The 110,711-nt window shown below is 42.2% G+C and overlaps 2 protein-coding genes across 2 annotated transcripts; both read left to right on the top strand.

Annotated features, from left to right (window-relative positions):
- Positions 1–1,598: 1,598 nt before the first annotated feature.
- On the top strand, positions 1,599–59,070 carry LOC110525990 (protein Niban 2). The gene is made up of 14 exons (XM_021606544.2): positions 1,599–1,959; positions 24,313–24,443; positions 27,384–27,512; positions 29,377–29,482; positions 30,028–30,195; positions 41,749–41,864; positions 45,936–46,040; positions 46,298–46,460; positions 47,249–47,436; positions 47,675–47,830; positions 49,008–49,121; positions 53,656–53,763; positions 53,974–54,085; positions 56,133–59,070. The coding sequence occupies exons 1-14, from the start codon at positions 1,905–1,907 to the stop codon at positions 57,446–57,448; spliced, it is 2,967 nt and encodes a 988-aa protein (XP_021462219.1). The 5' UTR covers positions 1,599–1,904; the 3' UTR covers positions 57,449–59,070.
- Positions 59,071–60,241: 1,171 nt separating this feature from the next.
- On the top strand, positions 60,242–109,508 carry npdc1b (neural proliferation, differentiation and control, 1b). Its single transcript, XM_021606543.2, has 9 exons — positions 60,242–60,633; positions 89,145–89,306; positions 103,443–103,538; positions 103,900–104,112; positions 104,574–104,640; positions 106,040–106,124; positions 106,481–106,560; positions 106,923–107,022; positions 107,436–109,508. Exons 1-9 carry the CDS (start codon positions 60,525–60,527, stop codon positions 107,499–107,501), a joined length of 978 nt encoding a protein of 325 aa, XP_021462218.1. The 5' UTR covers positions 60,242–60,524; the 3' UTR covers positions 107,502–109,508.
- Positions 109,509–110,711: the final 1,203 nt, after the last annotated feature.

The following is a 110,711-nucleotide window of genomic DNA, read 5'->3' as shown; positions in this document are numbered from 1 at the left end:
TGGCTTCCATCATTCTTAAATGGAATAAGTTTGGAAGCACCAAGACTCTTCCTAGACCGGCCACCTGGCCAAACTGAGCTATCGGGGAGAAGGGCCTTGGTCAGGGAGGTGACCAAGAACCCGATAGTCACTCTGACAGAGCTCCAGAGTTCCTCTGTTGAGATGGGAGAACCTTCCAAAAGGAGAACCATCTCTGCAGCACTCGCGAGACAGAAGCCACTCCTCAGTAAAAGGCACATGACAGCCCGCTTGGAGTTTGCCAAAAGGCACCTAAAGGACTCTCAGACCATGAGAAACAAGATTATATGGTCTGATGAAACCAAGATTGAACTCTTTGGCCTGAAAGCCAAGCATAACGTCTGGAGGAAACCTGGCACCATCCCTATGGTGAAACATGGTGGTGGCAGCATCATGTTGTGGGGATGTTTTTCAGCAGCAGGAACTCAGACTGGGGAGAAGGTTCACCTTCCAACAGGACAATAACCTGAAGCACACAGCCAAGACAACGCAGGAGTGGCTTCGGGCAAATCTCTGTGTGGCCCAGCCAGAGCCTGGTCTTGGAATCGATCGAACATCTCTGGAGACCTGAAAATAGCTGTGCAGCGACGCTCCCCATCCAACCTGACAGAGCTTGAGAGAATCTGCAGAGAAGAATGGGAGAAACTCCCCAAATACAGGTTGCCAAGCTTGTAGTGTCATACCCAAGAAGACTTGAGGCTGTAATCGCTGCCAAAGGAGCTTCAACAAAGTACTGAGTAAAGGGTCTGAATAATTATTTAAATGTAATCAGTTATTTATTTATTTTTGCTAAAATTTCTAAAAATCTGTTTTTGCTTTGTCATTATGGGGTATTGTGTGTAGATTTATGAGGGAAAAAACAATTGAATACATTTTAGAATCAGTCAAGGGGTCTGAATACTTTCCGAATGCACCATGTATAGTCTGATATACCACAAATTTCAGCCAATCAACATTCAGGGCTAGAACCAGTTATATAATTGTAAACAAACCAATTTTGCGCATCTGATTAATTATAAATCCGACAGGGGAGTTTGAGTGATGAAAGTTGAACACAGGGTGTGAAATCGTTATAAATGGCCCATTTGCGAGATTGACTTGTCATTTCAATAGGCATAGGATACAGACTAAAATCGGCGTTCATGATTGCATTTAAACGTTGCCTTTGTTTGCCTAGATAAAGGCAGGTAGCCTATTTTTTTGTTGTTGAGAAATGTCATGGCGACCGTGGTCCAATCCGCAAACAAAATATTTTGACGACATCGTTTCCAATGTATCCCAGTGAGTTGAACCACTGGGCAGATTGAGTCAACTGTTCATACAAGACGTCAGAAATAACTATGCCCTCTAGGGGTCTCGGCGCTAATTTAATCATGATTTTAGGATAATTTGTAGCGTATTTTATAGCTGAAACTCATCAGTTTGGTTTATAGTACAACATCGAATAAAACCCCACATTTAATGCAAGTATTTCACAGCTGGTAAAACTATTGTGGAGAGAAAATCTCTCCATCTTTCAGCTAAAAATAATTCCGTGTGTGCTATAATTTGTTTACAAACTCTTGACACGCCCTTTATGGCAGTGAATTGGCCCCATATGTCGAAGGACTACCTCTGTCGAAACCACACTTTCGACATGCCTAAAGAAATGTCTGACTGGCATAGTTCAACGAGTAGTGACTCACATTTAGGGTGTCTCCCTCCTGCTCAAGGCGAGCTCAACTTTTATTCTCTTTCCCTCCGCTTGCATTCTTCCAATCATTCACCACGCTGTGTGCACGCGAGTTCAACATAGTTCCTGTTAATTTGTTTAGTATATTTGTACGTTCTATTTGCCTTTGAAACGAACGGCATTGTTGTCACTGGATTAAGTTTTATTTGTTGTTATGGGGGACTTGATTTCGAGCCACCTGGATGAGGGCAAGCGGGAGATCATTAAAGGTGAGTGCGTTGGGATTTTGTCAACATTAGCTTTTACCACAGTAATGCATGTTTTGTGTGTACGTACATACATACATACATACTACAGATCATAAATGCGTGAATAAGAACTAGGGAACTGAACAATATAGCCGTCATAGTCAATGTTACCAGCAGCATTTTAGTGATCTGAATGGAAACACTTTTCGTTCTCTATCATGAATATAGCAGGTAAAGTAAACTACTAGGCGTGTGTCTAATATATGGAAAAGTTCGATTCCAGTTCTCAAGTTTTAGTGTTACCATAGCTCTCGAAAACCGATCTCCATTGGTAGGGTTTTCAGCTTACATTCGCCCAAGGTTGGCTCCACGTGAACAACAATTCTGATGCTGTCGTTTAACGTTCAGAAGCGTCAATCAGCGCTTTTCAAAACGGTTTTCAAAACATATTCTTATATTTTATTATAAAAAAGATACACATACTCTAGCAGTTTTGAACAGATACGATACACAAGTTCTGTGCCCACAGTCAGCATGGTCTCAGACTTGACGTAACATAGTAAATGTAATTCCAGGATACTTTTAAATTAGTATATTTTAGGTTTGGCATGGGTACAAAAGACAAAGGTTACTTAAGGCGAAAGCGAAAGGTGGGTCGGTGGACATACAATTGAAGTCGGAAGTTTACATGCACTTAGGTTGGAGTCTAACTCGTTTTTCAACCACTCCCCAAATTTCTTGTTTACAAACTATAGTTTTGGCAAGTCGGTTAGGACGTCTACTTTGTGCATGACACAAGTAATTTTTCCAACAATTGTTTACAGAATTATATTTAACTTATAATTCACTGAATCACAATTCCATTGGGTCAGAAGTTTACATACACTAAGTTGACTGCCTTTAAACAGCGTGGAAAATTCCAGAAAATTATGTCATGGCTTTAGAAGCTTCCGAGTCAATTGGAGGTGTACCTGTGGATGTATTTCAAAGCCTACCTTCGAACTCCGTGTGTCTTTGCTTGACATCATGAGAAACTCAAAAGAAACTCCCCAAGACCTCAGAAAACAAATTGTAGATTTCCACAGGTCTGGTTCATCCTTGGGAGCCATTTCCAAACGCCTGAAGGTACCATGTTCATCTGTACAAGCAATAGTACACAAGTATTAACACCATGGGAACATGCAGCCATCATACTGGTCAGGAAGGAGACGAGGAAGGTACGTTCATCTCCTAGAGATGAACGTACCTTGGTGCGAAAAGTGCAAATCAATCCCAGAACAACAGCAAAGGACCCTGTGAAGATGCTGGAGGAAACAGGTACAAAAGTATCTATATCCACAGTAAAACGAGTCCTTATATCGACATAACATGACAGGCCGCTCAGCAAGAAAGAAGCCACTGCTCCAAAACCGCCATTAAAAAAAAACAGACTACGTTTTGCAACTGCACATGGGGACAAAGATCGTACTTTTTGGAGAAATGTCCTCTGGTCTGCTGAAACAAAAATATAACTGTTTATCCATAATAACCATTGTTATGTTTGGAGGGAAAAGGGGAGGCTTGCAAGCCAATGAACACCATCCTAACAGTGAAGCACTGGGGTGGCAGCATCATGTTGTGGGGGTGCTTTGCTGCAGGATGGGACTGGTGCACTTCACAAAATAGATGGCATCATGAGGGAGGAAAATAATGTGGATATATTGAAGCAACCTGTCAAGACATCAGTCAGGAAGTTAAAGCTTGGTCTTCCAAATGGACAATGACCCTAACACGGAACCCAAACCGTCTGCGTGCGTGCACAAATTTATTTTGCCCCCCCCCCCCCCCTCCCCTCACACCAAACGCAATCACGACACGCAGGTTAAAATATCAAAACAAACTCTGAACCAATGACATTAATTTGGAGACAGGTCGAAAAGCATTAAACATGTATGGCAATTTAGCTAGTTAGCTTGCACTTGCTAGCTAATGTTAATTTGTCCTATTTAGCTAGCTTGCTGTTGCTAGCTAATCTGTCCTGGGATATAAACATTGAGTTGTTATTTTACCTGAAATGCACAAGGACCTCTACTCTGACAAATTAATCCACACATAAAACGGCCAACTGAATCATTTCTAGTCATCTCTCTTCCTTCCAGGCCATTTCATCGTTGAACTTATATGGGGATCGCATCTAAACCTTCATAGTATTACCACGACTACAGGCAAAACAGTTTGTCTTCCGTCTTTCAACAGTTCGTCTTTCAATATAACCAATGAGGAGATGGGAGAGGCAGGACATGCAGCGCGATCTGCGTCAGAAATAGGAATGACTTCTATTTGCTGTTGGCATCGCAGACACTCTTTGGCGCGCGCAATAATTGAATAACATGGATTTCTGCATTTATTTTGCGACACACGTCGCGTGTCCGGTCTGATCAGCATGTTAGCATTCTTCCAAAGTTGTGGCAAAATGGCTTAAGGACAACAAAGTCAAGGTATTGGAGTGGCCATCACAAAGCCCTGACCTCAATCCTGTAGAAAATGTGTGGGCAGAACTGAAAAAGCGTGTGCGAGCAAGGAGCCCTACAAACTTGACTCAGTTACGCCAGCTCTGTCAGGAGGAATGGGACAAAATTCACCCAACTTATTATGGGAAGCTTGTGGAAGGCTACCCACAACGTTTGACTCAAGTTAAACTATTTAAAGGCAATGCTACCAAATACTAATTGAGTGTATGTAAACTTCTGACCGACTGGGAATGTGATGAAAGAAATTAAATCTGAATTAAATCATTCATAAATAATTGAATTTACCATAGGTGGGCATTAATATGTAGTTGACCACCTCCCCCTCCAGGATTTCCACTAGATGTTGGAACATTGTTGCGGGGACTTGCTTCCATTCAGCCACAAGCATTAGAGGGGTCGGGCACTGATGTAGGGCGATTAGGCCTGGCTTGCAGTCGGCGTTCCAATTCATCCAGAAGCGATGGGGTTGAGGTCAGGACTCTGTGCGGGCCAGTCAAGTTGTTCCACACCGATCTCGATAAACCATTTCTGTATGCACCTCATTTTGTGCATGGGGGTATTGTCATGCTGAAACAGGAAAGGTGGAAGCACAGAATTGTCTAGAATGAGTTAACTAGAACTAAGGGGCCTAGGCCAAACCATGGTAAACAGCCGTAGATCATTATTCCTCCACCAAACTTTACAGTTGCCACTAATAATTCGGGTAGGTAGCATTTTTCCTGGCATCCGCCAAATGCAGATTAATCTGTCAGACTGCCAAATGGTGAAGCGTTTCCACTGCTCCAGAGTCCAATGGTGGCAAGCTTTACACCACTCCAGACGCTTGTCATTGTGTAATCTTAGGCTTGTGTGCGGCTGCTCGGCCATGTAAACCTAATTCATGAAGCTCCCGACAAACAGTTCTTGTGCTGACGTTGCTTCCAGAGGCAGTTTGGGACTCGGTAGTGAGTGTCTGTCCTCAGTTGCAACAATCTTTACTCGCTTCAGCACACGACTTGCTGGAAATGTTGCATTCTATGACGGTGCCACGTTGAAAGTCTCTGAGCTCTTCAGTAAGGCGTTGCACCTTCTTCACCACACTATGTGGGTGGACCATTTCAGATTGTCAGTGATGTGTACGCTGAGGAACTTGAAGCTTTTCACCTTCTCCACTGCTGCCCTGTCGATGGGGGTGTGCTGTCTCCTGAAGTCCACGATCAGCTCCTTACTTTACTTTTGTTGACGTTGAGGGAGAGGTTATTTTCCTGGCTCCACTCTGCCAGGGCCCTCACCTCCTCCCTGTCGGACGTTAGCGTCTATGAATGGGTTAGTGTCACCACAGACGGTAGTCTGATTAATCAGGCTGTAATACACAATGAATTGGTATATACAGCCTGTAACTTTTGAATGCAAAATCGTGTAAATGTTCCTTAAATGCCAGAATGTTGAATAAAAAGTTATACAACAATGTGTGGATTGTTCTCAATCCTCCCATGATTGAGTATATTATTTTCATTGTCATGGAATGCTTGGTTGAATAGCTACTGACAAGAGAACCGAATATCCAAAATAAAACTTTACCTTGGTGCCAGACCATATACCTACCGGCTCTCTAAAAATGTGGTGAACAATATTTTCCTGTGGATATTTTGTCTCAAATTTTGAGTAGCTGAAGGACAAAATGCACAGAGAAATGTTAAGTTCAAATGTAACTTTTTGTCAGCATTCTGTCTTTTATGGAACATATACACGATTTTGCACACACGTTTCAGGCTCTATATACCAATTCATTGTGTATTACAGACTGATTAATCAGACAACCCAGAGGCATGGTTTAAAGTGTGTGTGTGTGTGTGTGGGGGGGGGGGGGGGGGGGGGGGGGGGGGGTAATTGTTAATTTTCTATGTAAATCCCCTTTACTTGAGTTGATAGCAATGTAAAGCCCACGTGGCTGTGGCAATGGTGACCATAAGAACTGAGTTTTATCTCACTGTATAATCATACTCTTGTGCAGCAGTCTGTATAATCCCAGTAGCTTCAAAGGTCTGCCTGTAGGAACTTGTCCACAGGCAGCTGAGAGGACGTGCCTTCATCAGAGAGGAATAACATAACACATGATTAACAGGGTTTTTTTTCTGAGTAGAAAGGTCTTGGGCAGGCTGTCAGTTGTTTCGGGCCATCTACAGTACCAGTCAAAAGTTTGGGCACACCTACTCATTTCAGGGTTTTAATTTATATTGACTATTTTCTATATTGTAGAATAATAGTGAAGACATCAACACTATGAAATAACACATGGAATCATGTAGTAACCAAAAAAGTGTTAAACAAATCCAAATATATTTGAGATTTTTCAAAGTAGTTACTCTTTGCCTTGATGACGGCTTTGCACACGCTTGACATTCTCTCAACCAGCTTCACCTGGAATGGTGTTTCAACAGTCTTGGCGTTCCCACATGTGCTGAGCACTTGTTGGCTGCTTTTCCTTCACGCTGCGGTCCAATTCCTCCCAAACCATCTCAAATTGGGTTGAGGTCAGGTGATTGTGCAGGCCAAGTCATCCGAGCGGATGTTAGTATTCGAATACTTGAGTATTAATTTTGTTGAGGGGGGGGGGGGGATATTTGGCCATATTTTAACACTGAAGCCTTTTTCTAAATTAAAATATCCATGTGATGTTACATACAAGTGTATACCATGACATTTCTAATTATTAATTTGAAAAGCTTGTTGTTTTATTAAAGTCGTTTTTATGATGTGCGTGGTGCTCCCCCAAAAAAGACATGTGGCCAACCAGTAGCCTTGACCTGTGTAGCTTTGCCAAGTTAATTGGCCAACATAAACTACAAAGAGACTCAATGTGTAGCAAGTGGAGTGCAAGTTTACTAATGCAATGCAAGATGGAATAAAATTACGGAATTAAAAGTAAGCGACATTAGGAGTAGGCTACAACGAGCAACCAACGAGGGAGAGAAAGCGTAGCAGGTGGCCTCTGTTAACCTAGCTAGCTTCTCTTGGCTACTCCAGTCAACAGGCACTGTTATATGGGATGATAAATAACATTGTGGCTTTCTACAAGTCTTAGCTGTAGCCGAGTTGCCTTGGCATCTCTCTCTCCCTCGTTCTGCTCGCTACAACACAACGCCCCGTACCTTCTGCAGCGGCAGCAATAGAGCGCCAGCTTCTCCCTCACTCAGCAGGGCTTAGGTAAAAATAGGTATTTAGAATATCCGGATATCCAACAAAAATTCATGATACTATTCGAATAGTGAAATTATTTCAAACTCACAGCCCTAATAGCTAGACAGTCAGGGAGATTCTTAGATTTTTTTTTTTTAAGATGCATTCAGGAGTTTATTTTGTTGTCATGACATAAGGCCACCATTGATTTTGTTATAAAATTTGAGGCACTCCGATAGCATAAACTGTGGCAAAATGTGTAGAATTGCTTTAAAACTGCAAAATGTTATCTCCACCACATGGAAAAAGGTGTAGAAATGTGCTTTAAAACAGCTTTCTGGCTCCCGACTGGCACAGCGGTCTAAGGCCCTGGATCTCAGTGCTAGAGGCGTCATTACAGACACCCTGGTTTGAATCCAGGCTGTATCACAACCAGCCGTGATTGGGAGTACCATAGGGCGGCCCACAAATGGCCCAGCGCCGTCAGGGTTTGGCCGTTGTGGGCCGTAATTGTAGATACAAATTTATTCTTAAGGGATTTGCCTAGTTAAAGGTAAAAAAAAATGTATTATGATAATAATGCATTTTGTCACTGTGGCCAACAGGAGGGCTTCAAGAAATACAGTACCATTGGCCATGCCACTGTCACGCCCACCACCTAAGCCCCATTTTGATCCAGAAAAGAACCCTGGGCAAGGGTGTGTTGGGCAACAGGAGAGAATGAAGGCTCCCTCCCAACATTGACATTTAGTATCAACACCTACCTAGCCGTAGCACACCAATGCTTATATTCTTCATTGAGGTATCCTGACTCCTAATCAACTACCGATTTTTCTTTTGAATGGCCATGTGGCTTTATAAACCCTGGCTGCACACAATACATCAATATGAAGAATGTCGAGCTATCTTATGAAAAACCAAACATTTTTGTAGATAACAAGTGAAGTCTTTCTCTATTCCAAGTAATCGTGTGCCATTAGCAGGGAAACATCTGAGAGAGTGATCCTCTTGATGATAAAGGGAGCAACGTTCTCTTTTGGAGTCATACTTTTAATGCGTTGGCCAGCCAATCCAAAGACGCATATCAGATGTGGAATTACAGGAATGCATGAAAAAAAGCATGTGTGCTTGTGGCTGGAAAACTAGAATATTTGGGGCCTTGGGCTGCAGTCAGTATCTTGCGAGTCTCGGACAGAGAGCGGAGCGCCACACAGTCTCTAAAGTACTGACTGTCAAGGGCCTGAAGACGTCAAGGTATTCTTTCAGTCTGCTCTGAGGAAATGTCTGTTCGTTATTATGTGCTGAGACGCACATACACACACATAGGTGCCCGCCTGTTTGCGCACACAAACCACATATTTACCTTAACAGCATGCCAGACAGAGAGGGAGAGAACTCTTACTGAAAATCAGTCACTATATTCTGGATGTAGCCAAGGTGACTTCCCTTAGTTTGGATAGTTAATAATTGAATCATCAGATATCATTGTGTCATGACTCATTTCCCTGTTTTGCTGGCTGCTTGGTGCGTTCTTCACGTGTATATTCTGGTCCAGCTCTGTTGAGAGAGAGAGTTAGAGTTGCCTTGATGCTGATAGGATCTACAGTCAGGGAATCCCTCCACACGTGGCCATGTTCCAAGACTGAACATCCTAACTGTATTCCAGTAACCCTTGAACGAGGTCATCATCTTGAGACTAGTAGGATAGGGTTGCAGCAAGAGCTGTGGCGGTCATGACATTTTGTCAGACGGTTATTGTCTTGAAAATGACTGCTGGTCTCACAGTAATTGACCGTTAATTAACATAAACATGTTTAGAATCTCCAGGCCTCCATGCTTACAAGCCACTGATGCGTACCTTTGGAAAATCTATATTTAAAAGAATAATAAATACATTTTAATATACACCATCACAATAAATCCATTATTCATTTTAGGCAGGTCTAAAGAAAGAACCGAAATATGAGTAGGCCTACTGTATGTTATCTGGCTATGCGCCATGTAAGGTAGTTAATTTAGCGGACAAGATTTGCTTAAGTCCCATGCCATTATTTTATATGATTTTATAGTAAGAATAATATTATTGAACTTAGCTGCAAATAGAAAGGATATTGTTCCCATTCATATGCTCAGTCTCTATGGAAGTGGCTATGTCGAGTGTAAAAGTGATAATTTGAAACAGCTCCTAGATTAGATTTAAAGTTATTGGCTAATTTAGTTGTGAATGATACAAACCTTTAGAATGTCTTAGAAATCAAAATATATATGGGCTGCGTGATGTGATTAGGTTATTGACTATTTGAAAAAGTTGCAAAAAAAGCTTGCTCTCTGTTCCTTCCCTCAGACTGAACACGCTGTTCTCTCAAGGGATCATATTTTCACCCATCAGACTATTCTCAATTTAATCTGGTCTTTACTGATATGTCAAATTTGTTTCGATATAGAATGGCACATTATCAAATGGGCAGGGGGGAAAAAAAACGTCCTCTCAATGTGTAAATATTTGTATGAACATAAAAAGATTCAACAACTGAGACCTAAACTGAACAAGTTCCACAGACATGTGACTAACATAAATGGAATAATGTGTCCATGAACAAAGGGGGGGTCAAAATCAAAAGTGGCCACCAGCTGCATTAAGTACTGCAGTGCATCTCCTCCTCATGGACTGCACCAGATTTGCCTGTTCTTGCTGTGAAATGCTACCCCACTCTTACACCAAGGCACCTGCAAGTTCCCGGACATTTCTGGGGGGGAATGGCCCTAGCCTTCACCCTCTGATCCAACAGGTCCAGAAAGTGCTCAATGGGATTGAGATCCGGGCTCTTCGCTGGCCATGGCAGAACACTGACAGTCCTGTCTTGCAGGAAATCATGCACAGAACGAGCTGGTGGCATTGTCATGCTGGAGGGTCATGTCAGGATGAGCCTGCAGGAAGGGTACCACATGAAGGAAGAGGATGTCTTTCATGTAATGCTCAGTGTTGAGATTACCTGCAATGACAACAAGCTCAGTCCGATGATGCTGTGACACACCGCCCCAGACCATGATGGACCCTCCACCTCCAAATTGATCCAGCTCCAGAGTACAGGCCTCGGTGTAACGCTCATTCCTTCGACGATAAACGCGAATTCGACCATCACCCCTGGTGAGACAAAACCGCGACTCGTCAGTGAAGAGCACTTTTTGTCAGTCCTGTCAGGTCCAGCGACGGTGGGTTTGTACCCATAGTTGATGTCTGATGAGGACCTGCCTTACAACAGGCCTACAAGCCTTCAGTCCAGCCTCTCTCAGCCTATTGTGGACAGTCTGAGCAGTGATGGAGGGATTGTGCGTTCCTGGTGTAACTCGGGCAGTTGTTGTTGCCATCCTGTACCTGTGTGATGTTCGGATGCACCGATCCTGTGCAGGTGTTGTTACACGTGGTCTGCCACTGCGAGGACGATCAGCTGTCCATCCTGTCTCCCTGTAGCACTGTCTTAGGCGTCTCACAGTACGGACATTGCAATTTATTGCCCTGGCAACATCTGCATGCCTCCTTGCAGCATGCCTAAGGCACTTTCACACAGATGAATAGGGACCCTGGGCATCTTTCTTTTGGTGTTTTTCACAGTCAGTAGAAAGGCCTTTTTAGTGTCCTAAGTTTTCATAACTGTGACCTTAATTGCCTACCGTCTGTTAGTGTCTTAACGACCGTTCCACAGGTGCATGTTCATTTAATTGTTTATGGTTCATTGAACAAGCATGGGAAACAGTGTTTTAAACCCTTTACAATGAAGATCTGTGAAGTTTTTTTAGATTTTTATGAGTTCTTTGAAAGACAGGGTCCTAAAAAAGGGATGTTTTCTTTTTTTGCTGAGTTTATGATCTTTCCCAGACTCATGGATTGAAAGTTTGTAGCGTAGCATAAGGTAACCTGTCCATCCAGTATGTATAATAATACGGTCACTCAAAGGCGATTTATTAGAATTTGTTTAATTTTGGAGTGTAGGCTAGACTATATATATATATATATATATAATATATATATATATATATATATATATATATATATATATATATTTATTTATTATTATTATTTTTTTTACCAAAGACACCTTAAATCTTTAAAAAATATATATATATTTCTGCCATGAGTAAAATGCAGTAGGCTGTTATGCTATGTATTGTTTAACCACACAATCGTGATGTTTGTTGTGTTACAGCCTGAATTTTAAATGCATTATATTTAGATTTTGTGTCACTGGCCTAACACTGGCAATAATGTCAAAGTGGAATTGTTTTTCAAAATTTTTACACATTAATTTTAAAAAAATGAACAGCTGAAATATCTTGAGTCAATCAACCCCTTTATGGCAACCCTAAATGAGTTCAGGAGTAAAAATGTGCTAAACAAGTCCCATAATAAATTGCATGGATTACCTTGATTTTTGAATGACTACCATCTGTACCCTACACTTACACACCGAACAGAAACATGAATGCAACATGTAAGGTGTTGATCACTTGTTTCATGAGCTGAAATAAAGGATGCAAGAAATGTTACGTACGCACAAAAAGTGCATTTCTCTCATGTTTTGGTCACAAATTTGTTTACATCCCTGTTAGCGGACATTTCTCCTTCGCCAAGATGATCCATCCACCTGACTGCAGGAATGTCCACCAGACCTGTTGTCAGATTATTGAACGTTCATTTACCTACCATAAGCCGTTTTAGTCGTTTTAGAGAATTTGGCAGCAAGTCCAACCGGCCTCACAACCACAGACTACATGTAACCACGCCAGCCCAGGACCTCCACGTCCGACTTCCACACCTGCAGGATCGTTTCCACAACCGAAGAATATCTGCACAAACTGTCAGATGCTCATCTTCAATGGCCACTAGAACGCTGGAGAAATGTGCTCTTCACAGATGAATCCCGGTTTCAACTGTACCGGGCAGATGGTAGACAGTGTGTAAGGCGTTGTGTGGGCGAGCACTTTGCTGATGTCAACATTGTGAACAGTGCCCCATGGTGGCGGTGAGGTTATGGAATGGGCAGGCATAAGCTACTGACCTCGAACACAATTGCACTTTACAATGGCAATTTAAATGCACAGAGATATCCTGAGCCCATTGTCGTGCCATTCATCCGCCGACATCACCTCATGTTTCAGCATGATAATGCACTGCCCAATGTCGCAAGGATCTGTACATAATTCCTGGAAGCTGAAAATGTCCCAGTTCTATCACGGCCTGCATACTAACCAGACATGTCACCAATTTAGCATGTTTTTGATGCTCTGGATCGATGGGTACGATAGCGTGTTTCAGTTCCCGACAATATCCAGCAATTTCGCACAGCCATTGAAGAGGAGTGGGACAACATTCCACAGGCCACAATCAACAGGCTGATCAACTCTTATGCGAAGGAGATGTCGTGCTCCATGAGGCAAATGGTGGTCACACCAGATACTGACTGGCTTTTTGTCCACACCCCTACCTTTTTGTGAACAACAGATGCATATCTATATTCCCAGTCATGTGAAATCCATAGATTAGGGCTTAATCAATGTATTTCAATTGACTGATTTTCCTTATATGAACTGTAACTCAGTAAAATCTTGAATTGTTGCATGTTGTTTATTTTTGTTCAGTGTAGTTCACATATGCCAGTCCTGGACTAATCAAACTGCTGAGAACTGTAGGGAGAAGGAAGAAGGTCACCTAGAGTTTGAGAGCTAGTGCATACCATACATTTACCCACCCACCCATAGGCTATTTAGCTGTTTAAGTGCAGTTGTTCAACATTTACTTCCCTAAAGTAATTAAGTAGTCAATTTGATGTAAGGATGTGGTTGGTAAAGATTTCGGCTGCATTCCAAAATGACACCCTAGGGTAATTCCACGCAAAAATATTTTTGGTATCTCAGATGGTTCTGGATATTCTCACACAGAAACTTCATTAGGAGGAAGGATGTTTGATATGCATTTTACATTTTGTATCACTTTTTTGAAAATAATTTTAAAGTTGCCATTTTATGCCCTTTTTTAGACCTATACATGCCTCTGTAAGAAGACTGTGTGAACCCTACATGATACAGCAGCATATTGGTGTCATTTTACTCCTTATGTGCTCTTAAAAATGAAGTATGTCTAGATTCTTCACAACATTTTTCACATCAATTTATTCAACATTAAAATATATTAATATGAATATCTCAAAAGTACTTTGTTTGGAACAATGTGATCTTCAAACACATTACATTTCTGCTGCCTTTGGCCGCTTTCATGATTTTCAAAAAATGGTTTGTGATACAAATGTAAAAAGCATACCAAACATCCTTTCTCCCAGTGAAGTTCTCCCTATTCCCTATATAGTGTTGCTATGGGGGACTTGAAAGTAGTACACTAATATAGGGAGTAGGGTGCCCGTTTGGCTCTGCTCAAAAGTAGTGGCTTATAAAGAGATTAAAGTGCAATTTGAGACTGAGCGTTCTCCTGTGAGTCATTGGAACATGACAAGACAGTAACCCAGCTTTCACCCAGACTCAGCACTGCTGAGGCCCCCAACACAATTAGCTGGGACACGACGGCACACCAAATGAACAAACTAGCACAGCGTCAGCTAGTCTCACAATAACAGAGCCAAGATGCTCCCCATCTCTATTTCTTCCATCTTTTTAACTCGTTTGTTTCTTCTTCTCCATGAAAATGGATTAAAGGGGAAAATGAAGTGTTTCTTTGAATAGAGGATGGTAATATGGTGAAATGCAATTACCTTATTGCTCTCAGCCTCGGTGTTACTGCTTAACGGTGTAAAGATTAACTTTACAGTATACACAATCATGAATTTGACCTGGATTGCCAAACTAACTCCCACATAGTTGCCGCCTAGCCGGGCTGAACATGTACACAATGCACAGAAGGAAGGATACTCTTCAGTCCGGGCACTATAGCATATTGTATCTGACTGCCAATTGTCTGCAATAGTGATTTGAATTACAGTACTCTGATTTTCTCCATTTCAATTACTCTTTTGTGCCTCCTAATTTGGGGCGGCAGGTAGCCTAGTGATTTGTGCGTTGGGCTCCCGAACAAGGCAGTTAACCCATTGTTTTCTGGTAGGCCATCATTGTAAAATATGAATTTGTTCTTAACTGACTTGCCTGGTTAAATAAAGGTTAAATACTTTATATATATATATATATATATATATATATATATATATATATATATATATATATATATATATATATATATATATATATATATATATATATATAATACACACACACACACAGTGGGGCAAAAAAGTATTTAGTCAGCCACCAATTGTGCAAGTTCTCCCACTTAAAAAGATGAGAGGCCTGTAATTTTCATAGTAGGTACACTTCAACTATGACAGACAAAATGAGAAAAAAAATCCAGAAAATCACATTGTAGGATTTTTAATGAATTTATTTGCAAATTATGGTGGAAAATAAGTATTTGGTCAATAACAAAAGTTTATCTCAATACTTTGTTATATACCCTTTGTTGGAAATGACAGAGGTCAAACGTTTTCTGTAAGTCTTCACAAGGTTTTCACACACTTGCTGGTATTTTGGCCCATTCCTCCATGCAGATCTCCTCTAGAGCAGTGATGTTTTGGGGCTGTTGCTGGGCAACACGGACTTTCAACTCCCTCCAAAGATTTTCTATGGGGTTGAGATCTGGAGACTGGCTAGGCCACTCCAGGACCTTGAAATGCTTCTTACGAAGCCACTCCTTCGTTGCCCGGGCGGTGTGTTCGGGATCATTGTCATGCTGAAAGAGCCAGCCACGTTTCATCTTCAATGCCCTTGCTGATGGAAGGAGGTTTTCACTCAAAATCTCACGATACATGGCCCCATTCATTCTTTCCTTTACACTGATCAGTCGTCCTGGTCCCTTTGCAGAAAAACAGCCCCAAAGCATGATGTTTCCACCCCCATGCTTCACAGTAGGTATGGTGTTCTTTGGATGCAACTCAGCATTCTTTGTCCTCCAAACACGATGAGTTGAGTTTTTACCAAAAGGTTCTATTTTGGTGTCATCTGACCACATGACATTCTCCCAATCTTCTTCTGGATCATCCAAATGCTCTCTAGCAGGGGGACACGTCTGGCACTGCAGGATTTGAGTCCCTGGCGGCGTAGTGTTACTGATGGTAGGCTTTGTTACTTTGGTCCCAGCTCTCTGCAGGTCATTCACCAGGTCCCCCCGTGTGGTTCTGGGATTTTTGCTCACCGTTCTTGTGATCATTTTGACCCCACGGGGTGAGATCTTGCGTGGAGCCCCAGATCGAGGGAGATTATCAGTGGTCTTGTATGTCTTCCATTTCTTAATAATTGCTCCCACAGTTGATTTCTTCAAACCAAGCTGCTTACCTATTGCAGATTCAGTCTTCCCAGCCTGGTGCAGGTCTACAATTTTGTTTCTGGTGTCCTTTGACAGCTCTTTGGTCTTGGCCATAGTGGAGTTTGGAGTGTGACTGTGAGGTTGTGGACAGGTGTCTTTTATACTGATAACAAGTTCAAACAGGTGCCATTAATACAGGTAACGAGTGGAGGACAGAGGAACCTCTTAAAGAAGAAGTTACAGGTCTGTGAAAGCCAGAAATCTTGTTTGTTTGTAGGTGACCAAATACTTATTTTCCACCATAATTTGCAAATAAATTCATTAAAAATCCTACAGTTGAAGTGTACCTATGATGAAAATTACAGGCCTCATATTTTTAAGTGGGAGAACTTGCACAATTGGTGGCTGACTAAATACTTTTTTGCCCCACAGTATAGTAGAGTCCTGTAAAATGCCACACTGTATGTTACAGTATGTACTAGGACTATACAGCACACGTATTACAATCTGTTGAGGGACAAGTATTGCATAGGAGTGACCCCCATCTGATGTGAGATAATACACATGCCCTGTCAGCACTCCCTTCCTCCCCCTAACCTCTCTTGACAGTGGGGGAAGAGACTTCTTGTTCTTCATGAAGAACAAGAAACCCTCACCCATCCTCTCACTGCAGAGAGAACTCACACTCACATCTGAATCATATTTCTCACACTCGGGCTCCAAACCTCTAGGGCACAGGGTTGGTTATTATGGGATCTAGTGTCAACTAAGGCTGTATCTAAAATGGTACCCTATTCCCTATATTGACCTATGGGCCCTGGTCAAAAGTATTTCACTATATAAGGGATAGGGTGCCATTTGGGATGTACGTAAGACAGAAGCCCACAGTACTGTAGGATAGTTTTCATACAACACAATGTTTTGAAATTGAGTTTCCATTTTTGATTCAGGTAAAGTTTTACGAACGGCAGCAACAGCACAAAGTCCGAGTTGGAGAGTTTGCTGTTCATCAGGAAATATTTCAGTGGACTGTTAAACCTTCACAGAAAAGTTCCAGGGAAGTTTATTCAACTGTAGACTACAAGACACTAAAGGCCAGTTGAATAGGGGCAGTATTATCTGTGAGCCCAGATACCGCATGCTGTCTAGTTAGACATCATGTACTGAGAGAAATTAAGCTTTTCATTTTTTTTAAAAGTCCAGTGGTCCTGCCACCATGTGATCATGCCTCACAAACAACCGAGTAAATCAAAGGACAGTGTTGAGAGCATGTCAACTGTGTCATGCGCCAAATCAACCGCTCACACCTCATTGTGAATATTGTTAAGTGTTATGAAGTCTGCCAATGCCATACAGGGTGCTCTTTCAAGTTACCTTGTGATTTCAATCACTGGTAGGCTTTCTAAACACGTTTAACAGAGGATAAAGACTGCCAATCTGGCTGTATAAATTCATTGTGATTGCTATTCTAATGTCATGTTTGGGAACAATGAGAAGTGTCACTGTCTCGCCTTGATCACATGAAACTAAGTCAGCATGTGACTCAATCAAGTGACACACACACACGCACTGTTGTATTTTGTGGTTGTTACTCCTCGGGCCTGTCATTCCAAGCTTTCAAAAGTGACCACACCCCCAACATGGGAACCATTCCCAGGCCAACTCTCTTTCCTAGCTCCCTCTCACTGGTTCAGTTTTTCAAAGGGATTTTTTTTATTTTTTTTGCTGGAGTGGGTCTAAACCCTGAACTGATTTCCAGGTTTTGTTCCATCAGTAGCACTGAAGACACTAGAGCCCCCCCCCCCCCCCCCCCCCCCCCCCCCGACTAAGTTGTTATTAATAGTTACGTAAAGCAGACACTTCCTCACCAGTCAGCCAGCTGGCCCACCAGGACATTCCCCAAGCTTTGTGTCATCTTATTTTGGGAGAAATGGTTGGTCATACTCACATCCTAAAAAGAAAAACGCCATTCACTGTTTACTTAGTTCTAATTACCACCTTTTAATGACTTGGACCCCTGAGTGGCGCAGTGGTCTAAAACGCCGCATCTCAGTGCCAGAGGCGTCACTGCAGTACCTGGTTCCAATCCAAGCTGCATCACATCCGGCTGTGAGTGGGAGTCCCATAGGGTGGCACGCAATTGGCCCAGCGTCGTCCAGGTTTGTCCCGGGGTAGGCAGTCAATATAAATAAGAATTTGTTCTTAACTGACTTGCCTAGTTAAATAAAAGTTACACAATGACAATGTTTTGATCAAGAAGATCTTCATCAGGTCAAACAGAAAAGTTTTAATTACAGTGTTTGGCCTTTTCTATTCTTTAACCTTATTTCATTCCAATAATTAATAATAAAATGTATTTTGGTGGGTGCTTATACAGTATTTGTCCTATTTCAAATGTGTTTTTTTTTTATATGGTCACAGCCAGTATTACTACTTCTGACCTGACCATATTTTTGGCTTTTTCTGCAACAGAGTTGCAGTGCATTAGACTCACTTTAGCCTGGTCCCAGATTTGTTTCTGCTATCTGGCCAACTCCCTATGAAATTGTCATGTTTGGCATGACAATAGCTGACAAGGAGAGCAGAAATATACTGACACACAGGCTCGGCTCACTCCACCTAGAGGTGACCTATGTCCGAATAATTGTGGTCTGTTTAACCATCCATTGTCTTTGACCTATAACTAAGGGATTAAGCAGTCAGAATCTGTGGGAGAGAGTTTAATTGAGCAAGCATCTGGTGACTGGATGGGTTTGGACTGACTGGAGGAGTGGAGGAGCCACTTGCAGTTTTAGTCCTCTGTCTACAGTCCGATGTTTGTTCAAGATGGATTGTGAGTCACTGCACAAACAGTGATACAGCTATGAAAGGCTACCCTAAAACCACCACCAACGTGTCACCTGCTATTCCTTCTCTGTACCATGGTCCTCAAGTCTCTGATAGACCCACACTCGACTCTGATTACTTCCATCAGTAATCTGATGGAAGGCCTGTGTTGTGTTGGAAGGCCATAGGAAGGAGTGGCACAAGGTGGACTTTGCTGTGAGCCTATCATTCCCACAAAATAATTGGTGATATTTCAACCCCTCCCCATGTCTTGTTAGCCTAGTTCCTTACTAACCCGGTTCATTCTAATGTCCAGTCCCCCAGACGCTGCTCCTGCTTGCCTAATGTCTTTACCAGAGCCCTTAATTATACTGTAGCCTCAGTCTTTAGAAAGCAAATCTGATCCATCTCTCATTATTTTCACCCAACCACCTCTCTCCCAGTCCCAGCAAAAGAAACATTCCATAAACTTAATGCAGAACAGATGGGATCAGAGAGATTATCTCTGCTCCAACTATAATTACTATCTAACATTATCGTATTTCCCGTGTAAGTGCTATAGTATCAGAAATACACATTTTGCCAATTTTGTTTTGGCAATACCATTTAGTCACTCACTCGGTTGGGCTACTACTCACACTCAATTATTTGTAGCAATTGTTCTCCTCAGCTGGGTCTTGGGTTGGTGGTCTTAGAATATGATTGGTCTAAAGAGCAGCAGATGGAAGGACTCTTGCCGTCCTCTTTCAGAAGAACCCAAACTATTTGGCACCAGTCAGGTGGTTCTTTATTTCCCCAATTGGCCTCGTTCCATTTCTCTTTCTCTCACTTTCTGGTTGCGCGTCCCAAATGTTACCCTGTTCCCTACACAGTGCACTACTTTTGAGCAGAGCCCTCTGCCCTGCCAGCAGACCATTCCTCGCCACGCTACATTTATAGCACCACTCTCTAAATAGACAAGAAAAAACAACAACATTTGACTTATTTTTTTTCTTTATTTCCTTCTCTCCAAAATAGCCCAGACATAGAGGCGATAACATCAGAAATAGCCCAGACATAGAGACGATAACATCAGAAATAGCCCAGACATAGAGACGATAACATCAGAAATAGCCCAGACATAAAGAGACGATAACATCAGAAATAGCCCAGACATAAAGAGACGATAACATCAGAAATAGCCCAGACATAAAGAGACGATAACATCAGAAATAGCCCAGACATAAAGAGACGATAACATCAGAAATGGCCTCGCTCGGTATGAGAGTCACATAAAGAAACGGCTAAAATAGTTTGTTGGAGAAGGTCCGTGATGGTGAAATAAATCGATAGTTAGATAACGGGATGTAGTCTTTGGTATATATATTGGGACCCAATTTGGTTTCAGCACTTTTCAGTTCCATGACTGATCAAACAAATGTTCTTATGGCTCTCTCTTGTCCCTCTGCAGCAGACATATGGGAAGCAATATGTTTGGAACATCGAATCGCAATAAAATTACAGTATCAAATAGCAATACATATAGAATTGTGAGAATCGCAATACACATCGTGTCAGCACCTAAATATCATGATAATATCCTATATTTTGGTATTTTAATAGGATCCCCATTAGCTGTTTCAAAAGCAGCAGCTACTCTTCCTTGGGTCCACACAAAACATAATACAGAACATCAATAGACAAGAACAGCACAAAGACAGAACTACATAATAAAAAAAAGGCACATTTAGCCTACATATCAATACATACACACAAACTATCTAGGTCAAATAGAAAGATCCCTGGCAATTTCCAGCTCTAGTCCAGGATATAACTTTGAAGTCAGGGCCTTTTCAGTTTCACAAACAAATTGATAATGTGCCAGATTTGTTTCCATGCCAACTCCATTACTGGGTAGAGTAAAAGGATCTGTGAACTGAAGGCTAACTCCAGGTAATGCAAACATGACTGTGTGGACATTCTGATAAAGGACCGTGTGAAATGCTGTACATTCTTCAAAGCCTGTGTTTTACTTTCCACTTGGAAACATTTTGTTGTTTTACACCGTGATAAACGTAGTAAATAGGAATTGAGGTAATGGTGCACTGGAACGAGAGAAAAGTGCCCGTTTGCTCTCTCAAAGACTATTACATACAGTTGAAGTCGGAAGTTTACATACGCCTTAGCCAAATATATTTAAACCACTTTATTTTTTTTATTTATTTTTTACAATTCCTGACATTTAATCCTAGTAAAAATTCTCTGTTTTAGGTCAGTTAGGATCACAACTTTATTTTAAGAATGGGTAATGTCAGAATTAAAGGTCGAACGATTAATCGGAATGGCCGATTAATTAGGGCCAATTTCAAGTTTTCATAACAATCGGAAATCGGTATTTTTGGGCTCCTATTATTATTTATTTATAATTTATTTTTTATACCTTTTATTTAACTAGGCAAGTCAGTTAAGAACACATTCTTATTTTCAATGACTGCCTAGGAACTGTGGGTTAACTGCCTTGTTCAGGGGCAGAACGACAGATTTTCACCTTGTCAGCTCAGGGTTCCAATCTTGCAACCGCACAGTTAACTAGTCCAACTTTCTAACCATTGTACTCCACGAGTAGCCTGCCTGTTACGCGAATGTAGTAGAAGCAAAGGTAAATTGCTAGCTAGCATTAAACCTATCTTATAAAAAACAATCAATCATAATCACTAGTTATAACTACTAATCCAGTTTAGCAGGCAATATTAACCAGGTGAAATTGTGTAATTTCTCTTGCGTTCATTGCACGCAGAGTCATGGTATATGCAACAGTTTGGGCTGCCTGGCTCATTGCGAACTAATTTGCCAGAATTTTACGTAATTATGACATACATTGAAGGTTGTGCAATGTAACAAGAATATTTAGACTTATGTGTGCCACCCGTTAGATAAAATACCGAACGGTTCCGTATTTCACTGAAATAATAAACGTTTTTTTTCTCGAAATGATAGTTTCCGGATTCGATCATATTAATGACCAAAGGCTCGTATTTCTGTGTGTTATTATGTTATAATTAAGTCTGATTTGATAGAGCAGTCTGACTGAGCAGCAGCAGGCCCGTAATCATTCATTCAAACAGCACTTTCGTGCGTTTTGCCAGCAGCTCTTCGCAAGCACAGCGTTGTTTTTGACTTCAAGCCTATCAGCCTAATGGCTGGTGTAACCAATGTGAAATGGTTAGCTGGGTGTGCGCTAATACTGTTTCAAACGTCACTCGCTTTTGGCGTAGTTATTCCCCTTGCACTGCAAGGGCCGCGGCTTTTGTGGAGCGATGGGTAACGATGCTTCGACTGTGGCTGTTGTCGATGTGTTCCTGGTTCGAGCCCAGGTAGGGGCGAGGAGGGGGACGGAAGCTATACTGTTACACTGGCAATACTATAGTGCCTATAAGAGCATCCAATAGTCAGGTATATGAAATACAAATGGTATACAGAGAAATAGTCCTATAAATACTATATTAACTACAACTTAAAACCTCTTACCTTGGAATATTGAAGTCTCATGTTAAAAGGAACCACCAACTTTCATTTGTTCTCATGTTCTGAGCAAGGAACTTAAACGTTAGCTTTTTTACATGGCACATATTTTATATGGCACACATTTTTACATGGGACATATTACTTTCTTCTCCAACACTTTGTTTTTGTATTATTTAAACCAAATTGAACATGTTTCATTATTTATTTGAGGCTAAATTGATTTTATTGATGTTTTATATTAAGTTAAAATAAGTGTTAATTCAGTATTGTTGTAATTGTCATTATTTCTAATAGAAAAAGTAAAAAAATCGGCAGATTAATCATCTGTATCAGCTTTTTTGGTCCTCCAATAATCTCTATCGGTATCGGCGTTGAAATCATAATTGGTCGACCTCTAGTCAGAATAATAGTAGGGGTAATTATTTCCAGTGGGTCAGAATTTTACGTACACTCAATTAGTATTTGGTAGCATTGCCTTTAAATTGTTTAACTTGGGTCAAACGTTTTGGGTAGCCTTCCACAAGCTTCCTACAATAAGTTGGGTGAATTTTGTCCCATTCCTCCTGACAGAGCTGGTGTAACTGAGTCAGGTTTGTAGGCCTCCTGGCTCGCACACACTTTCAGTTCTGCCCACAAATTCTCTCTAGGTTTGAGGTCAGCGCTTTGTGATGGCTACTCCAATACCTTGACTTTGTTGTCCTTAAGCCATTTTGCTACAACTTTGGAAGTATGCTTGGGGTCATTGTCCATTTGGAAGACCCAATTGCGACCAAGCTTTAACTTTAGCTTTAACTGATGTCTTGAGTTGTTGCTTTCTATATAGCCACATCCTTTTCTTTCCTCATTATGCCATCTATTTTGTGAAGTGCACCAGTCCCATCCTGCAGCAAAGCACCACCACAACATGATGCTGCCACCCCTGTGCTTCACGGTTGGGATGGTGTTCTTTGGCTTGCAAGCCTCCCCCTTTTTCCTCATTATGGCCAAACAGTTCTATTTTTGTTTCATCAGACCAGAGGACATTTCTCCAAAAAGTACGATCTTTGTCCCCATGTGCAGTTGCAAACCGTAGTCTGGCTTTTTTATGGAGGTTTTGGAGCAGTGGCTTTCAGGTTATGTCGATATAGGCCTCGTTTTATTGTGGATATAGATACTTTTGTACCTGTTTCCTCCAGCATGTTCACAAGGTCCTTTTCTGTTGTTCTGGGATTGATTTGCACTTTCGTACCAAAGTACGTTCATCTCTAGGAGACAGAACGCCTCTCCTTCCTGAGCGGTATGATGGCTGCGTGTTCCCATGGTGTTTATACTTGCGTACTATCGTTTGTACAGATGAACGTGGTACCTTCAAGCGTTTGGAAATTGCTCCCAAGGATGAACCAGACTTGTGGAGGTCTACAATTGTTTTTCTGAGGTCTTGGCTGATTTCTTTTGATTTTCCCATGATGTCTAGCAATGAGACACTGAGTTTGAAGGTAGGCCTTGAAATACATCCCCAGGTACACCACCAATTGACTCAAGTTATGTCAATTAGCCCATCAGAAGTTTCTAAAGCCATGCCATCATTTTCTGGAATTTCCCAAGCTGTTTAGAGGCACAGTCAACTTAGTGCATTTTAACTTCTGACCCACTGGAATTGTGACACAGTGAAATAAACTGTCAGTAAACAATTGTTGGAAAAATGACTTGTGTCATGCACAAAGTAGATGTCCTAACCGACTTGCCAAAACTATGGTTTGTTAACAAGTAATTTGTGGAGTGGCTGAAAAACGAGTTTTACTGACTCCAACCTAAGTGTATGTAAACTTCCGACCTCAACTGTAACATATTAATTCAGAATACACTAACTAATACATCACTGTTAACATGGGGAATGTGTCATTATGTAAGCATTGTCGGAGCCAGAATGGCCTATAGCGCAGGAGCCTCTTGTTTGGAGCATGTGGCTGTGTGTCATTATACACCACTTCATTTGTAACAACTGACCCCGCCTCTCCTCCCTTCCCCATGCAGCCCGGACAGGCGAGGTGATTGGAGAGTTTGGCCGTCTGTATGAGCAGCAGTATGCAGTGGCCCTCTTCAACAAGGTCCGCTTTGACATTGAGGGAGGAGGGGGGCCCCAGCCACAGCTACTGCGCCGTAAGGTAATGAACACGTCCTCCTCTCCTGTCCCTGTTTTTTCTCCTCCTCTTGTTCCCCTCTTCCATACTCCTTTATTCCTACTGTGCCTTCCCCGAGAAGGCGATGGAATAATATCTGCAGTTTCTCATGAAGTGCTGACATTTGGAACACTTCGCCCACATTATGTTGAACTTGGAGCTCACATCACACTACATCAAATGAATGGCAGTCTAAGAGGGACTCAGGACAGATGCTGATTTACACTCCCATGCTTTCAGTGTGTTCTGAAGATTTAAGTGTGTTTAGATCACAAGATGGTTTATTATAAATACAGAATGACAGTCGCCTTGATTTTTGAAGGCCACTTCAGCCAAATGAGTCTGCTTTAGAGTTACATGGTACGGAGGGAAAAATCTCAGTTTCCCTTGTATGGCTCTGTCTCTGTGTAGCAGATGTTAGCTAGTAGGCTAGTGAAGAACAAGCAGCCATGCTGTGTCGTGGTGACCTCATCTGCAGTGAGATCTCAAGTTAACCGTGCTACTGACAAAGTGAGAAGTAAGCTTGAACAGCTGCTACAGTTGACTTTAGGGCGAGTGGCGTCACACCTAGTAAACTCTTTATTTGTATTCTCCTGGATGTCCAGTGTCTCTAGCCATGGTTTAATTCACATTTTTCAAGCCTGCACAGTGCCATTACCTTCTTAAAGAGAGTCCGTTACATTCTGTCTGGTGCTACCGCTGCAACACTATTCCGTATGCAGCTCTTTTCAAAAGTAGTGCATCACTAAGGAAATCAAATCAAATGTATTTATATAGCCCTTTGTACATCAGCTGATATCTCAAAGTGCTGTACAGAGACCCAGCCTAAAACCCCAAACAGCAAGCAATGCAGGTGTAGAAGCGCGATGGCTAGGAAAAACTTTCTAGAAAGGCCAAAACCTAGGAAGAAACCTAGAGAGGAATCGGGCTATGGGGGGTGGCCAGTCGTCTTCTGGCTGTGCCGGGTGGAGATTATAACAGAACATGGCCAAGATGTTCAAATGTTCATAAATGACCAGCATGGTCAAATAATAATAATCACAGTAGTTGTCGAGGGTGCAGCAAGTCAGCACCTCAGGAGTAAATGTCAGCTGGTTTTTCATAGCCGATCATTAAGAGTATCTCTACCACTCCTGCTGTCTCTAGAGAGTTGAAAACAGCAGGTCTGGGACAGGTAGTACGTCTGTTGGACAGGTCAGGATTCCATAGCCGCAGGCAGAACAGTTGAAACTGGAGCAGCAGCACGGCCAGGTGGACTGGGGACAGCAAGGAGTCATCATGCCAGGTAGTCCTGAGGTTTGGTCCTAGGGCTGAGGTCCTCTGAGAGAAAGAGAGAATTAGAGAGAGCTTACTTAAATTCACACAGAAGACCGGGGAAGTACTCCAGATATAACAAACTGACCCTAGCCCCCCGACACATACACTACTGCAGCATAAATACTGGAGGCTGAGACAGGAGGGCTCAGGAGACACTGTGGCCCCATCCGATGATACCCCCGGACAGGGCCAAACAGGAAGGATATAACCCCACCCACTTTGCCAAAGCACAGCCCCCATACCACTAGAGGGATATCTTCAACCACCAACTTACCATCCTGAGACAAGGCTGAGTATAGCCCACAAAGATCTCCGCCACGGCACAAACCAAGGGGGGGCGCCAACCCAGACAGGAAGATCACGTCGGTGACTCAACCCACTCAAGTGACGCACCCCTCCTAGGGACGGCATAAAAGAGCACCAGTAAGCCAGTGACTCAGCCACTGTAATAGGGTTTGAGGCAGAGAATCCCAGTGGGGAGAGGGGAACCGGCCAAGCAGAGACAGCAAGGGAGGTTTGTTGCTCCAGAGCCTTTCCGTTCACCTTCACACTCCTGGGCCAGACTACACTCAATCATATGACCCACTAAAGAGATGAGCCTTCAGTAAAGACTTAAAGGTTGAGGCCGAGTCTGCATCTCTCACATGGGTAGGCCATTCCATGAAAATAGAGCTCTATAGGAGAAAGCCCTGCCTCCAGCTGTTTGCTTAGAAATTCTAGGGACAATTAGGAGGCTTGCGTCTTGTGACCGTAGTGTACCTGTAGGTATGTACGGCAGGACCAAATCAGAAAGATGGGTAGGAGCCCATGTAATGCTTTGTAGGTTAGCAGTAAAACCTTGAAATCAGCCCTTGCCTTAACAGAAATCCACTGTAGGGAGGTTAGCACTAGAGTAATATGATCCAATTTTTTGGTTCTAGTCAGGATTCTAGCAGCCGTATTTAGCACTAACTGAAGTTTATTTAGTGCTTTATCCGGGTAGCCAGAAAGTAGAGCATTGCAGTAGTCTAACCTAGAAATAACAAAAGCATGAATACATTTTTCTGCATCATTTTTGGACAGAAAGTTTATGATTTTTGCAATGTTACGTAGATGAAAAAAAGTCCGTCTTGATATGTTCGTCAAAATAGAGATCAGGGTCCAGAGTAATGCCGAGGTCCTTCAGTTTTATTTGAGACGACTGTACAGCCATCAAGATTAATAGGGTGTCATTTGGGATACAAGTTGTTTAATTGTTTGTGGTGAGTAAGTGAGGTTCTTGAAATGCCTGCTGTTTTCCTGAGAACAACAATACTGACTGGGTGGGCTTATGATTGGGTAAACTAAACAACACTACTCCAGTGTCTAGGCTACATTTGAGATATCACGTACAGACAGTAGTATCACACATGGCATGCAGTATAAGTATGCCTGATGTTTCTAAAGGAATGCAAAGGCTTAAAGTTTTAGGCCACTCCTTGGCTTTCTGGAGTATTACAAAATCATGGAATTTATTGTTGACATAAAAATGTACTGCCCATGATTATGGCTCTATCCACACAGAGGTGATGTCCGTTCATGCCAGTCATCATTGGGATGTGTACTGATTCCCCTGTCTGTCCCACTCAGGCCCCGCTGGAGAATAGGTCCATCTTCTCTGGAGCTCTGTTCCAGTTTCTGGAGGAGAACAAGAAATGGAGAAACCGTTTCCTCTTCGTTCCTGACTCCTACAACATTAACTACTATGACAACAAAGCGGTACGGGAGAATTGAATTCAAATGTCCCACGTTTATACACACACACACAGTGTACTAGTCAAAAGGTTTGACACACCTACTGATTCCAGGGTTTTTCTTTATTTTTACTATTTTCTATATTGTAGAATAATAGAGAAGATCTCAAAACTATGAAGTAACATGGCTATATATATATATATATATATATATATATATATGGAATCATTTGAGATTCTTCAACATAGCCACCCTTTGCCTTGATGACAGCTTTGTACACTCTTGGAATTCTCTCAACCAGCTTCATGAGGTAGGTAGTCATGAGGTAGTCACCTGGAGTGCATTTTCATTAACAGGTGTACCATGTTAAAAGTTCATTTGTGGAATTTGTTTCCTTCTTTATGCGTTTGACACAATTAGTTGTGTTGTGACAAGATAGGGGGGTATACAAAAGATAGCCCTATTTGGTAAAAGACCAAGTCCATATTATGGTGAGAACAGCTCAAATAAGCAAAGAGAAATTACAGTCCATCATTACTTTAAGACATGAAGGTCAGTCCATATGGAACATTTCAAGAACTTTGAAAGTTTCTTTAAGTGCAGTTGCAAAAACCATCAAGCGTTATGATGAAATTGGCTCTCATGAAGACCGCCACAGGAAAGGAAGACCCAGAGTTACCTCTGCTGCACAGGATAAGTTGATTAGAGTTAACTGCACCTCAGATTGCAGCCCAAATAAATGCTTCACAGATTTCAAGTGACAGACACATCTCAACATCAACTGTTCAAAGGAGACTGCTTGAATCAGGCCTTCATGGTCGAATTGCTGCAAAGTAACTACTATTAAAGGACACCAATAAGAAGAAGAGACTTGCTTGGGCCAAGAAACATGAGCAATGGACATTAGACCGGGGAAATCTGTCCTTTGGTCTAGTGAGTCCAGATTAGATATTTTTGGTTCCAAACGTGTGAGACGCAGAGTAGGTGAACGGATGTTCTCCGCATGTGTGGTTCCCATCATGAAGCATGGAGGAGGAGGTGTGATGGGATGGGGATGCTTTGCTGGTGACACTGGTGACACTGTGATTCATTTTGATTTCAAGGCACACTTAACCAGCATGGCTACCACAGCATTCTGCAGCAATACACCATCCCCTCTGGTTTGCACTTTGTGGGACTATCATTTATTTTTCAACAGGACAATGACCCAAAACACAACTCCAGGCTGTGTAAGGGCTATTTAACCAAGGATATTGATGGAGTGCTGCATCAGATGACCTCACCTCCACAGGTCCCGACCTCAACCCAATTGAGATGGTTTGGGATGAGTTGGACCACAGAGTGATGGAAAGGCAGCCAACAAGTTCTCAGTATATGTGGGAACTCTTTCAAAACTGTTGGAAAAGCATTCCAGGTGACGCTGGTTGAGAGAATGCCAAGAGTGTGCAAAGCTGTCATCAAGGCAAAGTGTGGCTACTTTGAAGAATCTCAAATATTTTTTGATTTGTTTAACACTTGTTTTGTTACTACATGATTCCATATGTGTCATTTCATAGTTTTGATGTCTTCACTATTGTTCTACAATTTAGAATGTAGTAAAAATAAAGAAACACCCTTGAATGAGTAGGTGTGTCCAAATATATATATCTCACACACGCAACCAGTCAAAAGTTTGGACACACCTACTCATTCAAGGGTGTTTCTTTATTTTTACTACATTCTAAATATATATATATTTGTACATATGTGTATATAATATACACACACACACACCTTAACTCAGTTGCATTATGATGGTGTATTTTATGTCCATATTAGCTAATAAAATGCTACTATATCTGCAAGTATCATTCTCTTAAGTCTACCATGTCCTTGTGTTCCTGTCCAGTCTCATGAGAGAGGGCTGCACCCCAAGGGAACCATCAACTGTGCCGGATACAAAGTGCTGACCTCGATGGATCAGTACCTGGAGCTACTCAACAATAGCCTGCCTGGTGAGAACATGTTACGGCTGAAAACCAGGGGTGGGCGTGAGGCACATGTTGCAACTGCTCACCCAATTGTCATATATAATCCATTAAATTGGAAGGCTTAATACTGTTCTGATTATGAACATCTCAATGTCATTTGATGTTCTGAAGAACTTGAGGCTGTGAACTTGAGGTGTGATCATATGTTTCTCAATTTCACAGTGTTACTTTTTATTTTTACCTTTATTTACCTTCAGTTAAGAACAATGACGGCCTAGGAAAAGTGGGTTAACTGCCTGTTCAAGGGCAGAACGACAGATTTGTACCTTGTCAGCTCGGGGTTTGAACTTGCAACCTTCCGGTTACTAGTCCAACACTCTAACCACTAGGCTAACCTGCCGTCCCAACTACCTTAAACTACTAGTATTCAAATATTCAAAAAACACAGTAAAATCTGCTTTTTGACTATACTGGGCCTTGAAGTTGTTTTCAGTGTGAGTGTATGATTCCAAAACCATGCAGAAAGGGCGATGTGGCCACCGACTGATAGAGGAATGTGTGTGTATCAGATGTAAAGGCTAAAGTGGGCAACACTCCCTTCCTGAAGTGTGCCACCGAGTTCCTTCTGATCCTGTGGCACCCGTATGCCCGCCACTACTACTTCTGTGTGGTAACGGAGAAAGAGCAGAAGAAGTGGCATGCAGTTTTTCAGGACTGCGTGAGACATACCAATGATGGTGAGTAAAACCTACACAAACATTCAACAAACATTCAAACCTAGACACACTGTAGAGCCCATAAAAATCCTATAATTCACATTTAATTATGTGGTAGTGGAGCACATTGGAACACAACATTCCACAGATCTTAGGGTCATTCCACCAATCCACCAATTCACCTAATTTTAAGTCTGTCATAAAGAGCATCTGTTAAACTTAAAGAGCAACTGCCCCTAAACTACATTTTTGAAAACAGCCCATACTGACAAAATTCACTACTACGTGTAAATAGGATAATTTTGGTCAAAAGGTCAGTCTTGACTGCATCACAACGTAAATTAAGGTTAGGTTTGTTTCAACCCTGCCCACATGCCCACAGCTGGCAGCACACAAGTAATCATCAATTCAGAATGCAGCTGCACGGTGTGTGTGTGTGTGTTGGATGTGTGGAGAGTGCAAATAGTCTCTAAGGTGAAGATGGTCTCAAGGGTGTAATAGTCACAAGGTGCAGGTCTGTTCAGGGAGACCGCTAAGGATATCTGTTCAACAGTCTGAAGGGGATTGACTGTTCACTCTGCTACAGCTTCTATCACTCGGGTGACTGGATTCCTTCATAACCTTTTGGGCCTTCCTCAAACACCGTCTGGTGTAGATGCCTTGGAGGACAGGGAGCTCGCCCCCAGTGACGTTTTGGGACGCCTGCACCACCCTCTGTAGAGCCTTGCGGTTGAGGGCGTTGCCATACCAGGCGGTGATGCAGTCTGTCAAGATGCTCTCGTGGTGCAGCTGTAGAACTTCTTGAGGATCTGAGGGCCACCTCCGCCTAGCTGACTCTCAACACGGGGGCCTTCGAGGGGTGCGATCAGCCCCCTCCTGTACTCCCTGATTTTCTTAAGTAGCCTGAGGTTGAATAGGCGCTGTTGCGCTGGCTTCTCTACGGTGTTGGCGTGATTGGTCCATGTCAGGTCCTCTTTGATGTGCATGCCGAAGAACTTGAAGCTTTTCACCCTCTCAACTACAGCCCCGTCAATGTCAATAGGGGCGTACTAACTCGTTACCAAACTTCTGTCTGGAGTCGAATGCGTTGGATGCAGAGGCAGGGATTTGTACCCCCTTTGGTTCCTGGGGCCAGGATTGGGGACGCTGTATTGGCCAGATGGTATTTGAGCTGCTAGTGGAGAATAACTGAAATCATTTTATTTCAGTATAGGCAGTTATGTCACTGGCTACAGTGTGTAGATAAGATTCCATTGTTATTGTGAGACCTAATTTATTTTATTCATTGTATTTTCTCTTTTGTGTATATTATTTATTTAATTGGTATTTTTTTAATCATTCTGCTTAAAAACATGTAAATAAATGATGCCTTGGTGGGCTGGGTGGGGGGGATAAAGGGCTGGATATGTTGTATTGATGTCAATGTCTCCATGTTCGCAAATTCAAAAACGTACAAATAAAGAGCTTCATTAATTACAACATATCCAGCCCTTCCCCCCCACCCCACCAAGGCATCATTTATTTACATGTTTTAAGCAGAATGATTAAAAAAATACTTGATCAAGCTCCTTGGTTTTGTTGAGGGAGAGGCTGTTTAACCTCCTCTCTGTAGGCTGACTTGGCAATCAGGCCCACCACCGCCATGTCGTTGGCAAACTTAATGATGGTGTTGGGAGTCGTGCGTTGTCACGGGTGTACAGGAGGGCACTGAGCACACACCCCTGGGGGGCCCCCCGTTTTGAGTCAGCGTGGCGGAGGTGTTGTTGCCTAACCTTAGCACCTGGGGTCTGCCTGTCAGGAAGTCCAGGATCCAGTTGCAGAGGGAGGTGTTCATACCCAGGGCCTTGAGCTTAGTGACATGCCTGGAGGGGACTGGTGTTGAAAGCTGGGCTGTATTCAACAAAAAGCATTGGCACATATGTACAGTATTCCTCTTGTCCAGGTGGGACAGGGCATTGTGCAGAGTAATGACGATTGCTTCATCTTTAGATCTGTTGTGACGGTATGCAAACTGTACTAGGCCCAGGGTGTAAGGTAAGATGGATCAGATGTGGTCCTTGACCAGCCTCTCAAAGCACTTCATGATGATGGAAATGAGTGCTACAGGGTCACCTTTGTTTGCTTGGGTACAGGGAAAATGGTGAACATCTTGAAGGATCACAGGGAAAGGTTGAATATGTCCTTAATCACTCCAGCCAACTGGTCTGCGCAAGCTCTGAGGACACGGCCAGAGTTACCATCTGGTGCGGGTGCTTTGCGAGTGTTCACACGCTTGAAAGTCTTACTTACGTCTGCCACAGAGATCCAGAGCTCACAGTCCTCTTCAGCAGTATTGGGGGTTCTCATTGGAGGACCCAGGTTGATTGCCTCGAAGTAGAGCATGAAGTGTTTAGCTCGAGGTTAAATGATAAAATGACTATAGTAAGTGCATATTAAAGGCCAAATAAGATTGTCAACCCTGTTACCTTATCTTAAGCCATAAATCCCCTTGTGACAGGGGGAATGGAAGTTTGTTCTGTGCAACAGGGAGGGACTATTCAATTTAAAAACATTTCTAGTCTGTATCTGTGGGTAACAGGGCTGACGTGTTATGCTCGACCTGCTCAGTTTTCCACCACAAATATGTTTGTTTTTTTGCCAAACCAGCTCACCTGCTTTTACACTATGATTGAACTATTAGACGCTCAATGTTTCATTTGAATTTATCATTCTATTTTAAAGGAATAGTTTCGCCATATTAAAACGAGAGTTCCGTTCACGAAACAAGGTTGGCCTTAAAATGAGGGACACTTTTTTTTTTTTATTAACCTGAAATGAATCACCAACCACATGAAATCACTCACTGTAGTCAAAGAAACCAAACAATAACAGCCCTTACAATGACGGTGAAAACTCTGAGAAATGTTGGCACTTTAGCAAGCTTTAAAGTCAGAAGATATATTTATTGAGTTTTAGCAGGTCCGAGTTATAGAATTGTTCATGTGCTCTATATTAAAGGGCACTTCATTTAATATAACAGGCTTTTAAAATGCAATATTTGTGCACAATTTACACTTAAAATATCAAAGGGATGCAAAAGGCACCCCTTTTAGAGTTTGGTTATGTAGCTAGACTAGTTGTTGATGTTCTGGAGGTTGAATCAACATAAAACATGCCTTGCAGTAATAACCTTTCAACTTCACTGTGAAGTCAATTTTCCATTTTGCAAGATGCATCACTAATTGACATGTTCATTGGTTACTCCCTAACTTTAGATGCGTTGCCCTTCCGACAATCTTCCTCTTTTTCCATTGTTTAGCTTTGCTTGCTTGTATTTCATGCCTGTGGGACGAGTCTAGGCTCTGATTATCCAACCTTTTGTCTGTCCTTCACAATGCACCGAATTGTAAACAAGACCGTGTGACACATGCACAGACAAGTGCCTGTCAATGTTAAACCTGTAGTTTCACATACCCGTTCTAAAACTTAAATATAGGGAATCAGGTGTGTGACATAATGTTTCATGTAAGTTCAGAAATATGGTCAAATGTCAGCGGCAGCTCACCAGGCGTTACAACAAAACGGACAGTTAAGAGTGGCTGGCAGGTACTCCCGGCAAAATGTCTCTGCTGTCGTTATACGGGGACCAGGTAAACAGCCGACATCACGTGCAGTCTATTCCATAGTCAAAACCTTTCCAATGCAGCATCCACCGGAGTTTCTGTTTCAGTCCACTTGAAGATATTACAGCTATCTAACTGTATGTTACTGCAGATGTCAATGATCGTGTGCTGTGGTTGCTAATTATACTGTAGAGAAACGGATGCATGCCCAATGAAGTCATGCCAAAACCATAGAACTATGTATAATCTATGTAGTTATACTTTAGGCTGTACCAGCATCGTCGTTGCATGGCTCTTCAGAGCCAACATTTTTTTATTTTTTTTATTTTTTATTTCACCTTTATTTAACCAGGTAGGCTAGTTGCAACTGCGACCTAGCCAAGATAAAGCATAGCAGTGTGAACAGACAACACAGAGTTACACATGGAGTAAACAATTAACAAGTTAATAACACAGTAGAAAAAAGAGTCTATATACATTATGTGCAAAAGGCATGAGGAGGTAGGTGAATAATTACAATTTTGCAGATAAACACTGGAGTGATAAATGATCAGATGGTCATGTACAGGTAGAGATATTGGTGAGCAAAAGAGCAGAAAAGTAAATAAATAAAAACAGTATGGGGATGAGGTAGGTAAAAATGGGTGGGCTATTTACCGATAGACTATGTACAGCTGCAGCGATCGGTTAGCTGCTCAGATAGCAGATGTTTGAAGTTGGTGAGGGAGATAAGTCTCCAATGGGTGCCCTAACCGACCCAAGACACTATCAATAGGTCCCTAGAAGTTAGTTAACATAATGTACTGGACTGCAAAACCTACTAAGCTATTTTATTTTACCCATATGTGGATAGGATCTTGTATGAGAAACATGGGAGCCATCATGAAACGGTGAGGCTGGTGAGCAGAGAACAGCTAGAAGCCCACAGTGTCTGGGATGAGTGGGTTCAGATGACATCACTTCACCACCAGTCAGTGTACTTCACACTGCTACAATGTAAACTACCTCACTCATATCTCTCCCCCTGTTTGAGTTATGGCTACTCTGGTATTAGGGAGCAGCTGTGACGGGACCTGGGTTCAAATACTGAAATCGTTGAAATATTTTCTGCGTTTGCTTTAGCCTGCCACAAGTGCCAGATGGGCAGGGTTAGGGACTATTCCATTGGTCCATGAAGCAAGGCAAGCTCAATCAAGCACAGATGAAGTATTTGTAAATGATTTCAAAGGGTAGTCTAACCTAGATCTGGCTGTGGGCGACCCTACCTGCTGCTGGAGTTCGCTCTGCGTGCACTGTACATGGACAGGTGAGCTAGCTGTCAGTGGTACAGACCAGACCAGGCAGTCAACACAACTAGAGATGGAGAACAGAAGAGAGAGAGGAAGGCTCCCTCTGACTCACATGCTCTGGTACTCCTCAACACAGGACTCACAGTGCCTTCTGATAGTACTCCAGGGGGAGTTGAATGTTGTGGGAGAGGAGTAAGAGGGTTCATATGAACACCTTGGTCAAACGTGGTGCACTATAGGGAACAGAGTGCCTTTTGGGATTGACATGGGTCAGTCAAAGCACATGGATTGACTTACTAAGCACTCCCATTCCAAAATCTCTGACGGCTTAATAGAAGTCATTATGTGACTTAATTGAGTTGATAGTAGGCATGCTCAGCACAGTCGGTGAGGGAGTATGTGAGTGGGCGGACAGTTTGTTGTGTGACCTAACGAGTCAGGGTCGGCAGGCAAATTAGCCCAAACTGGAGCCATGAGCTGGCAACATGTTCTTGGTTGAGGTGAAGAGATAATGAAGGAGTTGACAGGCACCAGGGGCTTTCCGTAGACCCCTTTTTTAGGCAAATGGTTACATGTAACAAGCTCTAACTCGATTGAGTGAACTTGGTAAAGGAATCTGTTAGCAGGCAGCTGTCATTCTTGGGATTCTCGACCGACACAACTTTGTTACTTTTCTAATCCGATTTAGTCCTCAGTGAAAGATCTCAGCTGCCTGGCGGCCAGGGCTTCAGCAGATGTTCAGCTCTTTCTGTCATATCAAGGAGTCTAGAATCAGTGTTTCCCAACTCCGGTCCTCGAGTACCCCCAACAGCACACATTTATGTTGTATCCCTGGACAAAAACACCTGATTCAACTTAGTTGACAAGTAGAATCAGTTGTGCTTTGGGGCCGCAACAAAAAATATGTACAGTTGGGGGGTACTCGAGGACCGGAGTTGGGAAACACTGGTCTAGATCATGCCCCAAAATTCATATTTGTACTCACTTTAAGTACTATAAGTAAGTTTGCCTTCTCCCGAGCCAGATCAGCCCTTAGAACATTAGTCCATCTCCATTTTCTGTAGCATGAGGCAAATACTTCAAGTACTATTTGATATGTCCCTGTAGCCTTGTATGACCAGAGCAAAGACACAGGCCAACCTAAAAACAACACATCATTAAGTGTATACAATGTGTAGAAGCTCCAGCCTGAGCCTCATAAAGAAGGGGACCACAATGTTGTGATTCTGTAAAGGTCACATCATGTGCGCTTCCCAAATGGCACCCTGTTCCCTAGATAGTGCACTACTTTTGACCAGGACCTATAGTGCCCTATATAGGGAATAGGGTGCCATTTGAAACATGCATGTCTTCATGTAGTCAAACCCTGAGTGGTCGGTCAGAGCAGTGTATGAACAACTGCTCTGTAGCTCGATGTTTAGACTGCAGGCTCAATAAAGTCTGGTATGTGGCAGCAATTAATTTCCTCAGGCGGTCCGCCCTGCTTTGGCTCTACCCACCCCCACCCTCCTTCCTAGAGCAGGCTGGGGGCTAGGGGCCGAACACAGAGGGACCCTGTCCAGCAGATGGACACCCTGCTGACCATGAATGAAGACTTCACCTTCAGGGGCCATAGGATTTACTCCTCATTCATCGCTCATGTCTAGCACTAGGGCTGTGTTCCAAATGGCACCCTGTTCCCAATGTATGTAGTGCACTATATAGGGAATGTGGTGCCATTTGGGACACAACCTAGGACTCATGCAGACTGAAGTTAGCATGGTGGGGAGTGGCAGGAATAGCCAACATTGATGAGGTTGTAGAAGGGAAACGGAGGGCCGAGCACACCCCCATTCACATCGATGGGGCTGTAGTGGAGACGGTCAGGAGCTTCAAGTTTCTCGGTCTCCACATCACTTTTTTTCTTCTTTTACTAGGGAAGTTGACTGAACACATTCTCATTTACAGCAACGACCTGGGGAATAGTTATAGGGGAGAGGAGTGTGGATGAATGAGCCAATTGGAAGCTGGGGATTATTTTTAATTTTTTGGGACCAGAGGAAATAGTGCCTCCTACTGGCCCTCCAACACCACTTCCTGCAGCATCCAGTGACTGACCAGGACCAACACAGCTTAGCTTCAGAGGTAAGCAGGGTGGTATGGACCTATCACTAAGGATCTATCATGGTCCAAACACAGTCGTGAAGAGGGCAGGACAACTCTTCTTCCCCCTCAGGAGGCTGAAAGGATTTGGCATGGGCCCTCAGATCCTCAAAAAGTTCTAAAACTGCACCATTGAGAGCATCATCACTGGCTGCATCACCGCTTGGTATGGCAACAGCTCGACATCCGAACGCAATGCGCTACAGAGGGTAGTGCGTTCGTCCCAGTACATCACTGGGGCCGAGCTCCCTGCTTCTATACCAGGTGGTGTCAGAGGAAGGCCCTAAAAATTGTCAGACTACAGCCACCCAAGTCAGTCTGTTTTCTCTGCTACCGCACAGCAAGCGTTACCAATGCACCAAGTATGGAACCAACAAGACTCTGAACAGCTTCTACCCCCAAGCCATAAGACTGCTGAAAAGTTCATTAAACGGCTACCCAAACGTTCTGCTTTTTACCGCCGATCTACATGTACATAGTACTTCAATTACCTAACCAAACCTACATATACTGTACATATTACCTCATTCACCCCAACCACCTTGTACCGGTACTCCTTGTGAATTGCATCGTTATTGTTATTTTGTTATTCTGTTTCTGTGTTCTTTATCTATTTGTTAATTTTCCTACTTTTTAACTGCATTGTTGGGAAAGGGCTCGAAAGAAAGCATTGCACGGTAAAGTCTACAGCTGTTGTATTCGGCGCATGTGACAAATACGATTTGATTTGTATCTGTCAGTGGTTTCTATTGACCTCTGTCTACATTGGCAGTTGTGATCATGTTACTTTGTCCAACTCGAGAATATGATACTTCTTTATGGAAAACCACACTGTAGGACTGTATATGATCTGGAAAACGTTGCAATGCCTGGAAAAGCAGCTATGATCACCATGTCCGAAAAGCATTATGATATAGGGATTTTTAAGTTGATTAAAATCTCCATAGTCAGCTCTGAAGCTGGACTCTCTGGCAACAAAGCAGACTATTAAAAAAAATAAAATAAGGAGGTGTTGCTGAACCACAACCAGCCCATTCTTTCTCTACAGATGCTGATCAATTGATATACAGTACTGGAATTTCAGCATAAACGTGCCCTTTTAGTCTAGTTTGACTTTAGATCTGGGGTACAGACTTTATTGGGCTGGCAAAAATCCCCTCCACGTTCTCATGAGGCAGTGCCAAGATAAATGGCCTGGCTCCCACCCTCACACTCTTTCAACACACACGAACACACACACACACACACACACACACACACAGCTTTCAGAGAGGGAGGTAGTCTGGGGCTGTGGACTTCCTGCTCTACTTCCCCCCCCTTAATTCATACTCCCAGGCCCCACTCTCACTCTCACAGCCCACTCTCTCCCCCACCCTGCACAACATACTTCCTGTCTTTGTCATGGCTAGAGTTAATTTATGAATTCCCCATTTTTATCACAAGACAGGATTTCACATGCTTTGTTCTGATGCTGTTCTGAGACTAGCTCTCTCCTCATGTAAAGTACAGTGCATCCAGAAAGTATTCAGACCCCTTGACTTTTTCCACATTTTGTTACGAGTTTGTTTTTATTTAAGCCATCTACACACAATATCCCATAATGACAAAGGGAAAACAGGTTTTTAGATTTTTTTTGCAAATTTATAAACAAAAATAAAAACCTTATTTACACAAGTATTCAGACCCTTTGCTATGAGACTTGTAATTGAGCTCAGGTGCATCCTGTTTCCATTGATCATCCTTGATGTGTCTACAACTTGATTGGAGTCCACCTGGGGTAAATTCAATTGATTGGACATGATTTGGAAAGGTACACACATGTCTATATAAGGTCCCGCAGTTGACGGTGCATGTCAGAGCAAAAACCAAGCCATGAGGTTGAAGAAATTGTCCGTAGAGCTCCGAGACAAGATTGTATCAGCACAGATCTGGGGAAGGGTACCAAAAAATGTCTGCAGCATTGAAGGTCCCCAAGAACAGTGTCCTCCTCCATTCCTAAATGGAAGAAGTTTGGAACCATCAAGACTCTTCCTAGAGCTGACTGCCCAGGGAAACTGAGCAATTGGGGGAGAAGGGTCTTGGTCAGGGAGGTGACCAAGAACCCGATGGTCACTCTGACAGAGCTCCAGAGTTCCTCTGTGGAGATGGGAGTACCTTCTCTGCAGCACTCTCCCAATCAGGCCTTTATGGTAGAGTAGCCAGACGGAAGCCACTCCTCAGTAAAAGGCACATGACAGCCTGCTTGGAGTTTGCCAAAAGTCACCCAAACACTCAGACCATGAGAAACAAGATGCTCTGGTCTGATGGAACCCAATATTTAACTCTTTGGCCTGAATACCAAGCGTCACCTCTAGAGGAAACCTGGCACCACCAAAATATCTGTGCAGCAACGCTCCCCATCCAACCTGACAGAGCTTGAAAGGATTTGCAGAGAATAATGGAAGAAACTCCCCAAATACAGGAATTCCAAGCTTGAAGCTTCATACCCAAGAAGACACAAGGCTGTAATCGCTGCCAAATGCGCTTCAACAAAGTACTGAGTAAAGGGTCAGATTTTTTTGTTGAAATGTACAAAGAATTCTAAAAACCTAATTTTTGCTTTGTCATTATGAGGTATTTTTTGTGTAGATTGATGAGGGGGGAGGGGGGGGGGGGGGGGGGGGACAATTTAATCAATTTTAGAATAAGGCTGTAATGTAACAAAATGTGGGAAAAGTCAAGGGGTCTTAATACTTTCCGAATACACTGTATGTTTGGATGGTGAGTCTACATACAAGTCTAATTCCTGATCCAAACACAGCTGGATACATTAATAAATTATTCAGGTTGACTCTTTCAGTAGAGGTGAAGATGATCTAAGCGGGAGGTGTGTGTGTGTGCCATCTATTAGATGTAGCCTTGTTCACCAGTCACTCTGGCCCAACGAAGATGCTTTACCTTTGCCGTCAAAACAAACCCTGTTGCCAAAACAACATGTACAGTTATCATGCTATTACTGTTACTTACTATTACAAAAAAAAAAAAAAAAAGTATTTTAAATTTACTTTTTGGGGGATGACGACAATAATTTACTTCCCTAAAGATGGATAATGTGGAATCTCCCTGGGTTGCCATGGCAAAGCTCTGATAAATAACCCTGGCCACTCGTGACATGAGAATGATCCAGTTGACTTTACAGAGTGTATGTGGTGTGGTCATTGCGTATGACTGTTTCACTCTTCCCTCCATATTTAGATGGTGACCCTTGGTCCACGTACAGTGCATTCGGAAAGTATTCAGACCCATTGACTTTTCCCACATTTTGTTATGTTACAGCCTTATTCTAAAACTGATTCAATTGTTTTTTTCCCCCTCATCAGTCTACACACAATACCCCATAATGACAAAGCAAAAACAGTTTTAAAAAAAATATTTGCACATTTACAAATAATAAACATCACATTTACACAAGTATTCAGACACTTTACTCAGTACTTTGTTGATGCACGTTTGGCAGCTATTACAGCCTCGAGTCTTCTTGGGTATGATGCTACAAGCTTGGCACACCTGTATTTGGGGAGTTTCTCCCATTCCTTTCTGCAGATTCACTCAAGCTCTGTCAGGTTGGATGGGGAAAGTTGCTGCACAGCTATTTTCAGGTCTCTCCAGAGATGTTTGATCGGGTTAAAGTCCGGGCTCTGGCTGGGCCACTTAATGACATTGAGACTTGTCCCGAAGCAAGTCCTGCATTGTCTTGGCTGTGTGCAGGTTAAGGTTGTTGTCCTGTTGGAAGGTGAAACTTCGCCCCTGTCTGAGGTTCTGAGCACTCTGCAGCAGGTTTTCATCAAGAGCTGTCAGTGACCATCGAGTTCTTGGTCACCTCCCTGACCAAGGCCCATCTAACCTGATTGCTCAGTTAGGCAGCACAGGCAGCTCTAGGAAGGGTCTTTGTGGTTCCAAACTTTCTCTATTTAAGAATATTGGAGGCCGCTGTGTTCTTGGGGACCTTCAATGCTCCATAAATGTTTCGGTATCCTCCCCAGATCTCTGCCTCGACACAATTCTGTCTCAGAGCTCTATGGACAAATGCTTCAACTTCATGGCTTGGTTTTTGCTCTGACATGCGCTGGTTACTGTGGGAATTTATATAGAGGAGTGTGTGTGCCTTTCCAAATCATGTCCAATCAATTTAATTTATCACATGTTTTTATTTAATCAGAGTAAGACTAAAGTAACAATGTGGGGAAAAAGGTGTCTGAATACTTTCCAAATGCACTGTACTAGACAGTTCTCTTTCTGCACAAGTTGCAACAGACTCTAGGAATGCATGGAAACTCATTTTCAAGCATATTTCTGTCATACCTGAATTCAAGATTTCAATTGAGATTAGCCTGGTGGAACCAGTCACAATTTGGTTTGAAATGTGAGCACAGCAGTCAGTCTGCTTGACCAGGCTAGTGCTGATTTTATGATCAATTATAAAACTTGTACAATGTTTTCAAATTAACCTTCACAATGTCCACTTCCACTAACAATGCTAATCCTCTGTGGTTACCCCATAGGTTTGTTGGAGGAGAGTAAGGTGCAGACGCCAGCCTTCACAGACTCAGTGAGGCTTTTTCGCCAGGCCCATGGGCAGTATGGCACCTGGGAGATGATGTGTGGCGCACCTCCACAGGTAAGGATGGCACAGCCAATGACAGTGGTTGTGTCCCAAATGGCACCCTATTCCCTATATAACAGCACATTCTTGAGCTTTCCTCAGTACGAAGTCCTCGTCCACCCACTGCTGTCAGGCTCTGCGTGCTAATGGGGCTGACATCGCTGGTCCAAATGTCAGTTGTGAAGCTAATAGCAGTGACGCCCATAGCAAGTAGCTCATGGATGTGCGTTTCAACGACACAGGGCAACATCTGAAAAATAGCGCCTAATTGGTAGTGTGTACCGGGGCTCGAGATGCTCGACCAGTTGGCGAAAGCCAACATCATCCACAACAGAGAACGGTTGATTGTCAAGGGCAATGAATTCCATTATCTTGGTGTGAATGGATTTCGCCTTTGAGTTGTCTCGCTGAAATGTTTTTACTCTTTCAAATGACTGCTCGATACACACAGCAGACATTGTGGGCTAGGTTAGGAATGCTGTGTTGCACGTGTAGAGCTATATTTTTCATGCCGTCATTACATCATCTACCTACATTATATAGTTATGCACGTCAGCTTTGACATCGGCAGTAAACTAGACATCAGGCCGATGTTAGCATTTTTAGCGATTTCTATATTGCGCATCCATAGCTGTAACGTAACAATGTGGAAAGAGACGAGGGGTCTGAATACTTTCTTAGTGCACTACTTTTGACCAGAGCCAAATGGGTCTATGTAGGGAATAGGGTATAATTTGGGATACAATCAGGGATGTAGAGTCCAGCTGAGAGATGATGTCACTATGCCCCCTGCCCTGGTGACACAGCATCCTGTGGGCATGAGCTCACTGTGCCCCCCCCCTCCCGCTGAGTCTTTGTCTGTCTGTGTGAGTGTGATGTCTGTAGCTCTTACATCAGGGCCTGGGGGCCTTGACTCATACCCATCATTCTGAGTATCTCATAGACAGATTGCTCCAGTGGGAGATGGAGGGAGCCAAAGGCCAGACGAGGAGCCTTGGGCTCAGAGTTAACCACAGAGTCAGGACTCCCATAGACCCAAAGGTCAGACACAACACAGCACTTTCAACAGACCGACAGACACAGCCTGTGTATAAACAGTGTATAAAGCATTAGGAAAACCTTCTCTTCCATGAGACTGACCAGGTGAATCCTATGATCCCTTCTTGTTAAATCCACTACCAATCAGTGTAGATGAAGGGGAGGAGACCGGTTAGAGAAGGATTTTTAAGCCTTGAGAGTTGAGACATGTATTGTGTATGTGTGCCATTCAGAGGGTGAATGGGCAAGACAAAATATTGAAGTACCTTAGAACAGGGTATGGTAGTAGGTTCCAGGCACAACGGTTTGAGTGTCAAGAACTGCAATGCTGCTGGGGTTTTCACACTCAAACGCTTCTCGTGTGTATCAAGAATGGTCCACCACCCAAACGACATCCAGCCAATTTGACACAACTTTGTGAAGCATTGGAGTCAAAATGGGCCAACATCTTTGTGGAACGCTTTCGACACCTTGTAGAGTCCATGCCTCGACGAATTGAGGCTGTTCTGAGGGCAAAAGTTGGTTTAACTCAATATTAGGAAGGTGTTCCTAATGTGTTGTGAAATCAGTGTATACGAGATACATTTTGCACTCCTCTAAACGTCAATCAAAAAGAAAGGAAGACCAAGGCACTCTTCATATAATTAATAAAAATATCTTTATTAGTAAAAAGAAACAAAGTTATTTTTTATTTTTTTTTAAACGACCCTCCCTGACGAAGGCCATGCAGCCGAAACACGTTGTTTAAAAAAAATCTTTTTAGTATGGCATGTTCAATAGAAACAAAGGCATTTTAATTAATTATATGAAGAGTGCCTTGGTCCTCCTTTCTTTTTGATGACCAATTTACCCCTTTTACCAAAGAGCACCTATCTACCAAAATGTACTATTGTGTACCTTAGTAGTGCTTCCCTTCCTCCTCTTTCTCCATCATTTTAACATTGTCATGAAGAGCACATGTTTTTCAATCTCAAGTCGTTAAATAAAAAAACTACGATAGTAAGTGCCAAATAAAGCAACAGAGTTCAAGATTTCATCTTAAGTCAGCCATTAACCCCCCTGTGACAAGGGAAATGGAAGGTTGTTGTGTGCAACAGGAACGGACAATTGAATGCAAGCTCCACCAAAAAACGATGTATTGGTCAAATAATTCTAGCCTGTCTATCTGTGGGTAACAGGGTTGACGTGTTACGCTTGACCCACTCAGTTTCCCACCACGACACACCAGAAAATGGACAAAAAGAGTAGAATGAGCTATGTTTATTATTTTTTTTTTAAAGGAATAGTTTCACAATATTAAAATGTGAGTTCAGTTCACGTAAACAGGGTTGACCTTAAAATGTGGGACATTTTCTTCCTGAAATATAATGATTTTCAGAAATGACTTTGTCAAAACAACAAAATAACTATGGCTTTACACTGATGAAAATGCTTAAACATTCTGGTGTTAAATGAAGTGCCCTTTAATATAACAAGCTTTTAAAATGTAATGTTGACGCACTATTTCTATTTAAAATATCAAAGGGACTCATTTTGTGGAATGACCCAGTAAATGTGAAAAGTATGATTTTTTTTTTTTTTTTTTTTTTTTTTTTTTTTTACTCTGTCAGCAGTGCACTGTGATACTGTTATTATTATACCATATCAACGTGTCACTGAGATGTTCTGTCGGGTGTTTGACATCTAACCTTTTGTGTCAGTAAAGCCTTGTTCACATTGGTCAGTTTAAAGTGACTCAAATCCCCCAAAAAATTTATATCGATTAGAATCTGAATCGACAACCAAAAGCCACATGGAATCGGATATTTCAAGCCACATTTGAAATCTGATACAAATCTGATTCCTATTATTTGCCCTCAAGTGTTTTTTAGACTGTTATTTAGCATATTTTGCTTTTTTGCTAGCTACTCTGTTGATAGTTTGACAAGAACATGGTAGCTAACTAGCTAACTGTTTACAAATAAATTAGTGAATGTGCTAGAAAGTTAAATGGCTACCTAGCTAGCTAGTTGGCTGTTGTTGCTAGACAAAACTGACACATTTGAGGCATTTAAGTGTTCTTACACTATGATTTTGAACATTCAAAGCAACTGGGAAATGTCCATGGCAGGCATTGTCAACTTAACTTGCTACATAACTTGCAATCTGTGCACATCTGTGCACTCCTTGGCTAACATTTTTACAATAACCAAACAGTGGTTGTCATTAATCGTGCCCTGCTGTGACACACCACCAATGAGACACCTACAGATAAGACCAGCACTCATCTTTCTGTTTCAAGTTGAAATACACCAGAATGGTAGAACAGAGATTCTCTGGCAGCATTGCCAACTCTACTCCTACACATTCCTCTGTCCCATATCATCAAGATCAGTAACTCACATCCAATGCAGCCTAGCCCAAAGCTCTTGACTTCAAGGCCAAATAAGTACAATAGAAGATAGTCATGATAAATATGTTGTGATGAATGTGTTGGGCCCCTTATATTCAACTCTGGACCTCAAAGCCAGTTCCACTTATTTTAGACCTGGGGACACCAGGTGGGTGCAATTAATTATCAGGTACACAGAAAACCAGCAGGCTGCGGACCTCATAGGGTAAGAGTTTAATACCACTGATCTAGAGCAATCAGGCTAGAAAAACCAGTTCTCAGGTTTCGATAGCTCTGACATATCTGTAGTGTAGAGTGCCGACCACACCTGAGAGGGTAAAGTACAGTAGACTAGTATACAGACTTTTGGAGGATGCCCTCCAGCAGATACAAAGCATGAATAGGACCTTCAATTAACCACTTCCCATGTATAAATAAATACTTTGCCCCGAGGCCATAGATTAGCCCCACTGCCCAGAGGTGGGTAGAGGGTGAGCTGGTATGACCTTAGTAGGTCATAAGAATTGTATCACTCTGGAAGTATGGCTGTATTGGTCTCAGTAGTTCATGAATCACTTTCCGTCTCTTTTTGGGAAATGCGTCTTGCATCTCAAACAGCACAGCGTCACCACACTTATTGTTGTCATCTGATCTTGAACCCACTACCATCCCTGTAGATTCTGGCCAACCTGGTGATGGAGACACTTCTCCCTGAGGTCAGGGATCTCATCACCCCGGGACTGAAAGGCAAAATGCACGAAAGGCAGAGGAACTGGATGCTGGTAAGTCCTATCTCACACAACTGACCAAATACCCCTTTATAATAATAGGGAAAATGTCTTCTCCTTAACCAGCTTCTGAGTTCCCTGTTTGTACATGAATCAATGTCATGTTGGGATGCAAGAATGCTGGTGATCTACATCTTTGTATTCCATGTTCACAAAGGTGGATAATATGGCACTTTGGTCAACGTTTCGGCCCAGTGGCTTTTCTCAATACAAGATGCAGAAATAACAATCCTCTGTGTGTCCCCATGCAGATCTGCGATGCTGTTTATGGTCTGGTGGTGAGGCAGGCCCAGGCCCAGTATGAGGCTGTGGTGCAGAGCTGTGAGGCTGGACGCCCCCTTCTAGAGGCCTCCATACGCACAGACATGGATCAGATCATCACCTCCAAGGAGCACGTCAGCAACAAAATCAAAGGTGAACCCTCAATGACCTGTGTGGTCCACCTGTTAGAGCTGCAGACCCCAGCTCATGCACACTAGAGTCGGCATGAGTTGGAATCCACACCATTGCACTTCTGACTTGCCAACTTTTCCGCCTTTCATGTCTCCTCTTCATTATCCCATCTTTATAAAATAAATAAATATACCACAATAAATATATTTAAAAGGTTTGAGCCCTCCATAGTAAGATGAAGTTGAGCCCTAGTCCCAGACATTGACCCAACGTCAGTTTTACAGTCCACCCAGTAATGGATTTTGGGGGAGTAAGCAGATCCTAGATCTGTGCCCAAGCCAGGTCAACTTGGGACCAACCGTAGGTAAATACCAGTAGTTGCAGTACAATGGTAGATTCTAGTTCATACTCTGAATACCTACAGTACATGTCTGGCATGTATGTCATTCTGGGCTCTTTGCCAGTGGTGTGACAAATATTTGCCAACAGTTGGACAGGTGGTTGTCACAGCCACAGACAGTTTTGTGCTATGTTGACAGCCTGCGTCCATTGAGTTGAAGTCAGGAAGAATAGCAGCATTCCATCAACAGTTACATGGGGGACTTAGTCTGTCGCAATAACAGTCTTATATGGAGAGGAACTGAATTCCGTTGGACGAATCATATCTTGAGAAAAGCATGTGTTGCACAATGAGTCACAGTGGAACTTCTGCCAGTTTATAAAGTCATGTAGACTAGTCTGTGTGTTGACATCCTCTCTCTCTCTCTCTCTCTCTCTCTCTCTCTCTCTCTCGTTGTGTTTCCTCCCAGCGGTGGCGCTGCCTAAGGCAGAGAAGCTGCTGAAGGTGAGTATCCAGCCCTACATCAGCTCTATCCTGGAGGCCCTGATGGAGCCCACCAGTCGAGGCTTCTCTGAGGTCAGGGACGTCTTCTTCAGAGAGCTGGTGGACATGAGCAAGAACACAGTGAACGACAGCACCAAGGAAAAACTGGGAGAGGTGAGAACGTTGTTATTCATTCATTTATATGGGTGTCAGTCTAATGATCTAGCATAACAGTTTAGCTGCATGCTTTTATTCCACCCATTTTAGGTGATATCTGAAGTGTAGCATACAAATTGATGAGTGAATTGAAAGACGTATATCATCCAAGCCTGGTCTCTATGGTCTATGTGTTAATTCTGTCAACCCAGCCTCACTCTTCCTTCTCTCCCTCTTTCTCTCCGTCTCTCGTCAGCACATGGAGAAGATCTCTATGCTGGCTTTCCACCCGGTGAAGATGCAGAGCTGCTATGAGAAAGTAGAGGACCTGAGTCTGGACGGCCTGCAGCAGAGGTTCGACGTCTCCAGCCCCTCCGTGTTCGTCCAGAGGGCACAGATCCTCATGAGAGAGGTACAACTTAACTTGCACTGATTGAGGATGACGGTTTTACTTGCAATGACTGTGATAGGTTGTCGTACCTAGCTTAATTGAATGTGCTCCAAATGCAAACGTAAACTACACCCTCCTACACCTTATTACATTCTGCAAAACGTGACACAACCTCTTACTGATGATGTGGACAGTTAATCACTAAACTGACATGGGGTATGAGTATGGTGAGGTACTAATTCAATAATTGCTGAAATGTCTCCATTTGAGTTCCTGGCTGGTGTATGAGTGCTGAAAGGATGTGGCCTGCAGGTCTATTTTGTGGTTGTTGGTTGTGCTGTTTTGTCTGAGATCCTCAGAGCTACAGTATGGGGAGTTCTTTATTATTGTGGTTGGAGAACAAGCACATTCTGGTTAGTGAGTGGTGGTTTACTGTCATTGGCTGGCTGGTCTCTGTTGACAGGCTGTTGGTTGTTGGAGAGATATCCTAGAGCCAAGTATTCACCACTCTGTCCCCCACTGTGAATCACATAGGCTGTCCTCTTTGTAGTGGCTAGAAGCTGCTGGGGGTGAGACCTCTCAGACAGGGGCTAAGGTCTCAGAGAGTTCAACAATTTGAACTTTGCTTTGCACCCAAGATTCTGTTTATAGTTCATATATACAATAGCAAAGATCTACCCTCAGGGTTCAGAGTGTGATTAGTTTAGAATGGAGGGAGGGAAGGGTTTTATTGGACAGGATTCAACTAGTATATAGAAAGCAATCCTATTTTGTTATGCTACACTTTAAAAGGAATTGTTGGGAAGATAGTGTCCCCTTGTGGTGAATATATGAAAACTGATGGAATGTTTTGTTCTTGGCTTGGCATTTTGTGATTTCAGCAAGCAGGCAAATCGTGGACTTTATCTATACACTGTCGGATGACTGCTTAGTGGAGTTCACCAGTTTATTGAGTTACCAACATGCCCACATGATGATCCATTTTATAAACCGATTTCTCTGCGTTCTCTTTCTGTCTGGTAGAGTATAGACTATTTTAAAGATAGGTTTACTTGCAATGACTGTGATTTGTGGTTGTTTTTCCACTACTAAACTTAGTTGAATGCACTGACTGTAAGTCACTCTGGATAACAGTGTTGTTATGACTAAAATGTAATGACTAAAATGTAAACTGATTAACAAACCTTTATCTGTGCAGCAAATGGACGATGCGGTGTACACCTTTGAGCAGATCCTCCACCAGAGTCTGGAGGACCAGGGGCCAGAGGGTCTCTGTAAGAACATCCAGCGCTGCCAGGACCGGGTCATCAAGGTAAGGCAGACAGGACAGGGATGGCTGTTGGCCCAGTGCACTCCATGACATAGGCACGATGACTACTCAAGACCATTGCGCTCTCCCCCCAAAAAGTTTAGTTGGTGCGTAAAACCAGTGAATCTAGATAAGCACACAAAAATGTCATATTTGGCTTGCTAGGCACATGGATGGGTAACATTGTGTTTATTTATTTTATTTCAACTTTATTTAACCAGGTAGGCCAGTTGAGAACAAGTTCTCATTTACAACTGTGACCTGGCCAAGATAAAGCAAAGCAGTGTGACAAAAATAACAACACAGAGTTACACATGGGATAAACAAACATACAGTCAATAACACAATATAAAATATGTATACAGTGTCTGCAAATTAAGTAAGGAGATAAGCCAATAAATAGGCCATAGTGGCGAAGTAATTACAATTTAGCAATTAACACTGGAGTGATGGATGTGCAAGTAGAAATACTGCTGTGCAAAAGAGAAGAAAAAAAACAAAACAACTATGGGGATGAGATAGGTAGTAGGTTGGATGGGCTATTTACACATGGGCTGTGTACAGCTACACCGATCGGTAAACTGCAATGACAGTCGATGCTTGAAGTTAGTGAGGGAGATATAAGTCTCCAACTTCAGTGATTTTTGCAATTCGTTCCAGTCATTGGCAGCAGAGAACTGGAAGGAAAGGCTGCCAAAGGAGGTGTTGGCTTTGGGGATGACCAGTGAAATATACCTGCTGGAGCGCGTGCTACGGGTGGGTGTTGCTATGGTGACCATTTGAGCTGAGTAAGGCGGAGCTTTACCTAGCAAAGACTTATAGATGATCTGGAGCCAGTGGGTTTGGTGGCTAATATGTAGCGAGGACCAGCCAACGAGAGCATACAGGTCGCAATGGTGGGTAGTATATTTGGCTTTGGTGCTAAAACGGATGGCACTGTGATGGACTGCATCCAATTTGCTGAGTAGAGTGTTGGAGGTTATTTTGTATATGACATCGCCAAAGTCAAGGATCGGCAGGATAGTCAGTTTTACGAGGGTATGTTTAGCAGCATGAGTGAAGGAGGCTTTGTTGCGAAATAGGAAGCCGATTCTAGATTTAATTTTGGATTGGAGATGCTTAATATGAGTCTGGAAGGAGAGTTTACAGTCTAGCCAGACATTTAGGTATTTAAAGTTGTCCACATATTTTAAGTCCGAACAGTCCAGAGTAGTGATGCTAGGCGGGCAGGCAGGTTCGGGCAGCAATCGGTTGAAGAGCATGCATTTAGTTTTACTAGCGTTTAAGAGCAGTTGGAGGCCCCGGAAGGAGTGTTTGGCATTGAAGCTTGTTTGGAGGTTTGTTAACACAGTGTCCTAGGAAGGGCCAGATGTATACAAAATGGTGTCGTCTGCCGATACACAGAGTCGAAAGCCTTGGCCAGGTCGATGAAAACGGCTGGACAGCACTGTTTTTTTTATCGATGGCAGTTATGATATCGTTTAGGACCTTGAGCGTGGCCCGTGACCAGCTCGGAAACCGGATTGCATAGCGGAGAAGGTACGGTGGGATTCAAAATGGTCTGTGATCTGTTTGTTCACTTGGCTTTCGAAGAATTTAGAAAGGCAGGGCAGGAAGGATATAGGTCTGTAACAGTTTGGGTCTAGAGTGTTTCCCCCTTTGAAGAGGGGGATGACCGCGGCCGCTTTCCAATCTTTAGGAATCTCAGACGATATGAAAGAGAGATTGAATAGACTAGGAATAGGGGTTGCGACAATGGTGGCGGATAATTTTAGAAAGAGAGGGTCCAGATTGTCTAGCCCAGCTGATTTGTAGGGATCCAGATTCTGCAGGATTTGGGTGAAGGAGAAGCGGGGGGGCTTGGGCCAGTTGCTGCGTGGGGTGCAGAGCTGTTGGCCGGAGTAGGGGTAGCCAGGTGGAAAGCGTGGCCAGTCGTAGAGAAATGCTTATTGAAATGCTCTATTATCATGGATTTATCGGTGGTGAGTGTTTCCTAGCCTCGGTGCAGTGGGCAGCTGGGAGGATGTGCTCTTATTCTCCATGGACTTTAGTGTCCCAACATTTTTTGGAATTAGTGTTGCAGGATGCAAATTTCAGTTTGAAAAAGCTAGCCTTTGCTTTCCTAACTGACTGTGTATATTGGTTCCTGACTTCCCTGAAAAGTTGCATATCACGGGGACTATTTGAAGCTTGTGCAGTGTGCAAGGACAGTCGAGTCTGGAGTGAACCACGGGCTATATCTGTTCTTAGTTCTACATTTTTTGAAAGGGGTATGCTTATTTAAGATGGTGAGGAAGGCACTTTTGAAGAACAACCAGGCATCCTCTAATGACAGGATGAGGTCAATATCCTTCCAAGATACCTGGGCCAGGTCGATTAGAAAGGCCTGCTCGCAGAAGTGTTTTAGGGAGCGTTTGACAATGATGAAGGGTGGTCGTTTGACCGCGGACCCATTACGGACGCAGGCGATGAGGCCGTGATCGCTGAGATCCTGGTTGAAAACAGCAGAGGTGTATTTGGAGGGCAGGTTGGTCAGGATGATATCTATGAGGGTGCCCATGTTTACGGATTTGGGGTTTGTACCTGGTAGGTTCCTTGATAATTTGTGTGAGGTTGAGGGCATCTATCTTAGATTGTAGGACGGCTGGGGTGTTAAGCATATCCCAGTTTAGGTCACCTAACAGTACGAACTCTGATGATAGATGGGGGGCGATCAATTCACATATAGTGTCCAGGGCACAGCTGGGAGCTGTGGGGGGTCTATAACAAGACGTAACAGTGAGACTTATTTCTGGAGAGATTCATTTTTAAAAGTAGTAGCTCGAACTGTTTGGGCATAGACCTGGATAGGATAGTATGACAGAACTCTGCAGGATATCTCTACAATAGATTACAACTCCACCTCCTTTAGCAGTTCTATCTTGATGGAAAATGTTGTAATTGGGGATGGAAATTTCAGAATTTTTGGTGGCCTTCCTAAGCCAGGATTCAGACACGGCTAGGACATCAGGGTTGGCAGCGTGTGCTAAAGCAATCTGATGTTTACATGCATGAACAAGGCTTTTACGGTTACAGAAGTCAACAAATGAGAGTGCCTGGGGACACACAGAGCCTGGGTTAACCTCTACATCACCAGAGGAGGAGAAGGATAAGGCTACGGCTAAAGGCTATAGGAACTGGTCGTCTAGTGCGTTCGGAGCAGAGAGTAAAAGGAGCAGACTTCTGGGCGTGGTAGGATAGATTCAGGGCATAATGCATAGACAAGGGCATGGTAGGGTGCGAATACAGTGGAGGTAAACCTAGGCATTGGGTGATGATGAGAGAGGTTGCATCTCTGGAAGCGCCAGTTAAAGTAGGTGAGGTCTCCCTCCGTATGTGTGGGGGGTGGGGCAAGGGAGCTAATCTAGGCATGTAGAGCGGGACTAGAGGCTCCGCAGTAAAACAAAAACAATGAGAACTACCCTAAACAACAGTATACAAGGCATATTGACATTAGAGTGAAGCATAAAGCAATCACAGGTGTTGATTGGGAGGGCTAAGACAACAACGGATATAAAACAAAGACCACAATAACGTGTAAATGGCAATGAATGGGCAGAGAGGGTCAGTTGGCTACACACAGGGCCTGAGTTCGAGGCTGGGGCCGACAGATAAACAAAATGAAGTACCGTGTTAATGAACAGTCCAGTTGGCATCAGCTGTGTAGCCGAGTGATCATAGGGTCCAAAAAGCAGCAATGGACGAAAAGGGAGCCGCTCGGACGTCATCACTACGCTATGCGAGCTGGAGACACGGCGCTCAGAGAGCTAGCAGGCCGGGGCTAGTAGCTGGGTCCTCACCGACATCAACGACGCAGAGGCCGGTTGAGAGCACATTGGCCGAAATACGTCAGCAGACCACTCGTGATGGATCGGAGGGGCTCCGTGCCGACAAAGGGTACAGGCCAATTGGCAAGAGAGGTATTGTAGTTGGTTTGCTAGCTGGGGGAATGAGCCTAGCTTGAGGCTAACTGGTGCTTGCTTCTGGACAAGGGCGTTAGCCACGATAGCCACTTGGTAGCAGCTAGCTAGCTGCGATGATCCAGTGTAATGGTCCAGAGCTTGTGGCAGGAATCCGGTGATGTATTGGGGGGAAAAAGCAGTCCGATATGCTCCGGGCTGATATCGTGGATATCCAGGCTAAAGCAGCTGGTGTCTGTGCTAAAGGTAAAGACTGCTAGCAGTAGCTAACAATGACTAAATAGCTAGTAGCTAATTAGCTGGATAGCTTCTGAAGGCTAGCTTCTGATGGAGGTTCCGGTTATAAGGTCTAAAAAATAGGGTTGCAGGAAGCTGTATTTAATTCAAAAATGGAAAAAGAGTTTGAAATGTATACATAAAGACAAAAAAAGCTGAATATTTACACGGGACAAAAACCAACACGTATTGCTGCTACTCCATCTTGGAAAATGTAGGATTGAGCTGATTGATACTACATAAATGTTCTCTAAAAAATCATAAAATCTCCTGTCTTTTATTTCCCTCCTGTCTGTCCACAGAAATTTGACTATGACAGCAGCACAGTCCGGAAGAGGTTCTTCCGAGAGGCTCTTCTTCAGATCTTCATCCCTTACATGCTGAAGCAGCTCACTCCCTCTGTCGCATCTGTAAGTCTAGCAGCTGTAGCCGACTAGACAGTGTGTATAGGACGGGTCAAATGCATACATTGTGTGAAACTGACATTACACTTCCATGCAATGGCACTCATACTGTTAACTTACTGTTTCTCTGCATGTCTCTCCTGAGTGTATTCCTGAGTGTGTATGACACCTTTTATGGGTCCTCTGTTCTCATACTTGTTCCTCTGCCGTGTCCAGGAGCTGCCTCGTTTCCAGGAGCTGATTTTTGAGGACTTCTCTCGTTTCATCCTGGTGGAGAACATCTTTGAGGAAGTGGTGCTGCACTCTGTCATGAAGGACATCATGATGGGTGAGTCTCACAATGGAAACAGTGGCTTTGTCCTTAATGGCACCATTACTCCCGTTGTATTGCATTACTATGGGCCCTGATCAATAGGAGGAATAGGGTGCCATTTGGGACGCAGACATATACTTCTCTTATATTTCAATGCCTTATGTCAGGGTTAACCAACTGGCGGTGATTTCGTTTGGCCCTCCCAAGTTTTCTGAGCAAAACCCTTTATTAATAAAAAAAAATAGAGGGTTCAACATAAAATACTATAGAAACACAAGCAAAACTGCACCAAGTGAGTGTACAAAACATTTGGAATACCAGCTTTTTCCATGACAAACTGACCAGGTAAATTCAGGTGAAAGCTATGATTCCTTATTGATGTTAAATTCACTTCAATCAGTGTAGATGAAGAAGATGAGATCGATTAAAGAAGGATTTTTAAGCGTTGAGACAATTGAGACATGGATTGTGTATGTGTGCCATGCGGAGGGTGAATGGGAAAGACAAAAGCTTTGTACGGGGATGATAGTAGGTGCCAGGCACACCTGTTTGAATGTGTCATGAACTGCGACACTGCTGGGTTTTTCACGCTCAAAGGTTTCCCATGTGTATCAAAAATGTTCCACCACCCAAAGGACATCCAACCAACTTGACACAATTGTGGCAAGCATTGGATTCAACCTGGGCCAGCATCCCTGTGAAACGCTTAATTGAGGCTGTTATGAGGGCGAAAGAGGTGCAACTCAATATTAGGAAGGTGTTTCTAATGTTTTGTACACTCAGTCTATGTGAGCATATGCAAATAAGCAAGGTTTAAAATTATGTTTCAGTCAAACATTATATCTGTTGGGCTTCTAAGTGTGTCAATTTGCAGTTTGCAAATTGTTTGTAATTATGTTCCGGCACCCCGACCATCCACTCAAGAAAAGATCGGCCCGGTGCTGAATCTAGTTGATGATCCCTGCCTTATGTGTTCAGTGTATGGAATAAGAGTACTCACAGGCTATATTTAGGCCCCAGAGTTCTTCGTCACCAAATGACCTCACTAGGAAAAACTCCATGCTCTAGTGATATGCAAAATCGATGTGTTAGAAGAGATGCCGCTCCTGAGTCATTTCACCTCAAAAGCACAAGAAAGAAGATTGACAGCCACTATCTGTGATTGTTCTGATATTTTTTCTATAGTTAGAAACAGATAATATAAGCATTATTTTGTTGAAATATTATTTGAAACATTTGAGAAATTAAATATAATGTTGCACATATTTGCCATTTTAATTTATAGGATTCATATAATATTCAATAAATATATTACCCATCTTCCAGTTTGGTGCAAACCACTTCTTAATAGTGTATGAAACATGAGAAATCCAAATAAATGGTCAAAAGCCTCCCACGGACCCCCCCAAGCCCATCCCAATGGCCAGTATACAGTATCAGTTATCTATATTTGACAGGTAGTATGACACTGCGGCTTGGATTATTGTTTATTCATACTATGTAATGCATTTTCAGTGAATTTTGTGATGTCTTTTCCCTCCCCGTTCAGACAAATTTGCCATTGAAGTCTCTTCCATTTCTGCCCATAAAATAGTGTGAAAGTACCAGGTTTTTCCCACTAGATGCCGCTGTTCATGCTGTTACTTTGATCAATTTTGCTGGTCACTTGTGTTTTAAGTGGGGGAGGGGGTTTCTGAACGTTTTGATTAATGCCTTGTTTTTCGGCTTGGTCAATAAGAAATGCAGAGGCCATGAAATCGGGGTTTGGGCATTATATTGAATTCATATTATATGAATCCTGTAAATTGAAATTGCCTATTTGTGTGCAATCAATTAGCTTAATTTCTCAGAATTCCAAATGTCTTTCAACAAAATAATATTGAAGTACATATATAATGTTAAAACAAATAATGCAACTACAGAAACCATTTCAGAACAATCTGAGATGGTGGGTGTCATTAATTTCTGAAATTAAATGGAACGAACCTCCGGTGTACAATGTCTTAATGACCTTTCTCTCTCTCTCTCTCTTTCTATCCTTTCTTTCTTCCTCCCTGTGTAGCTGTGAAGGAGGCAGCAGTCCAGAGGAGACACAACCTGTACAGGGACAGCATTGTATTGACCAGCAGTGACCCCAACCTGCACCTGCTGGGGGACAACCCTGCCATCGATTGGGCTGGGGAGTACGGGACAGGACAAGAGGAAGGACAGGGACAAGATGAGGTAGAGGGGGAAGAGGCTGGTGATAGTGGGGAGGCCCATAGGAGGCGCAGGATGAAGCAGGTGGTCTCTATGATCCAGCTGGATGGCTCCCCCATCCTGGTCAACGAGTCCTGCCTCGAGGTGCCCAGTGTGGATGGCATCCCTGAGGAGAGGGAGGGAGAGGGGGAGGACCAGGATGCTCCATCGTCTCCAGATATCGTCCACCAGGGTCCAGTCAAAGTTAATGCAACCACTCCAAAAGAAAAGAAGAAAGCCCCTCCACCTCCTGTCCAGCCAGAGAACAGTCCATCCCCTGCCCTAACGAACGGCTCCGTCCTGAAAGGAGGAGAGTCGGTGACGATCGTGAGTGTCGCCCCAGAGGTGCAGACCAAAATCTCAGAGGATGTGACCCAGGAAGCTGAGCGTGAGGAGAAGTACCTAGAGATTGAGAGCTCCTTACAGGACTCAGAGAACACGGCATCAGCCATCGAGAGTGCCATACAGGAGATAGAGAATGCTGTGCAGGAAGAGGACAGCGAGCCAGGCGTGGAGGTGGCTGCAGTTTCACAGGAGACCGCAGCAGAAGTGTCCCCCTCAAGCCAGGAGGTTAGAAGTGTACCCTCAAGCAAAGAGAAGGAATCTCTGAAAACAGTTCCGGAAGAGGCTTCGGCACCAGCAGCTCTAACCCAAGAGGATACGTCTCCTAGTTCAGACGCGGTATCTTCCCTACCCTCAACGCAGATGGAGGCAGTAGCAGTAACACCCATAGCACAAGAGGAGATCCCCATACCAACAGCCCTGGACACAGAGCTCCAAGTGCCTGCACCCACACAAACAGAAATTCCTGCAGCCACAACAACGGCCCTGGAGAAAGTCCCTGTCCCTGCACCAATGCCAGAGGAGTCGGAGAGCACTGAGAGCACTTCAAATGTCCAGAGAGCAAATCCACAACCCACGGTGGATTTGAACTCCCTGCCCCCTCCACCTCCACAGGACGACAGTGGCTTCCAGTCTCCCACCAGTGAGGCGGTGGAGAAGGCTGCCCCCAGTACAGAGGAGCCAGAGGCAGCAGAGGTGATCCCTGAGGCAGGGGGAGAGGGAGTGACTGTGGCCCAGGAGGGAGCAGCAGCGCAGAAGAAGGACTCAGAGAAGGCAGACGGCCCCAGTGTGGAATGAGTCATTGTTTGGGCTGTATGCCGGTTGTCAATTTGGAATTTGTTTTTTTTTACCAAGACCGGGATATTATACATAATTAATCTCACAATAGCATAGACAATTTCATCAATGGAAATGGTTTGTATACAGTAGTTTTGCCAATAATTTTACCGCTTAGTTTTCGTTGTCAAGATTATTCTCTTCATAACAGTTACTTTTTTTTCACCATTATTATCCACCTCTACCAAATCATCAGTCTGTATGTACATTGATCCGGGTTCAGGTACAACTTCAATGCCTGTATATGTTGTTTTCCTATTGTTTCTATATTTTGACAGATTACGTCCACATTCCAGTTGATAGCATGTGCATTGTGGCTTGAGTGCCAGATGTTTGTGCGCTCATGCCAACTCTCACTGTCACTCATTGTCATAAAAAAAAAAAAACATGGCTTGGCAATGGCAGCTTTGGAATTAGAAAGGCCACAAACTGATCTGGAACCAGATTTAGGGACTCACTCCATTGTCCTTTTTTTTTTACTATATATTCACTGGGTAGTGAATGAGGAGCACAATAGAAAGACCCAGTTGTGTCCATATTATGGTGTGCTGTGAATATGAAATTAACTCACACACTTCAGGTGTTCTTGGTGGGGTATATAACGTTCAATATCATCATTGATTTGTCCTCTATGATCTGCACTACTGCTCAACCACTTGAATTGGCTTTACCCTGAATCCAAAAGCTGTCAACGGTCTGACTTATCTAGTTTGTGTTCAATTGTATTTAGAGTGGACCATGACAACATGAGCAAAGCTACAGTATAGCTAGCCATGGCTAAATTCAAAATCACAGAGTATTTATTCCAATGGGTTCAACGACTGATATTATGTCCATTGTTGTCATCTTATTGTTGTTCTTTCATTGTCACTTTCGTACAGTTGCTCTCTACTCTGAAGTTTCCTGTCCGTTTTTTGAATCTCTTTTTCTATCAGAGTAATTCCAATACTTTTATAATTGTGCATCAACCTCCAATAATATTCTTCTGACGTTTATTTATTGAGATATGTTGAAAAGGTGTCTGGGAAGCAAGCAATTCTGTAGTAACAGTGCCTTATGAAATACTAGAAAACATCTCATTCAAAGTACTTTTTATTTTCTGTTTCAAATTGAAATGACAATCCGTCAAACATATTGATGTGTTAACTGTTCTGTTATCGCAAGACGTGGAAAGCAAGGCAAACGAGTAATTGTATTTGATATGTTGTCCTTAATATTTGACAAATTCTTATTGACATGAATACCTCAGTTAAAACATTGAGCTATTCCCAACAGAGAGAGAATCTGTACATACTGTATTTAATGCTATGTTGACTTCATACGTTTTTGACCCTTTTCACTGTCATACAGCCTTTCCACAGATGCTCGTCTTAGCAGCTGTGACAAGTTTTTATTTTTTACTTTCTCTTCAGTGCCTTCATTGATACACTTAAATGATCTCCTCAATTATTTGTATTTATTATGTATTGCACTCTGCATTTACGTCCCTGTCCTGCATCCCTTTTGATGCCTGTACTTTTAGATTTATTTTACTCAATGTTATACACAGGACTGTTACTGATAATAAATAATTGTTGATTCAATATGTTTGTATGTTTTTCCTTTGGAACACAAAGGTTTGTTAAAGGGGCAGTCTGGGATTTGAAAAACGACATGGATATCTTGCCACTTTTTCTTTTTTTTAAACAGCTCAGGGATGGGACTGGAGATATTTGAACTACTCTCAAATTTTGAAAATGGATGGACCATCAATGATTGTTGGGTTCAAGTGGAGCAGTATTTAGTCTTGCATTCACATTGACTGTCATATTTCCATCTGGGCACAATCTACAGTTAGTCTGAAGAAAGACTTGCTACTACGCCTTGCATCGTTGCACGTTCCAGAATAGGACAATGTAGTAGCCTGCCATAGATTAATTGTGGTTTAAAAATGTCTTGGGAAATGCCAAATGTATAGACCAGGAGTACACAACTCTTAACCTAGGAGGTCCAGAGCCTCCTGGTTTTCTGTTCTACCTGAAAATTCATTGCAAAAATAATTGCACACACCTTGTGTCACAGGTCTAAATCAGTCACTGAGTAGAGGGGAACAATGAAAAAATGCAGTGGAACTGGCTTTGAGTTTGAGGGGTACAGACTAGAGCCCTCAAATTCACTTCTGGACCTGGAAGCCAGTTCCACTGTGTGTTTTTTCCTCTAACTAGGGACTGCTTTAGACCTGGGACACCAGGTGGGTGCCGTCAATTATCAGAACAGAACCAGCAGGCTCTGGACCGGACCTCGTAGGGTAGGAGTTGAATACCCCTGCTCTACAAACTTTAGGCCTACTACAAATGTATAATATGTATAACCCACATTAAGTATTGATCTTCCACAAACCAAACACTCGAAAAACGATAATATTTCAAGAGATATTGGTTCAGCCACATAATTAAACAACAATGTTCAGTCTTTTCCAGACTTAATTGATCTATTTCAGCCTTTTATTATGTAACCTTGGTGTCGTGTCATATTATGTATGAATCATCAGTGTGCCCTTATACAGATTATTTTAATCCTTTAAAAAAAATAGCAAAGGGCTTTTTATGAACACATTTCTCTCAGAACCGGGGAGGCACTAGAGGCACTATAGTCCATTAAAATGCACCTGCTTCGGGAAAGTGGCTTGTATTTGCGGCTGTGCGTACGGTAAAGCTGATTAGGCGCGCATCGTGACGACATCAACGTAACTCTCTCACGACACTATAGAAACTCTGTGACAGACAGCAGCCCTGCCCTCACTCGTTTCTTCAACCGTCACACATAAAGCGACATAATGGGATCCTGCGCAAAACACATAGCAGACGAAATCGTTGACCAGCGCTTTATTACCGAATCTGGTTCTTGCAACTGAGCGCCTTTTCTACTCCGCATTCTGAATACATATTTACAAAAGCTGAGCACCTTTCCAAAGCTTCTTTCTGTTCTAAGGGGATGGGGGAATGATCAACCCCGACTCCCCAGCTCAGTTGTATCAGTTGTAAGAGCGCTTTGCAGTATGCCATCCCCGAGAAGAGGTGTCGATCACCGACCGAGAACCGCCGCCACGCTTCTAACCCAGGTTGCTGTCTTTGCAACCTTCGTTGCTATGAGCGCATGCATGCCAGGTAAGAACAGCCCTTTTAATATTTAAGTCTGCGTGTTGTGCGCACATTTATGAAAGTTGATCCCGATGTGGATGATGTCATGCTGTCAATGTAAACGCAGGTGTTACCGCGTTCCCTACAAAAGGTAACAAACATATGGTAGGACTCTAGGCCTACACAAACTCAACAAATGGATTAAATACTATTAATTTCTGATCATAGGCTTTTTTTAGATTTGAAAAAGGGATATTTTAATTGGAATATATAAAGTATGTTTATATGTAGAACAAACATGCCTCTGAAATATAGAGTAAGGAATCATATCAGTTCTTCAAGGTATGTATATGCAATGCTCTAGAATATTTGGCAACTGATCCCCATTGTGATTGTTCTGGTCATTTCCAAGTAAAAGGACCCATGACCATGCCATATTGGGTGTCAATGACAGCTAAGAGTCTACTGTATCTCTCTCACACACACATATTATAATTTTTTATTAAGGTTTGGCAACCATTTTCCACCCAAAACATTTGGAATAAGCTAAAGCTTTTATTTCTGTTTAAACTGATGGAAAAGGGGTCTTAGACAACATCTACCATCATATGTCTTAAAAGGTATTAGAAATACGTCAAAACACTCTTAATTAAATCAAAGACCCCTGCCAACTAATTCCAGCACTTAGTGTGTTCAGAAAGTATTCAGACCCCTTGACTTTTTTCCACATTTTGTTACATTTGATATTTTTTAAATCTACACACAATACCTCATAATGACAACGTGACTTTGTTTACTCAGTACTTTGCTGAAGCACCTTTGGCAGCGATTCCAGCCTCCTTGGGTATGACGCTACAACCTTTCCACACCTGTATTTGGGGAGTTTCTCCCATTCTTCTCTGCAGATCCTCATGCTCTTAGGTTGGATGAGGAGCGTCATTGCACAGCTATTTTCAGGTCTCTCCAGATATGTTCGATCAGGCTCTGGCTGGGCCACTCAAGGACATTCAGAGACTTTTCCCGAAGCCACTCCTGCGTTTCCTTGGCTGCCTGCTTAGGGTTGTTGTCCTGTTGGAAGGTGAACCTTAACCCCAGTCTGAGAACCTGCTCCAGAGCGCTCAGGACTTCATCAAGGATCTCTCTGTACTTTGCTCCGTTCATCTTTCCCCCGATGCTGACTAGTCTAGGAGTCTGTCTCTGAAAAACATCCCCACAAGCATGAGGCTGCCACCACCATCCTTCACCGTAGGGATGGTGCCAGGTTTCTTCCAGATGGGACGCTTGGCATTCAGGCCAAAGACTTCAATGTTTCATCAAACCAGAGAATCATGTTTCTCATGGTCGGACAGTCCTTTCGTTGCCTCCAAGCAAGCTGTCATGTGGCTTCCGTCTGCTCACTTTACCATAAAAGCCTGATTGATGGAGTGCTGCAGAGATGGTTGTCCTTCTGGAAAGTTCTCCCATCTCCACAAAGGAGCTCTGTCAGAGTGACCATCCGGGATCTTTGTTACCTCCCAGAACAAGGCCCTTCTCCCCTGATTGCTCAGTTTGGCTGGGTGCACCAGCTCTAGGAAGAGTGTTGGTGATTCCAAACTTCTTCCATTTATGAATGGAGGAGGACACTGTTCTTGGGGACCTTCAATGCTGCAGACATGTTTTGGTACCCTTCCCCAGATCTGTCCCTTGAGACAATCCTGTCTCGGAGCTCTACGGACAATTTCTTTGACCTCATGGCTTGGTTTTTGCTCTCACATGTACTGTCAACTGTGGGACCTTATATAGACAGGTGTGTGCCTTTCCAAATCATGTTCAATCAATTGAATTTACCCCAGGTGTACTCCAATCAAGTTGTAGAAACATCTCAAGGATGATCAATGGAAACAGGATGCACCTGATCTCAATTTCGAGTCCTATCGCAAAGGGTCTGAATAATTATGTAAATAAGGTATTTCCGTGTCTGAATACTTTCCGAATGCACAATGCTGCTGAAGTATTGTGAAATCTTGGGTCGATACATTTAATTAAGATTATAGAAAGGTGAATGGCTAATAAATAAACAATATAATGTACATAGATGATTACACTGTATTACTTGTTAAGTTATGTACAATGCAAATACTTAAAGGAATTAATTATCATGGGGTGTCTTTCAGGCTATGGCATATGCATATCTGGCAGTAATATTTGTTTTTTTCCCCCCACCCAGAATAATTCCCACCTTTTTTATATTATTAGTAAATGCACAGAAGTTAGGAATTGATTGAGATATTTTATTTAAAAAATATGGTCTTATTTGGGAGTATTTCTCACAGTAGAGGAGAAAGTGCATCTCTGTCTCTACTAGAGGTCGACCGATTATGATTTTTCAACGCCGATACCGATTTATTGGAGGACCAAAAAAAAGCCGATACCGATTAATCGGCCTTTTAAAAAAAACATTTTTTATTTTTAGTTATTTGTAATAATGACAATTACAATAATGCTGAATGAACACTTATTTAACTTAATCTAATACATCAATAAAATAAATTTAGCCTCAAATAAATAATGGAACATGTTCAAAAAACAAAGTGTTGGAGAAGAAAGTAAAAGTGCAATATGTGTCATATAAGAAAGCTAACGTTTAAGTTCCTTGCTCAGAACATGAGAACATATGAAAGCTGGTGGTTCCTTTCTACATGAGTCTTCAATTATCCCAGGTAAGAAGTTTTAGGTTGTAGTTATTATAGGACTATTTCTCTCTATACCATTTTGTATTTCATTAACCTTTGACTATTGGATGTTCTTATAGGCACTTTAGTATTGCCAGTGTAACAGTATAGCTTCCGTCCCTCTCCTCGCTCCTACCTGGGCTCGAACCAGGAACACAACGACAACAGCCACCCACAAAGCAGCGTTACCCATGCAGAGCAATTTGAACAACCACTCCAAGTCTCAGAGCGAGTGACGTTTGAAACGCTATTAGCGCACACCCCGCTAACTAGCTAGCCATTTCACATCGATTAAACCAGCCTAATTTTGGGAGTTGATAGGTTGAAGTCATAAACAGCTGCTGGCAAACGCAACAAAGTGCTGTTTGAATGAATGCTTACGAGCCTGCTGCTGCCTACCATCGCTCAGTCAGACTGCTCTATCAAATCATAGACTTAGTTATAACATGATAAAACACAGAAATACAAGCCTTAGTTTCCAGATTCGACCATATTAATGACCTATCATCTCGAAAACAAGATGATTATTCTTTCAGTGAAATACGGAACCGTTCCGTATTTTATCTAACGAGTGGCATCCATCAGTCTAAATATTCCTGTTACATTGGACAACCTTCAATGTTATGTCATAATTACGTAAAATGAACGCAAAAGAAGTGACACAATTTCACCTGGTAAATATTGCCTGCTAACCTGGATTTCTTTTAGCTAAATATGCAGGTTTAAAAATATATACTTCTGTGTATTGATTTTAATTAAGGCATTGATGTTTATAGTTAGGTCCACATTGGAGCAACGATACGCACCGCATCGATTATATGCAACGCAGGACACGCTAGATAAACTAGGAATATCATCAACCATGTGTAGTTAACTAGTGATTATGATTGTTTTTTTATAAGATACGTTTAATGCTAGCTAACAACTTACCTTGGCTTACTGCATTTGCGAAACAGGCAGTCTCCTCGTGGAGTGCAATGTAATCAGGTGGTTAGAGCGTTGGACTAGTTAACTGTAAGGTTGCAAGATTGAATCCCTCGATCTGACAAGGTAAAAATCTGTAGTTCTGCCCCTGAACGAGGCAGTTAACCCACCGTTCCTCGGCCGTCATTGAAAATAAGAATGTTTTCTTAACTGACTTGCCTAGTTAAATAAAGATTAAATAAAGTTGTTAAAAAAAAGAAGAAAAAAATCGGCCAAATCGGTGTACAAAAATACCGATTACCGATTGTTATGAAAACTTGAAATCGGTCCTAATTAATCGGTCAACCTCTAGTCTCTACCTTCCCTGGCGTGCAGGGACCACTCTTTGGTTAGCCCTGTCTTTTTGTGTCTCCCTTTTTCTTTAGCTAATTGGTGGTTGCTCTGACAGATTAGAGATATTCTGCCCATTTGTATTACCTTTTGATTGCCAAATAGCAATTTAGTTTATTCTGTGTTTTTGTTTCATCTTCACAATTTGTCAAGTAGGTTTTAATTTTTGTAACAATTTGATGAATTTCCTTGTTTTAATAATAGGGTTGTTTAGTGTTTTTAACCACTGACATAGGGAACTCTTTTCAGGGTTCAGCTCTTGAGCTTCCAGTGCTTTGAATTGTAAGAATGTTTTGGGGCTTAATCTGAAATGATGCCAAAATGTTAGTGTCCTTTTCTTTTATATTTACAATTTAAAGGGAATCGTCCGAGTTCCGCTCTGCATGCATTATTTGGTACTTTCTTTTGGATATTTAGGATAATTCTGCAAAATTTTATGTAGATTTTCTATCTGTTTTTTCTCCCAAAGCTCATAATCGTAATTACAGGTTGGACCCCAAACCTCACTCCCATATAGTGCAATTGGTAAAATTACACTTGAATATTTTGCACCAGATTTGGATATGAATATCTATTTTTGAGAAATGTCTTTTTATGGAGTAAAATGCTTTGCAGGCAATCCACCAGAGGCACTGATTTTTAGTCCCAGGTAGTTGTACAATTGGGCATGTTCATCCATGGTATTTCCTAATTTGAAGGAGTGTCTTTGAAGGAGTGTTTGGTTTTCTGTAAGTTGATGCTGTATTCCCAAATAATGTTAAGTTGTTCCTGTAGACCTTGCTCTGTTGGTGACAGTAGGACAAAGTCATCTGCATAGAGCAGGAATCTGACCTCATCTTTGAGTGTGTGTCCAGGGGCTGCAGATCAGTCCAACATCACTGCTAGTTCATTGATATAGATGTTGGACTTAAACTGCACCCTTGTCTCACCCCTCGCCCTTGTGCAAAAAACTCTATAGTTTTATTGTTCATTTTAATGCTACATGTGTTGTTCAAGTAAATAGATTTTATGATGTCATATACTTCACCCCTAACGCCACTTTGGAGGGTTTTGTAATATTATCCATTATGCCATATGGAATCAAAAGCATTCTTAAAATCAGCAAAACTCAGAGACATGCAAAGAACTTAGAAGCAACACCACAAATACTCTATAGATTGTGTTGTAGAATTACAACATTGTTAATCACATTACTCTTATATTAGAATGTAATCCTATATTAGTACTCACACTGTCTGTTTTTCTTAGAGGCAACACAATAGGATTGTTAGAACTTTCATGTGTCTGTGTGAAGGGAGAGAAGCCTGAGATTTAACGCTGACAAGTAGATTCACGATAGCTTGGTGATAACCTAAAGACTGCATTACATTCCAAACCATGATTAGTGTCTGTGTTCCTGTCTGTCGGTAACAGGGAGAACCAACCACCTGTTTATTTAAGGAAAGGATTTAGTATTCTAGATTGCATTAGTATTTTTGTCTAAGCAAGCAGTAAATAAACTAGAGACATATTTTCCGCAATGTAAATCTTGATGGTTGTTGCATACCTTTTTGTATAATTTCAACGTATCTGTTCTTCATCACAAGGACTCAGGAAGACTATAAAGAGTTGTAACCGAATCCTGTTTATTTGGGTTTTAACTCTACACCATTGGGTGGTTGTTAACGTTCCATTACTGCAGTAATTACTAATAAAGTTTGATTGTTTTTGAAGAACTCTAAGTCTCTCCTTTGATTAGAATAATTCACGACAATTGCTACACAAAAATACATTTTACTGTACTATATAACATAATGAGCACAGATCTGTGTCAATTCATGTTTAACCCAATCAAATAGAGTGCATTCTGTGAAGATGATGATTTTCTATGCCATTCATGGTATGGCATGATCTCGCTCCTCAGAACCGAAGCAGAGAACATGTTGTGCTCTGAGTTTCCACTCCGATTTCCAGGATCGTTTTGTGTTTTCATTTCGCCTGCTTTATTGGAGTGCAGAACTGTTAACAGTGCTTCTCACCACCTTGATTAGTTCCTTTCATCCCTGTTTCCCTGGCCCGGGCACAGGAGAGGTGATAACATAACATCTGTGATATGAAAAGGGTTGCAGTGAGTGCAAGTGCGTGGCATAGCCCTGCCACTGGTCTTAGTGCTGCTGTGTTTGACGGGCAACATGAACCTGGATTTACTGATGTGAGCTCTTAAGCACCGGAATCAATGAGTTGGGCTGTGTCCCAAATTGCACCCTATTCCCTTTTATAGTGTGCTACTTTTGACCAGGGCTCATAGGGAGAATGTATTGTGTGGTGTGCTGCAAAGTCCGCTTCATAATTCGGGATTCCCCCTATAGCTAGCTCGCTATCTAGCTAGCTAACTTTAGCTAATACCTAGCCATCTAGCTATGCATCGATGGAGGCACAGTGGGGTTGCTCATGTCGTGGCCCTATGGGTGAATGAATGGCTGGCTAGCTAGCTAGTGGCAATAGAGTACCACAGTATGAGTTGTCATAACCATAAAACCTAGCAGTCAAGCAAGTAAATGGTTCCAATTGTTTTTCCATCATAAATTTTTCCCAAAGGGGATTTTTGAAACATTTAAAATTAGCGCTGTGTTTTGTGTAGGCTTACCCTGGCGTGAAGTTTTGTTAACCGTGTAAATCTCTCTAAGGACAAGGTGACTTATCAATATATTTGCCTGTATTTACCCCCCCCCCCCCCCCCCCCAAATTAAATGCTAATTAGCTGTTAATCTGGCTATCATAAAGAACTACAAATTCCATGATGATCTGGATGAGACTGCCAAATCAAGGCAAGGGTAAGAATCTCTGGATTAAATATGTTAGCAAAATTTAGTATGAATAAATACATTATTTTAAATTGACAATTCTGTAAACTTTCTTGTGCAAGTTTTAAATAGCAAAGGTATCAGCTAAAAATGTCGTGCAGGAGGTTGCAGGGATTTGTAGTCTTGCATGATGTCTACTTTGATGCTGATTAGCGTTTACGGAATCTGAGGGTAACTAGAGCCGAATATATCAAAGTCGCCTTCTCTGAGCGAGATTTACATGGTTATCAAAACATCACGCCAGCCCTTATTTTAAGTGTTTCTAAAATTTGCTATGGGAAAATGAATGGTGGAAAAAAGATTGGAACCATTTCCCTGTTTTGACAGCTAGGTTTTCTGGGTATTATGACACCTCCACTGTGGGGCTCTATACTGTAAAACAAAACACTTTGTTTGGACTGTGTAGAGCAGGGCTCTCTAACCCTGTTCCCATGTTGCAATTACTTAGTGCGCTGGCTACCTGACTGACTAACTACCCATTTTATGTAATTGTTACTGTAGCCTGCACAACTTACTTTTTTTCACAGCTGTCACATCCTGTTGTGCTCCAGAGCAGTTTGTTTTGTTTGTCAAAAATAAATAAATCCTAAATACATCTGTGCTCTCATTTGCACATGTTTCTTGGGGATCCTGAATGGTTTTGTGATACTCTCAACTCCTCATCATGTGGTACAGTATCAAACACATTCATAACTGTTTTATAACACCTCAAATGTCACTTTACTTACGGTACCTGTGCACACACTATAACTGCATATGACATGGTTATGCCGCCCATCATTCAATTCAATGCAATAATGTGACATAGTTTGGTAAATTATATAAGGATGTTATAACATCTGGTATGTAGAAACGTATGTACAGTAGCATGTAATACTGACAAGTTGTCATGCAGACTGTGTAATAGCAGTTGTTTTTAACAGTTGACATTCTCTTTTGGAATCAACCTGGGTATGTGTGAGCTGGATAGAAGGGCTGAGAGATGAGAGCTGGCTCCTGTTAAAGCTGTAGAATTGAGAACCTGATTTAGGACTGTGTGGAAACAAGAGAAATGGAGCTGTACAGTATACTGCTCCTAAAGGATATCTGCTGGGCTGGCACTCCTGTCCTGAACACACTGACTAACCATATGGCAGCATTATGTTAGGACTGTAGAGGAGATAACTACAGTTATATAGTATTCAGCTCCTAAAGGAGATGTGCTGTGCTGGCACTCCTGTCCTGAACACACTTTCACCTTTATGGCTAAATGTCCCCCAAAAATGTTTTTGTTGAGAGAAGTCATTTAGGGCATTCTGTTTTTGAGCGAAGCGGTTTCAGACCATTGGGAAGCTTTGTCCCTGTGCCTTGTCATTTTGGCAGAGAGAGACCCTATTGTTAATTTTAATGTAGATGTGTGGGTTTGTTTCTCCAGTCTTCTGGATAGAAAACAGCTCTGGCATCACACAAAGTGTAGACATTCCGTTGAGTCCCAAATGGAAACATATTCCCTATAGAGTGTACTACTTTTGAATAGTGCCCATAGTGCACTGTATAGCGACTAGGACGCCATTTAGGATGCAGCTTCTGACTGTTCAAGGAAACCAGAGACTATGTCTAGCTCTTGGAAAAGATGCCACTTGGAATACCAGAGCAAAATTTTAAAAGGCTCTCAATGATAATTGATAATTAGAGGATTGACATTTTAAAGTGTAGGAAACGCTCATAATAAATGCATGACCGTCTGTATCGATTGCTTTGTCGCAGTAGAGATGTCAAATTTGTTGTATTGCTGCTGCCCCAAGAGTAGGGAAGGAGGGAGGGGGGGAGGGAGAGTTGAATTAAAAGGTTCTGCCTAGGTTTATTAGAAGCTGTGGAGCGTAACTGTGACAACCTGACCAGGGCAGGTCTGTTCCTACTGCCGAAGGCGTTGGTTTTCAGAGCGTGACTGAATGTAGTTTCTTCAAATCACCTTCCTCTTCTCGTCTCACCCAATCTGACGTCTGTGCTTGAGTCTCAACAAGCGTATGGACTTGATGTTAGACTGGCACAGCAGTCTTAGGGCCTTTTTCACAGTATGTGAACTAAGATCTGATTTAAACATGAAGAAACCTTAATTATTTATTATTATGTTTGAGTCATTCCTCTTTCATGCTATCTCTTATTGTCAATAACATCTCTGGTGCCGTAGGTACATTTTCAAGAACTTACTTCTCTCTCAATGCTCATAAGAGTATTCTCTCTCTCGCTCTCAACCCTTTGTTACTCTTGAACCCTCTAGGACAGGGGTGGTTTGAATAAATCATTATTTTATGTTAAAAGATCCCTTTTTTCTCAGGGGAGAAACGATCTCAATCGACACGGCAATGACTCAAACTAAATCAAAACTGTGTATAAATGATCATGGACCTACAGTGCCTTGCGAAAGTATTCGGCCCCCTTGAACTTTGCGACCTTTTGCCACATTTCAGGCTTCAAACATAAAGATATAAAACTGTATTTTTTTGTGAAGAATCAACAAGTGGGACACAATCATGAAGTGGAATGACATTTATTGGATATTTCAAACTTTTTTAACAAATCAAAAACTGAAAAATTGGGCGTGCAAAATTATTCAGCCCCTTTACTTTCAGTGCAGCAAACTCTCTCCAGAAGTTCAGTGAGGATCTCTGAATGATCCAATGTTGACCTAAATGACTAATGATAATAAATACAATCCACCTGTGTGTAATCAAGTCTCCGTATAAATGCACCTGCACCGTGATAGTCTCAGAGGTCCGTTAAAAGCGCAGAGAGCATCATGAAGAACAAGGAACACACCAGGCAGGTCCGAGATACTGTTGTGAAGAAGTTTAAAGCCGGATTTGGATGCAAAAAGATTTCCCAAGCTTTAAACATCCCAAGGAGCACTGTGCAAGCGATAATATTGAAATGGAAGGAGTATCAGACCACTGCAAATCTACCAAGACCTGGCCATCCCTCTAAACTTTCAGCTCATACAAGGAGAAGACTGATCAGAGATGCAGCCAAGAGGCCCATGATCACTCTGGATGAACTGCAGAGATCTACAGCTGAGGTGGGAGACTCTGTCCATAGGACAACAATCAGTCGTATATTGCACAAATCTGGCCTTTATGGAAGAGTGGCAAGAAGAAAGCCATTTCTTAAAGATATCCATAAAAAGTGTCGTTTAAAGTTTGCCACAAGCCACCTGGGAGACACACCAAACATGTGGAAGAAGGTGCTCTGGTCAGATGAAACCAAAATTGAACTTTTTGGCAACAATGCAAAACGTTATGTTTGGCGTAAAAGCAACACAGCTGAACACACCATCCCCACTGTCAAACATGGTGGTGGCAGCATCATGGTTTGGGCCTGCTTTTCTTCAGCAGGGACAGGGAAGATGGTTAAAATTGATGGGAAGATGGATGGAGCCAAATACAGGACCATTCTGGAAGAAAACCTGATGGAGTCTGCAAAAGACCTGAGACTGGGACGGAGATTTGTCTTCCAACAAGACAACGATCCAAAACATAAAGCAAAATCTACAATGGAATGGTTAAAAAATAAACATATCCAGGTGTAGAATGGCCAAGTCAAAGTCCAGACCTGAATCCAATCGAGAATCTGTGGAAAGAACTGAAAACTGCTGTTCACAAATGCTCTCCATCCAACCTCACTGAGCTCGAGCTGTTTTGCAAGGAGGAATGGGAAAAAATGTCAGTCTCTCGATGTGCAAAACTGATAGAGACATACCCCAAGCGACTTACAGCTGTAATCGCAGCAAAAGGTGGCGCTACAAAGTATTAACTTAAGGGGGCTGAATAATTTTGCACGCCCAATTTTTCAGTTTTTGATTTGTTAAAAAGGTTTGAAATATCCAATAAATGTCGTTCCACTTCATGATTGTGTCCCACTTGTTGATGATTCTTCACAAAAAAATACAGTTTTATATCTTTATGTTTGAAGCCTGAAATGTGGCAAAAGGTCGCAAAGTTCAAGGGGGCCGAATACTTTCGCAAGGCACTGTACAGTTAGTCTCTCTACTCTGTCCAGCTTGCTAACAGTTATCGAAACTAAAGCACATTTTTGACAGTGAAGTGCAGCCCTCCGGGGCAAAATGAGTTTGGCAAAATTAGTTTTTTAATCTAGGGTAACCAACTGCCTGGCTTTATAAATCATCAATGTATCTACAGAAATACAGTGCATTCTGAAAGTTTTCAGAGCCACTCTTTTCCACATTTTGTTACAGCCATATTCTTTTATTTTTTTCCCCCTCAGCAATCTACACAATACCCCATAATGTCAAAGCAAAAACAGGTTTTTAGAATTTGTCGCATTTATTTTTTATAAACTATTACATTAACATACAGTGGGGAGAACAATTATTTGATACACTGCCAATTTTGCAGGTTTTCCTACTTACAAAGCATGTAGAGGTCTGTCATTTTTATCATAGGTACACTTCAACTGTGAGAGACAGAATCTAAAACAAAAATCCAGAAAATCACATTGTATGATTTTTAAGTAATTAATTAGCAGTGGTTAACGGTGGGATAACTGCCTTGTTCAGGGGCAGAACGACAGATTTATACCTTTTCAGCTCAGGGATTCAATCTTACAACCTTACGGTTAACTAGTCCAACGCTCTAACCACCTGCCTCACGAGGAGCCCGCCTGTTACGCGAGGTAAGTTGCTAGGCAGCATTAAACTTATCTTATAAAAAACAATCAATCACTAGTTATAACTACACATGGTTGATGATATTACAAGTTTATCTAGCGTGTCCTGCGTTGCATATAATCGATGCAGTGCGCATTCGCGAAAAAGGACTGTCGTTGCTCCAACGTGTTCCTAACCATAAACATCAATGCCTTTCTTAAAATCAATACACAGAAGTATGTATTTTTAAACCTGAATATTCAGCTAAAAGAGATCCAGGTTAGCAGGCAATATTAACTAGGTGAAATTGCGTCACTTCTCTTGCGTTCATTGCACGCAGAGTCAGAGTATATGCAACAGTTTAGGCCGCCTGGCTCATTGTGAACTAATTTGCCAGAATGTTACGTAATTATGACATAACATTGAAGGTTGTGCAATGTAACAGGAATATTTAGACTTATGGATGCCACCCGTTAGATAAAATACGGAAAGGTTATGTATGTCACTGAAAGAATAAATGTTTTGTTTTTGAGATAATAGTTTCCAGATTCAACCATGTTAATGACTTAAGGCTCATATTTCTGTGTGTTATTATGTTTATAATTAAGTCTATGATTTGATAGAGCAGCCTGACTGAGCAATGGTAGGCACTCAATGGTAAGCATTCAATCAAAAAGCACTTTTGTGCATGGTGCCAGCAACTCTTCGCAATGCTTCAAGCATTGCACTGTTTATGACTTCAAGCCTATCAACTCCCGAGATTTGGCTGGTGTAACCGATGTGAAATGGCTAGCTAGTTAGCGGGGTGCGCGATAATAGCGTTTCAAACGTCACTCGCTCTGAGATTTGGAGTAGTTGTTCCCCTTGGGTAACGCTGCTTCGAGGGTGGCTGTTGTCGACGTGTTCCTGGTTCGAGCCCAGGAAGGAGCGAGGAGAGGGATGGAAGCTATACTGTTACACTGGCAATACTAAAGTGCCTATAAGAACATCCAATAGTCAAAGGTATATGAAGTAGAAATCATATTATATATTTCTCTCTATATAACTACAACCTAAAACTTATTATGTTAAAAGGAACCACCAGCTTTCATATGTTCTGAGCAAGGAACTTAAAGTTAGCTTTCTTACATGGCACATATTGCACTTTTATTTTCTTCTCCAACACTTTGTTTTTGCATTATTTAAACCAAATTGAACATGTTTCATTATTTATTTGAGGCTAAATTGATTTTATTGATGTATTATATTAAGTTAAAATAAGTGTTCATTCAGTATTATTGTACTTGTTATTATTTATTTATTTTAAATCGGCCAATGTAATCGGTATCGGCTTTTTTTGGTCCGCCAATAATCAGTATCGGTATCAGCGTTGAAAAATCATAATCGGTCGACCTCTAGTTTAAACGGTGTAATAAAAATACAATGTACAGCAGTATAAATATTTTATTAGCTATGTTGAGAATACATTATTTAAATACACAGTACAAAACCCTATGGCAGAATGAATAGAATTGCAGTAAATTAGCTTCCAGACCCGAGACAGGCAGTGTGCCCCCAATGATGCGTTGTGAGGCGTCTGTTTCCAAAAGAGCCAGTTTGCGCTGTTCTGTGAAGGGAGTAGTACACAGCGTTGTATGAGATCTTCAGTTTCTTGGCAATTTCTTGCATGGAATGGCCTTCATTTCTCAGAATAGAATAGACTGATGAGTTTCAGAAGAAAGTTATTTGTTTCTGGCCATTTTCAGCCTGTAATTGAACCCACAAATGCTGATGCTCCATATACGGCCTACAGGGAGGAGGTGAGGACCCTCGGAGTGTGGTGTCTGGAAAATAACCTCCCACTCAACGTCATTAAAACAAAGGAGATGATTGTAGGCTACAGGAAACAGCAGAAGGAGCACCCCCCCCCCCCCCCCCCCCATCCACATCGATGGGACAGTAGTGTAGAAGGTTCCTCGGTGCACACATCACAGACAAACTGAAATCGTCCACCCACACAGACAGCGTGGTGAAGAAGGCACAACAGCTTTGGCTTGTCACCTTAAACCCTCACAAACTTTTACAGATGCACAATTGAGAGCATCCTTTTGGGCTGTATCACCGTCTGGTACGGCAATTGCACTGCCCTCAACCGCAAGGCTCTCCAGAGGTTGGTGTGGTCTGCACAACGCATCACCGGGGACAAAGTTCCTGCACTCCAGGATACCTACAGCACCCGATGTCACAGGAAGGCCAAAAAAATCAAGGACAACAACCACCCGAGCCACTGCCTCTTCACCTTGCTGTCATCCAGAAGGCGAGGTCAGAACAGGTGCATCAAAGCTGGGACCAAGAGACTGAAGAACACTTTCTATCTCAAGGCCATCAGACTGTTAAACACCATCACTAACATAGACTCAAATCTCTGGCCATTTAAATAAATTGACTTAATAAAGGTGTCACTTTAATAATGTTTACATATCCTACATTACTCATCTCATATGTATATACTGTGTTCTTTACCATCTACTGCATCTTGTCTATGCCGCACTCCATCGCTCATCCTTATATTTATATGTACATATTCTATTCAGCCGTTTAAATTTGTGTGTATAAGGTAGTTGTTGTGAATTTGTTAGATTACTTGTTAGATATTACTGCATAGTCAGAACTATGCACAAGCATTTCGCTACACTTGCATTATCTGCTAACCATGTGTATGTGACCAATGAAATTTGATTTGATACTAAACTAGTCTAAAGAAGGCCAGTTTTATTGCTTCTTTAATCAGCACAACAGTTTTTTAAGCTGTGCTAACATAATTGCAAAAGGGTTTTCTAATGATCAATTAGCCTTTAAAAATAAATTATAAGCTTGGATTAGCTAACACAACGTGCCATTGGAACACAGGAGTGATGGTTGCTGATAATGGGCCTCTGTACGCCTATGTAGATATTCCATAAAAAAATCAGTCGTTTCCAGCTACACTAGTCATTTACAACATTAACAATGTCTACACTGTATTTCTGATCAATTTAATGTTTTTTTAATGGACAAAAAAAATGTGCTTTTCCTTTACAAAACAAGGACATTTCTAAGTGACCCCAAACTTTTGAACGGTATGGTAGGTATTCTTCTTGTCCAAGTGGGATAGGGCAGTGCAATGGCGATTGTGTGGTCTGTGGATCTGTTGGGGTGGTATGCAAATTGTAGTGGGTGAGGTGAGGTGAGGTGGAGGTAAAAATTATTCTTAACTAGCCTCTTAAAGCACTTCATGATGACAGAAGTGAGTGCCAAGGGGCGATAGTCATTTAGTTCAGTTACATTTTTCTTTCTTGGATACAGGAACAATAGTGGACATTTTTAAAGCAAATAGGGACAACGGACTGGGATAAGGAGAGATTTGAATATGTCCACAAACACTCCAGCCAGCTGGTCTGCACATGCTCCAAGGACGTGGCTTGGGATACCGTCTGGGCTGGCAGCCTTGCGAGGGTTAACACGCTTAAATGGCTTACTCGCGTCAGCCACGGAGATCGGGGGCACACAGTCCTCGTGAGTGACAGGAGCCCACATCGGCGGCTCTGTTTTCCTCGACGCGGGTGAAGAAGGTGTTTAGCTTGTCCCGGAGAGAGGCGTCGGTGTCCACATCGTGGCAGGCTTTCCCTTTATTGTATCTGAGTGCCTGGAGTCCCTGCCACGTTTCTCATGTCTGAGCTGTTGAATTGGGACTCCACTTTGTCCATGTACTGTCATTTTGACTTAAGGAGGTCGTAGCTGGTCTGTTTGTACATGTCCATGTTCTCAGTCACCCTGCCACGGTTCCATGCGTTGGTTCACGCTTTCAGTTTTGCACAAATGTTGTTATCCAAACCAAAAACCGTGTATAGATAAGTTCTAATCGTCACAGTAGGAACAACATCCTCTATGCATTTCCTGATGAACCTAGTCACTGTGTCATAGTATATTTCGATACTATTCCCAAAAGTGACCAGTCCGCCTGATCAAAACAATGTTGAACCATAGATTCCGACTGGTCAGACCAACATTGAACAGTCTTTACCACGGCTGCCTCATCATGCTTAAGTTTCTGCCTATAGGCGGGGAGAAGCAGGATGTAGGCTTGATCTCATTTGGTGGAAGGGAGGGCTGGGAAGGACCTTGTAGCCATCCTGGAAGCAAGAGAAACAATGGTCAAGAGTATTCTCTCTGTGTGTAGCAGAGAACATGTGTTGATAGAATTTCGGGAGCTTTATCCTCAGATTTATTTTATTAAAGTCACCAGCTACAATAAATGCTGCCTCGGGATTTGTGGTTTCCAGTTTGCACAAAATCCAGTGTAGTTTTTGGAGACGTCGTGGTGTCAGCTCGGGGGTAATATACACCACAGTGACAATAACCAAAGATGATTATCTCTGGAGGTAATGCGGTCACCATTCTAGATCGGGAGAACAAAAGGACTTGAGTTCCTGTACGTTACCACAATCGCTTGGGGGGAAAAACGCCCCTTTTCTAAAAAAAATAAAAAATACATTTCATTAATTAACTATGAAGTGTAAACAATAGCCACTTATTTCCCTTCATAGTTTGTTTGCCTAAGCATGCCCATCAACTACATACCATTTTTCTTCTGCAAACATTGCTTTTTTTGTGTCATCATTGGACAGGGAGGGCTCGTCACCCCACGTTACCCTATGTCCTGTATTTCTAGGAGTACTTAAAAAAAGAAATCACTAAGAGGACACTTGAAATGTCTAATACCATCTTCGCTCTTGATTTCTCATTTTGTTTTCTGAAGAGGAATAAACCAAAGTACTTTGAATCATAGAAGACTATTTACGAAAGATACTTACTTTACGCAACAGATTTTCCATTGCAGTGTTCCATTCCCATAAATGCTCATATCATATGAAGGTAATTACATCTACACGTCCTCAAATTAAGGTTGAGGGATCATTTCTAATAATATAGCCACTCAGGCACTGGAATAGAAGCCTAACTCATTCCCGGCCGCTGTCAAACACTGATCAATGGTAATCATTTGAATCCATTCTATTTTAGTCAGTCTCTTCATCATTTAAAGCAGGGATATTACTGTATAGAATAAATCATTAATCAGCCTAAACTGTATTCTGTATCACCTGAATCTGTTTTGATTTAACATTTGAAAGTTGATCAGTAAATCAACATTGCAGTAACCAGATTGACATTATATTATATTTTTGTTTTCAGTACCAGAAACATAAGGGTACTACTACTCTGTTTATCCATACTAATTATTTTAAGTGCGTGTCAGTTTGCATGCTCAGTCTAGATTAACGGAGGTAAAATAATGTGAAGTGCGTTAAAGGACAGAATAAACTTGTTTTTGTCATATCTTTACACATTTATGCCTAAAAAACATTTATCTGCTCTCCTGTGACATTCGGCACGGCTAAACAAGGACACAAGAAGTTCACCTTGCATGTGGATTACCAGGTCAATCCAGTTCAGTGATTGCCATATGCAAGGTAGACTTGTTGTGTCCTTGTATAGCTGTGCAGAATGTCACAGGGGAGAAAATTAATTTAAGGATTAGGTTGTGTGGAAAGGAAATATCTGCCAGGCAGCTGAGGATATCTATAATACAACAGACCTTCAATGGTTCACATGGGTTCACACCTGTAGGTTTTCTCAGGGGAGATCACACTCACTACTGGACATTGTTGTAATGGAAATATTCAATATCTACCATAGAAATAATTACATTTGTATTACACATGTACAATACTTCAGACCTAACAATACTTCAGACCTAATCTTGTCCCCAGCTGGCTTTCCCTTTATGTGGTAGAAATTGAGCTTTGGGACGAGGTTACTTCACTCTACACACCAGGGATCATCAACTAAATTCAGCTACTGGCTTATTCCTTTTTTTTTTTTAGTCGGTGGACTGGAACTTGACTACAAATAATTATTACACTGCAAATTGACCACAAGAAGCCCAAACAGATGTATTTGACTAAAACATAGTCATTTCAAAAGATCACGTCTCTCTATTATGTGTGGGAATACTTGGGAACAGATTTTCACTATTCAAATCAATTTTATTGGTCACACACATTTAGCAGATGTTATTGCGGGTGGCGCAAAATGCTTGTATTAAGTAAAATCACTTAGTATTTTTTTTTTTTTTGTATTCCATGTCCAACAATGAAAATGCAAAAAATATATATACACTGAAGAAAAATATAAATGCAACAATTTCAAAGATTTTACTGAGTTACAGTTAATGAAAGCCATTCAGTATCTGGTGTGACCACCATTTGCATCATGCAGCGCATGATGATTGTGGATGTTGTCCCACTCCTCTTCAATGGCTGTTGGAGGCAGTTCATGGGAGAGAAATTAACATTAATTCTCTGGCAACAGCTCTGGTAGACATTCCTGCAGTCAGAAAGCTAATTGCACACTCCCTCAACTTGAGACCGCTTTGGTGTTGTGTGACAAAACTGCACATTTTAGAGTGGAATTCTATTGTCCCCAGTACAAGGTGCACATGTGTGACGATCATGCCGTTTAATCAGCTTCTTGATATGCCACACCTGTCAGGAGGATGGATTATTTTGAAATGCTCACTAACAGGGATGTAAATAGATTTGTGCACAGCATTTGATAGAAGCTTTTTGTGTTTATCGAAGATTTCCTTGATATTTTATTTCAGCTCATGAAAATGGGACCAACACATGACTTGTTTATTTTATAAACGGGGGGGGGGTCAAATTAAACCAATTGGGGGACCCTGCCCTACAGTATTGCTTGCTCACTTACAAAACACCATGAACATTTCTATGTAATACACTTGAGACCATGGCCACTAGACACAGAGGGCAAGCATTTTGAGGAAATGTGACATATTATTAGAGCATTGAGCTGCAGTATGACTCATATTTCTGTTGCCACGGTGTCCTTTGTCCCTCCCAAATGGCACCCTATTTATTTGTGCACAACTTTTAGCTGTTTGAATCCCAGATTGCCACTTCAACTGGCCACCAGATTGTTGGAAATTGCATCTGGAGATGACTAATTTGCATTAGTTTCAGGTGCAAACATTTCTCTGTCTCAAATGTATTGTGTCCTGCTATCAATATGGAACAGATCACTAATATATGCATAACTGGCTTGCGTCATTACACCCATATGCCAACGACCAGAGCTAGAAGGGAGCCAGACTGAAAAAGGGAAATCTGTGATTTTCAATTCAATACATAATGACATTTACTAATTTCATATGACAAGACAGGAGACAAGCAGTGAGGCTTTTTCTCTTACTGTGTGAATAGAAAAGTAAAGCAGATTGTCATGGCTCAACTATATAGACGATTTTTAAACTCAACGATTTACAATTGGAGTTGAGCGGCGACTAGTGTGGACTGACTGGAGCGCCCACGTCACATGGCATTTCTTAAAATAAAAACACTATTGATTTCAGCACCCACAGAATAGCCTGCAATTGCACGCTACATTGTTCTGCATCATAAATCATGTGGAGTTTAGTCGGCTACTATATGGGACTATTGAGCGCCACATTGGACGTGTTATAATACCCTTAAAACCTAGCGGTCAAACACTGAAATGGTTCCAATTGTTTTTCCACCATTTATTTTATTTATTGTGGATTTTAGAAATACTTCAAATAAGGGATGTGTTTCGTGTAGGCTTACCTTGGTGTGATGTTTTGATATCCATGTAAATCTCTCTCGGACAATGTGGCTTTTATCAATATATTCGGCTCTATTTACTCTGATTCAAAAATGCTAATTAGCATCAAAGTAGACATCATACAAGACTACAAATCCCTGCAAGCTCCTGCTCTTAATCTCTAGCTGACACTTTAGCTGTCATGTAGCTAGCTAGTTTGAACTTGATCCAAAAAAAATATATATTGAACATTTTAACATTACTCTTCCATATTTTATTTAACTAATTTGTTTTTATTCATCCTTTTGGTCTTGTACAGAAGACTATCCTAGTAGCAGTCAGATATTTATAATGTGCCATGAATAGTAGGCTAGTTTTTGCAAAGCAGCAATATAAGTAGCCAGCTACCTATCTAGGTGATATTAGCAACAGACCTTTTATTTTATCAGATCCTTTTCTCCTTCAGCCGGTGGAGGTCTTGATTTAATGCCTTATCATTTCTGACAACTATATGAACAAGGGGAAATCTCTTTCAATTTGTGGTAATAGAATGGACTCCTGTATTAAAGCAATTCCGAAGTAAATTGTTGACATGTCCTGTTGCAGATTTTAAGCCAGTTTAACACACCACATCTATCCACAATCATAAATGAATAAGCATATTTATTTGAGAAAAATGCACCTAGTCACCCATTTATCAGGTCAAACACCTGAACTCCAACAATTGTTTTTAAAGAAATCAAAATGGTAAACAATACATACTCACCGGCCAGTTTTAGGTACGCCATCCATTCTTGAAAATGGGCCGCACCTACAGACAGTGAGTCATGGCTTGTTATATGATTATTTTTTCAATGTTTTATTTCACCTTTTATTTCACCAGGTAGGCTAGTTGAGAACAAGTTCTCATTTACAACTGCGACCTGGCCAAAATAAAGCAAAGCCGTGCGACACAAACAACAACACGGAGTCACACATGGAATAAACAAACATACAGTCAATAATACAATAGAGAAAGTCTATATACAGTGTGTGCAAGTGAGATAGGATAAGGGGGTGAGGCAATAAATAGGCCATAGTGGCGAAATTATTACAGTATGGCAAATTAAACACTGGGGTGAAAGATGTGCAGAAGATGAGTGTGCAAGTAGTAGTACTGGGGTGCAAAGGAGCAAAATAAATAAATACAGTATGGGGAAGAAGTAGTTGGATGGGCTATTTACAGATTGGCTATGTGCAGTGATCTGTGAGCTGCTCTGACAGTTGGTGCTTAAAGCTAGGGAGGGGGTTATGAGTCTCCAGCTTCAGTGGTTTTTGCAGTTCCTTCCAGTCATTGGCAGCAGAGAACTGGAAGGAACGGCGGCCAAAGGAGAAATTGGCTTTGGGTGTGACCAGTGAAATATACCTGCTGGAGTGCGTGCTGCGGGTGGGTGCTTCTATGGTGAACAGTGAGCTAAGGTGGGGCTTTACCTAGCAACGACTTATAGATGACCAGAAGCCAGCGGGTTTGGCGACGGATATGATGCGACGGATATGAAGGCCAGCCAACGAGAGCATACAAGTCGCAGTGGTGGGTAGTATATGGGGCTTTGGTGGCAAAACGCATGGCACTGTGATAGACTGCATCCAATTTACTGAGTAGAGTGTTGGAGGTTATTTTGTAAATGACATCGCCAAAGTCCAGGATCGGCAGGATAGTCAGTTTTACGAGGGTATGTTTGGCAGCATAAGTGAAGGATGCTTTGTTGCGAAATAGGAAGCCGATTCTAGACTTAATTTTGGATTGGAGATGCTTAATATGAGTCTGGAAGGAGAGTTTACAGTCTAACAAGACACCTAGGTATTTCTAGATGTCCACATATTTTAAGTCAGAACCGTCCAAAGTAGTGATGCTGGACTGGCGGGCAGGTGCTTGTCGCGATCGGTTGAAGAGCTTGCATTTAGTTTTACTTGCATTTAAGAGCAGCTGGAGGTCACGGAAGGAGAGTTGTATGGCATTGAAGCTCGTCTGGAGGTTAATTAACACAGTGTCCAAAGAAAGGCCAGAAGTATACAGAATGGTATCATCTGCATAGAGGTGGATCAGAGAATCACCAGCAGCAAGAGCAACATAATTGATGTATACAGAGAAGAGTCGGCCCAAGAATTGAACCCTGTGGCACCCCCATAGAGACTGCCAGAGGTCTGGACAACAGGCCCTCAGTTTAATGTGTCAAATCGATGTCTGAGAAGTAGTTGGTGAACCAGGCGAGGCAGTCTTTTGAGAAACCAAGGCTGTTGAGGCTGCCGATAAGAATGGGGTTGTTGACCGAGTCGAAAGCCTTGGCCAGGTCTATGAATACAGCTGCACAGTATTGTCTCGTCTCTTATCGAGGTGCACCCATAACCAGCTCGGAAACCAGATTGCATAGCGGAGAAGGTACGGTGGGATTCGAAATGGTCGTTGATCTGTTTGTTAACTTGTCTTCCGAAGACCTTAGAAAGGAAGGATATAATAGATATAGGTCTGTAGCAGTTTGGGTCTAGAGTGTCTCCCCCTTTGAAGAGGGAGATGACCGCGTCAGCTTTCCAATCTTTGAACAGGCTAGTAATAGGGATTGCAACAATTTCGGCTGATAATTTTAGAAAGAGAGGGTCCAGATTGTCTAGCCCTGCTGATTTGCAACTCTTTCAGAACATCAGCTATCTGGATTTGGGTGAAGGAGAAATGGGGGAGGTTTGGGCAAGTTGCTGTGCGGGGTTCAGGGCTGTTGACCAGGGTAGAGGTGGCCAGGTGGAAAGCATGGCCAGCCGTAGAAAAATGCTTATTGAAATTCTCAATTATCGTGGATTTATCGGTGGCGACAGTATTTCCTAGCCTCAGTGCAGTGGACTTTACAGTGTTCCAGAACTTTTTGGAGTTTGTGCTGCAGGATGAAAAATTCTGTTTGAAAAAGCTAGCCTTTGCTTTCCTAACTGCATGTGTATATTTGTTTCTAACGTCCCTGAAAAGTTGCATATCGCGGGGACTATTTGATGCTAATGCAGTACTCCACAGGATGTTTTTGTGCTGGTCAAGGGCAGTCATGTCTGGAGTGAACTACGGGCTATATCTGTTCCTGGTTCTACATTTTTTGAACGGGACATGCTTATTTAAGATTATGTTGAATGCACTTTTAAAGAATAACCTGGCATCTTCTACTGACGGAATGAGGTCAATATCCTTCCAGGATACCCGGGCCAGGTCGACTAGAAAGGCCTGCTCGCTGAAGTGTTTTAGGGAGCGTTTGACAGTGATGAGGGGTGGTCGCTTGACCGCAGACCCATTACGGACGCAAGCAATGAGACGGTGATCGTTGAGATCCTGGTTGAAGACAGCAGGGTTGTATTTGGAGGGCAGGTTTGTAAAGCAGGCAGACAGGCATTGAAGCATTCAGGTGCTGTTTGGTTGAATGATAGAATAGGAAATTGTGACTAAGCAACTTTGAGCGTGGTATGATCATTGGTGCCAAGTGCCTGATCCAGTGTCTCAAACGGCTAAACTCCTGGGCTGTTCATGCACGACAGTGTCTAGGTTTTACCGGGAATGGTGCGACAAACAAAAAACATCCAGTCCTGTGTGCAAAACAGCTTGTTGAGTATAGGGCGGAAGAGAATGGCAAAAAATCGTGCAAGCTAACAGATGGGACACAAACAGAAAAATAACGGAGTAGTACAAGAGTGGTGTGCAGAACGACATCTCGGAATGCACAACTTGTTGATCCTTGTCACGACCACACCGGGTTCCACTCCTATCAGCTAAAAATAAGCGAAATCGGCTTCATTGGGCACGCAATTATAAACACTGGACAATTGAGGAGGGGAACAACAGCGCCTGGAACATGACCGCGAGACCGCCGTTTTCTTGAGTGGCCTGCTCCGTCTCCAGACCTCAACTCAATAGATCATATTTGGGATAAGATGGAATGAGCTGTAAGCAGCATGAATGTACCGCCTTCCAATCTGCAGCAACTGCGTGATGCCATCGTGTCAGCATGGACCAACATCCCTGTGGAACGTTTCCGACACCTTTGTAGAATGCCCCAAATAATTCAGGCAGTTCTGGAGAAAAAGTGGGGTCTGACCCAGTACTAGATGGGTGTCTCTAATAAACTCTCTGAGTGTATCCCTTTTATACATAACATATAAACATCTGAAATTTTAAGTAAACATTAAATTATGTATTAATCAATGCCACAAACCTGGGACCATTACTATCCGAGAGCGCACAGATTCTTATGCTTTTCCATTTTAGGAATTAGACCAGCACAAATGGCATGTAAAAACAGTATATTTTGGTGGATGAGTTAGAAATGGAAAAACTGGACAAGGTAGGTAGGTTTTATATAAAATACTAGGTCCGCTCCAGCAGAATGAGAAACACACTAAACATACTCAAAACAAGGAAGCCATGCCTAAACGCAGCTATATCAACACCTTTCTTGTCAATTTACCAGGTCCATGTTGCTGCTGTTAATTGTGAGCAGCATGTTTACCACTGCATTCAGTCTGGACCCCAGAGTAAGCAGGAGGACAGCATTACACAGGTGAGAGGTAGCAAAAACGGTACAACACTTACATAAAAAAATAAAAAAAGTTAAACGCTACTGAGTCTAGATGTGATCAAATCAGGAGAAGAACAAGTGAAGGAAGCAGCGTAGGGAAAATGGGGGAAGGTAGGTTGGGTTTAAAGAGGAGATGGAGAGTTCCCGAATTGTCCGAAGTTGAGGGACCATTGGGCGTAAAAGGCTTATTGTGGAATAAGGGGTAGCTAGAGGGGGTAGCTAGAGATGTTTGGTCATGGAAAAAACATAAAAGTAGATGCTAAACGTTGACAGTACGTCCAACCGGCCTCACAACCGCAGACCACGTGTAACCAAGCCAGCCCAGGACCTCCATATCTGGCATCTTCACCTGTGGGATCAGGGGAGGGATGCTGAGGAGTGTTTCTATGGGAAAAACTCATTCTGATTTCCTGGGCCTGGCTATACCCTCCCAGACCAACCCATGGATGCACCCCTGCCTAGTCATGTGAAATCCATAGATTAAGGCCTAATGAATTTTTGTCAGTTGACTGATTTCTTTACATAAAATGTAACTCAATAAAATCTTTTAAATTGTTGCGTTTTATATATTTGTTAATTACAGAGATAAAGCCAGAAGATGAATGTACTTGTTGAACAGAGCTATAGCCAACACTCTTGCGTGTTAATATGGTCATCACTCACTCACTGTTAAATTTGTCACGGTCCCGATATCAGTGTTAGCTATCCTGCTACAGCACATTTTCATGTTGGGATGCGCACGCATCACTCGAACAGGCTGTTTGATGGTAAACAGAAAATGGCTCTAAACAGATGGAGCAGAAGTGAGCCAAGGGGCCAAAATAGAACTGTCTTTTCTATAACACCCTCTGGAAGAGTGTAAGGCTGTGTCCCAAATGGAATCCTAGTGTTCCCTATATAGTGCACTAGGGCACTGGTCAAAATAAGTGCACTATATGGGAAATAGGGTGCCATTTGGGACATACTTAAGTCTTAATAGTAAACAATAGCCTAAAAGAGGATGCTAATCAGTCTGGACTCTTCCTGTTGACATCCCTCAAACGGATAGGCAGACAGACAGCTTGATAGAGGCAGAGTCTTCTATTTGTAAATGACATGACAGGACACTGCCTGTCATGTTTTCAGATTAGCGCCCCGGTTGCCACCCTTCAGTGCCCTAGGTACACGGGGCTCAATGTCTGGCCTCTGACCGCAGCGAACAGCTAGCTATCTGACCTCACACAGCCTGCCTAGCCCTGAGGATCACCAGCCCTAATAGGTGGCAGGTTGTGGAGGAGCTATCGCACGTGCCGTAGACCGTACCGTGCCGTAGTGCTTTGATAATCCCCATAGTCATACCATTTTCATTTGAGTCAATTAACCCTTATGTGGTGTTCGTGTCTGTGGGGCCCATTTTAAATGTTTACTGAAAGAAAAATGGGGGGGGGGGCCCAAAGAAGGGCAGGAAGACACAACACATGCATCAAGAAACACATTTGCAACACACACACACACAGTAAAACTCTGTCCATGTGGTGTGTAGACAGGCCTTAATTTGTGTTCATTGGGGCTCATTTATAATTTCCGTAAAATACAGTGTCAAATTTGTCCTTCCAATTTGTTCAATTCAAAGCAAAAAAACATCAATAGTGATAACTTTTGCGTTTATATTTGTTCAATATAAACATTATTTATTCCACCCATGTCTTGATTATATATTTAAAAAAAGGGATAGCACTTTTATATATATATATGTGTATATGTGTGATCTAGCAGAGGTAAATGGCAAATGTTAACCATGTATGCTGTCTATATTGCTTGTAATTGATGTGTCAACATTTTAAGTCTTTACGTAAATTGTTACAGCTGTATTGTTTTGAAAGTCCAACAATATTATTGGGTTATGAGACCCGCAAACATTGGGTGAATAACAAAAAACATGACCCTCACCACACAAGGGTTAAATTTAATTTCTGTTTATGAATTCATTGGAGTTCCCAGAAAATGATTGCCATTGTTTTTCTATTCCAGGTCTTCAGTAGTTTTAAATGGAATTAACTTTGGCAGACAGTTCATAGGCATAAAACCCCTTCACATCAAAATGGAGGAGACAGTCTACTTGACTCACCTCAGTTTGGTAGAGTTGGAGAGATTGCAGTACTACATTTACGTCTTCTGTTTTGCATACAGTATGCTGCTAGATGGACTACAGCGCTTCCAAAATGGCACCCTATTCCCTTAATACTAGGTCAAAAGTAGAGCATTAGGATAGGAATATGATGCCATTTGGGACGCAATGTGTGCTGCCAGATGAACGAGGCGACCTCAAGTGTACCCAGAGAGGATTTGGTTATATGCGTCAGTTGTGGATTTATTGACCCACGGATAGGTGTGGAGAATGATGAAAAACTTGTAGTCAGTTGTGCCTGCTTAGGCGGCAAGCAGCTGGATGCTGCCTATGGAAGACCATCACTAGTTGACATGGATGCTTTGTAAAGACCTGGGTCTTGTTGTTTGTTCATACCCCTCACAACCTATTTTCTCCTTTTCAATGTTTTTGTCATTTTTAATTACATGGTTTACAGGGTAATCTCAAGTAGTTTTAATTTTTTTTGTCACGCTGCTGAGGGAACCGTATTCCGTTCTCTCTCGTTGTTTCATGGCCATAGCCAGGGTCTAGACTAGCATATTGTTGAGAGACCGTGCTCTCTGAGGAAAATGAGATGGGGGGGGGGGGGGGGGGGGGGGGGGGGGTGATTATAGCCTGCTGGTGCTGAATGAAGATTACAGGAGATCTGCTCTCTGTCAGAACCAATTGAGAAGTGTGATTTGTCAAGTGCAAAAACAAGCCATTTGGGCCAGATATTGAGTTAATTAGTCAGATCAGGAAAACTGAACTTGCGTACCAAATTGCACCCTATTCCCTACATAGTGCACTACTTTTGACCAGAGCCCTGGACAAAATAGGCTGCAATTTGGGACGTAGACCATGAGAATGAGAGAGAATAAATATAGGTCAGTATTTGTAGCTTTTTTTTAGCTACTTTAAAATTACATTCAGATGAGATTCAAGGGTTTGTTTTTGCTTTTCAGGTTCAAAACTCATGAATATCTCATTGATAACGCTTATCAAAAGCAGACTGGAGCATAGTTTACTACTTAAAATAAACACTGTCCTTTAAAGTTTACTAACCCACTTAAAATAAATGTTCTCTTCTCGCTATCGTTTGTCTTAATCTTAGTTTGTCTTAATCCCACCTTCCCCCACCCCTTCTCTCCATCCTCGGATTCTGCATTCACAGTTTGACTCACACCTGATGTCACGCTGTCTGTTGCCATGGCAGTCGTTATGGCAACCACAGCAGCCTAGAGTTTCAGTAGTTGGCTGACTTATTTTTGGGGGGAGAGTCAGTAAGGGGTTAATATTGATAAGTTTACTTTTAATTATTTGCTTCCCTCAGCCTATTGAATGCTTACAGAGCATTGGCAGGCAGAGAAGAACAAGCCTACGGCTGGTTGTATGAATCCTCTAACAGCCTTGCTAAGTCGAGCCCAACCAAGACCTCTCAAATACACACACACACACAAAGACTAAGGCTTCTTCCCAATTGGCTATTCCCTGGCCTATGTAGTGCACTAATTTTGACTAGGGCCTGTCATTTGGTCGGTTAGGAGTTTAATCAGCCTGCCTAACAGTAAAAACACCTGACACCAAACATACAACCCAACAGGAGTCAGGAGCCTTGGGCAGACTGACTGACTCACTCACTGTTCTGGTCACAGTGAGGGTTACTATTCCATGAGAAAAGGGCCTTTAGCTAACAGCACAGTCTTTTTCCTTATCTTAGCACCCACCTGCTGGCCCATATAGTCCCCCAGCCCAGAGAGCCTGTCCACCTCCACCCCACTACACACCGGTCAGGTGGCGACAGAGGCCACATGACCATGGCCCCAAAACAACATCAAACACCGGTCAAGTAATACTGTAGTTTAATATTCTGTTCACATCAGAGTGAAGGATTTCAACCTCCTCCATGGTAGCCTAAACCTGCAGAATAATTTCTGACCCTTAGATAACAAAGTCTACAAACTAAAGACTCCCCTCAGACTTCAGAGGAGTTTGGTTTCTCTGACTGAGATTTGGTACAGTGAGGAATTTGGCTGGTTTTCCTGAGAGGTAGTGAAGTAGATGTCCGACTAGGTGTATCCTCAGCTAAAACTAGAGCTGTGACTCAAATTGCACCCTATTCCCTATGTAGTGCACTTATTGTGACCAGTGCTCTGGTCAACAGGAGTGCATTACACAGGAAATAGGGTGCCATTTGGGACGCTGTATCTATTCTGATTAGCTGTAGCTCAGTGAGTGGTAGGGCTGGCCTGGAGGCGTATTATATTAGATGACGTACTGTCAGGCACCAGTAATTATGATTCTATTTTTTCCTTTGTCTATTTTCTCTCTTTCTCACTCACTCTTCCGTTGTCACCTTAGGCACCCTGATAATAGCTAGGCTATAAGACTCATGAGATGCCTCTGTGCACAATGTTATATGCTTAGTTCTCTAGTGTGTGTGTGTCCAATTTGTGTGGAAGCCTCAATGGGTATTGTCATAGAGACTGGTGTTTTGATTGACAATACATTTGATTGGCATTTTTACAGGAACATGTTCAAGTAAAATGTCTGCTGACGTTAGCACCAACAGTCAGGAAGAGATGGGCTCACCTTTTCACTGTTAGCGCAGGTGCACTGGCGTTAAAATCCAAATGGATGTGAATACTAATGTTACTCTGTGTCTTACTATCTCCACAGGGTCTTCTTCAGTATGCCCGCGGAGCTTAGACTGTGCCAGAGCAGGGCGTCATTTCTGCCAGCCGGGCAGCTCACACTGCGGCCCCTGCCTCAACCCGCTGGTAGAGAACTCACATGGCAGATGCATAGTGAAGAGGAGACATGCTCACGCCCCCCATTTTGGTATGTTCACTTATCCCTACTAATGCCAATGCATTGCTGTTTCACTGCTAGTGTAGAAACTGTAGCCAAAGCCACAAAGCACGTCTCGTTGCAAGCCTTGACCAAGCCTTTGGGACAAATATCCCTTCTCCTTCCAAAATTCAAAAGATGCTGAATGTAAGTGTACCCTATGTTCCCTCTAAGCTTCTCCCTCAGGACTGCCGTGCAGAATAAATATCTGCCTGCGCAGAGAAGCACTAGTTTGAACTTCACTCAACTTTCTAGACTTTTCCCTGTTAACACTATCAACATTTCCCTTTACTGTGGTAATTGTGATTGAATCAACGCAATATTAGCCACTTTCAATGCAACATACCGAAACAAAACGAACTATGCAAGACTTGGGGTGTTTCTCAAAAAGCATACTACCATGCTCTGAGCACGCAAATTGGAGCATGGAAGGTTCGGAGTATGTCCAAGTATGCAAAATGGAGCATGGTGGGCACTTATCGAATGCGTACTCAATTTCTACATATTTTGCAGCATGCTATCAATGCAAGCTTCAACGGAAAGTATGCAATTTAAAAATAAAAAAAATGCAACCACTTGAAAAATGTGGTAACATTTCTTGAAAACAGTTATTTCATTATTTGAGCTGCAGCGAGAGAATATACACTCCGCCATCGGAATGAAATGTTTGATATGTTAATAAATACACGCTGTGTTAATTTTGGCATGTTTACCTGCCTACATACCGTAGATCACAAGCCCATAATAAGTCAATAGGGCTATCTAGCTAGCTAGCCACAAATAATTGGTAGGTACCCCCAAAATATTTACATCTACCTTGCATAACATTAATTTGTCATATTTGCCTGTTTAACTGGCAAGCTGGTTAGATTATTAACGATTGAAATATCTAGCTGATAATAGTTATTATATTTGCTTTGTGAATATCTTGTTTTGTCTTGTTGCTATTGTCCTGGCTGGAAGAAGGTTCAGTAAATGGGGAGGTGAAGCATGAGGTAATACAGTAGGGGGAGTGCGAGTGCTTCTCAAATGTAATGTTTTATGCATTCTCCACATTCTCGTTCTCACAAGCGTACTCAAGAGAACATCGTCAGAGAATGCCCTCACAGCATGAGAGCGGAGCACTGTATTATGCATATTGAGTATGCAAAACTAACTATATATATATATATATATATTGTTGTAAGCAGAATGCATCGTTGTAAGATTATATTGCATTGACAGATATGACAGGCCCAAACTCTACACAGATCGGTGTGTCGTAACCAATCAGAGCTGCAGTAGGCCTATTTGCAAATATACCATTGCCATATATGGATCTGTGCCATTCACTTTGAACTGGACTATGTTTACAGCATAAGCGGTGTCATGACTCTCCTGTGAGGATCCAAAGATCAGGCTACAATCGATCAGCATCTACAGAGCCATTGGTGTGTGGGTTTTATGAATTTTTTAAAAAATTAGGGGGGGTTGTATCATTTGTATCATTATTTTTTTATAACCCCACCCTGATCTGTACTTCACAACTTTGTCCCTGACCTGTTTGGAGAGCTCCTTGGTCTTCATGGTGCCCCTTGCTTAGTGGTGTTGCAGACTCTGGAGCCTTTCAGAACGTGTGTGTGTGTATGTATATATATATATACACATACAGTGCCTTGCGAAAGTATTCAGCCCCCTTGAACTTTGCGACCTTTTGCCACATTTCAGGCTTCAAACATAAAGATATAAAACTGTATTTTTTTTGTGAAGAATCAACAAGTGGGACACAATCATGAAGTGGAACGACATTTATTGGATATTTCAAACTTTTTTAACAAATCAAAAACTGAAAAATTGGGCGTGCAAAATTATTCAGCCCCTTTTACTTTCAGTGCAGCAAACTCTCTCCAGAAGTTCAGTGAGGATCTCTGAATGATCCAATGTTGACCTAAATGACTAATGATGATAAATACAATCCACCTGTGTGTAATCAAGTCTCCGTATAAATGCACCTGCACCGTGATAGTCTCAGAGGTCCGTTAAAAGCGCAGAGAGCATCATGAAGAACAAGGAACACACCAGGCAGGTCCGAGATACTGTTGTGAAGAAGTTTAAAGCCGGATTTGGATACAAAAAGATTTCCCAAGCTTTAAACATCCCAAGGAGCACTGTGCAAGCGATAATATTGAAATGGAAGGAGTATCAGACCACTGCAAATCTACCAAGACCTGGCCGTCCCTCTAAACTTTCAGCTCATACAAGGAGAAGACTGATCAGAGATGCAGCCAAGAGGCCCATGATCACTCTGGATGAACTGCAGAGATCTACAGCTGAGGTGGGAGACTCTGTCCATAGGACAACAATCAGTCGTATATTGCACAAATCTGGCCTTTATGGAAGAGTGGCAAGAAGAAAGCCATTTCTTAAAGATATCCATAAAAAGTGTGATTTAAAGTTTGCCACAAGCCACCTGGGAGACACACCAAACATGTGGAAGAAGGTGCTCTGGTCAGATGAAACCAAAATGGAACTTTTTGGCAACAATGCAAAACGTTATGTTTGGCGTAAAAGCAACACAGCTCATCACCCTGAACACACCATCCCCACTGTCAAACATGGTGGTGGCAGCATCATGGTTTGGGCCTGCTTTTCTTCAGCAGGGACAGGGAAGATGGTTAAAATTGGAGCCAAATACAGGACCATTCTGGAAGAAAACCTGATGGAGTCTGCAAAAGACCTGAGACTGGGACGGAGATTTGTCTTCCAACAAGACAATGATCCAAAACATAAAGCAAAATCTACAATGGAATGGTTCAAAAATAAACATATCCAGGTGTTAGAATGGCCAAGTCAAAGTCCAGACCTGAATCCAATCGAGAATCTGTGGAAAGAACTGAAAACTGCTGTTCACAAATGCTCTCCATCCAACCTCACTGAGCTCGAGCTGTTTTGCAAGGAGGAATGGGAAAAAAATTCAGTCTCTCGATGTGCAAAACTGATAGAGACATACCCCAAGCGACTTACAGCTGTAATCGCAGCAAAAGGTGGCGCTACAAAGTATTAACTTAAGGGGGCTGAATAATTTTGCACGCCCAATTTTTCAGTTTTTGATTTGTTAAAAAAGTTTGAAATATCCAATAAATGTCGTTCCACTTCATGATTGTGTCCCACTTGTTGTTGATTCTTCACAAAAAAATACAGTTTTATATCTTTATGTTTGAAGCCTGAAATGTGGCAAAAGGTCGCAAAGTTCAAGGGGGCCGAATACTTTTGCAAGGCACTGTGTGTATGTGTATATATATCAAAAAAATAAAGGGAACACTAAAATAACACATCCTAGATCTGAATGAATGAAATATTCTTATTAAATACTTTTTTCTTTACATAGTTGAATGTGCTGAGAACAAAATCACACAAAAATTATCAATGGAAATCAAATTTATCAACCCATGGAGGTCTGGATTTGGAGTCACACTCAAAATTAAAGTGGAAAACCACACTACAGGCTGATCCAACTTTGATGTAATGTCCTTAAAACAAGTCAAAATGAGGCTCAGTAGTGTGTGTGGCCTCCACGTGCCTGTATGACCTCCCTACCACGCCTGGGCATGCTCCTGATGAGGTGGCGGATGGTCTCCTGAGGGATCTCCTCCCAGACCTGGACTAACGCATCGGCCAACTCCTGGACAGTCTGTGGTGCAACGTGGCGTTGGTGGATGGAGCGAGACATGATGTCCCAGATGTGATCAATTGGATTCAGGTCTGGGGAACGGGCGGGCCAGTCCATAGCATCAATGCCTTCCTCTTGCAGGAACTGCTGACACACTCCAGCCACATGACGTCTAGCATTGTCTTGCATTAGGAGAAACCCAGGGCCAACCGCATGAGCATATGGTCTCACAAGGGGTCTGAGGATCTCATCTCGGTACCTAATGGCAGTCAGGCTACCTCTGGCGAGCACATGGAGTGCTGTGCGGCACCCCAAAGAAATGCCACCCCACACCATGACTGACCCACCGCCAAACCAGTTATGCTGGAGGATGTTGCAGGCAGCAGAACATTCTCCACAGCGTCTCCAGACTGTCACGTCTGTCACGTGTGAGCCTGCTTTCATCTGTGAAGAGCACAGGGCGCCAGTGGCGAATTTCCCAATCTTGGTGTTCTCTGGCAAATGCCAAACGTCCTGCACGGTGTTGGGCTGTAAGCACAACCCCCACCTGTGGACGTCGGGCCCTCATACCACCCTCGTGGAGTCTGTTTCTGACCATTTGAGCAGACGCATGCACATTTGTGGCCTGCTGGAGGTCATTTTGCAGGGCTCTGGCAGTGCTCCTCCTGCTCCTCCTTCCACAAAGGTGGAGGTAGCGGTCCTGCTGCTGGGTTGTTGCCCTCCTACGGCCTCCTCCACGTCTCCTGATGTACTGGCCTGTCTCCTGGTAGCGCGTCCATGCTCTGGACACTACGCTGACAGATACAGCAAACCTTCTTGCCACAGCTCGCATTGATGTGCCATCCTGGATGAGCTGCACTACCTGAGCCACTTGTGTGGGTTGTAGACTCCGTCTCGTGCTACCATTAGAGTGAAAGGGCCGCGAGCATTCAAAAGTGACCAAAACATCAGCCAGGAAGCATAGGAACTGAGAAGTGGTCTGTGGTCATCACTTGCAGAACCACTCCTTTATTGGGGGTGTCTTGCTAATTGCCTATAATTTCCACCTGTTGTCTATTCCATTTGCACAACAGCATGTGAAATTTATTGTCAATCAGTGTTGCTTCTTAAGTGGACAGTTTGATTTCACAGAAGTGTGATTGACTTAGTTAGTTACATTGTGTTTAAGTGTTCCCTTTATTTTTTTGAGCAGTGTGTATGTGTGATATATATATATATATATATATACTATATGAGAGATCATGTGACACTTAAAGTCCACCTGTGTGCAATCTATTTAAATAATTATGTGACTTCTGAAGGTTGGTTGCACCAGATCTTATTTAGGGGCTTCATAGCAAAGAGGGTGAATACATATGCACGGACCACTTTTCCTTTTATTTAAACATTTTTTTAAACAATTTTTTCTCTTCACCAATTTGGACTATTTTGTGTATGTCCATTACATCCAAATAAAAATCTATTTAAATTACAAGTTAAATGGGTTAATGTCAAGCCCTACATGTTTTTTCCAATAGTCTAATCCAGGTATTCCCAAACTGGGTTATGCCAAATAAATAAAAATGTGATTCACATTTAAAAAATTATAAAAATGTTTTGCTCGAAAATTGATAAATATTTAGAAATGTTTAAAAAGTAAGGCCCACGTCCATTTAGGCACATACCAGCTCTACTGGTTGTACTGCTACTACCAGCAGTACTACACCTGCACCTGTCGACGACACAAGTTGTTATGCTTCCACGAGCACATCCAATGCTAGCATCAGTAATTCTACATTTGTTGTTAGCCCAGCTAGCATGGACACTGACAGTGAATCTGATGCAGCCGATGAGCTACTGCCCCCTTACCCGGGAAAGCACCACAAATATGATGAGAACTACATTGATTTGGGAGTAGTGCCTTTCCTTAGCCACAGTGTGTTATATGTTCAAAAGTATTATCTTTCAACATGATGAAACCTTGACTCTTGCGCAGACATTTAGAATCAAAACATGCCAATTAGAAAAATAAGCCATGGGAGTTTTTTGAGTGAGAATTATGACTTCCAAGTAGTAAGACATTTATAAAAGCGACAGATACTATTAATAAGAAGGGGCTAGAAGAGTCTTATGTTGTGAGCTACCGAGTGGCTAGGACAGGCAAGCCCCATACTATTCTGGAGAAGTTCATTCTTCCTGCTGCCACGGATATGGCTGAAACAATGCTGGGGGAAAAGGCCCAAAAAACTATACAGAAAATTGCATCAGTGACATGGCAGGAGATGTTTTGAAACAATTACTGGTTCGCATACAAACCCGTGCAATATATGCGTTACAGCCTGATGAGTCAACAGACGTGGCGCTGCTCCTGGTATATGTCCGTTACGTTTATGGGGGGTCAATTAAGGAAGACATCCTCTTCTGCAAACCACTGGAAACCAGGACAACAAGAGAGGATACTGGACAGCATCAAATGGACTTTGGTGGTCAAGATGTGTTGGTATCTGTGGCACAAAAGCCATGACAGTGAGACCTAGTGGGGTGGTAACGCGCGTGCAAGCAGTTGCTCCCGACGCCACTTGGGTACACTGCAGCATCCACAGAGAGGCTCTTGCTGCCAAGGGAATACCTGACAGATTGAAAGACGTTTTGGACACTACAGTGAAAATTGTTCACTTTGTTAAAGCAAGGCCCCTAAACTCTCATGTATTTTCTGCACTATGCAATGATATGGGCAGAAACCATGTAACGCTTTTACAACATACAGAAGTGTGCTGGTTGTCAAGGGGCAAAGTATTGACACGTTTTTTTTAAAATGAGAGACAAACGTAGTTTTCTTTCATTTTCATTTTCACTTGTCTGACCGCATGCATGATGACGAGTTTCTCACACGACTGGCCTATCTGGGTGATGTTTATTCTCGCCTAAATGATCTGAATCTAGGATTACAGGGACTCTCCAAGACTATATTCAATGTGCGGGACAAAATTGAGAATATGATTTTAATAAGTTGGAGCTCTTTTTTTGTCTGCATTAACAAGGACAATACACAGGTCTTTCCATTGTATGATTTTTTTGTGTGCAAATTAACTCACACTCATGGACAATGTCAAATGTGATATAGCGAAGCACCTGAGTGAGTTGGGTGCGCAATTATGCAGGTACTTTCCCAAAACGGACGACTTAAACAACTGGATTCGTTATCCCTTTCGTGCCCTGCCTCCAGTCCATTTACCGATATCTGAACAAGAGAGTCTCATCGAAATTGCATAAAGCAGTTCTGTGAAAATTGAATTTAATCACAAGCCACTGACAGATTTCTGGATTGGGCTACGCTCAGAGTTTCTTGCCTTGGCAAATTGCGCTGTTAAGACACTGTTGCCCTTTGCAACCACGTACCTATGTGAGAGGGGATTCTCAGCCATCACTAGCATGAAAACTAAATACAGGCACAGACTTTGTGTGGGAAATTATTTAAGACAGACTCTCTCCAATACAACCCAACATTGCAGAGTTATGTGCATCCTTTCAAGCACACCCTTCTCATTATTCACAATTTTCAATTAACAAATAAAGGTTTATATATAAGATGGCTAAATAAAGAGCAAAATTTTATTTATTGATTATTATTATTTGTGCCCTGGTCCTATAAGAGCGCTTTGTCACTTCCCACGAGCCGGGTTGTGAAGACAACTCACACTCTTATGTTTAATAAATGTATTGTATTGTGTGTGTGGCAGGCTTACAATGATAGGAAAAAAACATTTGAGAGTCCCCTGCCCTGGTGCTAGAGGGGTACGCAGCTGGAGGTTGAATGTTTGAAGGGGTTCAGGACTATAAAAAGTTTCTAAAAGGTCTAATCGAATGGTTGGTTGCTACTGTAGGCTGAATGATAGAACAGCTATTTGTTAGAATGTTGTGGGATCCATTTTCTCCATTGGTTTTGATGGTAGGCCACTCTAATTTAGGACTAAATTATGATCAAATAGCCACAGCAGTCAACTTGAACACTGTTATAACTGTAAGTTAAAGCGGGTACAGCCGCAGTGTTCGCAGTAAACGCCAGGAGTTGCACAGAATTTTCACAATGTTCAGGTTTGCACTCAGCAGACCTTTTGAGGGAACGTTGAGTGTACCCCCACAAGATTCGTCCTAATAACCTGTTATACAAAACGAGGGCACAGGGAGAACTGTTCCACATTGTCTGTCCCATCTCACGAGAGACTAGTTTAATGTGAAAAATAAGTTAATATTGCTCACTTTTTAATGGATAATAGCAGTCTCCCCTCCAGTCCCCCACTGCCTCAGACTTTAACGAGTGTTAATGAGACAGCGTAGGGGGTGCGTCATCAGGGGACTGAGAGCTGATAGCTCGGGAAAAAGGTTTGTTGTTCCAATGGAGAGAGAGAGCCAGAGCAATGGGAAAGGATTCATAATGGTTCAAAATGAGAATGGATGACTTTCATAAAGTCGTATTGATACAAAACAATTGGCATTAAAACCCATAAAGAAATATCTTAGATTAGATTTAGTCATAGGCCAGACAGACACTGGAGGGAGGGTGACTCCAGGAAAGCCCTACATTAAAGAAGGAAAGGAATTGAAAGACTGAGACCTGATTCACCACCGGTCTGTGAGATTACAGCCTAGCCACAACAAAGTCTAAACGATTATCCCTCAGCACAGATTGTAAAGCATGGACTGTCTGCCAAGAAGGTTTTCCCTGATCCACTGACAGAAAATACATCCCAAATGGCACCCTGATCCCTATCAAGCATGCTACTTTTAACGCAAGCGTGCCATTTGGGACACATCCACTGACTGGCTCTAGAAGAGCTGATGGTAAACAGAATAAATCACTAAACAGAAGGTTAGAGAGGACCCCTCTATCATTCTTTCCTCCTCCACATATCTCTCTTCCTCTCTATCACTCTATCCTCCTTTTCTTCTCTTTCTTTTCCTCTTGCTGCCCTTCACACACGCTATCCTCCTCCTGAGCGAGCTCATCCGTGGATATTCTAGCCACTCCATACACACTGAGCACACTGATGTTGTGAGCAACAGTTTGCCCGTTTAGACTTTGAGTATCTGTCATCTGGACATGTTTACCGGCTCTCATCGTGGGTTGCTTCCCAAGTGGTCCCTGTATGCACTGCTCTGACCATAGTCCGGCTTCTGTTCAAAAATAGTGCACTATGTAGTGAATAAGGATGCCATTTGAGACCTCTGGATTTGTAGCTGTACACACAGTTAATTCACCGACTTAGCCCACCGCATTTAAGTGGTATCCATTTTCCTAATGGCCATTTAGTTCTTTGCAGCCACTTAGGACATGACTGGCACATGACTGAATTTAATGGATAAGAATGATTCGCATGCGAACCACTTTGTATGTTGTGAGGCCGGTTGGAGGGACTGCCAATTTCTCTAAAATGATAAATGCTCACTAACAGGGATGTAAACAAATTTGTGCACAAAATTTGAGAGAATATTTTTATGCATATGGAAGATATCTGGGATATATTGTTTCAGCTCATGAAACATGGGACCAACACATGTTTCATTTATATTTTTGTTCAGATTATATATATGTTTTTCAGTTGCTCAGAAAACTTGGGGGGCCAAATTAAACCACAGCACGCGGGCCGCCATTTGGGGAAGCCTGCCCTACAGTATAGCTCGCTCACTTACAAAACACCTGGAACAATTATATGTAATACACTTGAGACCATGGCTACTAGGCACATGGGGCAATCGGCAGCGTATTTCCAGTAGACAATGGCTGCTAGACACACGGGGCAAACAGTTGCCTATTTCAGGTCATTTCCCCCAAAACAAGGCAATATTTGCAGACATGTTCAAACGAGAGATTGGTTTTTACCCAACCCCAACCACCCACTCGACAAACACAGAACATTTTGAGGAAATGTGACAGAATAATTACATTTGAGCATTGAGCTGCAGTATGACTCATATTTCTGTTGCCACTGTGTCTTGTGTGCTCCCAAACGGCACCCTTTCCCCTAGCTGTTGTTTTAAGTCCGAGATTTTCACTTCAACTGTGGCCACCAGATTATTGGAAATTGCAGCTGGAGTTGACTATCTTGCATTGGCTTCAGGTGCAACCTTTTTCTCTGTTATCAATAGGGAATAGATCACTAATATATGCATAACTGGCTTGCGTCATTCAGACCCATATGCCATCGTCCACAGCTAGAAGGGGGCCACATTGAAAAAGGGTTCCGTGATTTAAAATTCATTACTTACTGACATTTACTAATTTCATATGACAGGACAGGAGACGAGCATTGAGGCTTTTGTTCTTACTGTGTGAATAGAAAAATAAAGCAGCTTTATCATGGCTCAACTATATAGCCGATTTTTAAACAACGATTTACAATTGGAGTTTGGCGGTAACTAGTGTAGACTGACTAGAGCTCCGACGTCAGATAAAATGTTCTGTGTACTTGCAGGCTATTCTTTGGGTGTTGAAATCAATAGTGTTTTTTTATTTGAATAAATAATTGTATGTGATGTCGGAGCACCAGTCTGCTCACACCAGCTGCTGCTCAAACTCCATCGTATATCGTGTTGTTTAGTCGGCTACTATATGGGGCTATTGAGCTCCGCAGTGGACTTTTTAATTTGATTTAACAAGGCAAGTCAGTTAAGAACAAAGTCTTATTTACAATGACGGCCTACCAAAAGGCCTCCTGCGGGGACGTGGGCCTGGGATTAAAAATATAGGACAAAACACACATCACGACAAGAGAGACAACACTACATAAAGAGAGCCCTAAGACAACAACATAGCATGGTAGCAACACATCTGTCAGTAAGTGTCCACGATTTGAGTCTTTGAAAGAAGAGATTGAGATAAAACTGTCCAGTTCGTGTTTGTTTGCAGCTTGTTCCAGTCGCTAGCTGCAGCGAACTGAAAAGAGGAGCGACCCAGGGCTGTGTGTGCTTTGGGGACCTTTAACAGAATGTGACTGGCCGTGTCATAATAGCCATAAAGCCTAGCGTTCAAACACTGAAATGGTTCGTTGTTTTTCCACCATTAATTTGATCCTTTGTAGATTTTAGAAACACTTCAAATAAGGACTGTGTTTTGTGTAAGCTTACCCTGGCATGACATTTTGATATCCATGTAAATCTCTCTCGCACACAAGGTGGCTTTTATCAATATATTTGGCTCTATTCACTCGGATTAAAAAAATCTAAAAAGCATCAAAGAAGACATCATGCAAGACTACAAATCTCTACAAGCTGCTGCACGTCATCACATGTGGTCTGCGGTTGTGAGGCCGGTTGGATACACTGCCAAATTCTCTGAAACGACGGAGGCGGCTTACGGTAGCAAAATGAATTTAGAATTCTCTGGCATCAGCTCTGGTGGACATTCCTGCAGTTAGCATGCCAATTGCACACTCCCTCAACTTGAGACATCTGTGGCATTGTGTTGTGTGACACAACTGCACATTTGAGAGGGGTCCTTTATTTCCCCCCCAGCATAAGGTGCACCTGTGTAATGATCATGCTGTTTAATCATCTTTTTGATATAGCACACCTGTCAGGTGCATGGATTATTTTGGTAAAGGAGAAATGCCCACTAACAGGGATATAAATACATTTGTGCACAACATTTGAGAGTAATAAGCTTTTTGTGCATATGGAACATATTTTATTTCAGCTCATGAAACATGGGACCAGCACTGTACATGTTGCGTTTCTATTTTTGCCCAGTATAATTGGAGTCATATCTGTGGTCTGCTGCATACAATAGTTGCATTGAACTGAATAGGAAGAATTGATGACAGGGGGCCCAGCAGTTACTATTATTCAGAGCTGCTTGGAAGCCACTGGTCAATTCATCGCTATTGTATTATTGTGCACTTCACTTTACTGACCTCTAGGCGAATCTCTAGAGCACCTTACAATGTGGTTGGTTGGCACAAGCTATGGAGGGATGATGTGTGTATATATAAGTCTCACATTTTGAAAAGATTTATTACATCAGAAAATAATAATACCTTACAGTACTTGAAACGGCCTTTAGAAATGGGTCTTTGGTTTATTTACGGTTCTTCACCTCTCCAACCCCCCCTCTTTTTTAAAATTTGTATTTATTCAATCCTTATTTTACCAGGTAAGTTGACTGAGAGCACATTCTCATTTACAGAAATGACCTGGGGAATAGTTACCTTCTATCCTCTCCCTTCCCTTCCCTTTCTTGGCTTCTCTCTCTGTTGCCCTGGTTTTGGTTTTCATTCATGATTGCTCTCTCGCTCTCCCTCCGTCTTTCTCTCTCTATTGCTCTCTCTCTCTCTCTCTCTCTCTCTCTCTCTCTCTCTCTCTCTCTCTCTCTCTCTCTCTCTCTCTCTCTCTCTCTCTCTCTCTATCGTTCTCGCCCTACCTCCTCTGTGCCCCCCACCCACACGCTCAGAGCACCTCTTCATGACAGAGACGCTGACCTATCCACCCACACACCGCGACACAATTCCCCCACTCTCACTAATATGTAATGTACAGAATCTCTTACACAAACAAATACACGCATGAATGCACACACACACTCTCTCGCATACACACACTGCACCACTCTCCCTCACACACACGCACACACACACACACACACGTATGCACGAAAGCACCTCACGTTCACTCTGTCATAGACACCCACCCACACAGAGATTCTCTCACTTTGATCCAGCTAGCAACACACAGTATCACTGGTTTACTCAGTCTCATACATAGACACACAGGCATTACAGCACCACACATACACACACATTCTAACACTTACAGCACCGTACTGCTATGCAGTTTATCACCTCACTGCTCTCACCTCCCCTGTGAAACCGGCATTATTAATTACTGTTGATATAGTAACCCTTTATGATTAAGCACAAACCAATCCAATGTAAGAAACATGCAGCGTGTCATCTCTGCAAATACAAAGATGTTTAATGCTTTTGCAAGGCTGTAGTTTGTGTTTGCGCAAGCCTTTTGTACTTGATGAATGATTTGATTTGGATCCTTACACGTATCATCGACTCACTTGTTGGTGTAGGTGTGTGTGTTTATCCACACTGGCCACATGAGGGCAGCATGGACCAGTTCTTTCTAACTGGAATTCCGCTGTGTCCCCTATGAGGACCAGTACGGGGTATATGGATGGAGTCAAGGAGAGCCATGTATTTACACTGAACAAAAATATAAACACAACATGTTAAGTGTTGTGAGCTGAAATAAAAGATGCTAGACATTATCCATATGAACAAAAAGCTTATTTCTCTCAAATTTTGAACACAAGTTTGTTTACATCCCTCTTCGTGAGCATTTCTGCTTTACCAAGATAATCCATCCACCTGGCAGATGTGGCATATCCAAGAAGCTGATTAAACAGCATGGGGACAATAAAAGGCCACTCTAAAAAATGCAGTATTGTCAACCACACCACAGATGTTTTGAGGTAGTGTGCAATTGGCATTCTGACTGCAGGGATGTCCACCAGAGCTGTTGCCAGAGATGTAATGTTAATTTCTCTACCATAAGCCGCCTCCAATGTCATTTTAGAGAATTTGGTAGTACTTCCAACCGGCATCACAACCGCAGACCAAGTGTAATCACGCCAGCCAAGGACCTCCACATCGGGCTTCTTCACCTGAGGGATCGTCTGAGGTGGTGCTGAGGAGTATTTCTGTTTGTAATAAAGTCCTTTTGTGGGGAAGAATTTGTTCTGATTGACTGGGCCTGGCTCCCCAGCAGGGGCAGTGGTCTAAAACGCTGCATCTCATTGCAAGAGGCGCCACTGCAGTACCTGGTTCGAATCCAGCTGCATCACATCCGGCCGTGATTGGTAGTCTCATAGGGCGGCGCACAATTGGCCCAGCGTTGGCCTGGGTAGGCCGTCATTGTAAATGAGAATAAGTCATATCTTTAAAGTTGTTGTATTTATGTTCAGTAATAGATGCAATATGATGCATTTACATGATGACACTGTAATTCCATATGGTGACCATGTTAGCTCCCCATTTTAAAGTGTTTGCCTCTGCAGTCAAGTACCAAAGACTCTGGATTTCCCTTAGTCAGCAGGGCTGTGGTTTTCCTGTTGATCTGCCACCCCGAACTACTGCACTACTGTTAATACAATTATAGGACGAATACCTGCCTGATCTCTCCAGTAGTGTGACTATATGGCTCTGTGTTTCGTAGCCTTTCGTTCTGTATGGAAATCAATAGCTTGTGCAGTTGATTAAGTGTAGCTTGTGTTGTCAGCATCTGATGACTGATTCCCCATAGTCACTATGGTGGAGTAGAAGGTCATCATTGGCGATTTGTAGCTCTCTGACTCATACCTGCAATCACCTGGATGGTGGAGGAGAAATTGCTCGCTCTCGCTCTCTCTCTGCATCTACCTCTGTCTTCTCCTCTCCTCACATTGTTGTGTAAGTAATCATTGAAACCCAATGACCAAGATCATGTTCTCCTTTCAGCGGGAAAAGTGACCACGTTCCCTGAAGTGGATGAGGAGATAGACTTCCTGTCCACCATCATCAGCCAACGGAAGGAGTCGGGGGTCAAACATCCAGGTGAGAGAAGAAAACCTTTGGCTTTACAGTGTCATATTTTGACCAAAGCCCTATGGCCTGCAGGCGCCCGGCCCGCGACAAGGAATCGCTGGAGCGCGATGAGCCAAGTAAAGCACCCCCTGGCCAAACCCTCCCCTAACCCGGACGACTTTAGGCCAATTGTGTGCCGCCCAAGGGGGTAGCCGGTAGCGATGCAGTGCCTTAGACCGCTGCGCCATTCGGGAGGCCCGAATTTGACAAAGCTTTTAATTGCGTAGATATGGCATAATGTGACCAGGAAGATCATATGATTTGCTATATTAGTAGTATAGTTTTCCTTGCTATCAATTACCATTAATTCTCTCATTTTTGTATCTCCTAGCTCCTCTCTCTCAGGATTTTTCCAAAGCCGAGGAGGAAGATGACCCATCCATGATCCTCACCCAACGGCCTACCACAGACCAGCCTACGACACACAGTACCACTACAGCCGCGTATAACACGACTACAGCCGCCCCCACCACCACCCACATCCCAGCAGTTCGTAGTGGGCCCCTGATCATCCCTTACCCCTCCAACGATCATGTGTTTATTGGCATGTAACCTTCCTTATTACTTTTTAATGTTTCGATTTTAACAGCAAAAATGCTTTCCTCTATATACATGAGTCCAGAACGTTCCAGTATTATCTACACATTTCTCATGGAAATATTGAACAGGGGAACCATTGTTCTCCAATCTGAAGTTTTTCCACATCCTGATTATCTTATGAATGCTTTTATTGACTTTAACTGCTCTTGGCTCTTAACTGAGGTTTATAGTGACCCAAATGGCACGATATTCCCAGGGATCCAATTTGGGATGCCCGTACAACCTTGTGAATGGATTATTTTTCAGCTCCCACTGACTTCTCCTAGTCTGTGAACTAACCTAGACAGTGCCTTTAGTCTCTTGTCTTCTCCTCTGATCTATACCCTCTTCAGGATATGTCTTCCCTTTTCTCTACCAGCTGTTTTCATCCTCTTTTCCTAACACCCTTTCTTTTCCTCTTTACAGTCATGACTAGTGTGTTTGTGGTCATGGGATCTGTGGCCTTGCTCTTGGCTGGTGTCTGTTGGATCAGGTAAACATTCTCCCTACATCTGCATCTTGTTCCAGTCGGCTTTGGTTTCTTACATGTTGCGCGGTACTTTACTGTACACTGACTTAACTGTTTTACGAACGGACAGTTTAGTGTGTTTTTAGTAGTCACATTGTCGCTTCGTTTTAGTGTCCGTTTAAGTTGCTGATTGTAAATTGTATGCACTTCAGTTGTACGGACTAGTATAAATTTACTCCATGTAACCATTTTAGTCGCGACTGACTCCGCATTAATAAACAACCGAGGTTTAACTTGCTACCTGACTATTTGTAAAATGATTACAAAGCAAATTCAGGGAGATTAGATTCATATTGGTCTAAACTTTAAACCAGAGCTCAAAATTGTGACCGAAATCCTCGAATTTGCGACCCTTTGACTTGGCAGTGCGACACCAATTTTTTTGAATTGCTTTAGCTGGTTACGTTAGTTTTTGGTTCATTTAAAAAATGTTTTAAAAAAAAATCAAGATTTATTCCAACATCAATCGGTATGCAACAATGGGCATGCAAACCAGGTATTCAAAATGTTTGATCCAAAGTCTTAGTTGACTTTGATGCGCAATTCACCCATCATGCGCTGTTTGAATGAACATTGTCTAAAGGCGTTCCCCAAACAGCTTCCCAATTAAATGTTGACTGCAAAGTAGGCCTACCTGGCAGAATGATATCATAATGATTTGTATCAATTGCCCGGCATTTGTTTAACAAACTCAGCCATCACATCATGCAGTCTACACTGTACAGTACAAAAACGCAGCTATCCAAACACAACTATCTCTTCTGGTGTGGGTTAAGCATTGTTAGAATATGCCGTTTTTGTAGTATAATAAATATAGATATATTTCAAGAGTGAAAACCTGAAAAAACTTTGAGAAACTGGGAAAGATTAAATAGGGCCCTGTTCAAAATCGCTAACAAGTAACACCCTTTTCGAGATTGCGTAAAGGTTATATTTTTCCCTCCAAACAATAAATGCAAATATGATATTGTCAAGTTAAAATGTCATTCTGTTTGAGGGTATGTAATTATAAGCTACTTGCTCAGCCCACAAATTAAAGATTACATTTAAATGATGCGCAAATCATCTGCTTTTAATTACATACCCTCAAACAAAATTACATTTTAACTTGACAATATCATACATACAGTGGGGCAAAAAAGTATTTAGTCAGCCACCAATTGTGCAAGTTCTCCCACTTAAAAAGATGAGAGGCCTGTAATTTTCATCATAGGTACACTTCAACTATGACAGAAAAAATGAGAAAAAAAATCCAGAAAATCACATTGTAGGATTTTTAATGAATTCATTTGCAAATTATGGTGGATGAACAATGTGTTGGGTATGGCACAGAGCTAACTCTGATGTCCCTGTATCATCTCAGGTTGCAGAGAGGTGTGCGCCTGGCTCAGAAGGCAGACTACCCTGCTTATGGGGGTACGGGGCCCCATTCCTATGACAACAATGTGGTGAGTACAGAACACAATCGCATTACAAAGTCATGGTTACAATATAAATCATAAATGTTTTTTATTTTTTTATTTTATCCTACGTTATCTTTCCATTTAGTTTGTATTTTTATTCATCGCTTTTTGCCTTTTTATTTTTTTATCACCTTCATTTTATTGTTTTACTGTAAAGTGTGTTTCAATTTCCAATGCAATACTAATCACATTGAAACAATCTCACGTTCTGTACAATAATGTTCTATTGAAACACTCCCACATGGCACCTGCTTTTTATATAGTCTGTTTAAAATTAGTGTACTGTGTAGGGAGTAGGGTGCCACCATGCCCTCTAATGTAATCGTATGCCTTGCCTGCAGCCTGGGGATAAGAGGCTGGCTCAGAGTGCCCAGATGTACCACTACCAACACCAGAAACAGCAGATGCTCTCCCTGCAGAAGTGAGTCATGCCCCTGGCCTTCTAGCTCCACTCCGTCTGTCTGTCTCGTCTGCTACGTAACCAGACTTACCTGTCTGTCCCTGGCTGTCTGAAAATGTTACCAGCTGTCAATTCCTTGTTTCCTCTTTTGTAAAGCTACTTGGTGGTGCTCCAAAGTGTTTTACCAGGAATTAAGGGGGAAAAGGACAGAGGAAGAAGGCTATTAACGTTTCCAGACACAGCCCACGTCTCGCCTCTCTTCCTCTTCCCTCCCTTCTGACCTTCCTGTCAGTCTGTATCAGGGTGAATTGTAGGTTGTGGTGTGATGTTTGGATACCTCCATGACTCCAGTTTTCTGTTCTTTGTTTTTCCTTATCCTTCAGACAACGGGATGAGCCAAAGGTGCCTGACTCTGTGGCCACGTCAGATGAGGAGAATGAGGACGGGGATTTCACGGTGTACGAGTGTCCTGGATTGGCCCCAGTAAGAGACAGACACACATAGTGTACTATACAGACATGCAGGCATGGTAGAGGCAACGATACACGACTGATATCCAATATATATTTACCTCCTAGTTTGAATACATTTTAGTTAAATACTGTACATTTACAATTGTATAAATAGTAGGCTACAGACTTCTCTTCTTTTCTCTCTCGCATTTGCTTTATTGGCTTGACGTATTGATACATATTGCCAAAGCACACTGTTGAATTAGAAAATAGAGCAATTAACAGGTTATGTAAATCAGAACAGAATGATAAAGTAACAATTTTAATCAGGGGAGGGGGGGGGTGGGGGAAATAAATGGACTCGATACTACTAATCAGTTTTATAAACTACACATTCTTCCTCATCTCATGGCAGGTTGTCATTAACTCTCTCTCTCTCTTTAGACAGGGGAAATGGAGGTGAAGAATCCTTTGTTTGATGATTCCACCCTTCAGCGGAGCCACAAGTAACCCTGACAACCCTGGACATTCTGATATGCACCTATAAAAGATGTCATCCTACATGTACAGGAAGATCAAATCACACTTAATTACTCGAACACCTACAAATAATCGGGTTTCTCTATACCTAGCCTGTCTCACATGATAACTCCTAACACGGTAGGGCGGCAGGTTTGTAAGGAGAGAAGGAATGAGCGGAGGTTGTGAGAAAGACGGACTTGAAAAGGAGGAGGAAGAGAAGCGGTGGACTGTATGGACACTGTATCTGAATGGCAGATTGAAGTGGCATGCAGGTGAATCTCCTTTTGGATCGGACTGATATCTGGGACCTGTGACGTCTCTCGCACTTAGAAAACCTACACGACGTTGTACCTTTCCGTCTGGCCTAAAATATCCATTCCTTCGTATTTTGTTATGTTTATCTTATCTCTGGTGTAATTGATCCTGTAAAATTCTCTTTTTTTCTGTCAAACATGTGCACACATCAACCAACAAACTGACTAAGAGATTATGTGTATGATGATGGATAACATTCTCCAAGTACTGCTCTCCCCTTCAGTCCTTTGCGCTGTGTCACCCCTGTACAGAGGAACTTCTGGGTCGTGTTCACTAGAAATCAAACTTGATTTTGAAAAAAAATTGACAAATTGACAGAGGGACTATACCTGAACTTTTCCAACAAGAAATGCTGTTTTCTTTTTCCATTGCAAAATGTATCGCTACAGTGTGCGCTAATGAATACAACCCTGCTTCATACGACAGATACCCACAGACCGGTTCAAGGAGAACAGAGAACTACAGTGGGAAAAGAAAGATGTGTTATGGGCCTATAGGTAGCTGTAGACTTGAAAACTGGTCTTAGAAATAATTATGGAACTGCAGACGTTAGTTCAAGCCTTTTGAAACGAAGAATGGTTTGGCATAGTACAATTATAAGGCTGTCAATGCTAATCATTGGCCAGACTAAATGGCTGCATTACAAAAGTCACCTCATTCCCTACATACACATATAAATAGGGAATAAAGTTCCATTAATTATGCATCTTAAATATCTGAAACTCATCATTGACTTTCTAATAATTTAACTTTAAAAAATAAACAATTTGTATTTTATTTTACTGTTTCATGTACACATGCAGTGCATATGGTAAACCTGACCTGTTAAAGCTCTCTTATATAGCCATTATATTAATTATCATTATATATGGTCCCTCTATGCATGACTTGATGACACTGGGTTCTGCTGAAAAGGGATACAAGTCTATATGCATTTATGATTGTTATTCAAGTTTCCTGTGTAAACTTGCTTATGCTATCTAGATAACGTGAATGATTTCAAAGGAATTTGGAACCTCTTTTACAGAACTCTGAAACAGAGCAACCCCATCGTGTACACATATTTGTCCCCATGATTTGTGATGATGTTCATGTAAATAGCCACTGACGTGTACTGTACAGAGATGGCCAACTGTCACTAATGATGTATTTGTACACATTATTAGTCTATATTTCTGATTGCTGTGTCAAATGAACCACCGTTTGCTTTAGCCTAATGTGAGACCCAAATTGCACCCCAATCTTTTGTATCGTGCGTTTACTTTTTATGAAAGCCCGATAGGGCCTGGTCAAAAGGGTCGCACTATAGGGAAAAGGGTGCTCTTTGGAGCACACGAGTCTTTTCAGAAGTTGCCTATTGCCGTTGTCTCTCAGGAATGCTGATGTCATTAGCTCTTCTATGTACTTAACCATTTCTCTTACTCTCTGCCTCAACTCTCTCATACTGAATGAAAAGGTAGTCTGACACGTACTGTAACATGAATGATCTGTGGATGTAGTTTTATTTTATTTGCCCAGTTAGGCTTCAAGAACAATGTATGTGAGATAGAAAGAGGATTCTCTTAGAATGGACCCATCCGTTGATGTAGGCCTAGATGACTCGTGAAGTTGCTGAACATCAAACCTTGACTGTTTTACCACATACCTACAGGTAACTGCCAAAATAAAGAGAACCCCGATGCAAAGTGTCTTAATTGGAAGTGTTGCCACCACGAGCCTCCAGAACGGCTTCAATGCACTTTGGCATAGGTTCTACAAGTGTCTGGAACTCTTTTGGAGGGCTGTGACACCATTCTTCCACAATAAATTCCAGAATAGGAATTTTGTTGATGGTGGTAGAAAACGCTGTCTCAAGCACTGCACCAGAATCTCCCAATTTGGTTGAGATCTGGTGACAGCGAGAGACACACACACACACACACCAGCTTTAAACCCCCTATGCTCTTTCAATGTCACAGATTTCTGATTCTAGACATTGTAGCCAAAATAATGGCCAACTTGACATATTTATACATGACCCAAAGCATGATGGGATGTTAACTGCTTAAAGCCCAGTGCAGTCAAATGTTTTATATACACACTGAATGCACAAAACATTAGGAACACATTCCTAATATTGAATTGCACCCCCTTTTACCCTAGGAACTGCCTCAATTCGTCGGAGCATGGTCTCTACAAGGTGTTGAAAGCGTTCCACAGGGATGCTGGCCCATGTTGACTCCAATGCTTCCCACAGTTGTGTCAAGTTTGCTGGATGTCCGTTGGGTGGTGGACCATTTTTGATACACACAGGAAACTGTTGAGAGTGGAAAAAACCCAGCAGTGTTGCAGTTCTTGACACTCAAACCGGTGTGCCTGGAACCTGCTACCAGTTCAAAGGCACTTAAATCTTGTCTTGACCATTCAGCCTCTGAATGGCACACATACTCAATTGTCTCAAGGCTTAAAAATCCTTCTTTAACCTGTCTCCTCCCCCTTCATCTACACTGTTTGAAGTGGATTTAACAGGTGACATCAATAAGAGTTCATACCTTTCACCTGGATTCACCTGGTCAGTCTGTCATCGATTTCCACACTGAGGTTAGAATAACACTAAAATTGTGAAAATGATAATTCCCTTTTAGTGTAAGAGCTGTTTGAAAAGACTGCCTGAAATGTTCAGCCTACTGTAGTTTTGGCTTGCCTGGTGTCATACCCAGGTGTCGTTAATAGACCAATAAGAAGAGAGTTCCAAACCTCTCTGCCAATAACAGCTAGTTTTCAGTTTTTCCCTCCTCACTCAGACCAATCCCAGACAGTCCTAGCAAAATTCTTGTTTGAGAAGTTGTTCTTTGCTAAGAAGCTATTTTTGTTTATTTTTGATCATTTTAATTGAACACAATC

The sequence above is a fragment of the Oncorhynchus mykiss genome, chromosome 6 (genome assembly GCF_013265735.2).
Source record: "Oncorhynchus mykiss isolate Arlee chromosome 6, USDA_OmykA_1.1, whole genome shotgun sequence".
Taxonomy (NCBI): domain Eukaryota; kingdom Metazoa; phylum Chordata; class Actinopteri; order Salmoniformes; family Salmonidae; genus Oncorhynchus; species Oncorhynchus mykiss.
Note: the sequence above shows the minus strand (reverse complement) of the source record. Positions and strands in the feature narration are given on the sequence as shown.

Coding starts and splice junctions, on each gene's coding strand:
- LOC110525990 (XM_021606544.2), top strand. CDS start 1,905: ATGGGGGACTTGATTTCGAGCCACCTGGATGAGGGCAAGCGGGAGATC. Junction 1,960..24,312: donor CAAGCGGGAGATCATTAAAG/GTGAGTGCGTTG, acceptor TTCCCCATGCAG/CCCGGACAGGCGAGGTGATT. Junction 47,831..49,007: donor CACAGATCCTCATGAGAGAG/GTACAACTTAAC, acceptor TTATCTGTGCAG/CAAATGGACGATGCGGTGTA.
- npdc1b (XM_021606543.2), top strand. CDS start 60,525: ATGCCATCCCCGAGAAGAGGTGTCGATCACCGACCGAGAACCGCCGCC. Junction 103,539..103,899: donor GTCGGGGGTCAAACATCCAG/GTGAGAGAAGAA, acceptor TGTATCTCCTAG/CTCCTCTCTCTCAGGATTTT. Junction 106,125..106,480: donor ATTCCTATGACAACAATGTG/GTGAGTACAGAA, acceptor CCTTGCCTGCAG/CCTGGGGATAAGAGGCTGGC.